General features: G+C 42.4%; 1 protein-coding gene across 7 annotated transcripts; it reads left to right on the top strand.

The window, feature by feature from the left end:
• Window positions 1-319: 319 nt before the first annotated feature.
• CYRIB (CYFIP related Rac1 interactor B) lies at window positions 320-102495 on the top strand. Of its 7 annotated transcripts, none has more exons than XM_030011691.2 (13): window positions 320-428; window positions 59315-59393; window positions 72627-72663; window positions 85465-85547; window positions 91515-91636; window positions 93324-93429; window positions 94490-94626; window positions 95278-95355; window positions 95454-95570; window positions 96693-96772; window positions 97964-98090; window positions 98893-98963; window positions 101698-102495. In XM_030011691.2, the coding sequence occupies exons 4-13, from the start codon at window positions 85475-85477 to the stop codon at window positions 101759-101761; spliced, it is 975 nt and encodes a 324-aa protein (XP_029867551.1). In that variant the 5' UTR covers window positions 320-428; window positions 59315-59393; window positions 72627-72663; window positions 85465-85474; the 3' UTR covers window positions 101762-102495. The 7 variants fall into 7 exon arrangements, with proteins under 7 accessions (XP_029867551.1, XP_029867553.1, XP_029867548.1 ...); XM_030011693.2 differs by lacking the exons at window positions 320-428; window positions 85465-85547 and adding exons at window positions 21491-21725; window positions 84345-84427; XM_030011688.2 differs by lacking the exon at window positions 320-428 and adding an exon at window positions 21493-21725.
• Window positions 102496-144179: the final 41684 nt, after the last annotated feature.

Raw genomic sequence — 144179 nt, forward strand, 5'->3', positions numbered from 1 at the left:
TTGCCCGCGGCGGCCCGCCCGAGGCTGCCCTGGTGCGTGGGGACACGGCCGAGCTCCCCGCGAAGGGTCCCGCCCGGGCCGGGGGGCTGAGGCGGAGCGCTCTGACCCGCTCCCCGTCCCACCCCCGGCCGGCCGGGCCCCCCTCGGCGGCTGACAGAGAATCACGCGGAGGGGCAGGGACGCCCCCCCCACCCGAGTGACCACCTGCCCCGGGGCGGGGGTGAAGAGAACCGGGCGCGGCGAAGGTGCCGGGGCCGCCTCTCCCTCCCTCCCCAGCAGCCGCTTCCTTTTATAGCGACGCGGCACCGCGCCCGCCGCCCGCCGCCGGCAGCCAACCTGTGGCCGTGACGACGACGCCGCCGCCGCCGCCCGGCAACCCGGAAGGCCAGGCTGCGCCCCGCGGGCCGCCCCGCCGCTCCGCCGCCCAGGTAGGCTGCCCGCGCCCCCCGCCGCGGGCGGAGCGGAGCCGGAGCGGAGCGGGAGGGGCGCGGCGCGGCGGGAGCGGGGCGGCGGCGGGCGCCCCCCCTGCCTCGGCGGCTGAGGGGAGCGGGGGATCGCCTGAGGGGAGCCGGGGCGGGGCGCCTGAGGGGAGCGGGGGATCGCCTGAGGGAAGGCGGGAGGAGCCTGAGGGGAGCCGGCGGAGGGGAGGCTCGCCCCCGCCCCGCTGCTTCTCCACCGCCACCGCCACCCGGGGCAGCCCTGCCCCTTCCCGCCCCCGGGCCGTCTGTCAGGCCGGGGGCTGAGGCGGTGTCGGCGGCAGCCGCGGGGGGGGGGGGGGAGCCCTGCGCCGAGCCCGGTTTCGGCCCGAAGGCCGGAGCCGCCGCCTCGGTTTCCCTCAGGGCAGGGGGGTGCGAGGCCGCCCGGGCGGGCAGGTGCGGCGGGGGCTTCGCTCGCGTCCGCGAGGGGCGCGGGGGCGACAGGCTGGGGCAGGGAGATCCTCTGTGCCCCGGGAGCGGGGGACGGCGGCGGCAGATCCGGCGAGCGGCGGTAATGGTTCTCACGCCAACCGACAGCATCTCCGGCGACCGCCGGGTTGAAACCGAGCAGCAGGGAGCCGGGGCGGTCGGCTTCAGGAGGGAGCCGCGGTTCGGTACCGCGTCCTGGGCGCGGTGGGCGCCGCTTACGGCCGTCCTGGGTTGGGGAGCAGCGGCAGCGATGTCGGCTGGCTGCTCCTTGGCGCTGACCATCTTCCGATGGTCTGCATTGGACCATCTTCCGATGCCCGGGACAGGTGCCAGGCTGGAGGCTGCTCAGTCGTCACCGTGCATGCAAATCTTGCGTCTAAAAAGTTCAGCCCAGCAGCCAGAAATGCACTGGACTGGCCGGCGAGGAGGCGAGCACTTCTGCTTTGGGGGATCCGGTACTTCCTCGTCTGCGCAGGGACAGTGGCATGGCTGTGATCGTGACTGTGTGCGGAAACTACCCCTCTCTTAAGCAAGTTGTAGCGTTTCAAAAGGATTAGTGGTGAAATAGAGAGGAAATAGCCCAGAGCAACCCCTAAACCATGGAGGTTAACTGGCTGTATGGTTTAGAGCGGCGTTACCCTTTTGCCATTTAAAAATGAACTCTTATCCCTAATAATCATTCTTTAATATACACGACCCAGAAGGCCACGAGGGGTACACTGTTTATTCGGTGTTTTGTTAGGTGTGTGATTAAAACAGTAGAGAGACCCTTTTTTCTGTTCAAACAAAGCAAACCCCGCATCTGCACCCCGAACCGAGAAGTGCTTTGAAGAGATGTGAGAGTTCGTTGGAAGTGCAACGTTGTCTTTGTTCCGGTGCTTGACTGCAACCAAGCCTGGTGGCAGGCTGCTGCCTGTTTAATGTCGGGAGTGCCAGTACTGCCGCTGTGGGAAGGGGGGGAGCATTCGGGGTGCCTACATGAGCTCTGAGGGACTCTCCCGGGTGCACACAGGCACCCTGGGTTATTTCGGTGCTCAGCCTTCACGGAAGAGCTGCTCGGGGTCATCTTGCCTTAGTGAGAGGCAGCACTTCGCTGCATGGCTCCTGCTGCGTTACCCGCTCGGCAGGACCGGGAGCCCGTGCCTATCTGGGCAGCAGATGCTCTGAAGCCGCTGTTGCAGGTGGCAGTTCCTACTTGCTGCTCGCTCTTGCCCACTTCGAGCACTGATCAGACCGAGAGGCCTCGTTGGTTTGTTTTCGGACAGTTGTCACCACTTGCTTTCCCAGGGTGCGGCAGGGGTCGGTGGTGCGGTTTCCTCCATGGCGCAGCAGCAGAAGCACTCCCGGCACGATGGAGCTTCTGAGCAGGTCTGAGGCGGTGCTCTGCATGGAGACTAGGAAATGCTTAGGATCCAGCAGGAACAGTCGTACCAACAGGACTTTTAAAAACGTTTCCAATGACGTCTAGAGCATCCGTTTCTCTAACGGAGCTCGATAGTTCAGACTGCTCAGCAAGGAGCATGTGCGATGGATTTTCAGTAATCTACACGGCACAGATAGGGCTTGAGGAAAAAATAATTAGGCCTCATTCTGTGCCTCTAAATGCGAGTTGCCCGGTAAGAGCAGTGGAAGAAGCTGATGCGCTGAGGGTAGTTAAAAGCTTGATGCTGCCTCTAGAGCGTGGGAGGGCACAGCCACTCTCAACTGCTATTTCTTTTTACTCAAAGGTATCAGAGGATACATAGTGGCTCACAAGAATAAAGGCTGGTGTTTGAGATCCTTCCTGTGCTTGTCGGAGAAGAACAAGGCCAAGAGTATTTTGAAAGTAAAAGCGTATTTCCTGTGAAAAACTTTTGCTGAAGCGAAGGGTGAGATCATTTTAGAGCTGGAGTCACAGCTGCGGTGATTCAGGCCAGCCACGCTGGCACCTGGATGGGGCTGGCCGGGTTGGTCTGAGGCAGAGTAGAGGGCACCGAGCACTGGCCTGTCTAAACCTGCAAATGGGGAAACAAGCACAGCATCATGTGCTCCTCTTGCTTCACTGGGAACAGGAAGAGAAGGCTGTGTCCTCTGCCTGCAGACAGCTTCGAGAACTTGGTTAGAGACTACACGTTGGTTCATCTGCAGGTATAGACTGGCCTGCTCTGGTTGACTAAATACACGCTCCAGAGGCTCAGCTGAGAGCCAGTGTGGGTCTCTTGGCTGCCCAAGCAAAGTAGATGCAGGAGTGTGATCCCATCATGGGTATCGGAACTGTTTCTGTAAGCTGAAGGTCATTGCTGCAGCGCTCTCTCAACCCTGACTTAGAAGGGCTTGTCTCTGAGGTTAGCTCAGTCCAAGACCTGTCTTCCTAATCATCTGGTTTAGGTTTTCCTTTAGCGCTCACCATGTCTGTGAGCTTGCTTATCTGCTGAATCACTGCCCTCATGCAGACCTGGATGGTTCCACCAGGAGCTGAATCAGGCTCGCTGGCTCCCAGGCACTGCCTTTCCCCTGCAGCAGCACAGCTCTGGGGGAGGAGATGGCCGGGAGCAGAGTATAGCGCTGACAGTCTGCTGGAATACAGTTGCTGGAGCAGGGATTTCAAATCTGCAGTCAGGCTGTATCTCGCAATGGGTAGAAAGCACTTTGCATGGTGTCTGCAGTTACTCAGCTGTTGGAAACCTTTGTTCCGTGCTGCTCTGTGTGGAGCTTGATATAGCTTGGATTTTCTTTTGGTGCCTGAGTTCTATTACTGTCCTTGCTGGGTATATTTTAAAACTCTTATCCCCCAGTGTTTTTGGGTTTTTTGTTGGTTTTTGAATGCTGCACACGTGAATTTATTCCCTTAAGATCTTTCTATGCCAGAGATGCTCAAACTGAGTGTATGTGTGACCTTGTGGTATTAGGTGGGGTAAGTCTAACAGATAGCTGTTGTTTCCATTTCCAGCAGTTTTTTTACATGGTGCAAGCTGCTTTTCTATAATCAAAAATGCAGTTTTTATAAAATGCTAGGTTTGATACCTGCTTTGCAGAAATGCTGTAAGATCTACTGCAGAGTATCTAGTGGACAAACTCTTTATTTCTCAAAGGCTTGCTGGATAGAAAGGGAAAAATACCAAATCTTCTGACTACAGCAGAAAACTAGGAATTTTATCTGAGTCTCGCTAGGACAGTCTTTGTCTCAGCCAGAACTAGGAACACCCCACCACCACCATCTTCCTTGTTCCCAGTCTTGAGGTCAAACCTCCTGGCCACAGCCCTCTCTATTTAAGAAAAAAAACACAGACACTAGTTGTAATCTGTGCTATGAAAATCTAATCTGTGACCTAATTTGTTGTGATACCATGAAGAACCTGTCAGTAGCAATCACTGTAACCCGTGGCACAGCCGCACTGCCCGCTTTCCAAGAGCGCTCGCTGGTTGTAGCCTCCGAGAGAGCGGTGTCACGCTGAGTGCGTACGTTTGGGCTCCTCCGCTGCCAAACTTGGGGAATAGTATACAGACAACTCTCGGATCACTTCTGTTATTCTTTTAAAATGAAAGTGGCATGGGCAGTCTTACTGTGTGTGGAAGTGAATCTCTTCTGCAGGCGATCCCTGTGGAACAGGCTGGTTTGAAACGTGGGAAGGAAAGTGAGATGCAACAAAAACTGGACAATTTTCTGTGCCTGTTGTAATAGCTGTTTACCTGTTAATTGCTCATTCACCTTGTCTGTGGCAGCGACTTGGATGCAACCAACTCGCTGGGTGAGTGGTTAGAGGAGTGACTCGTCTAAATAACTTGGCACCAGTGTGAGCTGAGGTTTCGTGGGCTAATTCTCAGAGGGCAAAATTGGCTGGCTTCTGGTACAGCCCCTTTGAGTTGAGTTTGTTGTCCTTTAAGGAAGAAAACCAAGATCTTCTGTGGTGTGTTGCTGAAACCATAGCACTGCCAATCGTGCTCTTCAAGGCTAGAGAAGGAAGGAAGGTTTTACAAGCTGGGAATGCACAAATAATACAATGGGAATCGTATTCCTAGGTCTGTGCACTGCTACATTTGACAGGGAGAAATCTTAACTGAGGAACTACTGCTCTATCAGAAACAGACAGCAGAGCTGGGCTTCCGGTTTGATTGTTCTAGAAATAACAGTTCCTTTTTTTTTTTTTTTTAAATATTAAAGTGCTTTACTTGAAAGTACTAAATTAAAATGTGCAGGGGCATGCAGTCTATTAATAACTGCTAAGATCTGTGTCCGTGCTTAGTGAGACACCATCAGTCCATTTGGACTTTGAGAGCCTCCAGGTTACTAGCTGGGTTTTTGGGATCCAGTAAGATGTATGTCCAAAATGAGGCCATAATCTATGATCTGATGCCTTCCCTGCTTAGTGTCACGGGAGCTACCTGTGCTGCTGTTAAGGCATTAGCTCTTAGACTTTTTATTTTGAGCCTCCTTTTTATTTTCAGTACTTGCACGTCTTGTTCACTAGCATATGTTAGGTGTATGTTAGCATAGAATACATGCCTTCGCGTAGTATTTTGTAAACTCAGTGTCCTTTTATCCACCCTGGGCACTCGGTGCTCAAGTTTCAATGTGTTATTTGTTGATTTTTGTTCACTCCAGGCTTTTCCCTCCACCCACTCACTTCCTCTCACAAATGTTTCCTCACTTCACCGCTTTCTCACACACGTTTCTAGTGCAGGGTTGCCACCCGTTGCGGGCAGGCCCAGCACTTCATCTGCCGTTCACCTCTGCGGGAGATAGGCGACAGATTGGTGTGCCAGGGGAGGAGCAGAGGCAGGGAGAAGGTGATTGCACATGTTGGGGGAAAGGTGCAGCAGCAGGGAGAGGGGTTCTGGGTACAGCTGTATTTTGGGGCAAGAGGAGCAAAGGCTTGTAAGCAGGGTGGACGTATGGGTGGAGGGAGTGAAGGTAGAAGAGGGCAGATGGTTATATGCGTGCTCAGGGATGGGGCACAGCGAGATGGTCTGCGTGTAGGCAGCTGGGAGACAGCAGGGCATGTAGGGCTGGCACACATACAAGCTTTGAGGAAGGTGCATGCTCCAGACCAGAGTGCAGGCAGACCAGAGGCCCTGTCCCTTCCTCAGCCCAGCACAGGCAGGCTGGTCTGCCTCCAAGACTTGTTCTTGGAGCTTAATAGCATGTTTTAATGTGCATTTTTTTCTATCTGCTTCTTATTTCTAACAAAGTTTTCCCACCTCCTCTTGGACAAAACTGATTTCTCAGCCACATGGGGTGCATCTGGCAGCTTACAACCTGTTAAAAAGAGAGGGGAAAAAAAAAAAACCCACCATGGAAATAGCATGTCTGTAGTTTTAAATTAGGCAAGGGCCAAAATTAGTAAGAACAGGCCTGCCTGTGGCTGTGCAAACCAGCAGAGAATTAATATTCATCTGAAGCTGAGCAAGGCAAGCAGAGGTTTGCAGCTTGCGCTTCCTTCGCCTTATCCCACTCCTGTCCTTGCAGCTTCTCCTCCCTGTAGGGCTCAGTCACTAGTCAGCAGAGAGCTGAACAAATGCCGCTAACCTTGTGCCAATACCAATGCTACTTTCAGCACTGTGAAATGTTAGCAACAGCCAGAGTGTTTTTACTGCACTCCTTTAATTTCTTTGCTCGGCTGCTACGAATGCAGCTTTGGATGCATCATGCTAAGGTCACTTGTTGTCAGAGCCCTGGATATGGCCTGGGTCCCATGCTGGGGCCTGTGTCCACCCACCATTTCCTTGGTGAGATAGGTGCTCCTCAGACACTTGTTCTTGTTTCCTCTCCCCAGCTGTGGTTTACTTTCCTCCTCTGTAATTGTGTTGCTGTTAATGGGGCTGCAGTATAAACCAGTTGCTGAAATAATTCACATCACAAGAATAACTCTAGGTAGGTTTGGTTCTTTTTAAGTCCATTTTTCATTTTACATCCTGCCATCATTTTCATTTGCAGGATCGCCCATGCAAATGGGTTTATCTGCACAAGTTAAAGTGGGCAATAGACTGGTGGGAAAGGGTGGAAGCTTGCTGGTGGAGGGGAAAATGATATGAAAAAAGGATCTTGAGTTGCTGGGGAAGGGAGTTGCAGGAGGGATGGTTGCGTTGTTTGGCCCTATGTTGTTGGTGGAGGCGACATGCAGCTGCTGATCTTTGGGAGCGGGGGTGATGTGTTTGAGGGAGGGGAGAACAGCAAGAGTCTTCACCTCTCTCCCCGCTCCCTTGGGAACCGCTCTGTTATGCCCTGTGCCCGCCACCGGAGATAAACTCCTGGGAGTGAATGTTCTTCCACCCCTAACATATCCAGAGGAATGGGAGGTCACTTGGAAATCAAAATTAAACAATGCCTTAGTGCAGCTTTGAAAAGTTTACTCAAAGGGCTGGCGTTGCTCCAGCGCGGTTAAACTGATGACCTCCCTCCCGTAACAGTCCAAGAGAGAGGGCTCTGGTTCGGCTGTCAGCAGCCAGCAGTGACTGCAGAGCTGCTTCTTCGGTGGCAGGGCTGGATTCCTGCCCCTCTCACCTTGCTCCCATCGCAGCATGCAGGGTGCGAAAGGAGGGAGGGCTGCGCTGCGTCAGGCACGTTGCAGCCCAGCAGCCTCTGGCGGGGATCGTGCTGGAGGCTTGTGAAGTGCCTGGGCTGCTGCAGGCAAGGGGCAGCGCTGAGGGACCATCCCAAAATGGGAAGAGCCATGTGGTTGCTCTCTGGAGGACCGCAGCAGCCCGCAGAGGACCTGGAGTTGGCTTGTTTCTGTGGGCTGAGCCTCCTTTGAGCTGCTCTGTGGAGGGACAACTGGAGCCTGTCTCTGTAGGTATCATCCAGCGGCATGCTTCTGACGGTGGACAGCTGCTGCCATCGGGGTTGAGTTACATGATGAATGATTTATGTTCTCCCCCAACTCAGTGTCTTGCCAGAGACACAGGGACAGGGAGTAGTGTGATGGGGAGTACCTCTGCAGCCTGCAAACGCCAGGGACGATTTGGGTTTTCATGGTGGTGGGTCTGGACTAGTCAACAAAACTTAAAGGGAAAAAATAGAAGCCCCATTCCCAAGACTGTTCCTACAGTCCCAGAACTGAGGAGGGCAGATGTTCCTGCCTGTGAATCCTAACTCCTTCTGAAGGATGAGCTGTATGACCAGATATGATCTGTGCATTAGTAGGTCTGTCTGGCATCCTGCTTACGTTGAGGCATTAAGAAATATTTACTGTATGCGGCAGTGTTCTCGTGTTAGTGCGCTCTGGGTATCGCAGATATCCACTGGCAATGGCCTACAGCAGTCTGTCAAATGAGAGCATTGGTAGGATTCCCTGTGAATGAAGCAGCCACTCACATCTCTATTTAAGGGTTGGGACCAAGTTTCTTTCTCAGGATTACCACTTTGAAAGGACATGGTTTGTTTTAGGAATGGCTCCAAGTTGCAAAACTTGTACCAGGACTTCCTGTGCCCAGGATCCACAGCTGATCAGACATCCTGGTTATTGGCATTACTATTGTTGCATTTATGAGCAAAAATTGCTTTAGGCCCACTTGCACCTCTTCTAGGTCTGCTGCTACCCAGTCGTATGCCTCGACGTAATATGAATCGCAACACCTCTAAAATATGTTTATGCATTCAAGGTATGATTACGCCTACGACTTGTAGCTGCTGTTAATACCAAAAAAATGGTCTTTTAAACTTGTTGAGGTTCTGTTTTGTCTGTCATCTTTTTCTTAAGAATAAACTAATTGCTGTGAGAAGCAGTTGGTGGATGTACTCAGAACTTTTTTTCTTCAGGGGAACGCCACCCGGGTGGAGATGGCAAAGCCTTGCATGCTTTTGCATCGGGCTCCCAAGAGATCATGTAGCTGGTACAGGACCAGTAAATTCTTCCCCCCACAGACTCCTGCAGCACATCAGTCAGTTTGAGGAAGCAAGAAGGCGGGGTGAAGGCCCAGAAGGAAAATACTATGCTTGAGTGAGCATGTAGAAAAGGACTGATCCTGATAACCCCGTGTGCCTGCTGACCCCACTGGCAGGCTGGAGTGCTTATCCAGAGCCCTTTGAGAGGACCGTCCCATACAAGGCCACCAAAAAGATCGTGGCTTATCAGCAGTTGCTTAACGCTTCATGGGTTTGGAGCTGTTCCTGGGCAGTTGTTTTTACAGAGCTGAATACAGTCGTTTGCATATTGCACAGCTTTTTGGGGCTTTTCCTCTTCCTCTTAACTCTGTTGGGCACCATTGTACGTGTGTCTGTGAGGGAAGTCGTGTTCTCAGTCAGCACCCAAATTGGTGTAACTTCCCCTGGGCAGGGGCTCCCAGAAATGCAACCCCCTCTGCACCAGCCCTGCTGGGGAAGGGAAGGGGCAGAGGCTGCTCTGCAGGGGGACCTCGGTGAGGAACTTCCCCTGCGTTTGTTTGTTCTCCTCCCCTGGTTCCTCCTGCATGAGATGATCCCAGTCCTCACGCTCCCCCTGTCACGGGACATTGACCGGCTGGGGTTTCTGCAACAGGGGATGCTCGTGTCCGCTCGAGAGGAGCCACGGGCTTCCTGTGAAATCCCCCTGTGAAATGATAACACACACCCCATCCGAATTACTACCCACGTGTCCGGCATGCCCCGGCCTCTTGTCAGCCCTGCCGCTGGGGAGGCTTTGGGGGGCAGCCAGAAGGTGTCCTTGCTGCTGGGGGAAACCGGAGCCAGCCCCCACCGGCCCTGCCTGCTGGTGGGCAGCACGGGGAGCAGATGCCCCTTTTGCTCCCCTCTGTAGGGAGCTGTACCACCTGCTGAAGGACGGGGAGAGGAGGAAGGTGAGCCTTGCTTCTGCCCCCATGCCCTGCCTGCAGCCGTGCCAGTGCATCCCAAGCCTTGGTCCAAGTGCAGGTGGTGGTAGTTAACACCCAGCTGAGACCCAGCAACTCGCCAAGCTGGCCCTTCTCCAAAGCTGCTCCAGGCCTGCCCTACCCTCTTCTGCAGGATGGAGCCCAAACCAACACTCAGGCTTCGTTGGGTTTCGTTAAGGTTTGACCTACCATACCAGGAACTCTATCTGTAAGGTAGTTGTGGATGTGTCCTAAACGTTTGTTTAGATCGTCTTTCTCACAGTGTGCTGAATAATTTCTGAGCTGGAAGAGCAGCCAGAGCCTCTGCCTGGGAACCAGGCAAGCTACCCCCTCTTGCTGTATTTTGTTTTGTTTCCTGCGCTGTTTTGTTGGGCTGCAGTCCTACCGTGAATTTCACTGACATCAGTAAAACACTGACAACTCCCCCAGGTGGAGTTCAGCAGGATCAGAGCTGTTTGGAGATGAAAGCATATCCGATAGCGCGAAAGACGTATTTTCAGAGGTCACTGAAACTCGGTCCCTTATCTCAAAGCCTCCATTTGCCCTAGACACTATTACTGCAAGTGCAATAGGTGAATTTAGGTTCCAGCCCCAGGAGAGGATGCACCAGTTAATACAGAGAACTTTAGAAATTGCCCTTCCTTTCTCTGATGTCACTTTAATCCCTTGAGTGTACAGAGATTAAAAGATACTTGGTGAATGTACTAAACATTCATTGCACATTTCTCTTCCAGTATCCAGCTGACCTCAAATCCTGAATGAAATGCATTTGCATTTGTTTCTAAAAGTGTCTCATTTTGTGAATCAAAATGTCAACACATTTGAAAATGGTCCCACGTGAGATGTTTGTATCTCTTGGAGTTTAAATTGCTGGATCAATTTCCCATTAATACTAAGGGTATTTAAAGGACAAATTCTCTGCCTACTGCAGGGAAAATTTACCCTGAGGTATGACATTTCACCTGCCGCTGAGTGTAAGATTGTTGCATATAATGGACTGGAATAGCTAGATTTGCACATACTGGTAACAAAAGAGGGTGAACGGTGGATCCCATTACAGAAAACCTTTCCTCTCTCTTTTTTCCTCCTCCTTTTTCAGCCATCAAAACTTGCATCCTCTTTGCAATTTATATTACTGCACTATTCAGAAGCCTGTGCCTGAATTTGGGCACAGTTTAATCACGTACCATATGAGTGGGTAAAGAGAGCCCTGAAGAGTTTCCACTCAAAAGGACGTAAAGAAATGGGAGCACCAGGGTGCATCCAAGCTCTCGTAGCTGAGCAGCAGCCACAGAGCCTGGCTCCAGCTTCACTGGTTCCTGCCTGGGACCACAGAGCTACGAGCCCCGTCACATGCTCTTCTGGTTGTAGGTATGCCGACTGACGGGGCTTTGCCACAGCTTGTCTCTCTCTGCTCCTCAGCATGGCTCTGTCCTGAGTTAGAAGAAAGGAGGAGGACAGTTGGCGAGCCTCGACCCCCTCCTCCTCAAATGAAATGCTGAGGCAACTGGAATGAGCTATCAGCAAGCTAAAGGAGACAGTATAGCTACAAATAATTTCAATCTAGGGGCACGGTGAAACTGGGCCTGCGCTAAGGCATGTTTACCCGAGGAAGTGCCAACATAACCTAAGAGAGCATACCATAAAATTGCACCATACTGTCCCTCCCTTGTGCTATCACGGAAACCAGATGCCAGGATGGAAAAGCACCAGGAGCTCAATAAAAAAGCAAGTGTCAGAGAGCCCTGCTCAGCCCTACCTTCTGCTGCAGGCCATCTATGCTTCCCGGCATTCCCTGGTTTCTTGCCAATTCCCATCAACAGCTGTGGTTTGTGGTTGTAATGCTCAGAATTTGTCTCCTCTTTCTACTAGCAGACCTGCATCAAAGCTAGATGTGCAGCATGTAGCAGTTTGAGAGTCCCAGGACTCCCAGAACTGGCCTCCATGCATGAAATCAAATCCTTCTTTACTCCTTTATCTTTCCCAAGGTCTGAGACACCACAAGTAGGGGTTTGTAAGTCTTCTGGGCCCTTCTGACGGAGTTTGTGAGGAAAGGTTATAACAAAGTGCTTTGTAATACTTTATTTTGTTTCTTTTAAAGAACACAAAAGTGCCAGTAGTATATCTAAAGCTGGATTGCCAGCCCAGAAGCAGCCTACTTGCTGCATTTAGCAGATAAAATGTTCTTCCCTCTACCATGCTTATTCCCAGTTTCTGTGTCTATGTATTACTGTTGAGACTGCAGTTTGAGTAGGAGCAGCTTCAAGATGTAAGTAAGTGTCTGTTAGGAATCCCACTCCTTGTTTCAGGAGGCCCCAGAAGTTCATTAGATGTTTAATAGCTTCCAGTCACTGCTGTGCTGGATGGACCTGAACTGGTGACCAAGAGGGGAAAGGTTCTCTCGCACATTTACAAACCGTGAGGCATCTGTTCCCCAGACGCAGATTTGTCTAATTTCCCTAAACCACTGATGACCTGCCCTGAAATGATATTCTCATTCCCTTAGGAAATCCCTTGGGTTGATATCAAGTAGATAGTTATTTTTGGGCTCTTTCCCAGAGAGAGTGCACTGTATTGCTCTGAACCCTACACACCAAATAAATATATCATCAGACTGTAGTAAAGGTCCAAAAAGCTTTATTGAAGGGGAAACAGATTATTAATAATTCAGGGTAGTTCACTGTATTGTTTTTGGGCCAAGTAAAGCTAATAGAGCTTTTTTTATAGCAGAGATGAAAGTGTAGAATATCAAGACTGAATTGATTGCAACATTTAATGGCAACATAAAACTCAATTAATGAATTGCAATGGTTAACTCTGCATTAAAGTGAAACATGCAGCTCCCAGGCAATGTATTAAGCATTTTTAAAGACTACAAAAACAAAGAGACAAAAAAACCCAGCGCAAAACCCCTTATTGACTAGTAAATGCCTATATTGTTTTTTACCTGGGAGAGAAACTCATATGAACATATTTTTAATTCATTTATCCTAAAGCTGTGGGTGCATGTATGTACGTGTGTGCTTTTCCCTTAGCACTTTTCAGAATTAAATAAAGCCTTTACATGAAGTTGATCAGTGATTAATTCTAACAAAATTCTCTCAGGGCTGCCTGCGATTTCTCGTGGCAGGGAGGATGGTAGTGCAGAGAGAACAGGCTTCCACAGATGCGTTTGTAAGAAAGGCTCTAAACAAGGAGAGTACCAAACTGCTACGTGTTTGAACTGCCCCGTGTTGTTTATTATCTACCCAATTATGGTTTCCTAATTTAAAAGTATATTTTCTATTTCTCCGCAATAACAGAAGAACATAACATTGAAAAGAGAAAACAGAATCATTGGGTAGAATAGCTGTACTTCTGGAGGATGAGGAAGGTTTTAAAATGTTCCGCATTGAACAAATTAAAGGTTTATTGCAGAATAAACCTGCAGCCATTCCTTCTCACTGACAGTCATTATATTGTAATTTTGTCCCTTTGCAGCCTTTCCAAAACCATCCATTTCTTTTGAAACCTTTGTTCAAGCCTCAGTCTGACATGAGGTCTTTTCCCGCACTGCGGTCTCCTACTCTCTGCCTATTTCATGGTAGCCATTCAGTCTTCCAGTGGGGACACGTGCCCCCTCTTTGCCATCTGGCCATATTCAGGTCCTCTGAGTGCAGTCCCCTCTGTGCTAAACCCAAGCTTGTCACACTCATCTGCAAAGCCTTTCAGAAGCTCAGGGCCAGAGTCTGTCATCCGAACGCTAGTGTGTTACGCCTTAGGTCAGAAGTGACCCCATTAAAACCATTTAGAAGCATGCATACTTAGGACTGTCTCGCTGCCCTTACGGTTCTCTCTGCTCCCACGTGGTTCCCCGGGCCCTTTCACATCCCTGCTTAAGCTGGTCGTCTTTGAGCAAACCACGTTATATTCTCTACAACCTTCCCTGCCATCCTTTTAAAGTAAAATTCAACAGATAAATAATTAGGATTAAAATAATAATGAGAACATAATAGGAGCATGAAGAAGCCAGTACCGTTCGCCTTTTCTTTGAAGAGAATAAGATATAATTGAAAAATAAAGAGTCCTGTGAACAGTGTAACTAATGAATCCTAATTTTCTCCTAATTTGGGTTCTGTGCACCCCGCATTTGCCAGTGGAACCTTGTCACTGCAAAACCTCTGGCCCTTCCCTGTTCCCAGCTCTCTTCTTCCCTGCCACGTTCCCAGTGCCTCCACTGCAGTTCCCCTCAGCCTCTCTCTTATATCTTGCCAGCTGGGCAAGAGATGACATGTGCAGGTTGACTGGGCAGTACACACATGCTGTTTAGTGTCCAGCATCATAAACCAGATTTCCAGGGGAAAGCAGGCTAAATGTCCTGGGATAGGGAGAATTGCTACCTGGCACAGGCCAAGGTCTCACCGGCAAGTGAGAGCCAGCTCTGAATGATCAGCCTTGCTGGGAAGCACGTGGTAAAGATGCTGTACTGCTTCGTCTTTTGTACTCAGGTTAGTTGGCTTAGGACTAGCATGGTAACTGCTGTGGAACATTGTATTTTGCCATGTGGAGACACCGTGGTACAGTGGTAGAAAACCAACGTGTACAACTGATCTCGGTATTCGTGTTTTCCTCTCATCTCTGACTGTGAGCTGCTTGGAGCAGGAACTGCACCAGTGTTTCTGTAAAAGTGCCATACAAATCTTTCCAACTTAGTTTTTTTACATATGAAGTTACTGAAGTTTAACAGTATCGCTTTAGGCACTTACAAATTATCAGAACAGGAGGTACCACTGACAGGCTACCTAGTCTTCTTGATTAACACCATACAAGAAGTCCAAGGCCAGAAACATGATCTAAGCTTCTCTGAGGTATAGCCTAGTACCTCACAAGAGAAGACTATTTTGCTTCTTTCCACTTTTTAGCTTGTTCACTGCCTGAGACAGGAATCATTTAGAATAAGGAGTATTGTTATTATTAAGGAGTATGACCATGTACTTAAAAAAAACACTGCTTTGTGATGCATTCCTGTTGAGGCAGCGTGGTCACGGTGGGAAGCTGCTTGTTCTAGCCTGATTGCTAAAATAATACACAGCTAAGCTCTGACTCCAGGAACCCAGATGTCTCAAATGGAACTGTATCCAGGTTGATATAAACAGGCACAGAGTGTTTCCCAGCTCATGCGTGGGGTTTATCAGCTGGACATAAAAAAATATCTTTCCATCAATTGGCTAAGCTCAGAATAAGTTTAAGTAATTGCAGTGTGCAGCGTCAGCTTTACTCCCTTTTCTTGCTAGCTGACTGTTAAACAGCTGCATCTGGTGCTAGATTTAGTCGTAGGTGCCATATTCACGCTCAGGAAAAGGAAGAGAAAGACGTCTGGTGTGCAGTGTTTCAGTTGCTCAGCAAAGGAAGTGTTTAAGTGCATGCCTAAATGGTTTGTTTTATGGCAGCCTTCATCTGCACCCAGTCTGTCCTTCACAGATTACAGTATGGGGAAAAGCCCTGGCTTTCCATTTCCTCTGCTAGCAAACTCTTCTTTGCCGTTAGAGAGACTTCTGCTTACATGAGCAGTAAGGACTCTGTTTGTGTCCTTCTAGCTACCCAGGCTTCTTAAAATGATCACTCTCAAAGACTTTACTTTGGAAACCAAATATACCTACCATGCAGGTGATGGGTGACTGGGAATTTCTTATCCCACAGAAAAAGAGTGCTACCTACCCACTTCGTATGAGATCACTGGATAGTATACAAGAAAATTTGTGTACTGATGGGGAAAGGGTTTCTTCAAAGTTCTTTACATTCAGCAATTGGGTGCACTAAAATTATTTTAATGTCTGCTGCTCTTTGGAGCATATTGATGGAATTGCTTGAAGGTAACAGTATAATGGGATACAGCAGATGACTGTATCATAATGGTGTTATTTTAAAGAGGTAGGTATAGTTGGTGAGCCACTAACTAAATCATACTCTTTTTTCTCTCATTATGCAGTAGCCTTACACTCAACATCACTTAAATCACAAACGAGGATGAATTTGATTTATAGTAGTTCAAGTGAACATTGCAAGACCAGTCCAGGTTTTGATCAGCTAAATTGAATTCTACTGTTCAGATGGGAAAAAACAGCCAGGTCCTTTCAACCCGAGCTAGCGGTGCAAGGACAGAACAGTGGCAACAGTGACACTGCAGCCCCGTGGGGTGCTGAGCCACCCTCAGCTTGTGGTCATGCCACTGGAGGCAGCCTGAGATGCTTGTCCTTGGTCATGTCTCGCCCAGCAATAACACTGTTGTTTTGTGAAATCCATGTTTGTTCACTGAATTTTGAAATTGGCCCCTGAGACTGACACTCCAGAGCCCCTCCCTGAGGAGCTTTAATTAACTTACCTATTTCCCCACCAAAAGATTGCAGCATCCCCTGTGATCTGAAGAGGAAACTAAGTACCACTGTAGCAAAGGAAACAGCTGAGACAAAGTGAAACCGTCTCTTGATAATGTCCCTTGGCAACACCTAGACACAGCCCAAAAATCACTTATGAGCCAAGTGCTATTCTGAGGGTTTCTAGTAACAAATGAATTAAGCACTTTGGGGAAAAAGGAAAAAAAAATAAGCAATAAACAAAAAACCTCCAATGATTACATCACTACAAAGGATGTGACCAAAGTAAAATACCAGTCTCATGCTCCTGAGGTAGGCAGAATTCTCAGTGAAATCAATGAATATTTGTTTCCATCAGGGCAGCACAATTGTGTTTGCTCAAAAAGAAAAAAAAACAAAACAACAAAAAAATTGGGTTCTCTTCCAGAGAGTAATGAAACAGTCTAGCCCTCTTAAATATTGCCTTCCCTGTTCTCTGAAACATTGATTCTGTCCATTAACTGGAATACTATTACGCTGCTGATTGATCTGAAACATTTTGGGGGGAGGGGGAAAAGAGGCTTGTGAGAAAGTTCCAGTTCAGATTTATGGTTTATTTCCTACCGTGGTCCTGGTGGTTTACTTTGTTTAATAAACTGGGTTGGCTAAAGGCTAACGGGAGGTCAAGTGAAACGCCTGCCACTCATCGCCCCCCGATTCACAGCCACCCCTCACTTACTTAGTGAAGCCCTTACTTAAAGGCACTAGCTGCTGCCCAGAGTGAATAAATCCAGTGACATTTAGGAGCTTTGCTGGATAAAGGTGCCTTTCATATGAGCAAAGGTGATGACCCGGCACCTGCTGAAGGAATCATAGCTTTTCCACTACACTGAGCAAACCTCTGCTAAAGGAAGAATGGGTGCATCTTGGGTTTTTCGTCACCCGAGTGCCATAAATTCAGAAGCGCAGTCTGTGGCCGTGACCTCCTGAACTTGGTAATATTGGATGATCTCGATTGCTTAGCAGGCCTCTTCTCTTGCTGGCCAGCTCACCTGTTTGCTAGCAGCATAGGTTTTACCACTGCCATTGTTCAAAGTACTTCTCAGTGCAATGGTGTCCATGCAGTGGTCGCTGAAGAAATTCCATATTTCACAAACTTTAATAAGCAGCTTAAAGATCTTGGTGTCTAATACCATGTTCTGCTCTATTCTGTAACAGGTCTACTACTATAATTTATCTTTCTATTTTCCAGTAGAGATAAAATGTGATGAAAATAGCTGCAGTTCCTCTTTCCACCTTCCCCTATGCTTCCTGGTCTACAGTCTTCTTTCTAATGCAGCCTTAACACCTGCCATTTTCTCTTTATTCCTCTTTTTGCTTCCCTGTCTCATACGTGTGAGCTGTACTGTGGAGGAAAGGCAGCAAAATGTGAAAACAAAAGAGCTTTATATTGTAAAATCGCCATTATCTTTAACCACGGTCCAACACTGAACACTCCTGTGTCATTTGACTTAAGTGTTCACTAGTCGAGAGCGTGCTGCATATGTTAGCTGAGGCCCCCCTGTACGAAGAGGCCGTGCTGATTGTTTGCAGGGAGCAATTGCATCAACAGATGAGCAAACTCAAAGATAATCTCAGACTTTGTAATGGCAGAAGAGGAGATGACTAATGTAATTAGTCACGTGAACGACAGACTTGCACCAGGTCTGTCAGAGTAGAAAGAACGAACTTCTGAAGTGCCTCAGTTTCCCCACTTGCCACCTAAATACCAAAATGACCTTTTGAGGGGGGAAGAGGCATTTTGAGATCATGAGTGCCTGTCTCCGTGCAAGTATAAAACATTGTAATTGTTTGGCATTACAATATCTGGAAGCACTTCAGGCATCCTTGTAAACATCCAATGATTTGACCTTGGCTTTTTGTTTTGTCTGCACTTTTCGAAATTTATGTAGATCATTCATATTTTGTTGCAAGTGTTTATATTTCTAAAAAGCTACACTTATATCAGAGGATTTGTACTATCCAAAGTGAAAGCCCTTAAGGACACTGTAGTGTGAATGTGACTGCTTCTGCAATCCCTCATCTACTAGCCATGCACTTGACAAGATGGAGAAATCTGGAAGGGGGAGGGCAAAACCTGATGTTAGCTTTATCTGAACTGAAAGGTGCTATGAACCACAACAGTGTAACAAGGGATCTCTGCAAAGCTGCCTCTCTTTTCCGTTCTTGAAATTTTGCTGTAAGAAATCGTCTCTCTTTAAAAATTAAAAAAAAAAAGAAAAAATCTTTGGGTATAGGATGCATACTTTCTATTTTCATCCATGTAATGGAAAAGTTAGTGGTGTCCTCCCCCCCCCAGACAAACAAAGCTGTTGTCAGTGGACAGTGTGTGCCCTATTGTCCCTGCTGAGTACAAATGGAAGAGGATGATGATGACGACTTCCTTTTCTCCTTTTGACTTTCTCCCCTAGGCTACCATTAAGCTTAAAAGTAGCCGAAGTATTCAAACTGTGCATGGCACCTAAGGGCGGGTTTGCTTCTGTGGTTTTATTTACCTGTCTGGCCATCTATATATAAAATAAAGTCATCTTTTGTCACTGGTGTATATCCACATGTATACAGTACATATACATCCGATAGTACATTCGGAGCTTAATAGTCTTTGCTCTATGAAAATGCTCTGACCTGTTTTCTTTCCTAAGTGTCAGCTATACCTACCTGGCAGCAATACTCCTACTAACAAAACAATCCACAGGCATTTAGCAGCATAAGAGCAGTTATGTTCTGTTACCACTCCTTTATTTTATGATACTAGTTGGCAAATACAATCTATAGTTTTGGGTTTTATATTTATTGCAGTAATAACCTGGTAAAATAATTTTCTATTCAGAAGAAGCAATTAAGAAATTAAAAGTGAAGGCAGAACTAATAGAAAATTGGTGGGTTTTTTAGTCACGCAACATTTTCCAGAGTGTTCAGTAATTTTTTATGCTTCAATTATTACGTGGGATGTGGATGTCTTAGTATGCAGCTGCTGTTGAAAGCATCGCTGATGCTCAGCGTCTGGGCATTCTTACTTGTACTTCTGAAAGATCAGAGATCCAAATCAAGGGTACCTTACAATTTTGGACAGCTCTAAAGGGTAAATATTATTATAAACCTGCTTACGGTTTCAGTAGGAAATTTTCCTTGTCTCACCCCACCCTGCCAAGTCCCCAGCAGCTCATAGTGTTACGAGCATCAATAATCATTCATCCCTGAGGCTGGTTGTATGGTTTCCTTAGCTCTGTGTAACAGCACAAAGTTCTGTAGTAGGAGAGGTGAGAGCCCCCAGCTTTGTATTAAGCCCACACGTTAACGAGTCCAACGTAAACTCAGAGCACGATTCTGCTTCCCTTGAATTCAGTTCAGTGGGACCTGGGTCGCTTCCTGCCTGGCACACAGACTCGCAGAGGTCTGCGGACTTCAGAGAAGAAGGAGATGTGATAGTGGCCTGCCATCATCTGAGCAAGGAGGGTGCATCGATCCACACCTCAAAATTTGTATCCGCTAGTTGCAAAAAATCCTTTCCACAGCAGAAGTGAAAAGTCACGTCAAGCACTTAGTTTAGCCTACCCACTTACACAAATCAAGCACAAGCAGAACTGGGACTTCTCCTGTCATTCTGCCCAAACTGCTCCTGTGAAAATCTTCTTTCCTATCTTCTTGGACATCTCCTCTATTTGCTGCAATCTACACAAACTTCTAGGAGCCTCCAGGGCTTGCCTGAGCACTCCCCTTTCCCTACTTAGGTGAAGGCAGCAGACAGGTACGTGGTGTACCAGCCCTGGTCTTGCCGGAATGTTACCCAAGGACCACAACTAAAGTGCAGTGATTTCCTCTCAGTTCACCGAGCAGGTTTTGCAGCTGAAGTACACTCACAAATGGCTTCCTTTATATCCCAGGATACTCTTTTATGTAGAATACTTTAAAGTTATTAGTGTAGTGAATCTATGTATCTTGAATCCTACCAAGTTACAAGAGAAACTAAGTTTACCAGTTTAAGTCAACATATATATAGGTATGAAAATAAAAAGAAGAGAAATATGTCGACATATAAATAAATCTCTGAGGTCCTTTCCATTTTCGTTCTTTCTCAATGTGCATTTGGGGGAACTTGGTATTCCCTAATATTTGGCAGTTATCAAATTGGTGTTCGGCTTCTGAAGAGAAAGTAGCAGAAGTGGTTAGACTTTCAGGTGGTTTGTTTGGTTCTTTCAGATTGAATAAGCACCATTGCCAATGACAATGCTCTACTGGTTGAGGCTGCAAGGAGTTTTGTCTTGGCTGTATCCGTACGCTACTGCCGGGCTGTCCCGCTCGGTCTCTGAACCGCTCCTAGCGCAGCCTCACCGAACGCACCGTGAGCTGTCCCTCGGCTTCAGAGGAACCATTCAGCGTGAAGGCCAGATGAGACTTCATGGCAAAATTTTGAAAATCATTGTCTAGATTCCAGGTTACTTTATGAAAAAAAGAAGCAGAACTTCTATTTTTTCTTACTCTGTGTGCGTACGTGCAATTTTACTGAAGAAGCAAGCCCAAAACAAGGCATTTGTGCTATCCCTCTGCTTTGGCAAATTTATCCAGAAGCAGAAGTAGTTCAGGGTGTGCGATGTCCCAGGGTAACGACGCCAAAATCCCAGTTGTGATACAGGCAAGGAAAAGGTGAAACCTTCATCAACAGGATGTGTACACGGGAGAGGAAAATACATAATTAAGTCCATGAAGTGCCCTTAAAATGTATTTTTGCGTTTCTTAACACATTTTGCCTGTCTTTTACATTTCAGGGGAGATGGAGAGCAGTACGGCACGGGCCACGACAGCAGCGGGACGTTCGTGCTGCGCGGGGCTCTGGCAGCGCAGAGCTCACTGAGGGATCCAACTTTCCGCTTTTTATTTTTTTTTTTTTTTACCTTAGATCTTACAACATGATCCACCTGGGAAGAAATTTCAGTCAGCAACCCTGCTTTTCACGCATAAGGAACCTGATTTTCTTTCCCATCCCGGCTTTGCCAACTGCAAACGTTTAAAAACCCTGAGTCAGGCCTTTTTAAAAAAAAAAAAAAACCCGAAGTCACACAACAGGCTTAAGCGGCCATCCGTGAGGTTAAGTTAGTGGCTTTGAGGAGTTGTTAGTGGAGGCTGGGGAGGCGGCGGGGGGGGGGGAGGTCTCAGCCCCGCACGCCGGGGGCTGCGGGAAGATGGCTGCCCCCTCCCCGGGCCGCCGCGGCGGCGCCTTTAAGGCGCTTGACCCACTCGCCGCCTCGCCTGCCCGCCCGCCTCTGTTTCGTTCCCCCGCCCCTGCCCGAGACACTGGGAATCGAAGCAGGTGCATGCGCAGTGCGCTGGCAGCCTGGCGCGCTTGCGCAGTCACCTGCTGGCCGCTCCCCCCACCCTCCCCCCCCCCCGCCGCCGGTACATCCGGGTCACCGCACGCCCGCCCGCACGGCCGGTCCCCCGCGGCGCTGCGCGGCTCGCTCCCCCTCCCCCTCCTCCCCCCTCCCCCCCAGCGCGGGCGGCTCCGGCGCTGTCGCCATCCGCGCCCTCCCCTGCGCGGGGCTCCGGCCACGCCGCTGCTGTCGCTGCCTCCGGCCGAGCGGGGGGAGGCGGCGGCTCCGGCTCCCGCTCCGGCTCCCGTCCGCATCGCCGTCCGCCGGGCGGTTCGGTGAGTGTCAGCGGCGTGGAGGGAGGGAGAGAGGGCGGGGGGCCGGGGCGGGGCGCCTCGCTGCATCCCCCGCGTTCCCCTCAGCCCCTTCCCGCCGGGGCCCGGCCTGCCCCTGAGGGGACGGGGGCTGCCCCCGGCCCGCCGCCCCGGCTCCCATCTGTTGCTCTTCCCCCCCCCACCCCCCGTCCCCGGGCCAGACCCGCTTCCCCTCAGCCCTCCGCAACTTCCCGCGTTTCTGCCCTTCCCGTCCCGCCGCCGCTTCGGCCCCGCTCTCCCCGCCGGGGCGAGGAGGGGGCTGCCCGCCCGCCGCCGGGGCCTCCCGCCTCAGGGCCGGGGGGGGGCGGGTTGGTTGGAGAAGCGGCGGCCGCTGCCTCCCTCGCCTGGGGAAACGGCGCTGACTGCCAGGGACCTGCCCTGTGCTGAATAACCCCGCGCTGGGTTTCCCCTGCTTCTCCGGCGGGGCTCCTTCCCCGCCCGGCGGCGGGTCGGAGGCAGAGGAGCCGGTGTGCTCCCTGGTGCAAGTGCAGGCAGCTGCCCTGGCGACGGCGGCGCGACCGGCTTGTGGCAGTAGCTGCTGGTGGGGGTGGTGGTGGTCGGAGGAGCGCGTCCTCCCCGCCGGCCTTCAGCCTGCCTCCTCTGGTGCAGCCCTGCGGGGTGCAGGTGGTGCGTGGGGAGGTGGAGAGACGGAGTGACAGTGTCAATGGTTAACCGGGAGGAGGAGGAAACCTCCTGAAGGGACGTCTGCAGTCTTCCGAACTGTAGCTAAAACGTGCAGCGAGTTAAGCAGAATACAGAAGTCGTCGCGCATTTGTCATAGTTGGGGTGTATCCTGCAGTTCTGCGTGCGGTAGCTGTGATGCTGGGACTGTAATGCCAGGTAGGGTTAAGGTGAATTCAGAAGCTGTAACAGGAGGCTGCTGTTTCTAACCTATTCATTAAGTAGCTGATAAAAGCAAATTTTAATTGGATTTTAGTTCTCTCCTGCACTATTCAGGAATAAGGACACGTGCAACTCCATTCTATTTTGTTAGTTTTTAGTCTGGTGTTTCATCTTGCGTGGTAATAAAATAGAAGAAGTTTCTTCACAGAAACATTTCAGATACCGAAGAAATCAAGAGACTGTGTTTTGCGAAGGTTTTTGAAGTGCTTTTCTTTTTTCTTTTTCTGTTCCATAGCATCAGCATCCTGGATCCAAATGTCAGTGACAGTATGACAGCTGTCTTTCTGCTTTGATAGCGGAGTCTTACTAACATTTAAAATCTGTCATGCTGAATTTCTGATAACGTAATATGGAAATACAAGTGTTGATTAGCATGTATGTTAATCTTCAAACCAGTAAAACGTTTTCTAGATTGATCTAATAATCCGTGTTCTTCCTTATTACTGTTTTTGTTGTTAAAAACTACAAAGTCTGTTTTTCTCACCCCCCCGGCACAAACAGTCTTTCTTTGTGTTCTGATTGCTTGGACTTTAAATATACCTTTAAGTTAATGAGCGTTTTCTGTAGTAGGCTGTGGCAGATAGGGGTATTGGACAGGAGACGTTTAGTAATTAGCCTGAGGTTACTATTGTCAAGGTTGGAATGTGAATCCAAACTTACAAGGTTCTACCTGACAAATATCTTTGTTTAGCAAGGCGCGTTGTTTTGCAAAACATATCTTCAGTTCCATGTGGCAAGTTTAACAGCAAAATCCTAAACCACATGAATAAGGTGCTGCTCTTCCATGAAGTAGAAATGTTTTTTTTGTCTGGCATACAGCGAGTATGCCATTGTTGAAACAGAAGCTTTCAGCAGAAGAGTAGATAGCTTTTTATCCAAGTCAAACTGTCAGATTTCTTATTGCATGCATTAGCTGTCAGAGAGTAGGGGCTGTAGAAAGAAGCAATCCCAGAATCTGTTTTAAAGTATCCCTGTCAAGAAGTACCGTGGTTATATGGAAGTAAGGAATGAATTTGATCCTGTCTGTTATACAACTTCCATTTGTTGTCAGGTGCTCTAGATTTTCTTCATTATTTGCAGTTTAGCTGGGACCACCTGACGTGACGGATTATTGAAAAGATTGTCTTCTGAAATTCTCTGCCTCTTCATGTGAAACCTTTCCTGTGGAAGCCTTGCTGACTGTAGAAGCGTGATGCTAGCCAGTTCTGTTCTTGCATACATAACTGTCCTGTCCCCTTATCTGAGTTTTGCCAGAGTCTTAATGTCTGGATAAAAAGAAAAAGGAAACAATTTTTTATTGTGTCTTTCAGTAGTTATATATCTTAGCAGAATAATTAATTTTGAAATTATTTGAACGCAATAGCTAAAATAGTTCAGGGACAGTTATGTGGGGAACTTAATTCAAGGTGTCTGTCACCAGACTTCTAACAGTTCTCACTAGACACTTGGAATTAATACTGTAAAGAGACAGAAGGGTGGGGAATATTTGTATTGCTAACTAGTGAATTATTGAGTAATACAGTAACAGAAATTGGCTCTGTCATTTGGAAAAGCATATGTAGGTGCCACTTTGGACTTCTGTAGCTGCTTAGGCATGGTAAATGTAAATGCAGGGTTTTTTTCCCCTCGCTGTGTGTCTAGGAGAATACAGATACACAAACAGCCTGCAGTACCCTTTTTGTTATTGCCTGCCAGCTGGGGGCATAGATGGAACTAATGCATGCCCTGTAGCAGAGACAGGCAAAATTAAAGCTTATGTGCAAGAAGTCAGATTTGTTTTTTTAAGCAGTTGGGATTGTTTTTGTGTGTGTGTGTGTGTGTGTGTGTGTTGGTTTTGCTTTTTTTTTTTTTTAAGAAATAATGGTGTTAGTGTAAATCAAGGTTATCATCTTTGCCTGTCCTTCCTAAAAGCTTGCTCTCTTATAATTACACTGAGAGTTTTAGTCATTGATGTAGATGGGCTTAAGTTGAGAAGAATGACTCCTGTCTGTTAAGGTAATGTTAACTACCCTGAAGTAGATTATAAATCAATTTTATGAGACTTTTTCATTGTAAAAATGTTTGACATTACATCTTCAAAGCTGAAATATTTTGAGTGTTGTCAAATTGCATCTCATGGACTATCAGCTGTCAAGCAAATGTGCTACAGGCAAGGTATGCAGCCCAAGTGAATCTATGTGCTGAATCCACACAAGGTTTGAATGTCAGTGCCACGCTCCTGTGCTTAGTACCAGGATGCAGAGAGTCATCCTGGTAGTCATTTGGTCCAACTGAATCCCTCCAAGTCTATCAACATGGCCTCAGAGGTGATGTGAGCAGGGGGACTGTGGATATGAAGGAAGCTGTGCTTGAATTGGAAAGAGTTCAGTGCTGGGGAACCTGAACCAACTATTGGCAGTGCTTACTAGCTGTGGCACCTGAAATACATGCATCAGTTAGGCAGGGTAAAGTTTATTTCAAATAATTTTCCAGCTGTGAATGGTGGCCAGTTGTATGCACCTTTTGATATCTTTCCTACTCCCATTCACTCACATGTATCAAGAGCACTTTTAAATAAATGGATGGTCCTCTTGCATACCTCGTAAGTCTTCCTTTAATCTATGGACATACAAACTTTACTCAAGAGTATTAGTAATTTCTTCCTTGTGATTGCGGAAAATTTAACTCCTCTAACTACCTGACGTGGAGAAGTTTGCTTTTGTCTTCATGTATATGAAGACAGGTGCTTATTTGATTGCCTTTAATTTCAGGATCTCTTACAAATTCACCTCAGTTTCCCCCCTTCTGTGATTCAGCAATGTTCTCTCGAGTGTCACAAGTTGGCTGTTGCAGCTGGCAGAGTGTTTCAAACTGTCTAAAATTTGCTGAGAGTAAAAGGCTCTCTTATATAGGCGCTGTTTTACATTTGCAATTCCAGTGGTTGCTGGAGATACGTGTATTTTAATTATATAAACAGCAGAGCTTAACAGAAACCAACAACAATGAGCAGTTTTAGAATTGACTAGGTAAAGCTGAAAGTATTTTTAGTTAACAGGACTTTCTCCTGTGTTCCCCACCTCTTGTGGTTTTAATTGCATTCTCCTTTTTAGAAATAACATTTTGTCTTCTCTGTCACGTGAAAGCCTGATGCACAGAGAATACCTTCAGTGTGGACATAGTGAGACTAGTTACAAAGCATATTGAAAGGTGGAAGTAAAATGGTGCATTCTTTTGCCTTCACTCATGATACGTTGAATTTCAAGGTCATAGATGTGAGGTAAAGGCTGACAGTGCCCTGCTGCTCAATGTGTGTGTATGTGGCTTATGAACTCACATCTGTTGTTACAACCTTTGTCATCTGGTATGCTACTGTCTTAATTTATTGTTGCTACTGAATCAGGTGGTCTTGGTGAAATGTTTAGTAATTTATTTCTGGTTAACTCTGGAAATGTTAATACTGGCCATGAAATTGATTTCTAAAAGGACTTTTGGTACCAGACATTTTGAGTGTTCTTTAACACTACTTTTTCAGCACCTAGAAAAAGAATTTTTACGTTTCTAGTACCTAGACAAGTATTGGCTAATTTGTGTGTATCGGGAAAGATTGTTGTTTGCCTTATTTGCACTAACCTAAAGTTCTAGTATTGTATTTGGGGAATGATGTATGACTGACCAAACCCAGCAATTTTTTTTTCTACTACATGAAATCATTGTGGGACTGCAGGAAAAATTGGAGGCTAACTATCTCTGAAACAAAGAGATTGTACTTAATCTTAAAGTGTATAAAACTTGTTTCCTCTAATAATGCTTGTATGGGAGGATTTATTTTTATTCTTTTACTCCTGTTCAGTGGAAATGCTCTATGGTTTGTGGTCTTGTTTACTAAGTGTTTGGCTGATTGTATCTACAGCTTGTATCTGCAGCACTTGGGATTCCCAGGTGGTCTCTGTGCAAATAGTGTAATTGGGTCTGGGACAGCTTAGCTTGTGAGATTGAGTGCATTCAATTTGGTGTGGCTGTAGCTACAAAAATAGCATGCCTTGCAAAACAGGGCTTCTGTCTGCCACCCACACCAAAACCTAAAGCTTGATCCTGTAGGCAGTTAATACGTTTGTCTGGAAGGCTGATTCCCATCAGCAAATGCTTTACCTGAATTGGTAACCACCAGGCAAAAAAAAAAAGTTTTCTATCGGTAATCACTTTATATGTAAGAAAGTGCAGCGGAACACTGTCCTAGATACATTTTTAAAAGCACTTTTTACTTCAGACTGTGGGGCTTAACCGTTCCCCGGTAGCAGCAGGCTGCTCTGTGAGTGAATTCTGTTTAACTGGCGTAGTTCAAAAGACTCTTAAATTCAGCCATGAAGCAATTCTGGTTCTCCTTCAGTACTAGATGATTAAATTAAATGGAGTGTTAGCATGAGTAACTTTCTGGTGTACTATACAAGGTAATAGATGAGTTCCTACCCTAGTTGTAAATTAGCTGACTGGAAAGCCCTGTTTTTGTGACTAGTGGCTCTAGCAGTTGTATAACTTCAAAAGTTGTGTCTAATTGTGTATTATTCCAGTCAGGTGTGGCACTGGATGATGGTTGGTTCACCTTTTTATTACAGCAGTTTTGAGGGGTAACATCCTCACAGGGAGAGGGAATTCTTGCCATTTTGTGTTGGACAAGAAATGTGTTTTTTTCGGCTTCTGATGTACAAGTCAGTTTGACCTTTCTACTGAAAAAAAAAAAAAAGTAATTTTCTGAATTCTGGCACTGCTAGTCTGGGGAAAAAACTGTAAGAATTAATAAGAAATACGTTCATAACTCTTATTTTTTTAAAACCAAAACCTTCCTGTTTAGTGTCCCTGAAAGTGAAACTTCTCAGGCAAAGCGCATTCTGGGCATGAAAAGCCAATTAATTTCTTTTTGTTATATTTGTACCTTTTATGTGCTGAGACATACAGTTATTTGAAACTTCCTTCTTAATGTGGAAGTGAAATATGTAACCACTACACTTCATGAGGCTTCATCTCAAAGATAAAATTGCTGACCTTTTATATAAATGAAGATCATACAGACAAGGCAGAACGTTATGTAAGGATTGCTTATGGATAGTAGTTAATTGATTTAGAGTTTAGATTTCCTGCTTGTGTGTAGAAGTCTTATGTGGGGAGATGTGAATTTGTCAGCTGAACAGGCAATTGAATTGTAATGATAGTTTTGAAATTTTCTGTTCTGGGTAATTCTTGTTAAAGATTACTTGCTGCTTGTTCCCATGTGCAACTGGCTAAAGTAATATTCTCCTGAACATTAAAATAGTACTTCAAATGCTTTAACTGTTCTTACCTTTGCATCTCAGAGTTCAGAGCTGAATTAATTCTTCCTAGCAGTAGTAACAGAATAACATGACTGAGTTGATACCTCCTAGCTTGAAGTTCGGAGGATGATCTTACAAGAGCTTTCAACTAGCCTAACAAAACTCAAGGTGTTTTCTTACATTTTCTGATGTTTCTGGTTTTAGCAACGTTCAGACTTCTTATGGAGAAACGACCCATTTTTCTATAACTATGCCACCTTAATAAACACAGGGTAGAATCATGTCCCGGTAGGGAACTTATGTAGGTGGGGCTGGCAGTAAAGTCTAGTAAATGGCAGTGTAGGAGACTATTGATTAAGACCTAATACTTTGAGCAAATGATGTTATATAATATTGATGTTAATATTGTGTCAGGTTTTCAAAGGAATTTCAGTCAAACTACTTCAGTAGCTGCCAAAAGTGAGGCTTGGGAACAGATGTTGTAACTGTAGTCTTAAAATTTTTTGACAGCTCCTCAAATAGCTCTAGTGTGTCTCAGCTTTACAGCAGAGTGTTTTTACAGGGCTTATACCTCTTGCTTTGCTTCTCTCCCTGTCCCTAGTCCAGAATGGGCCTGAGTTTGACCCCGTTACAGTCCTGTGAAAACTCATGCTCTAATAAACATCTATCCAGCCAGGCAGCATGGGAGAAGAAATGGGTTTGGATGGAGAGGACAGCTGAGGTGAGGAGCGATGGCAATTAACTAGGAGGAGCAGCTTACTTCAAGCTGAAAGCAGGGAAGAATATTAATTAGAATCTGGGACTGAGTTGGGGACAAGTTGTTCAAAAACTAGTGGAGAGGTTGGGTTGAAAGCTTGTTGGCTGTGTAGAGAGTGTCAGTCAGGTACTGAGGGAGTGTGTGGAAATGATACTGCTTCTCACCAAGCATCTTGGGGACATCAAGGGAAATGGGGACTTGCTGGACAAAGAAAATACAGAAAAGAGAGCTGATGGGGAGAAGGCTGGACAGGAGACGTAAGAGTTAGAAGCTGGGACTTTGTGAAGAAGGCAGATGGATGTGTTGGACAAGGAACTCGGGATGGTAAAAATGGAGTCAGAAAAACTATAAGGAAGGGACTACAGTGAAATAAAACATACTAAGTTTTGTCCATTGCCATTAGTAGCCATCATGTTTTCACCACTTTATCTTAATATGTATCTCTAAGTGGTAGAAATTGGTGTTGTGAGGAAATGGTTTTGATTCTGGCGATGTGCCATGCAGCTATGAGGATGAATTGTGCAGGCTTATCCCCTTGTTAAGAGTTTATACTTGGTCTTTTCTGTTATGCTGTGAAGCAGTGCTCAAAAGTAAAGTAACAGCAGAAAGAAGGCAGTCTTGAATACGTAATGTATGCTGTTTCTTCCATTAGGACGCTTGTTTTATCCCCACGATGAAGTGGCTGGTGCTAGTTTAGTGAACAAGTGCTCAATAGTTTGTCGCCTTTGCTTAATACCGTACTATGCTCTTGCTAGATTGCTTCAGAGATGCAATTAATTTCCTCTTGGATAGTCTGGTACTGCTTTCTGTACAGTTATTTATTATCAGAATGGTCTAGTGAGATGAGGAAGCGGTTTACTTCCTATTTTACACATGAGGAGCAAAAGCACGATGAAGAGAAGTTCAGCTAGTTTTGCATGGTTAGAAATGACTAGAACCTGAGTCTTTTTAGACTAGTTTACATATTGCAGCCACATCCCCATTGAACTCACTGCTTTTCCCTTGCTATGATTCCATTTTAATACTATATTCTAACTTCACAGTTGTTTCTTGTGTTGGTTTATAGTCTGTTTAGACATGTAGCTACCATAACTGAATTAAGAGAACGTGGCAGCGCTCGAGGTCATTCTGTTTATCACAGCAGCAGAACATGGCCATTTCATTTCATCAAAAAGGCAAAGTTATTTCTTATTGTTTCTTCTTGTGTAAATATGTTGCTTGTTCAGAGAAATGAGGAAGGATTAATTCTGGTATTGTGTGACTCTCAAGAACTCATACTCTGGTATTAGTAACTCCCACAAACTTTTGGTATTGATGCAGATTGATGCATTCCTTAGCTGTACTGCATTCATACAGCTTTAGGGCCAAACTTAAAGGGCCAAACTGCCGTGTGTGGTAAAAAGACCTATTTTTAGTGTTTAAATGTTATGGAAAAGTCAAAGTGGTGGTGCAGCTTTATTAACAGAATTGTGGACAATGAATTCCTTTCTCTCCTTTATGGTGAAGGAAGGCGGTACGAGCTGATTTTTATTTTTCAGTTGGGACTCTCTCAATTGTCTACAATGCTTTGCTTAGACATTTAGTTTGAAAGATAGTTCTGTCCTGCTCTAGCCACTGGAAGGAGGAACCATAAGCTGTTTCTGTTTTGTAGAGTCTTGTGGCTTCTCAAGTTTCTCTTTAGAAGAGAAACCATGTCACCCAATGTAAGAAGTACAAAGCTGCTGTTTCTTCTGTCATTAGAAGGAAGGGTAAAAAGCCTTTGCTTATCACTTAAAGTTTTTCTTGGGAGCTTCTTTTTTAAGAGAAATACTATGAATGAAGCTTATGCTGGTTAGGAAACTGTCTAGTATTTAAAAAAAGAAAAAAAAGTGTTTACTCCTGGGTAAAGAAAAGAACAGCAGCCTCTGCTGATGGAGCTGTGGTTTTTTGACTTTTCTTGCCAGGCCTACTGTGTTGGCTTATGTTCAGTTAATATTTGGCTGATCAGCTTTGCAGCTAGCAGGACTAGAAATACTTCTGCTGTAGATTAAATTTAGTGGAAACTTGCTTTCTTTTGAAAGCTTTGTATTCATTGGTAGCAAATCTCTTTTCAGGTCTTAAGGTAGAGATTTTTCTACCCTGTTAGGGAGGGGAATGGCCACAGGATTGCTTTTGATCTGAAAAGTCGATCTGTACTCTGGGTTTCTTAGAAGCACAGCTGGCTTCTGATGTGATATTGGGTATGTGACAAACATTAGTGTTCAAACTTGAGGTACTTTCATGTGGAAAAGGACACCCAAACAAAGCTTTTAAACAATGAGAGCCTCAGGTGCTGTTTTCTGGCTTTATGCAGGCTTTTTGTGTGTTTAGTTATGTGATCTGTCAGCTCTGCCCACCTTTACCTCTGTGGGTGGATTTATGCAATTTAAGTATCTTCAGTTCAACTAAGAATTGTAGTGACACTTTATAAAAGAACATGAAGTGCAACATGCTGAAGCACAGCTACATGTGGGTGAGTCAGTAGAGAGCTGGGAGTAGCAGCACTAAAAAAGAAAAGGAAGTACAGTCATGATAAAACTTTGTTTAAAAAGGAAAAAAAAAAGAAAACAAAAAAACAACAAACCAACAACCATCTGTCTCCAGAGGATGGGAATGCAATAAGTTGATATAATTAGTATCTTATAGTTAATCTCTGTGTGTATAGATTTTTATATGCCTGTGTGTATATATCTATATTAACACATGTGCACTCACATACTTGCACATGTGTCCACACACTGTTCAGTGTAGTTAGCTATATTATATCTCAATACAGTACTCAAGTAGGGCAGTTTGTCCCAAGCAAATTTGAGCTGATGTAGAACCCACATGTATTTTTAGGAAACTGGTATTTTAATTGCTGGTCAAAATACATGACTTTCAAGACTCTGTTTTGGTATACCAGTGATGTAGGCTTTGCTTATGCTCTTGTTCCATCTGTTGAGGACAAATCCTCTCTGCCAGGGGACAAGAATGCACATACTCACTCATCAGGGCACACAATGTGCTGCTAACTGTTGTCAGGTAATAAAAAACACAGAGTACAATATAGTTCAGTTTTCGCAATGTGTTGGCTTTACAGCACTGCCAGAATGATTCAGTGCTTCTTAATTTTGTGTTACTGATGTATATGCAATAGCTTCAGAAAAAGAACTAAAAATCACTTACTAACTTCAAGTAACTTGTGTTTAGCTTCCACAATTATATAGCTTTAACTTCCTCAGAAAACATGTTGTCTTTGGTCTTAGTATTGGATGTTAAAAAAAAAATTGAAAGCCAAATGCTTTCCTTAAAATGAAAAGCACAATTGTTGTGCCTAGAATTGGTCTATTTCCTGGTTCTGAATCAGAGTGTTAGAAAAAAACAACTAAACGTATTTACTTTAGTCCTGGTAAAATGCTGTTCTTGGCAAAAGGATCGGGTGTTTAATTTTTATCATGCGTTGTAAACGAGCACAGATTTGATTTAACAGTTCAAGATGTTTCTTAACAACTTAATCATAAGAAAAGCTATTTTATGTTGGTACTTAAGTGTATCTTTTCAAGGACAGTGTTCAGTCTTAATTTGAGCTAGTGTTACAACTCATCTTTGGAAGTTCAGAAAAAGAAAAAAAAAATTGAAGACAGTGAGTGAAAGCCTTGTTAGATGTGTCTGAATAGTCATCTTAGTGTTTTATAAATACCCTAATTCTTTAAAGTACTTATGCTCTTGTGTAGTTTTTTGTTTGATTTAAAGCTGGTTTAGTTAAGGTATTCTTTTTTCCCCTTGCCTTAGGAGGTCCCAGAGTATGGATTTCTACACTTCATCTGCTGCCCTTCACTGAAGGAGGGCACCGCATAAAAGTGTTTTTCCTCTTATCAGCCAGTTATTGTGTGTAACATCATCTCTTCCTTACTACTGTCAGCTGTGCTCTGCTTCATAAATTGCTGAGACTGCTATTAGAGGATAGGCTTGTAACAGAAATGCGAAGGCTGTGTCCTGCCTGTGAACACTGTAATAGAAGTAACTGGAAGGTAGGGTTCATGCTCTTGTTTTACGTCTGATCAGATAGTTTCGCTCTTAGTGCTCTGTCCTTTCTAATCCTCTTTCATTTGGCATTTATGTAGAAAGCTTTTCTTGCTCGTACTTCAGGAAATACCTGGCATAGGTAACATTCTTTGTGTTTTCTTTTGCTTTTTACCAACTATACTTTTCTCTGCTTTATTCTTCCCTCAATATTTGTGAAAACAAAATGTTTAGGGTAACTGCTACTAGTAGCATCTAATTCAGTAGTACGGTAGCTCTGGTTGGTATCCTAGTGCTTCTTTCATTTAGCATCATTAATACTTGTAATCATCTCTGCAAAGTTGAGGCTAGAACTGCCTGAAAAGGAAATTGTTTGAATTTTGTCTTTGAACTTTCCTTTTTTCTCCCCCCCACCCCTCTTCCTGACTGAGCAGGTTCAGGGATCCTGGAAGTATGTTCCTTAGGGGCTGGTTTTCAAATTTCTCGAAATGCGGGGCCAGTCTGGCCAGAAGTCCAGACAGGTTTCGTTTGAAGTGTAGTTTGGAGTCGGGGATGGCTTGTTGAACAGGACATGGTGCCCCCCCCCCCCCCCCCCCGCCCCTTTACACTGTGGTTCTCAGGGTTTCTCAGTACTTGTAATGGGGCAGACTGTGTGCCTGTAGTAGTCTGTTTTTCTGACAAACACTCCATTTGGGTCTGAGTAAAATTTACAGTGCAGAAGCAAACTTTTATTCTTTGTGAAGAGCCATAAGCACTATTCTTATACTTTCCAAAACAGTGCTTCCAGTAAAAAAGGATAACTTTCCCACTTTTGCAGTGAATCTGATCTTCCTGGTCAATACTTCAAGATTTTCTAGTATCATCTGAGCAAAAGTAGTAAAGTCAGCATCTCCTATTTTTTTTGTTAACTAGGATGAGTAGTGTTTATCATAGGCTGTAGACAAAAACTGTTGAAAGATGCCACTATCACTTGTCAGTGTCTATTACTGCCTGAGACTTTATAAATGACATGTATTTCTTACTTACATGGGAGTAATTCTGAAAATCTGGCTGGGCTTTTGTAGTTTGTCTTGAAGAAGTTTCAAAAAGGTGATCTTTTCTTAGACAGGTGGGTGTGTGTCGTTCCCTCCCCTCCCCCAATTTTGTAGGTTAATTATGAAAATAAAACCTTTTGGGGAAGTTTGTCTCTAACACAGTAGCCATGTCCTCAGCCCGGAAACTTGGCAATAAGTTCCTTCTTTGCTGTAGCACCTGCGCCAAATAGTTGACTCTGTGTACCTTGCAAAATAGCACTGATTTAATCTTTAAATAGAAATAGTATGGTCATGGCTTTTAAATATGCTGCATTGTTGTTTTAATAGCTAGCTAGACTTCAAAGAAATTATTTTGGAAAATATTTCTGAAAGCTGCAGCCCCAGAACTGTCCCGTGCTTAATGAGACTTGCACCTTTTACAATTGAGTTACAGGTATTAGTTTTATCTAAACCTGTGTTTATAGAAAAGTACGGTACATATCAAGACTGACACAATATATCAGGGCCTTTAGCCTATCCAGATTAGAAAGGATGGAAATGTGTTGTCTAGCCTATTTGCCTGTTAACAGGGGATCAGTTCTGTCTGCTTATCATAATTATAAGAAAATGATTACATTTGCATTTGCCTCATTGCCCAGCTTCTGACTCACTGGAAGGCGTGGATAGTAATGCATAATGTAATGTGTAATACATATAAACATACTATTTATAATATATCTATACAAAAAATATATTTAAACACAATATTAAATACTATGTGATATGTGAGTAATTGCTCCAGAACCTGATAGTCGGCGTATGCAGTTGAAAGTTGCACTGACAGAAACAGCGATCTGATTCCAGCAGATCTGGAATGTTACTTCGTTGTCTTTGTCGACTGAGGTGCTCTAATCCCAATTGCTTAATTGTTCTGATCATACAAATGTGTAACGTAGATGATTTGAAGAGGTCCATCCATTTCAGTGTGATGAAATGAACTGTAGTAGTGCATTGCATAAATAGAAGTAGCTATTTAAAGCTTGAACTTACTTGTTTTAAGTTAACAGTTTTGCTTGCCCCAGTCTGTGTACTGATTGGGCTGTGTAAAACAGACTTGGGAAACTGGTCCAGATTTCAAACAAACAACTTGTGGGGGTACAGTATTTTTAACCAGGGAACTTACCTGCGTTAACCCAGTGGTGTTCACGTTGGTACAATAGAGGAAATAAGGCAAGAACTGTTTCTTCTGCTGGCAGTCATGGCTTAAAATATAGTAGGATAAAAACTTTTTATTTGAAGTGCTAGAGAGACCAAAGGAAACAAATACAGATCTTAATTTTATAGTGAACTTTCTCTTTAGAAAGACATTCATTGTCTTTAAAGGTAGTTGAACTTTCTGCTTTCTCCTGTATGTGAGGGTTTCTGTGTTGTTTTTTAAATAGAGTAATTTCAAGGAATTTGTTTTCACTAATTCACTCCTCATGAATGTTAAAGCCTTTCATTTATCTCTGAAATCCTTTGACAAAGTTGTCTGGCTGTGAAGAGCACCAGATTTTGCTTCTAACAGGAAAAAAGTGTGCAGTTCTCTTGTCTGTGTCACTGCAGAAAATGAGCCAAAGAATTGAACTGTGGCCTGTGTCAGTGCTGTATGTTCTCTTGAATGTGAGGATTCTCCATTAAAGATTTTTTTTTTCTCCTTCTAACGTGGTTTGTTAACTTTCTAAAAGGAGACCTAAGGATGTGACTCAACCTTGCAGAAGGAAGGAAACATGAAATGTAGGCTGTTCTCCTGTTCTGAACTTACAGCAAACCTTTGCAGAGGGTTCAGTATTGTTGCTAAATAAATGTAGAACCGCTGTACTGTGCATGGAAAATAGGGAAAGCATAGCTATGTGTGAGTGTTCTTGGCTTTATGAAAAAGACATTGCGGTTAATGACATCTTGCATGTAAGTAAAACAAAAAAGCAACCTACCCCCTTATTTAAATAATTTCAATCCAAAGGAGTGTGAAGTCCTGTTCTTCCCTCCCCCCCACCCCTCGCCCTTTTTTAGAATGTGGGAACGGAATGCTATGTGTCCTTGTTGGTATGAGATGGGAGTTTGAGATGGTGGAGTCAGGTTTGCTGACACTGATGTGCAAACAAGTGAAGCGTGGACAGGAGGACGATAATACTGCTAGTTCTCCATTTTTTTTGATGCTTGAATCATTTTGTCATTTAAAGGTCTGAATATGATGATTCCTATCATTTGTTGATCCAAAAATGAATTTGTGTTCAGTGCAAATTTAGAAGCCAAAATGGTGAGCATCAATATTAAACTTGTTTTACGGTAGACTTTTTTGTCTAAAAACAGTGTGCTAGCTAAAGAATAGAAGATGCAGCAGCCAAACATTTTTGTACTTTATTCCATTTATTACACAGTGCTGAATGGGCTTTCCATAGTCATAGGAATGATACCTTCTTCATGGTAATATTATAAGGGTGGGGTTTTTTCCCCAGACTGGGGTATGGACAGTGTACTGAAGTATATTTTTATAATAAGTAAAAAGCAACAACAACAAACCCAGACAAACACTAAAAGGAATGCCCACCGTGCAAATCACAACTGGTGGCCCCTCTGAGCCAGGGGAGAAGCTTGCACAACCATACAAACGGTTCTCCTGGCATTACTGCTGCTGAGGACAGTGGAAATTCCTGGTACTTTGGGGGTAGGAACAAAAAGTTGTGATGTGATTAAGATGTGATTGATGGCTGATCCAGGACTTCTGCACTATATGGTTAACTCTCAATCTGTTATGCCACTTGGTAAATCTACAATTTGAGTCATAGGGTAAGTGAAGAAGGGGAAGCCTTCAGGAAAGCAGAGATGGGAGGAGAAGAGGTGGCAGAAGATGGACTTTGTTAAAGGTGCAGCCTTGGTGACTTGATACCAGATTAATGATCTGTTCAGATGCCACTCTCAGAGTGCAGTCATCAAGGGCACTAAACTTTAGCAAGGGATTAAAGAAAAACCATGAAGCTTCTGAAGAACAGCCTTGCTCTAATAAAGGCTCAAGAGTTAAACCCAAACAAAAACGCAGCATACCATCATCACCTTTTTCTGCTTGTTTGCAGAGATTGAATCTGCATGGATTTCAGAAAATGGTTGACCTAGTTTCTTGGGTAGTAAATTAATGTACATGCCTGCTTTCAGTAAAATCTGGTCATACACCAAACTAATGTTTAAGGTGATTGAAAATCTTAGAATACAAAGACAGTATACTAACCTAAACACTTTATGCCTTAATTTTGAGGAAATTGAGAGGCAATGTGATAAAGGTAAATAAATGATATAGCACAGGCTCTCAGGGAATGAGTAACTTCTCTTTGTGGCACCTGAAGTTGTCACCCAGTTATCAGGCTGTAAGTGTAAAATAAGTCAGGCTTTTTTTTTTTTTTTTTTTTCCCCCTCACACAGTACTTAATTGGACTGTGGCACTTGCTGCCAGTATTGGTTAAAGGAGCAGATGATGTGCCTAGCTATCAAATGTGCAGATATAGCTTCTAGTTCAGACAGTCTCTGCACTACCTTTGAAGTGATCCTGAGGATATTTCCCTAAATACCTGCTACTGGACTAGGTGAGCATTTGGTGTGAATCATATTGGCTGTTCATTCCTTGCCAAAAAACACCCATCTGCATTCAATAAATGTGAGTGTAATGGGTAATAGTCTATGTTCAGTGTCAAGATCCTTTAACTTTTAAGGATAAAGTTCAGGGCTTTTGTTTGTCCTTGGATTTTATCAAGTATAAAGGCAAAGAAAAGATACTCCAGGAAAAAAAGGCTTCTGTTACAAAGAGAGATATTCAGCTTTAAGTAATGCTTGAGTTTTTAAGTTCTGTAAAAATAGGAACATGTGTGTACTTATTCTTGTATCATTGCTGAAAATCAATGTATTTAAAGCTAGTGGTGGTGCTGGTTGTGAGATTGTGAGATGTTTTGATGCCAAAAAATAGAGGGTGAGGGAAGCTGCTCTCATCCAGATAAAGGCCACTAGATATGAAATCCTGTCCCTGGAGAACTACTTCTGAAGTAGTCCTAAATCAGGATCTAATGCCCTTCCTGTGGTAATCTTTGTTATTAAAGATGCTGCATGATTATTCATTTATCACTATTCTGTGTGGAAGGTGACTTTGTAAAGCTGCTGATGTGGGGCTCTTAATCAATCCCCCCCATCACTTGCATACTTGCATCAGTCTACTAGTTAGCATCTCTTGCTCTGTAAATCCAAATTGTGTGACCAAGTTAAGCTTCAGCTGGAGTCTTTTTTGCTACTGTGTACAGCAGAAGAAACAGGTTAACCTGCTGAATGGAAAAGAAACAAGTTCTCCCTCCTTTTGTTTGTGTGAAGCTAACAGTGCTAAAAGTGGCGGGGAGAAGGGTGGGAAGAATATGCTTGCCGATTAACAGCTACCATAGTTTTCAAACGGAGAGCTGCACTTAACGTTATTCAGTGTTAGTCAGTCTTGTTTAGTGTGGAATTGTACAATTCTGCATAAAGGTAATGCTGTATTTATTGTGTGGTTGCTTTTCCGTGCCAGTATTGTTTTTCTTCCCTTTATGAGAGTACTATAAAAACTGAATTGTTGATACTGGTCTGCCCGAAACTGGACTTGATGGGTTTTGTTGCTTGAAGGTGGGATTTTTCTGCTAGCAAGTGTAGTTCAGATTGGTTTTCAGTTATAGTGATTCCTGTTTGTATTAAAATATTGTGTAAACTGACTTTTTGTAGCTATTTTGGTGGCTTCACTTTTTCCTGAATGTTGCGGTTTAACCCCAGCTGGCAACTAAGCACCATGCAGCTGCTCGCTCCTCACTTCCTCCCTCCCTGCCCTCGTTGGGATGGGGAGGAGAATCAAAACCAAGGAAAAATCATGCGTTGATATAAGAACAGGTTAATAATTGAAATAAAAAATTAAATACAATAATAGTAATAATTGTAATGAAAAGGAAGACAACAAAAAGAGAATGAAATGCAACCCAAGAAAGACAAGTGATGCACAATGCAGTTGCTCACCACTTGCTGACTGATGCTCAGCCAGTTCCCAAGCAGTGATCTGCCTCCCCACCCCCAGCCAACTCCCCCCAGTTCATACACTGGGCATGACATCACATGGTATGGAATATTTGGCCAGTTTGGGTCAGCTGCCCTGGCTGTGTCCCCTCCCAGTTTCTTGTGCCCCTCCAGCCTTCTTGCTGGCTGGGCATGAGAAGCTGAAAAATCCTTGACTTAGTCTAAACACTACTTAGCAACAACTGAAGACATCAGTGTGTTATCAACATTCTTCTCATACTAAATCCAAAACATAACACTATACCAGCTACTAGAAAGAAAATTAACTCTATCCCAGCTGAAACCAGGACACTGAAGTTAATAGCCTCAGTGTAGTTTAGCATGATAAATGAAAAAACAAGAGCAAAGGTGTCATGAAAGCTATTATAAAATCACACCACCACCCCCAACTACACCACCACTTCCTACCCCTTCCCCCATCTCCATCTAATCCCTGCTGTGGGTTCAATCCCACCTTCCCACCCTTGTGCTGACTGCGAGAACCCTGTGCTTGCTGGGTGGGTTTGGAAAGGTGCTCTTCTGCTCTTCCCCTCGCTTTTCTGGCATGCCAGGCTGAGGTGGTGGCAAGTCTGTCCCTGCATCCCACCATGGCTTCCGTGGCCCTGTCCTGATGGTTTTGAATTGCTCTAGGCTCAGGACTGCATTGGAGGTCTCAGGGACTCTGTAGTTGCGGGTGAGCAGCTCCATGGGCAGTGAGAGTGAGCTGATGTCGCAGTGGGAAATGGCTCTGCCAGTGCCACTAGGGTCCCCAGGCATGGGGATGCTGCTGGGCCTGTCCTGGCTGACCAAGGAGCAATCCGGTAGCATCTCCTTGGGCAGTGGAAGGTTGCCTGCTGGGTCCCCAGTGGCTTGGATGTGGGGGGCAGCGCAGTGGCGGGGGATGTTGCTGCCCACAGCTGCCCCACCGGGCTGGCCATGTCGGAGAGGCTGAGCTGTGCTCTTCATGTCCTTGTACCCAGGAAAGTGTGGCGGCAGCACTGGGGGGACTGAGGCCACCGCTCTCCTCTGAAGGTTGAAGGATGTGAAGTGTTGCAGTTGGCCCTGCGGGGGGGTCCCAGGGACTGCCCAGGCTGGGGGTATCCCACAGCTCTGGGGGCCCCACAGGGCAGCACCCACCAGAGACATAGCACTGTGACCGAGCATGGAGGTGACTGGTGGAAGCAAGTTGGTGCTCGTCCACTGGATACAGAAGACCCGGGGGGTTGAAGAAGCAGCCACATGGAGCTGTCTGCACCCCTGCATGGGTGAGTGGGAGCTGTGCTGGGCCGACTCCTGGGGGGACCCCCACCGAGCTGGCCCTGATCACTGACGTCCCCCAGCTCTGTGCAAGGCATGTAGGGAGCTTGTGGCCAGGGCGCTCCTTGCGGCGTGAGCTGCTGTGCTAGTGGGACAGGGTTGCAGATCAGGGGGGACACTCACTTAAAGGAGGTGAAGCAGGAGAGATGGCCCCAAGTGTTTGGGGAATTCTCTGTAAATTGTGTTTACTGGGCATACATCACCCAGGTGAGGGCAGGGATGCTTGCACAGGACTGCTGAACCCTCGTGCCACAAATGCCGGGGGGTGGGAGCGCTGGGGACACTGGAGGTGCCAAAGGTGCCATACCTGCTTGGGGGTGCCTGGGGTGCCCAGGCTGCGGGGAAGGGCTGCTCCTGCCCAGACAGCACAGGTTCACTAAGCCTGAAAAGAGAGACAGGGCAATTGCTGGTGGTCACCTCTACTCTTGCCCCCAGGAGCATCCCCAGGCTGTAGGGGTCAGGGTTGGTCCCTACCTTTGGTGTAGAAAGTTTCAGGATGGACAAAAGGCCGAAGCAGCCAGGGCACTGGGGGGGCCCAGGGGCTGCGCAGTGGGAGCTGCAGTGCTGGCAGCGCCATGGTCTGTTATGCCTGTTGGCTGCTAAGGACTCTCTGGGGTTGCCAGCTCAGGCCTTCTGTTTGGGGGTCTCCCAGAAGGGAATGTGGGGGCTCCCCATGTTCTACCCCCAACAGTCTCCCCAGCATCTCATTGGAAGGGAAAGGGTTAAGGGGGGCTGGGGTGCCCCCTGCCCCTACGGGCAGCTATTGGGTGCTGTGGTTGCAAATGCCTTTGGCTGGAAGCCTGGAAGCCTTGGTCAGTTCCCAGAGCTACGATAATCATTGGTGTTACTGAGAGGTGGCAGAACAAGTCCCACAGCTGGAGTGCTGGGATGGAGGGTTATAGGCTGTTCAGCAGGGATAGGCAGGGCAGGTGAGATGGAGGTGTCGCACTATGTGTAAGGGAGAGGTTTGACTGTACAGTGTTTTGAGTTTGTGTGGCGGGGTTTTGGTAGTGGGGGAGGGGGCTGCACAGGTGCCTCCTGTGAGAAGCTGCTAGAAGCTTCCCTGGCTCCGAGTCGGACCCGACTGGCCAAGGCCAAGCCCATCAGCGATGGTGGTAGCACCTCTGGGAGAACAGATTTAAGAGGGGGAACCTGCAGCGGGGGAGGAGATTGGAATGTGAGAGGAACCCCTCTGCAGATACCAAGGTCAGTGCAGGAGGAGGAGGAGGTGCACCGGAGGAAGGGATGCCCCTGCAGCCAGTGGTGAGATGGCAGGCTGTCCCCCCCCAGCCCATGGAGCGGGAGTGGGGGAGCAGATGCCCACCTGCAGCCCGGGGAGGAGCCCACGCCGGAGCAGGGGGATGCCCCTCAAGATGGCCAGGACTCCGTGGGAAAGCCCATGCTGGAGCAGTCTGTGCCTGAAGGACTGCAGCCTGTGGGAAGGACCTGTGCTGGAGCAGTTTCTGAAGGACTGACTGGGAGGGACCCCACACTGGAGCAGGGGATAAGTGAGGAGTCCTCCCCCTGAGGAGGAATGAGCAGCAGAGACAACGTGTGAACTGACCCCAACTCCCATTCCCCATCCCCCTGTGCCGCTAGGAGGGAGGAGGTAGAGAGAACCGGGAGTGGAGTTGAACCAGGAAGGAAGGAGGTGGGGAGCGGAAGGTGTTCTAAGGTTTGATTTTACTTCTCATTATCCTTGTTTTGATTTGATTGGTAGTAAATTAAATTTACTTTGTTTCTTCCCCAAGTTGAGTCTGTCTTTTGCCTGTGACCATAAGTGATGAGTGGTCCCTCCCTGTCCTTGTCTTGACCCACAAGCTTTTCTTTATGTTTTCTTCTCATCCCACTGGGGCCAGGGAGGGGGGGAGGAGTAAGTGAGCAGCTTCATGGTGCTTTGTTACTGGCTGAGCTTAAACCTTGACATACAGCCCTTACAGTTAGCGATGATGTGGTTTAGAGGCTCTGGATGAGGATTAAGGGGATGGAAAACAAAGGAGATGTTGTAGTGGGTCTCTACTACTGATCACCCAGCCAGGATGCTAGCACCAAGTAGTTATTCTATAGATGATTAGGAGGAGTCTTTGGATCAATAGCCCTTGTCCTTGTGGGAGATTTCAACTTCCCAGACATCACCTGGGAATGTCACACAGCTGTGACAAGCAGGTCAGGGAAATACTTGAAGTTTGTGGAAGATAACTTCTTGTCACAAGTACTCAGTGAGCCAGCGATGAAAGGTGCCCTCATAGACTTGCTATTTGGGAATGAGTCTCCATGGTCTCCTGCAACATCATTCTCTAAATTGGGGAGAGGTGGATTTGATAGATGCGCTATTTAGTGGATAAGGAATTGGTTGGATGGTCACATCCAGAGAGTAGTGGTCAATGGCTCAATGTCCAGATGGACATCAGTGATGAGTGGTGTCCCTCAGGGGTCTGTATTGAGACCAGTACTGTTTAATATCTTCAGCGACAGTGGGATCGAGTGCACCCTCAGCAGATTTGCAGATGACACCGAGCTGAGTGATGTGGCTGATGTCCCTGAGGGATGGGATGCCATCCAGAGAGACCTGGACAAGCTCAAGAAGTGGGCCTATTTGAACATCATGAAATTCAACAAGGCCAAATGCAAGGTGTTCTGCACCTGGGTCAGGGCAAACCCTGGTATCAATACAGGCTGGGGGATGAAGGGATTGAGAGCAGCCCCGCAAGAGAAGGACTAGGGGGTGCTGGTGGATGATAAGCTGGACATGAGCTGGCAATGTGCGCTTGCAGCCCAGAAGGCCAGCCATATCCTGGGCTGCATTAAAAGAAGCGTGGCCAGCAGGACAAGGGAGGTGATTCTGCCCCTCTGCTCTGGTGTGACCCCACTAGGAGTACTGCATCCAGCTCTGGAGTCCTCAGCACAGGAAAGACATGGATCTGATGGAGTAGGTCCAGAGGAGGGCCACAAAAATGATCAGAGGGATGGAACACCTCTCCCATGAAGACAAGTTGAGAGAGCTGGGGTTGCCTTTCAGTAGGCTTTATAAGAAAGATGGGGACAGACTTTTTAGCAGGGCCTGTTGTGATAGAACAAGGGATAATGGTTTTAAACTAAAAGAGGGTAGATTTAGACTAGATATAAGGAAGAAATTTTTTATGACGAGGGTAGCGAAACACTGGAGCAGGTTGCCCAGAGGTGGTAGATGCCCCATCCCTGGAAACACTCAAAGTCAGGTTGGATGGGGCTCTGAGCAGCCTGATCTAGTTGAAGATGTCCCTGCTCATTGCAGGGGGTTGAACTAGAAGACCTTTAAAGGTCCCTTCCAGCCCAAACCATTCTATGATTCTGTGCTTCTCAGCAATGTAATGTGTTGGGAAGACCTGTTTTCAGATATTTCTCTGATCTGGTGATTTGTATTGGCTTTGTATTATGCATTTGTGGACTGAATTGCATGTTTCCATCTTGTTCTGTTAAGGATGAGCAGTTCATCAGAATCAGAACAATGGACAACAGGTTAATTTTTGGACTTGTGCGTGTTTTAATCGCTTATGCAGCTTTTAGTCTCCTTTAGCATCAGTAAAGAAGGAGCAGTTCACGAACACGTAGTTGAACCTGCTTGAACAGCGAAATTGAAATGATCTTAACTTTTTTCCTAGCTAAAAAGTATAAACAATCCTAATCTGAAGGTCATCAAAAGGCAGTCAATAACATGCTGTTGAGGAAAGCTAGAATTTAACTCGCCCTGAGATACTAATTATGCTTCTTGTGACACTATGCTGCTAGTGAGAGTAGCCTGGGAAACTGTAGGCATACATAATGCTGGCAGTTACTGGCATATCTTAAAGATCCAAGATTTTGCTGGTTTACATTTTATGTTAAACATAAGCCCTACCAAGAAGTTAAACAGCACATTCTTTCAGGTTCAGATCTGTTTCAAACTAATGTTGCACTTCCGATCCTTTCAGAAATCTGTTCCAAATGTGACTTGTCTCTGCACTGTGCTCATTATTTAAGGCCCTGTTTTACTAACCTGTTGTCTCAAAGCAAACTTGAGATAAGTACTAGCCTCCCCAGATAGTTCTGACAAACTGCTTTGTTTAAAGATAATTGGGAGGCTTATCTTTGTAGTGGCTTCATATTCACAAAGCAACCCAAATGAAAACTCCAAACTGTATCTTAGTATTAAACTGAGATGTATATGTAACTGAAACAGTAATGTGGCAAAAGAAGTATTTGTTAATGGCTTTTTTACAACTTAAAAGAATTTTGCTTGCTGAGCAGCAGCTTTTTCTGCATGTGTGTAAAGATGAGCACAAAATGATTGCTCTTCCAACTGTATGGCAGATTATTGTGCTAGCTACTGTTAAAATAAGTGGCATAGTGCTATAAATGGTGTCTGGGGAAATGAAAAACATTTTACATATTCCAGCAAATTCTTTTTGCTGTTATCTCTGTTGTACACAGACAAAGTCTTCTTTCTGTTATATCTCAGTATTCATTAAGCACCATTTGATGCAATCGGACTTTAGATGGCTACATTTAAAACTATCTCATGAGAGTGGACAGTAGTTTTTCTTCCCATGATATAGCTAGAAGCTATGTTAAGTAGGACTAGGCTCAGCTGTATGAAAGATAGGGTGGAAAGTTTAAAAAAAAAAAAAAATAAACCAAAACTCACTGATGATAAATCTCTGGTCTGTAAACTCAGAAGATAAGATGGTCTCACTGCATAAGCGTGGTGTTCATGGTGGCAGAACTTTGTTTTCTGTGGAACTTCTGAGTCCTGAACAATCTCAGTGCTGTTGCAGTCTTTAAAAAGTAAGGCAAATGGGAGACATCTTTGTTTATTCTTAGGAGTTGAAAGGAATTGTGTTGAATAAGAATGCAGAGTAAAACTGAAATCTGTTTGACTACATAAGTAATGTGTTGACTGACTGTCATGCATTTTGTATTGAGGGCTGTGTATTCTTGGGATTGGAGTTACTCTGAAGCGTAGTTATTTGTATGAACAGTAGAGCCTTTAGAATAAAAGAAGGTTGATGAAAAGTCACAGTTTTGACTCTAACCTGTGAACAACAAAGTTGAGATTGGTTTTAATGGTTAGATGGAGGAAAGTTGTAAGTGTATACAGATATTAAATCCTGCAAGTGCTTGACAGTCAGAACTCCTCTGTCATAACACAGAAGTTGATGAAGGTTTGACTCCAGTAAAAAGATGGGCTGCTACATAACCTATAACTACAGCTACTTTACTGGAACCAGTTATAATTCTCTTCTCATTTATAGTGTGGCTCTAACTGTGTTCCTGGCATGACAGCCTTCCACCCTCCTAATGTTTATAATGTTGGGTTTTTTTAATTTCCTGCTCTTTCTCACAGCTAACCTTTTTGTGTTGTACAGCAATGAAAATACGTGTCTTCCTGTTTCCCCCTGGGAGATAATGGGGACAGATGATAAAATGGTTAATATTACCTCCTACCTCTGCCTCTGTTTAGTAGCTCCTTCTAAGCTTAAATAAATTTGTAGTAGTTTTTGTCAACGTGTATAGTTCATTATGTTCATTTTCAGTTTCAGGTTTTTAAGTCTGTATATTTCAAGGCTTTTCTTCTGACCGGATCAGGCTTGCAAAGTAGTGGCAATAATTCTTACTAATCCAACTCCAATGAACTGTTTTCACTGGCAAGTTACTCATGGGGGACCTGAAAGGGTTATGTCTGTAACTGTCTTACGAAATTCCAGCATCCTTCCTGCTTTTAGATGGTTTCTAAGGAAAAAAAGCTGGTAATTCAGGCCAACTGATCTTTCTTTAGTGAGGAGGAGAAACGGGCATTTTCAGGTCTGATAACAGAACAGATCTTTAAGCTAGGAACCACTTACTGTCTTGCAAATACCTTTTAAAGGATGTCCTCCCATCAAAGTTGGGAAGGCAAATGCTTTAAGTAAAAGTTTGGAGATAAGTATAATCCTGTGATCTTTGTCACAAGCAATCCCCACTGTCAGTGTGAATTCAGAAGTAATGTGGGATTGATTGCCTTGATGCCTGCCTTTGAATTCTGTACATTTGTGCCAGTTTATTTAATATTAGTTTTGTATGTACTTTAGGATGTAATGGGAGACTCCCTTCACCTACAAGGAGTTATTTCATTCACCCTTTTTCTTTGCAGATGCCTGTTCATATATGTACAACAAAATTGCTTTTACAGTTTGTATGCTATCTCAACATTGAAAGCATCCAGGAATGGCATTCCTTGATTTTTATCTCCTTTCTGCCATGGAAAGGAACAAACTGCCAAGAGTTCTGTGCCAATAAAGAATACTTTTTATGCATTTCTTTGTGAGTATAGCTACATAGAGACAATGTAAATTAAAGAATGTTTTAAAACTAGAAAGTACATTATTCTAGACTGACAGAGCAGATATTAGGTCTTGCTTAACTTCCCCCTTTAGTCAGGTAACAGTGGTAGGCTGAAAGCCTGCCTGCACTTAACCTTAATAAAATACAGCTGTATAAATTAATGTTTTGAATAGTTCTGAGTTGAGATTTACAAGAACAAGACTGGTAGCTGCAGATAATTCTTCATTTTCCCTAGCACCTCAGGTAAGTTCAAAGTTGACCTCATATTTGAATAATTTGCCCATGGACTTGCTTTCATATGCAGAGATTTCTCCTAGAATTGTATTATTTCGGCATGGTCTCTTTTCCTTAAATTATTGTAGGACAGTTTTTCATGGCTTTCCTAATGAAGCCGAGCATCTGGAACTGCTTGCTCTCTGCCTCCAGAAATGGAAAAAAAAAAAATCTATGCATGTGGACAGGTTTTGGTTTCTCTAACTTACAATAGTGTCTATTTTAGTCTCTAAGTATCTATTTTGTAAATAGGGAAAAGTAGACTTGGTTAGAATTTTTGAAAGCAGAAACGAGTTCTTAAAGGTCAGTCACTTAAGAAGTGCTCATTTTTCCTTAAAATATCCAGTTAGGCATTTTTAAAGAGGAGTAAACAGGCCAGAAATAAGTTTTTATTCTTCAACACAGGGCTACAGGCTAAGGAAAAGGCTGAAAGCTATGAATTTGCATGCTGGGATTGGTGTTTGTAGTAGTGACTTTGAACTGTGTTGGAACACTTCTGAGCACTTTACTGATTTGAGTATTTCTGATAATGCTTGCGCATCAGAGAAGCCTGTTGAGGGTGAGTAAGTGTGCAGCTTGATGGCAGATGAAATTCACTGTCAACAGATTCAAAATCATGAACAGTGACAAAAATAATGTAACTTATTAAAAAAAATTGTTAATTCTTAAGCTTTCAAAACATTTTATTGTTAAAAAAGCTTTTGGGGAGCTCTGATTTCTGATGAAATGCAGTGATAAATTCAGATTAAAACACTGAACTATTATGTTGTTCTCTTGTAGAACGCGTTTCTGACTGTCAACTTGTGAAAGGTACTGATGTGGCTGAGTGAAATTTAGAGTAATTTCTGTGTAAAGAGAGAGTGAGTTGTTTAAGGTTCTTTACTTTTTTTCCATTGGAAATATCTAAAATGGTGTGAGATGTGAAATGTGTATCCTATATTTAAGCATTTTATTTACTTACTAGGACACACAACTGAACTTTGATAACACGTAAAATTGATAGCATGAAATATTAATTCAATTTAAACCAGGAATTTTAGAGCTGCTCTTCTTCTGTGTGTGAGACAGCGGCTTTGTGGGAGCCCAGGGTACTCTAGAGTACAGTGACTATATTGAAGACCTTTTCGTCAGCAGAAGCATTCAGAAGAGCAGAATAGATCAGGTATATCCATCAGTGGGCTGGTCTGTCTCTCGCTCTCATCCCTGTCTGGACTAAAGTACACTTCTTTTCACCTTGTGTGTTTTTTGGTTTTGTCTTTGGTATTCTTTAACTTCCATGTCATTCTGCGTAAGCATGACTTAATTCTACTTGAGTTTGGGTGCTGGGGAATGATCCCTTTTGCCATTCACCTGCTCTTAGCAGTGACATAGATGTCTGAAAGGAAGTGAAGTAAGTATTCTGCCTTTGACCTTATGGAGTATGGGCTTATGACAGAAAGTAGAAAGAGCTGCACTTGGAAGAATGTTGAGAGTTGTAGCCTAAACCCAGCCTTTAGGGTCCCAGCCTAAACCACTGCCTTTAGGTTGTAGCTTTTATTGGCTAGTAGAAAAGTTATAGCTATGTTTTTTTAAATAAATCTGTTTCAGTGGCTTGGCACTACCCCAGTGTACCTTTTTGGAACAGTGATCCTTGACATAAGTGAGTGTTGAAGCAGCTCTTTCCTATTATGGGCAGAGTGCTTAATGGCAGAAACTAAATGTCTGTAAAATACTGTTTGATAATTCCTTAGGATAATCAAAACTTTGATAGTGCATGTATAGGGGTTTATGGTAATGAAGAAATTGCTTTCTTATAGTTTGATTTCCTACCATGCATTGCTTTTGTAGTGCTGTGTATGTGCACAAAAGCAATGAATGAGGCATGAGAAACTGCCTTACAAATATGGGGGGTTCTCACAACTAGCATCTATTAGTTCTCGTCAACGTTCTTCATGTTTGGTGCTGTTTCCCAGTATCAGTAGGATGTGATACCATCTACAGAAAGTTCTGTATGCCTAAAGTTACGGGTTTTTAAGCCACTTCTTGTGGGAATGGTGCATTTTATTTACAGGTCCCAAAGTTGGCAAAGAAAGTGCAGCTGCTAATGCCCTTTGCCATTCAGTAGGAATGTGACATGGAATCCAGAGTTAGAGAGATACCACCTTTCTGAACTACCCTTGTGTCCCTACCTAGTTTCTTGAGAAAACTTTTTCTACATTCTCATGAGCTGCTCAATAACGTCTTTGTTTTTGTATGTATTCTCTGTTGTGTCCTAAGTATGGTGTTCGTGATCTTGGATAATACTCTGGCTGACCAACAAACTGAGAAGCTGATTGTACTTTTCCAGGGGTGGTTTATTCTTCAGGCTCTTGGTACATGAGATAGGATAGAATTTGTGGATCCTGTTAATCGTTTGAGTCTAGTTCTGCATTGTCAAGACCACAGATTTATCTTTGAATCTAAGGTTTCCCCAAGGGAGCAGTTTTTCCTATAAATTTTATTTAAGTACACCTAGTAGAATGCAAGTTGTACTCTTGCACTCATTTTCCATCTTAGAAAGTTGTCCTAATGTTAAAAAACAACACTGAACTTACAAGTACGTTCTAACTACAGGACGTCTTACGATACTCCACTGTAATAATCCAACAATAACCAGTGTTGGAGTTGGCTGACCTGGATGAAACTTGTTGGGGTTTTTTTGTTGTGTTTTTTTTTTTTTTTTTCCCCCTCAAGCCTGTTGTGTTTAACATGTGCATCTTTTCCTTTTTTTAATTATGTTTATTTATGATCTCTGTGAAAGCATGACTTGATCAGCAATTTGGAACACCTGCATGACTTTTTTTTGATTCAAAATAATCTTAAAAAGATTTTATGGGCAGAACTATAATCCACATATTGAAGTGAAGTTACTGTTTGTTATGTCCAGCATTAGACTGGACTGTCTCAAATGATTAGTTAACTTCTTACTATCTGTAAGGCCTAAGAAGCTTAAGTTTTCAGCAGTTAAACAGTAACTTCCATTGTTTTTCAGGTTGACACGTGAGAGTTTAACATGAATATCTTTGCTAGATAGGAATGCAGTATCTGATTTTTGGAGTCTGTACTGCTTCAGCAACTTCTGTTTGTAATGTGAAGTACTAAAGAGATTTTGGAGGTATTCTGCACGTGTGCTTTACCCAGTGTATCCTCACTGACTGCCTTGAGGGTCACTAAACAGCCACTTCTATATTATCCCCTTCAAGATTTGTCCAATGCCATCCTTACCAACTCTTGCTATAGCAGAATTCAAAGACTACATAAGTGTCTAAAGTCCTGCTATGCTTAACGTTGTGTGTTTTGTCTCATTACAGATAAGAAACTGAGGTACAGCAATGTTAATTATCTGAAAGCAAATAGGAAGTTTGTAGTTAGAAATGGTGATCAAATGCCTGTTTCTCTAGTTACAGCAACATTAGACTGAGTTTCTGTAGTTGAACAACTCCTAATAAAACATGTTTATAAGACAAGGTTAGTAATTCCCTGTGAAACTCCTTTAGTTTCTCTGCAATGATACACTGACTGAAAGTATATCCAAGTGAATACCTTTCATTCTTTCAGGTCTGGTAGATCTCAGTCATTGTTGGGTGTTGGGGTTTTTTTATACTACTTTTGCTGATAGTTGTATTTTTTTTATACTACTTTTGCCGATGTTTGTATTTTTAAGCAAGTAACTGAATTTCCACAAATATGTGGGAAGTGGAGGCCCAGAAGACCAACATCCATTTCTAGATTTGGGTGATAAGATATTGAATAAGCTAATATTTGTCTTGTTATTAAATCTTTGAAAGCCAGATTAATTTTTATTGAAAGACAAAAAAGCTACTGAAAGCCTCTTCATCAGCCAAAGAGGTTTTGCATTGCACTTCATGAAGTTGGCTTGCTTTAGTATGCTTTCTGTGACACTCATGACAGTACCTAAGGCAAAAATAATTTTCTAGTTTAGCCACAGTGACAAGCGTATCTTTATTAATGAGATTTATCATTATGTAAGTCTTCTCACTTCCTCTGTCTTGTTTTGTCATATTCCAACATTCAGAGATTGCTGGCAAATGTCTGCTGTGTTGGAAAGTTCCTGCTATAGGAGGTCCTGCTGTAAGAACACCCATAAATCATCCAGTTTTTTTGGCAGTGTCTTTGTCACATGAGATGTCCGTGATAAATTGCATAAGTTCATGAATGGCAATGCAAATAATTCCATAGTAGGTAATGTTTGCTCTAGCCCATGCTAGGCGTGACAAGCCTCGAACTAAACCCTGTCTATCGTGAATGTTAACTAACTCCACTTATTCTGAGACTCCTTACAACAGAGATGATACAGAAGATTTCTGTAGTTGCACTGAGTGAATCTGAGGCCAAGAAGGCTTTAATCAATCCTGTTATAGCAGATAATTTAACTTCTCTGAGTGCTCTTAATTGTGTATGTATGTGTAGCCTTTTCCTGTCAGCAGCCAGACACGTATGTGGTGTACAATTAATCTGTGCACCTGTACTAAATCCAACACACCCTGTAGGCACTGAATCATACTCCTTGTACAGCTCTGTAGACACTGTAGGCACTGAATCATAGTCCTTGAACAGATGAGTACTACAGCACCACGTGGTAGATCCAGTTTCTTCCTAGAAGGCGTGCATCTATCGTGCATGTGCACGCACTTTTCCTTTATACCTCCTCCCAACCTGGAGCTTGCTTCTGGGCTTCTGTTACACAATTCATGTAACGCTTTTCTGGATACTGTGTTTCTGAAGAGCTCCGGAGTCTCTGTCTTTCATTTTGTTGAACATAAACCTCATATGTGGCACTGCCTATGCTCTGGTTCTACGATGTGGTAAAGGCCCTGTGGGTTTCTCACGAAGGAGCAGCCTAAAGCATGCTCCACCTGTAGAGCAACTCTCTCATCACATGACTTGAAAGCACTTTGCAGATGGAGTCCCTGATCTAAATTCGGAGATTGCAGAAGCCAGGCACCTTAGTTTCAAGTCTATTTAAAATATTAGTACCACTTATCCCTGGTATTCTGTTACGCTTGAAATTCATGGTCCTAAGACTGTGTCTCAATGCCTGCAGGTATGTGCAGTGCTTGTACTGATAACGCTTGTTGCATGTGCTTGCATCTACTTGCAAACTGCTATGTATGCATGCCTGTTGTTGGAGTTTTACTTAGAGAGCAACTTTGTGTCTACTGGAATTATGGTGGGTATGACTCTACAGTGTGAATTTTATGTGAATTTTATGTAATACAGTGCCTTTGTTTCATGTGTGTATTTAGCTTCATTTCTTCATGAAAAATTGTACTTCAGAATCTGTTAGTCTTCAAGTAAGTCTTTCTAGCCTTATAGTAGCAAAAAAGCTTTGCAGTGTGACCAGTCTCTAAATAAAAGGTTTCTTTTCTACTTGACTGCTGTTCCAGGGTAAAGTTTGGTTTGCAAAAGGATGAACCGACTCCCTTGTTGCAGTCTCTAGAACATGTATGTGACTATTTGAATGTTGGTGTTTGTTATTTCACTGAAGCAGAAAAATATAAGACTTGTTCTTAAATGCTTCCTTTGTTACTCCAAATACAGGGTAATATAGAAAAATTGTTGCGCTCCTATTTTGGCTGAGGTTGTAACATGCACATTAAATGTAGGAAAAATGCCTCTGGAGATGATGGCATCTGCAAGCACACTTTGAACAAAGATCTTGTGCTCTCTTAATACAGACCTAAATGGGAGGGTGTGGGAGTGTAAGAATGGCTTAAAGTTCATCAGATTTCCTGTGCAGAAACAGGAGTCCAGTTGCCTTTAATGTCCTTCTAGTGAGAAGCGGATGTAAAAGCTGAGATAGTCTGCAGACAACCTTCCGAGGGTGAGACTTCCTACTCAAAGTCTCAAACATAAGCTCTGCAGTATCTTTTTTTTTTTTTAAAGTAAATATTGGATCCTAAAAAGATCATTCAGACTGTTTAAGCCCTTAGCTTAAACTATTTACACATCAGATAGAGAAGGTTAGGTACTGTAAACATGGCTAAGAACTGGAAGTAATGCCTGCCTCTCTGTGGACTAGATAACAAGCTTATTTAAATCCAGCTGATTAGGAAACAGGAAAAAAAAGGATATGTTGACCCACTAGCCAGATCCAGAGCTTCATAGCATCTCTCCTTCTCCCACCTCTCCTTCAGAGTTTTAAATGGCAGAGGCTTTTGCATAATAACCTACAGATGGTAGCATAAGGGGAACCTAACTCTAATCTCTATTTGAGTAATCTTGAATTCAGCATCTGCTTGTGAGCCAGGCTGGTGCCTTGCTCAGCTGAAGCTGGGACACTTTGAGAATAGGGACTTAAGGGGTGGATCCAGGGAAGACTAAGCACAGCAGAAGCTCGTGAGGAGGAATTTTTGTGGGATGGGCAAGTCCTTGGGTTTAGTCTTTGCTTATGGTAGATCTTTGTTCAATGGAAACCTTAAACTGTTTGTGGAGTTGGGGAATATGCAACTTCTATCTTCTCGTTACAAGCCTTAATTTATTGAAGAGTTCATATAGATTGCTCGTACCTTTAACCATTACAGCAGGCTTTTTGATAGCAGTCCTACTGGTCTGCTGGTTCTGGTCACACACAGACCTTCTTCTATTGTGTTTCTGTACAGAGTAGGAAAACTAGGACTGGTCTGGTGTTCATTCCATGAGTTAATTCCTGCTTTCTGCAGTGTAATTCAGTTCCTTGGTCAGGTGTTCTGTATCCAAGTAGCAAACACATAGTAAGTGAGATCTAGGGTCAAAAGATATGTGGCATCTGTACTTCAGAATGAAGAAATCTTCCAAGTTGTGTCTGTTTCTCTATATGGCTAAAAGTTTGCAAGTCAAAGCATACCTATCAGTAACTTGCTTCTGCCATCTGATTGCCAGAATTATCAGAGGTTTTGCAAGGATTGCGCATTTCTGACCAACTTTTTATAAGTTATGTGATATAAACGAAATTGTCATCTGCTTTTGTGCTCTATCAAGAATATTGTCACACTAGTAATAGGAAAAGATTATTCCTATTTCAGTCTGCATGGAACTGTATGTACCTGCCCTTTTCACCCTTCTATGGAAACCTGTTCCATAACTAATGTGGAGAACATGTCATCTGTGTCCTGCCTCTTCATCTCTGAGTTGAGTCACTCTGAGGACTTGAGTTGCTCTCTAAAGAGCAGCTCTATTTTAAAGGGGAACTGAAGAAAATATTGGTTATGTTTTTTTCAAGTCCTGCCTCAAAGATATTCAGATTGTCCATGGTTAAACAGTCTGTCTTACATTAGAGTATTCAAATGATTGCTATCATTACAGTTATGCTTCCACTTCCACATTTGTCTTTGAAACATGGAATGTGCTAGTTGTAGGGTTATGGAATAGGTATTTAGCAGTTCCAGGTTTTTGTTTTACACAAGAGCTACATTCTTTCTACTGCTGCATTTATGGTAAGTATAGGCATAGGTTCCAGAGCTCTGCAAAGCTGGGTGAATGAAGGCTTGAAGGTAAAAAATGGTCTGATGATAGTCAGAACTTCTGAAGTGTGAGCAAAACTCTCCTGGATCTGGAGCACATATTATTCTCTTTGTAATTAATTAATAATTTTTAAAAAGCTCATAGGGTAGTCATCTTATAAGATTCAGACCCTTTGTAATAGTCAAAGTTGTTTTGAAAACCTGTATTTTTAAGGGTTGTTGTTAAACCATGCAACACTACTGAGCTCATAATGTTAAGTCCAGTGTTTGAAAGCTGAGATGTGGCACTAACAGGAGAAAAAGTGTTCACTGTTGGCAATCCTTTCTATGACTTTGGAGTCCTTGACAGAGGAGAAGCTGGTCAGTGTTCTGTTTGGTAAATTACACTTCAATTAATGCATTGTGTTTGACTGATAATACTTCAAACCTGGGCCAGATATTTGCTGTGGGCACAAGAGAAGGTTATGTGTGAGTCTCTTCCATCTCTGTCTTTGCAACTCTGAATTAACTGGACAATCTTCACACACGAAATTAGCTTATAGTACGTGAATATGTTTTGATGCTTTCCAGCTCAAACCTGTAAGGAGGATCACATTTAAGTCCTGTAACTGATCAGGTTCTGGTGAATGAAGGAAAGTAGTAAATTTATGTTGGAAATGGTCATGGTATCTCTTGAGTTACTATGGTGTTACATGGAAGCAGAGCTGGGCAATCTTCTGAAAGCAAGTAGTTTTAACTTTGTAATGTGTTGTAGTATCATCGTTATTAGCTGTACAGTTGAAGCTCAAAGTATTGAGTTTTAGTATCATTATTTTGATCGTAAATGCTCAGTTTCATTGCTGTCCTGAAAATAAAGGAATGAGAACTTAGTTTTTCAGCCCTGTAGAAGTAAACTACTGGGGATATTTTAATAGTTGTCTGACCACCAATTCCTCAAGTCACAGGAGAATTTCCTCTGTCAACTGAAAATTAAAGTTTTGGTAATATGTGTTTGTAAGGGATGAAAAAAGTAGACCATATCATTTTAGTGAGGAATAAAATTCTCAAACAAGTTTTGTTTGCCATGGAGCTATCTTTGTGAATTCTAGTATTTACAGGTTTTCCTATTTTTGTGGGGCACTGGATGTGTTGCTTTCTGCCTCTTTTTTCATAGCTGCCTTACTATGAAGAGTAGTGTGTCAGAAGCTCTGCAGGGATTATTTTGACTGCTCAATTTGTGTGCTATCTTATGTCTTGCAACAGAATTCTTTATAAACTACCATAAGCCTTCTAACACTTAGTTTCATGGATCTTTATGATTATTTTTTTTTACTCTTTTTGTATACTCTGCTTTTGAGATATGTCTTAAGCCGTTGATGGGCTGCTGTCACTAGCAGTCTGTTGCAATCTGTGTTGGGGAGGATACAGGACCTTAAATCCCCATTGCTGTCTCTTCTGTGCTTTCTATGTTTTGGGCTAAGCAAAGTCAAGCACAGACAAAGATAGTGTGTATAACATGATTTTAAATGTGGTTTATATCTATACAACAGTGTTGGGTATACAGGCTAGGTGGAGTTATTACTAAATGTACTTTAGACAAAGATTTTGAGTTGAAATAACCTGCATATCAAGTTGTGAAATCTACATTTCTCTGGGCTTTTGAAGATGCTGTGTAAGTTACCAATCACAGAGGAAATAAAATGGCATCTCAGGCCACTGCAGATGGTCACCTTGGTAGTGTCCTTGGGGGGTGGGTGTCTGACTGGAGCAAGGCAGAGAACTGGAGTGTGGATTATTGGGTTGGCAGTCAAGTATTTGTGCAGGATTTCAGGAAATGCTTTGACCTCCGTTTCCCTCTGCATCTCAGCCCTGAGTCATCCCTGTTACCTGCTGGTGAGGACTTACAGCCAGCTCCGACACAGGGTTTACCTGGGCTGTGAGTGGCGGTCTTGCTTTCATGGTGGCAAAGGTTGAAAAATCATTTAAGATAGCTTTAAGCCCCTACTAGAAACTGCTCGGTCTGGCAATAACTAGCTGTTTTGCCACAGTGTTTCAGCAAACTGTCTTGCATGGAGTATGCTGAATCTCTCAGTAAAACCCATTAACCCCTGTGTTACTGGCTTTACCATTCTCCCCTGAGAACATAGCCATTAATAAATTTCTCAGAAGTGTTCTTCCTTGTAGCTCAAATGAGTGCAAAACGTGGAGGTTGGGAAGCAGTGGCTGTGATTCTGCCTGTTGAAATGTGTGCCAGAGAAAAACAAACACCGTGCAATTCACAGAAGACTCTTTGCATCTTTATGGTTAATAGTTTTCTTGAACATGAATTTTGTATGGAGAACAAGATTTAATCAGGTGCTGTACTTCAGAGTCTTAATTCCACCTTCCCCTTAAGTGACAAAACTAATGAAGTAAGGGATGGTCGCTTAAATGAATAGGTGAAGTCTCCCTAATTTACCAGGAACAAGTAGATTTATTGTCTGCTTCCTTCTTTTGAACTCATCATCCTACAAAGCTACGCCAACACAGTGTGTGGAGGGCAAGCAAGGATATCTCCTGAGAATGAGCTTACTCTGTTGTTCACCTGCTATTCTCATTAGCCTGTCAAAGAACAGTGTTAATTTACTTCACAAAGGTCTGTTGAAGTAAAGAAAATTAATTTTTGAACAAATATTGATTGAAAACTAAGATGGCAGCTAACTTAGTTTTTCTCAGCTGTGTTATTTATACTGTAGGTTACAGTTTGGGGATCTATTATTTAAAAAAAAAAAGGAAAAAAAAAAACCCCGCTATTGACTGGTTTTATCAACTGAACCAGATTAATCTTGATCATGTATAAGAAATGGTTGCCTTTAAAGCTGTGGAGGTCTTCCAAAGGGATCACATATCTACAGCCTTCTGTGTGTACCCCTGCTTCAACACCCCTGTCCTTTTGATGTACAGTGCAGCCCGGTTGCTCCTGGCCAGCACGCCTTGTCTCTCCAGTTCCTCCTGTCTCGCCAGACTTTTTTCTTTGCCCAGGACTGGAAGATTACGTAGTCCCCCTGCATGTGGATGTTTCCATGATCCCTCCAGTCCACTGTACCTGCTGCTGTTCCGCCAGATTGACTTTTTCCATCCAGAATTGCTGTGCAGCTGTAGCTGCTGGCACTTGCTTCTCTTTCTCACCTGAAGGCCAGTATGCAGCAATGGGTTGTCAGGGAAAAACCACAGCACGGGAGATGCTGAGCAGCCAGGAGAGAGAGCAATGCAGAGCATTGTGGAACTGGTGGGGCAGAAGGGTCTCCAGCAGGCTTAGATAATTGCTGTCAGTAAAACAAAATCCTGCGTGCTACTTCGGGTAGTTATGAGGAAGTTTAAACACTCGAATTTGGCAACATGATGGTATGTGCATTAGTCCTGTGGAAGTGTAACACAGTTTTTCTGTTTAATGAAATGATCAGTCATGCTTGAAAAAAGTTCATTCTCTGGTGCTGAATAGGGAGCTTTTCATACTGTAGTGTACCAGGGTAGAAGGAAGTATTTTTGTTGAGTATGTTGAAGGAAATTGCACATGATGCAATTGCATAGATGGCCACTCAGCCAGCAGAACTTTCAAATTGTGTTACCAGGCTGTAGACAGTGACAGTGCTGCTCTGCTCAGCGACGTACCAAGCAGTGTTTGAGTGTAAGACCTTATGGCATCCATTCCGAAGTTTTTAACTGAATTGTTAATTTTATACAGTTGCTTGGCAAGAGGACCATGAATGAAAGGGACTGAAATAGGGCAGTGGAACAATTGTTAAAACAAAGCCTATGCTTTAACAAAGTGAATGAGGTGGCTTGGATGTTTTTTAGATTTCCTTTTCTGCAAGAGAGTGTAGTGCTTCATACAACATTTGCAGGAAAAAAAATCAAACAATATTAATTTGCCAGGCACCTGCTTATCACTGCAAAACAGCATATTTTTTATTAAATGCTTGTTGATCAGGATTATCTGATGTAAAAGGAGCTCCTGATAGCTAATTAAATACAAATTAACACTGAATATTTCATGCCTCTTCAGCTGGATCTGCAATGACATGACAGGGATTTTGTATTTCTAAAACAAGTTTATGCTAAAAACAGATGCGTTGCAGAATGTACTTGACTTTGCTGTAGAAGCAGAAAGAGAATTGTAGTGTAAAGTGGGATGATCGCTCTTTAAAAGAAACTTTGAGATGCGACATATTGACAGGGTGGATTCTGATACCAGGAACAATACCTGAAGTAGGAGCAACAATGGTTTTACTGGAGATAGGTTAAGTGACGACACTCAAGTTTTTAAATTAGCTGAAATCCCTGAAACAGAAGCAGCCTACAAAACCCCAAATGGAAGAGGCTTATCAACCTTTCACCACAGTAGAAAGGTGCCATTTTTGGCCAGTTCATCATCCAGTTACTGTACTAAAAAAGGTAGGCTGTTTGCTAGATAAACCTACTCCAAATGAACTTAAACACCCTTCAAATGCTTGTAATAGATCTCAGTGTCACATTTCCATAGGAAATGTTGTTCTGTCTGACCATATGTATACTAATTTTCTAAACCAGAAACTTAATTTTGAAGCAGGAAATCTAAGTAATCCTGGAGTAAGTTCAGAAAGGTAAAAACTGCCATTGGCCAAATTTGTCTTTAACTGATGAAAACTGTATCATTGAAGCATTTTTCCCTGCGTGCAATATATATGACACTGTAAATAAAACTTGAACCGAGACCTACTTTTTTCTGCTGCAGTTATGTGTAACTTGGCTCAGTAATGCAGGCATGTAATGTTTTCTTTTTTTTGGACTGTAACTATGTGTAACTTAGTAGTGCTGAGATGCAGTGCTCTATTTCTGATCCTTGTGATCACGGATAGCTACTTGCCTTCCTGAGTCACAGAAGAGTTTGCTTGTAATGTCACTTCCATAAAATCACAAGTGTTTTTGAAATTGGCATGTTTTATTTGCATTCCTGAAGATTTATGTAGGTTCCTTGGCACTGCAGGATTAACTTTGATTTACCTCTGGCACTGGCTTAGGTAATTGGAAATACTGTGTATTGTTTATGTTTAATGGTATTCTTTTTCTTCAGATTCTGAAGACGAGCTGCTGCATCCATAATCTGAGGAAGGGAGTTCTCTGTTAAGACTGCAAGAAGATACTACCAACTGGTAAACACTTCCTTAGGTGTCTTTGCTTATAGAATGTTTCTTTTATGTTTTACGTAACATTTGAGGCCAAGGATTGCAAAGTATTTTGCTCTATTGAAAGCAAGAAGTAGTTCATGAGTTTTTTGGTTTGGTTTTTGCGGGCGGGGGGGGGGGGGGGGGGGGGGGGTGGTGGTGGTAATTAACTGTAGCTTACCAGACAAAAGGCTTAGTAGCAGTGGATAACATGTGGGTATTTAAACTGGACTACAAAGTGATTAAATTCCTTCTGTCACAGCAGGAGAGAAAAAAGACTAGCCTTTTTTCTGTAGTGGGACGTTTAACATTGTCTGTTTGCCTTTTCCACTGAGACTAATACAATGTATTTGTACCTCTTACTATATAAAGACTATTCGAAGTGTGATAGTGCAAACACCGAAACTTCAAATCTGATGCTTCAGAGCCTGGAGAGAGAGAAAAAAAGGAAACTTTAACAAAATCTAGTTTAGAAGTTGAACATGGCTAAGCATGCTAGTTTGAGCGTCCAGCTGCTTTGGAAGATGCCATTAATGTGCTTGTAGTTATTCTATGGGTGTTTGTTGAGGCATAATTTTCACTGAAAATAATATATGATGATAAAATTAAGGATATATTGTAATTCACAGGCATTTAAAGTCATCTGCAGGTTCAGAATGGTTAAAGGATCATTAGTGAAGAGCTATGACCACTTAGTAGGAATTTACCAGCCCATAAGTTAAGAGGTTGAGCTACACTGTTACAAGGCAATCACAAAGAAACACGAGAATTTAGGACATCTGAGTATGCCTTGACATAGTTAAATCATATGCACATTGATAGTAGGTACGAGATTTATATCTCACTTCTCAAATACTTAATGTTGTAAATGAAGTAGCAGTCTTTGGTATGGCGCAAGACATCCACAAAGTTGTAAACTAAATATTCATTCAGTTTTCCTCTGTGATTATAACTTAAAATATACCTTCTATAAAGCTTGAATTCTACGCTTCTGTTTACTGCTACCGTTTGAGCTACAGGGCTAAGTAAACTCATGTCAGGAGAGGGTTCTTAGCCCAGAATGGGGTGATGCAGCTGGGTCCAAGGATGAATGTGAAAAGAAGCAGCATCCTAGCCACTAAGGAAACATTAAGCTTTTATGACCCAAATATTTACAGATGCTTTATTAGTCTTTGCAAGCCAGTTATTCTGCCTAAATTTTATAAGCAATCGAGGATAACTTTATGAAGTTGTGTTGCTGTTGCTAATAACCAGGGTTCACAGAGAATGCTAAAATACTTTGTTCTGTTATTCTGCCACTCTGCCAAACCTAGATTAATGATAGAAAAAGTTTTGAAGGCTTATGGTGGTCAATAACATGCATCTGTCAGAAATGACATAGTGAAAACAATGTTTGACTTTATGTAGTCTTTTTTTATATAAAGATGACTTGTATAGTACAGCTATTTGTGAACGATAATTTCAAGAGCTTTGTTGCCTGGGTCTGTAAAATAGCAGCTCCTGAAACTAAAATGTGTATGAGACTCCTTCCCAAGTACTCAGTTTGAAAATGCATGTCCCTTAATTTACAGGAGAAACAACCTCCTGTATGTAGTATGTCACAATTTGAGGTATCAAAGCACTGTATTACCAACACAAGTTTTAAACCACACTGTAATAATCTGATAGTAATTTTTAAGTTAATCTTTTGGATTTTTCTGATCATATATGAAGTGAACAAATACTGTATCTCTGTCACTAAATTGGAGTGCATAGCTTGCTCCATACAGAAAATTGAAAATCTCATTAGCCTAGCAGTGAGGGGTCCTCTATCCATTTCCCGACTTCAGCTTCCCTTCCCACTCCATCATCACCCCACCTTCTCTCTGAGAGAGCAGTTTAACAGGATGGCCATGCTGAGTGAAACTGGGTAAATCTAGAAAATAGCTCTTTGTCTCTAACTGTGGTAAAGTATTTGTCTTAATTCAGCATTTCCTTTAGGACCAGGAAGTGCTTTTTAGCTTGGGGGTAGTGCTGCACAAACTTGATTTTGCCGGTTCCAGTATTAACTTTGGTCTGGGAAGACATGAGTTGAGAGCACACTGAACTCTACCACATTTTAAACCTGACCTTGGTCTCGGCACAGGCCCTCAGCTCTGGTAATACGCTGAAAAGAGAGTGTGGCACATGGGCACTGCATTCCTTGGGGCAGAGTGTGTCTGGGTCTTACATGACTGTTGCCAAGATAGAAATATTAAGCCAGCTGGACCGTGGTGTGGTGCAGACTAGCCCAAACGGTTGTGTAAGACATGCGTGCCTATTTTATCCAGGTGGTATTTCTTTTGGTTATGATGTTTCAGCTGTCCATTATCACAGACACTGAAGGACATATAACATTTTAGCATTTGCTCTATTTTTCTTGTGTTAGCTTTTCTTTTTCATTACATTAACTTTACTTGTATGGGATTATTTTTCCAGAGTATCAGTCATTCAGAAAAGATCTCGGTAATTATCTCCTGCTTTTGAATATAATCTCTGATAATTATTCATTCTTATTTTATAGCTTTATCTCTCATATGCAGCTTGAACTTGTCTGCATGCTTGAAGATTTAAAAATCTTTCCATGCAACTTAGAATTGTTCCCCTGTAATGATGGATGGGGAGGTGTTTGGCGCAAACTGATTAACATGTTGTGGAGTCCTGTTCCAGCATTGATACTGCGGTGTTTGTGGATTAACAGGTTTTGCATTTTGTACTAATTTTAATAAATATGAAAACACCTTCAGCATTATATTTGCAAAGTGGAAGCAAATGCATACCTGTCATTTTCTTATTAATTTTGAGAACTCTTTGTTGTGGCTTGTATAGCTCTTATAAGAGTAGCATTTGTCTGGCTGACACATCTTCAAATGTTGTGCTTCCTTGTGGGGAGAATCTTTAAAATCTCTTTGGTAACAATGTCAGTCTTTTAGTGCAAATCCCATAATACATGTTAAACTTAAAAGGAGCAGGAAAGTTTGTTTCTAGTTGTCTCCATACCTGTGTGCCTACAAAGGTTAGAAGTAAAGGACCTCATTCAGAAGAGATACTGTATTGAGTAAGGCCATATTGCACATGTTACAGACTTCTGTATGGCTTTGGCTGTCTGGGAAGTTTATATAAAGTCAAATGTGCTGCAAGAAATATAAAGCAAGGTTCTGTTTTGTTTTGCTCAATGCTAAATGTTTCCTCCATTAAACAAGGAAATAGGTGTTAAAAAAGGTGCAGCTGTTAATGTGTGCTTTCAGAAGGATTTGTTCCATTTGGGGAAAACTATGTAACCAGCGGAGAAAGTGGTGAAGTTACAAATGCTTCTGAGCAACCTGAAAAGCTTTCATGCAGAGCCTACCAGATACCAACAGTAGGGTAATGTGGGAACCATCTGGGTAAAAGAATAATCTGTCACAATGAGGTTATATACTGTAAATACATGAAGAAAAATGAATACTTTTCTGACAATTGAAACCACTTTTACTTCCCATTTGTGCCACAAGTTAAAACCAATCTCCTTTGGTAGTGTTGCTCTAAATATATTGCTGTAGATTTGCCTATAAACTATTTGCAGTTCAGCAGAGCTTCTTGAATTGATTTGTCGTCCATGTGAAAGTGAGTTTGTTGAAATGGTTCTTATATGGAGGTTAAGTACCTTTTTGTGGTTTTGACACTCGCTATAAAATATTTTGGTAGAAATTCTGATCATGTTACTGATGTTCTACCAACATGCATTTATTTTGTATTAATGCTGGTATCTAAGGCAAGAAAGAGGAATAGCTGACATTTTTTTAGGCCAAACTAAGCTGTCTCCTATTTACTTGCTGTATTTTATCTTGGGGCTAGTTTAATGTGGCTGACTGCGATACCATGGGAATAGATTGAGGGGCTAAAAGCTTTTATGCAATCCTGTGTTTTTTGAAGTCTAATAGTACGTATTAGCAATGAATGTAAACAACCTGCCTGTGCTGATGCAATGTAATGTGGTATCTTTTCTCCCACAGTGGATGTAAAATTACTTAAAACCTTGAATGAAGATGGTAGTAATCTGCAAATGATCAGTGAGAGTGTTTTTTTACGGTAATCAAGCAGAATTCAGTGTAGAGCTCTTCCAAAATATCCTTCCTTTACGTGCAGTAGTACTACTGCAACAGTTAGTAGAGTAAGTTTAAAAAGTGAGTTTTGATAATGGCGCATTTAGTAAACTGTGTTCTGCTTCAGCCTTTAACCATGCTGATTTGTTTATGAAGGTAAAGCTGCTATTTTTCTCTACCTGTAAATAGTTGCCCAGGACAACATGAACTGTTTAATTCTGTTTGTCCAATGAGCCTTCAAATCAGACATTAATTGCAGGGTTGTTTTGACTTTTTGAAAAGTCGCTTTTAAACAGATGAGCAAAATATGTAAACTTTGCTCATCAGAAAGACGTTTGACCTGAAAAACTGTGCTTGTTAGAGACGAGTGACTGGACTTTCGTATTATGTTTTATGTGGTCTGTTCTATTAGGTTAATGTCAGATGTTGCTTATTTCACTTCCCGACTTACAGAAGGACTCTTAAATGCTTGTTAAAGGACATTTCTAGGTTTTGTGGGAGTGTTTTTGTTGGTTTTTTTTTAACTCTGTAGGGACTTGGACTATTAACATGTAGTCCTTCAGATCTGGTTAATATTCAGTTTACTGCTTGACCACATAACTGCAGTTTTATTATTTAGAATCATAGAATATCTCAAGTTGGAAGGGACTCATAAGGATCATCAAGTCCAACTCCCTGCTCCTTGCAGGACTACCTATAACTAAACCATATGATTAAGAGCATCATCCAGGTGTTCCCTGAACTCTGACAGGCTTGGTGCTGTTAACTACTTCCCTGGGGAGCCTGTTCCAGTGACTGACCACCCTCTTAGTGAAGAACCTTTTCCTAATGTCCAGCCTGAACTTCCCCTGATGCAGATTGCCTCCTTTTAGCTTATCATAGAATTAATTTTGGAAATTACTGAGCAGAAATAGTGTGCAGCTGTTGACACTCAGTATCATTAAATTAAGACCTTGTTGTTGTATGGCTTCTGTTTTTTGTTTTGTTTTTTTTTCCTGTCTGTTGGACAAAGCTGTTGAATACACACAGTGGTCCCTAGGAGCTGGGCCCAGACATCCCCATGTTATGTCTCTTAACGTTTGTTACCCTATGTTCTGTTATTTTTCTGCATGCTTCCATCTTAAATGCTACCCAATAGACAGTTGAGGTCACAGGTTAAAATAACATGGTTAGTTTTTTTCTTTCTGGACAGCTAATGATCAGTACAATTGTTTTGAGTATTCTTGTTTATCATTTTTACTGGCATCTAATCACCCATGTTTTTCTTTCTATTAGAATAATCTCAAACTTCTGTTACTGGATGTTACTGTTTAGCTGATCTGAAAAGCTTCCCTTTCCCCTCCCCGCCCCCACTTCTGTTTTTAATTTTAGCTGAAACAGTTACTAAAATCTTTCTGTGTAGGTGAAGCTCAAGGCACTCCTGGGCAAGCTGAAGGCAGCCTAGTGCTATATGACAGTTGTTACTCTGGCCGGAGCGGAGTCCTGCACAGGGTTGCCTCCTGGTTTGTGCATGAGTTACGACTATGGAGGAGCTGCTTCTGCTGAGACTTGCTTAGTGGGGCAGTATTAGGGACCTTGAGGGGAAGGAGTTAAAGCGAACTGCTTGGCTATCCACTATAACCTGCTCAGTCTGAGAGAAGCATGTCGCAAAACTTACTGCTGTTGGTTTCCATAGGAAGGGCTTTTCAGACTTTTTGAAAGCTAATCTGTGTTCTTTGAAATCTGGACTAAATAAATCCATTGCCTCTGAGCAGCAGAGATGCTGTCTGTGATCTTCTAGAGCTGTAGTGTAATCAGCTTAGGTCTAAATTCATCTTACACTTCTACCTATCAGAGCATTAACTATGGCTTCAGCTCTCAATTTCTGATGCTGTTTATGGTTAGAACTCAGTAAAACCAGTAAAAAGATGTTTTAGGTGGTAAGTTACTCTCTTCGCTGGTTGGTTTCCTTTCATGATAGAAGTTCCTTTCTGTTCATATGACCTAGTATAGTCCTGAGGAAAGTGATTCAGCCTGAGCATAGAAATCTAGATTATAAGAAATAAGGACTCCTCTGTTTAAGTGTTACTGAATAGGGCTGTGGGTCTTGGGGTTGCTTAGAGCTGATAATACACTACTAATAATGTTGAATGGAAAAGCCCTTTTGACCTTTTCTTGTCTTACTGTTTTTGTTACGCAAGTGGATGAGTATTGCTGCAAACTTCCTGGGACAGGGTATGGTTTTGTTTCTGTTACGCTGATATTGAGTCAGAACTCTCAGTCTTAAACTCTGCCATACTCCTAAGAAATTATATCATTTGTGTAGCTTAGATAAAAAAGCTGTTGAATCACTTGGTTGGTATTCAGCAATACTTCACAGCTGGCTGTTAACACCATAACATCAAAGGAAGCATCAACTGTAGAAAAAGAACAATGCTAAGTAGTCATAGGGAAGTTAAACATGCAATGGATAGCAAACGGCAATATCATTTAATGTTGTAAAGGTATCCAGTATCTCTTCCTAGCTTAGGAATACCTAAGTACTTTTTTGAGGAGTGACAGCCTGAATGCTAGAGAATTCTTCAAAATTCTGCTCATGTTATATACCTGGTACTAAATCACTTCAGGATTTAGATTTATTAAGGTTCAAAAGAAATAGAGGAGATAATATGCTACCAGAAACAGCAAGTTTAGTATTTGAATAATTGACTATTAGACACAGGACTTGCTTCAGTAATTCTTGCAGGCTTTTTAATTTTTTTTTTTTTTTTTTTTTTTTCCTTGCAGTAAAACAAGAAGTTGTGTAGTCTGGACTAAAATATCACAGTTCTACCCCTCCATCCCACTGACAAAAAAACACCCTCACAAACAAACAAACAAACCCACCAAAAATTAAAAGCAAAAAGTCCCATCTCTGTTTTCCTAAAAGTCTTTATTTGTCTCCATGTTACCCCACATTTAATGTTCTCATGCTCTTTAAGAAGTGAAAGAGATTATTTGTAAATATTTAAATTAACTTTCTGATTTGGTTAAAAAAAACCCAAAACTTGTACTTGGTCTTCAGTTTGGAGCTTTTTTTTTTTCCTATGTAAAGCTTTGACAAGATGCAAAAATGAGGATTATGATAGTTCATTTTACTGTTTCCACTAAGCCAAGGTAATGGTTCATTGTGGAAAACATACCTGTAAGTGGATGAAACATAAATTTTCATGCTGAGTATTAGTCTTGTATATGTCTGAATATCCTCTTATGCAATACAGGCTTCTCAATTATCTGTGTTTTTCCCTCTTTTTTTTTTTTTGATAAAACGGGTTTATGTATATAACCTTGTCCCCTTTTTGTTAATCTATAGTGCAGTATCTAAACTTCCTTGAAATGTTTTCTTCAAAGTAAACCTGATGGCTCTTTGCTACATTTCTTTTGAAGCCAGATCTTCAGACTAAGCTTTACAGAAACTGAAGCAGCGCTTTGTGGACCTCACTTGGAGTATGCCAAATAATTAGTTGCGCTCCTAACTTAGCACGTGGAACTGAGAGTGCTGCTCGATGTTTGGATGTGTGGTATGAGGAGCTGTATGCCAGTATAGCTGTGTATAATATGAGTTATAGTGGTATAAATGCATTTTAATCTGTAAATAAAGGACAGCATAATGTATGCTTTTGGTACGTGTTTAACACAGGTGGAGAACTACTAAGAAAGCTTTCAGGTCAGATCACCCTTTCTATCATTAAATTATAAACCTAAAACACAGGTTTGAGTGTAGCAAGTAATACGAGTTACTATAAGACAACATTGAGAAATTATATAGGATAGGGAAAGGCTTAATATAACTCATAGACTTTTAAGATGCAATTTAGCTTTGAAGCTGAAGCTTTCTACAGCCAGAAGTCAAAAAGGTGGTTTTATAGCAAGCAGCCAGCAGATTTGCTTTCTTATGAAGAGCTACAGTAATTTTGCAGTAGTGATAGACTACCTTTGCATAGACTTATCTAATGTTTGATTGCGATACAGATATAGCAGAATCTTTTTAGAATCACTGATGTTAACACTGGAGTTTGCATCTGTTTAGCACTGAAGTATGGGTTCATCTGCAGATGCCCTGAAACTTCCTCTGAAACATGATCTTAGCTATGATTTATTTTTTTATAGCTTAGCCATCTGTTATTGTTACTAAAGTAAAAATCAAGTTTTACTACTAAATGTTTCTTAGTGTTCTTTTTTTATTATCCACAAGATGTGGGATATATTTGACTTGTGGTTCTGTTTTGGACTGGGCTTGGTTTTATGTTTTAATGTGTGCTTCTAAGAGTGACCAGTTTTTGGAGTGGTTTCCTCAAACTTAATTTCAAGTCTGCAACTGAAGCAAGAGAGCAGGAGTGTCTAAAAATTGCTAGAGCACTGTAGTCTTTGAGCTAGGTTCTGTTCTGTTCAGCAATATGCAAAGGGCAATTAAGATTCATGGACTGAGAACATCTGTGCCGTAGTCCACCTCTGGTTCGCACAGAGTTCAAGTTGATGACGCTTACCAAGGGAAATGCTAGTGCAAGCTTGAACTTCAAACAAGCAATTTAAACATTTGCTCTGTGAAAGCAGCAGAGTGGATTGTTTTGAAGATGACTAGTAAAGCCTGGGTGCCTAATACATCACATGGAGAACATGAATCCTGTGCAAGCTTTCTTTAGTAAGTGTTGTATTCTTTATGCAGTAATTCTTTCTGAAGTTTCTTGACAAGCTGAGGTACTGATCAAGTACACAGAAAGTAATTTAGATTCTTATTGCAAAGTTGTTCTCAATTCTTTCATGCTACTCAATATTTTCTGTTCTTAATAGGCAGGAAAACCTGAGTGTTGGAAAGCCTGCAAAATCACCATTCCTGTAGCAAATCTTGACTGACAGTTGCTGACAAGTTTTTGCTTGTGTGTAGAGGCTTCTTAATTCAGTCAGCGTTAGGCAGAAGATGTTGGTTTCATACTGAAAGTTAATGGTTAGCTTTTCTCTTCTGAAATCTGTTTTCACGTATTGCTGAGTTAAGCGGCATCAGTTCAATATGAAGTGGATGCCCAAAACTCAGGACTTATTCAGTGGTTAGGCAGTGTATTGGGTTTGTGTGGCAAGGTTTTGGTAGCGGAGATGGGGTTACAGGGGTGGCTTCTGTGAGAAGCTGCTGGAAGCTTCCCCTATGTCCGACAGAGCCAATGCCAGCCGGCTCTAAGATGGACCCACCGCTGGCCAAGGCTGAGCCCATTGGCAACAGTGGTAGCACCTCTGGGATAACAGATTTAAGAAGGGAAAAAAAGTTGCAGCGGGCACAGAAAGCAGCCAGAGAGGGGAGTGAGAACATGTGAGAGAAACAGCCCTGCAGACCCCCAGGTCAGTGAAGAAGCAGGGGGAGGAGGTGCTCCAGGTGCCAGAGCAGAGATTCCCCTGCAGCGTGTGGGGAAGACCATGGTGAGGCAGGCTGTCCTCCTGCAGCCCAGGGAGGTCCACGCTGGAGCAGGTGGGTGCTCGAAGGAGGCTGTGACCCCGTGGGAAGCCCGTGCTGGAGCAGGCTCCTGGCAGGACTTGTGGCCCCATGGAGAGAGGAGCCCACACTGGAGCAGGTTTTCTGGCAGGACTTGTGACCCCACGGGGGACCCACGCTGGAGCAGTGTGCTCCTGAAGGACTGCACGCCGTGGAAGGGACCCACGCTGGAGCAGTTCGTGAAGAACTGCAGCCTGTGGGAAGGACCCATGTTGGAGAAGTTCATGGAGGACTGTCTCCCATGGGAGGGACCCCACGCTGGAGCAGGGGAAGAGTGAGGAGTCCTGCCCCTGAGGAGGAAGGAGCGGCAGAGACAACGTGTGATGAACTGACCCGAACCCCCATTCCCTGTCCCCCTGCGCCGCTGGTGGGGGGTAGGTAGAGAATCCGGGAGTGAAGCTGTGCCTGGGAAGAAGGGAGGGATGGGGGGAAGGTGTTTTAAATTTGGTTTTCTTTCTCATTACCCTACTCCGGTTGATTGGCAATAAATTAAGTTAATTTTCCCCAAGTTGAGCGTGTTTTGCCCATGACGGTAATTGGTTGAGTGATCTCTCCCTGTCCTTATCTCAATCCATGAGCCTTTTGTTATATTTTCTCTCCCCTGTCCAGCTGAGGCGGTGGGGGGAATGATAGAGGAGCTTTGGTGGGCACCTGGCCTCCAGCCAGGGTCAACCCACCACAGCCAGTTACTACTTTTTTTTTTTTTTTTAAGTTTCGTTATCCACAATGATACCAAGTTTACTTAGTGCATCTTTTATATTTGGGTACCATTTGACTTGTGTCAACTACAGGCTTTTCCTCTGACAAACTGAATGATGCTTGGTTTTGTTTTCTTCTGAAAATGAATAGCTGCAGTTTAGATGATTCACCGTCCATCTTCAATGGCTGTAGACATTTTTCTGCATTTGGTCTCCAACTGTTGTGACAATTCTTTGAATTCCTGTTGTAGTTGGTCTGGGATGTTAGTGTAAGCTTTGGCCGCCTTCTGCTGTGGTGAAGTTAGGCTGCAAGTCAAGGGGGGTTGTGTAATAGAGATTCCTAGGATGGGATGCATTAATCTTTCTGCTGTTTGACTCCATAAAATGGTATTAAAAAAAGGCTAAACAAAATCTCTGAGCTGTTAACCCATTGAATAAAGGTAATTTGCCTGCCTAGAGCTGCTTCTCTCTAACATAATGTTAAATACTTGGCTGCCTCAGAATCACAAGCAATTGAAAAAATGCTTGGTTCTGTAGTATTCAATTTTCACTAGCTATTAAATTATATAGTATACATGTCTCATCTTGTGCCTGTTGATACTCTTTCTATATTAATCTGCAGATCCAAACCTTAATAATGAGTCAGAAGGAAGCTCAGATGTTCTGCAGTTCTTCTGTACTAACTGGGAGAACCCAAGTAATGCACTCTCAACCTGACAAGAGGCGATTGTTCATTTAGATACTCTTGGGTCTGAATCAGTGTGCACACAGAAGTGCAAAAATTGTGTAAAGAATCCATCACACCATTAATTTCACATCTGGCCCTTTTAATGAATGGTGACTGATTATTGCCCACTGACTGCTAGAGACCTGCAAGTCAATTTCTTACCCATTTAGACAGTGCTTTATTATATTGCATAGTGCTAACCTCTAAATTTAAAATATTGTATGATGTGAAGTCACACTGTACAAAAATCAAATATCTGTCAGCTTGCCAGTATAAACCAAGCTGATAGCATGATCTGAACTGTTCTGCATGAAAGCATGCTCATCGGTACTAAAAGACAGGAATCCAGTTAATGGATTCCTGTGCTAACATCTCTTTGCCTGTTATTGATGATACTCCAACTGACCTATAATTCTCAGCTTTCCTGGTTGCTTCCCTTTTGCCTAATGGCTCTACTAGGCCATTCAGTCATTCATTGAAGCCTTGAGGACAAGCTACCTGAGCATCAGCACGCTTTTCTTGCAGGTAGTAAGTGCTTGTGATTATAAGTGCAGTATTCTGTCTGGAAAGATGTAGAGAGCTGAGCAATTCTAGGGTTTTTTCTAATAATTTTATCAATTGGAAATTTAGATATTTCTGTTTAGTAATGAACTAGTAGTGTTAGGAAACATTTTTTTAAAAAGTCCATAGTCTTGCTGTTATAGTGGGGTGTTTTTCCTCTATTACTTTCATATTTGTTTATATAGTCTGGTCATTCTAATGAATTAGGACTTTTTGTTTTCAGCTCAGTGAATTAAGTTAGACGCTCACCCAAAATCATCTTAACCAGAGCTCTTGACTAATCCCCCCAAAATAATCTATTTTTAGGTAGAATTTTTTAGTGTTCTTAAATGTTTTGTCCTATTTGATTTTCCTTTCACTTTTTTTCAGGAAATTAGCTTTCTGAAGTAATGTTGGGTCTAATTTTGGTTTTGGTTTCTCTATTTGCAGTATCAGTTATGTTCATCCCTGACCTGCAGGGCACCACCGTTTTCCAGTCAGTATTTGATGTTTGTTGCTTTGTCTCAAAGCATGAATTGAGCAGTGTGCAGTCATGAGGATGGAAAAAATCCATATTTAAAATACGCCTAGTGAGAGCGCGTGAGTTTTAGGGAAGTTGCAGCAGCTTTTACAAAGGTAGTGCTCTTAACAATCTTTTTGTCCTGTGAAGTAGTTGTTGTCCTGAAGTACTAGCTAGCTGTTGCTTACTACTGAGAGAGTAAAGGGAAGTTGACACCAATTGGCAAAGGAGAAAGCAGATGCTACTCAAACTTACAGAAATCCTAGTCAAGGGGGAAGCCTCTTTGAGAGAGATGCATACACAGGAAAGAATGGAGCAATAAATTTCTACACCTGTAACAGTGTCTGACAGTCGTCCTTCTGCTTATGTTTAGTTCTGCGGGCTGTGAAGGGTCGTTCTCACTAGGGTCTCCACTCTGCTTCTTGCCTATGGTGTTGTAGATCTTCAGAGCCTTCCCCAGCTAATGTTACACTATTATTTCCTGTGAAGCTCGAGCTCTATGAGATACTGTAGTACTCCATATCTTCTCCCTTAAACTGTACTATTAAAATTACTATTTCACCAGCCTTAAGATGGTGGTTAATAATGTGTGTAACAGACTGAGGCTGTCCAAGAATGCTTGTTTTCTTTGTTAAGCAAATGGTTTTCAGTGGTGACTTGAAAATGCCTTCTCTGGAGGTCAGTATGCAAGCCATGAATTTTTTTCAAGAGCTAATTTGTGTGGTTGAATTAAGAATCTTGTGTTACCCTCTTTCTTTTCAAAGCAAAATGAAATGCAAGTGGAACAATTTGCCACCAAATTGCAGCTTTGACTCTTTACTAATCAAATTTATTAGGGGTATGTGTTCTTACGGATTATCTAACACCAGCAGCCTTTTTCCCTAGAAGCACGTTTGTTGCCAAATAATTGTGTTCCCTGTTTATTTATATGCCTAGAGATAAAACACAGTTCTGCATTCTCAAAAGTCACAGTGGCATATAGATCCAGGACTATGTTGATGAAGTAAATCCAGAAAAATAGTACAATGTCTGGAACAGATGCATGTTTGCTTTTACAAGGTCATGTAGCATTACATTTAAGACTTATGGTGCAAAAGAATGAATTTTCATAATCTCTTTTTCTTTTAAAACAGACTGGAGGCCAAGAACAGAGTGCAGCACTGGCTGTAGGTAAGAATTGAAACTTAACCTGCTTGAAAACTCTCCTGACACATAAGAAGCAAAAATTATAATATGTTAAAGGACAGAAAATGGGACTGTACTGAATATGAGCAATTTTCTCTTCAAGAACTTGTTTTTCCCTATTTGCTTCTACAACTCTTGAAATCTGTAGTGTTCACTAGGAAGTCCTGATCTATAACCTAATTTATGCCTCTCTGTGGTTAAAAATGCTAAACCAGGTTGCAAGTGTGTGGTTTTTTGCTTGCACGGTACCTCACCATGCAGCCTGGTAATGCTTTTGAAAACTCGTCACTGTAGCGATGTGAAGAAGTACCATTGTTTCAATAAAGGCATTTTTAGTGTGCACAGAGTATAGTAGTTTGGCCACATCTAAGAGTGTACCCTGGAAGATTGTGCTTAAACTCCTTGGAAGATCTGAATGAAGACATGATGTTTTGGTGGTTTTTCTTTCTCAGTCTCTTCAGTAAAGTTACTGTGTAACTTTACTTCTTTTCTGAACCAGATGCCTTATGGTAGAAACCAGTATTCTGAACTGGCTTGTAAGACTGAAGAGGTAGCATGTGTTCATGTGAAGGTTTTAGCTTTTAGTTTTATAACCTACTTGTCACCTAAGCTAACGCGTAGAGTGTGTGTGTTATACTTCATGTTTATTGTGCTGTGCCAGCATAGCTATCTTCTGTCAGATTTGGAAGGTAATGCTAGCAAACGTGAGGTAGGATTTATTCTTCTCCCATTTCTGATTAATTATCAAAAAGCTCTTTGAATTCTGGGGAGCTGATTAAATTGATTTGTTATCAGTTTTGCTGACAACAGTAGAAAACATTTCCAAGTGCTGTGTCCAAAACTATTTGAATGCTCTATTGAGTAATTAAGAATATGTGGCATTATAAATGTGTTACTGAAGTAATTGTCCCTTATTTTAGTGAATGATTGATCTATTAAAATACGTGTTTTGCAGAGTTGCTGCTTTTGTGATATAAGTGTCATCATTTTTGTCATTCTTAGGAGAGTTTCTGGCAATGTTGGGTCAGACCAACAGTCATTCTGGCCTACTGTCTTGCCTTCTGGGTTTATGGAATGAGTCTAGGAACTGGGCAAGCATGCAGCAAGATTTTCCAAATCTACAATAAACTAATGGAAAAACATCCAGTGTCAGCAGTAGTAGCACCTTTTTCATTTGGTAACCTTTACTTCTGAAGTCATGGATAAGTGTATTAGCAAAGTTGCAATTAGAACTAGTGCAAACTTTTATTTAAGCATCGTGTGCATTTGCAAAGGATATATTGTAAGCGTCACTACACTGAGTCAGACCATGGGTCTACCTAGGCACCTATAGTCTCTGGGAATCACCATCTTACTTCCCTCTGCATGTGTGCACTTGGTTTTTCTCATCCTTTCACACCCCCCCTTATTCCTCCATTAGAGCAGTGCTGCTTCTGCTCAGGAAGGTGAGAGTCATACAGAAAAGCTAGCAAAACTCAAGGGGCATTGCTGGGAATGGTGCTGCCTGCAGAAGGAGGAAGGCTGTCCAGTGAACAGCTACAACACATGGCAAGGAACTTCTGTTTTCTTTGAAGACACTGTGAATCAACAGTATTTTGGGTATTGAAGGGAAAATGTTTATAAACCAAGGTGGTGATGTCCACTTCAGCAGCTCTAGAGTTCAGGTGTCTGACTGCTGATGCTTTCACCTTCTCCAGCTGTGCTGAGACAAAGTAGCTGCCAGATGCTTAACAGCATCTTAAACCAGCTGGGAATCACCATTGTGAAGGGTTTGAAGGGACTGACAGAAGCCCTACCCAAGCAACACTTTCAATAGCAAAGCACCAGTAAGCTAACAATAGTAAAGATCTGGAGACTATTGAAAACTGGTTAAGCTTCAAAGAATGGGGCAAACTTACCTAGATGTTGCTTTCTGAGTAAGGTTAAAACTTGAAAAAAGCTTAATACCTAACAAAACTTGAACCTTCAAATGTGAGCAGATGCCTAGGGAAGAGTGGGAACAGGGAGAGCATATATTGATGGTTCTTCTAGTATATATTTTCAGGTCAAGTATTTTTCAGAGCCAGATGTGATTATTAAATGTATTCAGTATTGTTTAATGACTTCCTGTTCCGCGTATGTACCTGGTTTTCCCCAAGAACTGTTGCAAACTCCTTGTGAGATGAGATGAGATGGACTTGTAGAGGTCACAGATGAACTGGTGCAGGAATCGTAACTCTGCATGATATTCTGCATCCTTGCTACTGATCTTAATAGTTTGCAGGTTGTATAATATCACTGGAGAATAGCAAATGTTCCTCCGTATTTCCAATATGTGGATGAAAATAAAGTGTCTTATATCTTACACTTACAGGACACCTCTAGTTTGATTTTAAGATTAAAAGAAAATTTGAGATATGTTGGGAGAGATGGAAAATGAGATAAAAGATGATCAGATTTAGCACAGCTAGAGGGATTTGGACCAATGTGGTCTGGTTTTTTTGTTTGTTTGTTTTTTACACTTGTTTTCTAACAAGAAATAACTGTCCAGACTCAGTAAAAGTAGTTGATACTGTGCCTCATGAGGCTATCTGAAGAAGTAACTGGAAATAACAAAGACGGCTGTGGAACCTTGATCTTGCAAGAAATCTCCTGTGAAACTTTAAAGAAGCAACCAACTGCGTAGAGACCAATTTTCTCTGTCTGCCCTGCCTAATGCCTGCCTGCTTTGTTTCTGTTTCTGAAAACAGATGGGATGGTAAGGAAATCATTCTGCTAGTCATTTTCTGTTGTACCATCAGTGACTTGATGTGTTTCATTAGCCTTCTATATTTTGCAAATGTACTTTGTCTGACTGATGTCTCAGAAAAAGGGAACTCCACAAAATAATCAGAAAGTTCTCCTGAAATATGGAAATCTGCCCTTCCAGCTATGTGATTTGGAAGGCCATAGAACTTCCCTTCCTCCTTGGTAGATCAGAGCTGGTGTGTCACCGAACTGAATTCGCAGATGGACGGTCAGTGTCAGGTTCGTATACACATAAGGTTTGAGGTTTGGTACTGCAACATTCCAAAAAATCCCTTGAGATAGAATATGTCAGTGAATATTTATATCCGTCAACTTGATGACTAGGTAATTTGTCATAATATTGTTAGTGTAGGATTTGCAAGCCAAGGTGCTGAAGGGGTGCAACAGTTCGGAGCCAAACTAAAAGAAAACATGTCATTTGAGTATTAAAGAGTGATGCAGCTGATTGTACTCCTTGTCCTAGTACATTAGATGGCAGCATTATCAAGGCTGGCTGTCAGAGCCTCAGTGCAACTTCATCCAGCTTGGGTACTGAAACATATGGGAGTCTGATTCTTATAGATGGGAATTCAGCTATTTTGAAAGAAAACACATTTCCAAATAAAACTAGGCTTGAAGAGGAGTGCTTTTTCCCAAATAAAATACCAACTAAAAGGTGGCAGATCAGTTGAACTAGACACTATAGTGAAGTTAGGGATTGAAAAGACTTTTTTTTTTTTTTCCAAGCAGTTAGATAAAACTTGCAGGTTTGGGGGTTTTTTTGGTGGGGTTTGTTTCCCCCGCCCCCGTCTTTACACTGAAATAAAAAGCTGGCAGGAGAAGGACTTACCATATAAATTATTGTTGAGTTTGGTTTTTTTGGAGATGAGAGCTTGACAGGTGTTAAATTACAGGCTGACATCTTTGAAATATGAAACTTTCTTAGTAATGTGGTAGTAGAGCACAGTTTTAATAGGCATACCATCTTTTGTAGAGTAAGAAGCTTTTTCTGTAAAATAAGAAAAAAGCAATCTGTAAATCTACCACATCTCTTGTTAAACACTTTTTTGCATCTTTACCTGATAACAATAGAATGTTCTCAGCCTACGTTGAAAAAAGACAAACTTCAAGATCAGCCACTGTTTCCATGATGTCATAGTATCATGGACTAAATGCAGTATTTGGGCTGGAAGAAAATTGCTGACTCTGAGCTGTAAGGCTCTAAGGTAGTATGAACACATTTGTTACAAGCTTCCCTTTCTCTGGAAGTTCAAATTGTAAGGTAGTGACCTCTGTTGGAGGAGTTACAGCACTGCAAAAGGCTTTTAAGATTTCAAACTTTGAAAGAGAAAGCAAAGTGTAGATTGCATTCGAATGTAAATGTCCCTGAACTAAAAAAGGTGTATTTTTTTTTTCTGATGGTCGCAATGCAATTGAATTAAAAAGAGCATTATGCAGAATTATGTTAGAAAGCATGTTGAGCTTGTGTCATTTTGAAAGAGGAAAGCATATCTAATTTTTATTCCCAGATTCATTCTTGGAAGAATTGTGCAGTTATTCATTGAAGGGTAAACCAGAGCAGATTTTTGGAGCATAGTCTCTCCCCTTTTCAATACAAGTTCTGTTTTAAAAATAAGAGTAATCCTTCCAGACAAACTGGGTTTTATTCCAGTCTTGTGTGGGCACGCTTAGTTATTTTATTGTAGCTCCTGTCAAGTAAGTTATTCAGTGTCAGCTGTGCCACTAAAATATTCCCGAATTAACAAGGCTTTAAGACTGCCTCTTCTAAAGCAACTGTGGATTCTTCAGTGCTTTTCCCTTGATTTCCTCTAAATGGAAAAATGGACTGAATAAACACTGACCTGACCATACTTTACAATTCTGGTTTTGAGGAATGTGAGCCTTTTTTCACTAGACTATTTTCCCTGGCAGGCCTCCATTTTCGTGATATGACAAGTTGTGAATTCGGTTTTGTTCAGAAAGGAGACTTTATTGATGATGTGTGATCTCAAAGTAACTTCACTTTCAACTACAACAGTTCATTGTATCAAAGTCAGTTTAGCCAAAAGACCTGACATCAGAGACAGCTTTAAACAGCTTTTAAGTAGCCTAAATACTTACTTTCCTATACAAAAACATTTTTTATATGGCTGTATAAATTGTTTTCCCACTATTCAGATAAGATATTGATGATTGAAGCCCCTGGAATTCAGTGGTGGGTTTGGTGGGGGTTTTTTTTGGTTTTTTTGGTTTTTTTTTTTGGCTTGCATATCTTTTATTCTTGATACGGTTGATTTGTAATTAGTGGTGTGTGGAAGAATAACCACTAGGTGTCAGGAGTGGCAAGCAGTGTACAGATCTTTGCATAGGTTTAGACTGTGAAGTATGTCATAAAAGTGTATATAAAAACTGATGAAATCTTAACGTTTGCTAGAACAACTTGTCCAGCAAAGAATGAAATTGTGTGTTTTATGCACAACTGGTGACTGGTGTGGCACTTCATGTATGTGTTTGGTTCAACAGTTAGATGTCTATCTGAACTGATACTTTTAATATTATTAATGTTACTATAGCTATGATGAGTCCTAAAAATGAGACCAGCTTATCCAAAATCTAACTTATTTTAAGCTAATAGCACCAAGCTTCTATTTCTTAAATCTAAAGCTGATAATTTCCATATATTGGTCTCTTTTCCAGACTATGAGTGATAACTACTATTTTTTTTTTACTGTTACCTCAATAATTATTTCTTGTCTGGAGAATGTATTTTATTACTTGGGGATTTTGTTTAATGACAGATCTTTATTACTTTAAACACCACTAATATCAGTAGTAGGAATTAGAAAGTGTCAGAGGGCATCTATGCTTCTCTAGCACTACTCAGAAAATAAATGTGTGCATTAGACTAGGAAAAACATGTTTGGATCTAAGGAAAAAATTACGACTTTCTGAAAAGAGTGATTCCCACAATGTAGTTTACAAGCCTGTTTCCATGTCTGCAGCACTCTCTAGCTTTTAAGGTTAAGGGCAGATGCATTCTCACTGCTTGTGAAGCTTAACTGCTTCATCGGGAGAGAAAACGACACTCGATCCAATAGGCTGTCCACTCTGTGATTCCATGTGTTGCTAAGGGCTGCCTTGGATTCAGCTGATGTGAGCAGCCACCTATTCACTGTCTTCCCCCCCTGCCGCCGTTCATGGCTTGATACTATAGGCAGAAAATGTTCAGTAAGCCTTGAAACAATCGCCAGGCTGATAGGATTATTGTTCTAGAAAAACAGTATAGGGAGACATTCAGCTAGGTTTTTGTTTATGTATTAACACTGTAAGTGTTGTAACAGTGTAGTGTTATACTATAATGTTAGACTTTTAATGCTATAAGTGTTTTTCACTTACTATTTTACCAAAATATCTCTGAATTGGAGGTTTATGCCACACATACGTGACCAATTGAAAATTTAAAACTCAATCCCTGAAAGAAAATCTTTCATTAGATGTGCTTTCATTAGATATGGTTACCATATTGTGTCATGCTTAAGTTCCTCCTCCAGACTCTAGAGCATGGATATGAGGTTTTCACAGAGTACAGTTTTCATACTCTGGATGTTCCTGTTCAGTCTTAAGCTTCGTTAAAAGTAGTCTTGGGAATAGCATATAATTTTCCAAAAGGTGAGCCGATTTTTTTTTTTCTTTTTTTTCTCTCTCCTTGAAGCAGGCATTCTTCAATGGTCACAAACATATGGGTTTTTATCTATTTCTTTAACTGGTTTTTTTTCACTAGTTTGAAAGCATGCTGTTTTTCTGATAGAACAAAGCAAAATTAAAAGTGTCCCTTTTGAATGTCTTTGTAGTATTTTACCTTTAACAAGAGTAAGTTTTCTAGCTGCCCACCAATTGCAAGTAAAATGCTTGTTAATGTACACTTTTTCTTTCAGGTGTGAGAGGGGGAATTTCTTTAGTGCTCGGCTGAATTTAGTTGCATCATGTATTTCTATTAAATTTCCCCTGGGCTTAGCTTAGAAAAAAAAAAAATTGAAATGTGTCACGGATGTTTTCAGCATGAAGGGCATGCGTGCAAGACTTGTTTTGAAAATATGCCTTTGCTTTCCGCTTGTCTGATCATGACACTACACGCAACATCATACAACCCCATAAGGCTGTAATGGGCCAAATCATTGTAATCAAATGTGGCATTCCGTATGTCTTCCTCTGCAAGTAGGTCAAGTTTAAACCATGTTCTTGGCTTGCGCTCTGATTTCCCATAACCTGCTCCACGTGGCTCAAGTATTGTGCTGAAGTACAGAGCATGTCAGGAGGGATTCTGGGCAGCTTCACAGGGACAGTCAGTTTTTAGACAGAGACTAGTGGGTTTTTTCTGCTTTGATTTTATGATGTGGATTCATGGCAAGAGAAAACTCCATTGGTCTAAAGTGTGCTTTTACTGAATCTCACGCTGTCAGTTTGCCTAATGAGTTACCTTTGGACACTGCACTATAAAATGTTCAAATCGGTAAGACCGCTGGGAGAAAAAACAGTTTGCAAGTTTTGAAGTGGACTATATTCTGAATGAGAATACCAAATAAAATTGGACAAAGGTTGACAATCTGAAGCTGTGGGAGAACAAATAGGTAGTGACCTAAACTGTACTTACAGCTGGGCATGTGAATACTTTGACGTTGGTGAGTGCAATATGCAAAATTCTTCTTGATAAGGATTACAGCTTTAGTGTGGATTTTGTTCCAGTTGCGCTGGAACAATTGAGTCAAAAGGTGTGTTAGCACACACAAAAGTCACTTCCAATCAGTGTTGAGTCGGCTGTTTGGCTCTGAGACAAAGCCCAGCTGCAGGATATAAAACTCAGTCAGTAGTAGTGCTTGCTATTGGCTTTGGTCTTTATACAAGCTCAAGTCTTTCTTGAATTGGGGCTGACTGATGTGGCAATGTGCTCAAGAAGGATGCAGTTAGTGCTGGAAGATGTCCTTGACTAGACAATGATAGCTCAACGTCAGAGCTTGTTAACTGGAACCACATCTGACTTTCTAAAACAGTAATTCCACTTGCTTGAGCTGAAGTTGTGGACTTTCAAGGAAGTTGGAAGAGTGCTTACTAAATCAGTACTGACTGGGCATGATGCTATGGTGGTTAATTACCAAGATAAGTCTTCATAGAACTACCAAAATCTTTTGTGCTGGTGATGTTTTTACAGGACATCAGATAGCAGAAGAGGTCCTTGAAGATAACTGTAATGGCTAGTTTTGTAGGCTGTTTCTTTTAGATGCAGGTTGTCATCATCTTTAATATTAGAGCCAGTAGCAGACCTTCTTTCATGTGTTCTGGACCCAGCAGAAATGCAGGCAATGAGCCATCTTGAACAAAACAAGAATCTCTGGTACATCTGGATCTGTCAGGAGCCTGAAGCATCTCTGAGCTAGGCTCCTTTACTCTAGATTGATCCAGGTATTCTGCTGACATAGCCGCCTCTCAGAAAGGTCAGTTTTCATTTTCCCCTCTACAGGTTTCCACCCAAGTGCAACAGGTCAGCTCTTCTTGCTGCTTAGCTCTACCTTTTGAAGGAAAATAATGTACAGAAGTGCAGAGCCATCTAACCTGAGCTGTGGCATGTTGACCTGCTGCTGCTTCCATGCATCTGGGAAGTTCCACGCTGTGACACCACGGTCTTGTTTCTAGAAGGCCATTTCAGAGCTCGAGAAGCTAGTGCTTAGCCATGCAGGAAGAATAAATTCCTATCTGTTGGATCTTGCATTCATTACCTTGAATGCTAAGGAGAGAGAAAGTGTTCTCCCAAGAAATGCTAGATCAATTATATCTTCTCAAATTGAGTTTTCAAGCTCTCTTTCTAGCTTCTTAATGTCTTTTTGGATTACAACTTGGAGGAATGGTCATTTTCACAGTTCTTAAAACACAGAAAAGCTTCTAGTATTAAGGAATACTTGAGATCCCCAAGTAGCTGTTAGAATTCATCTTGATACAAGTTTCAAAAATACTGTTTGTCCAGCTTCTGCTAGATTTTCATTCACTCCATAAAAACTGAATATACAGTGAATGTTTTGCTGTGAAGAAAGCAAATGTGTTCGTGTATCTTGTACACAAAACTGACATGACTGAAGTTTATCAAGATTTTTTCAGTATGCTGAATGCACGAGGGAAGAGGTCTGTTAGAACTTCATTACGAACAAGTGTTCATGCAGCTTTGTAATCATGTAAATTGAAGTGTGTTCCTATATCACATATTGTCATCTTGTTGCTGTCGTAGTTGAATTAATCCATTCTCATAATCTTCAATTTCTCTCCTTTTCTCGAAGAGGCTGTTCACTGAACTGTTACCATTAGGTCAATTGCATCTTCTGCTTGAATTTGTTTCCTATCTACTGTTTCATTGTAGTGCCAAACCTTTTATTGTGATTCTCTGTGTTAAACTCACTCCCAGAAAACAAAGCATATATTCTTATTGGCAAACTTTTCTGAGGGATGAAGGTCTGAATGAAAGAATTTGTACTGCAAAACTGAGTCCCCGACCCCTTACTCATTTTAGGAGATGGTAGGGATTCAATAATCTGTTCTGCACTGGCTATATGCTCTTCTGTAAACTTATCTTCAAAACACTTAAACCCTTCAAGCATGCTCCTACTCTAGCCTTCAGAAGTAATGTTATCCAATATTTAAACACATGCATGACCCTGTAAACTCTTAAGAGACTGGTTAATATGAAAACAAAGGCAAAACCTACATAAAGGCATTTACTTGAGGTATTGAAAATATTTTGGTGGAGGAGGGGCTGGTGCAGCTTAAGATCTGAAGCATGGCAGTAATTGCAGGTATAGTTAGAGTTCTCTTTAGGCAGTTAACATCGTTCTCTGCTATGTATTTGCTGTTTGCTTGTTAATGTTGGAATTGAAATATGCAATACGCTGTTTTGAGGCTGAGGTTTGGTTTTTAAATCTGAATCTACAGACTCAATCATCATTAGGCAGCTTGTGCTTTTGGCTTTTTATTGCCCCTGTTGAAAACACTTCTTTAAGAATGCCTCTGCTTTTTCCACATTATGAATGTCCTCGTTGTTGGGGAGTGGACTAAGTGGGTTATTCAGTCTTGTGTTACAGAACACGCTTGCAAGATATGGAAAAGTAATTTCTTTGCTTTCTGATGTTGCTTGTTTACACTGCATTAATGCACGTGTAGCATTGGAAGAGTTCACTAAGCTATGGAAGAAAAAGCTCTGGAAAAGCTGCCTCTTTGAAGAAACATGTTTTGATGGAATAGTTGTTAAGATAAGTGTCTAAACTGGACACCCTAATTTAAAACTTCCTTAAATAATGGGTGTTTCTCACAGGCTCAGAAATCTGACTTTCCAGAGAACTGAGTTCAAATGCTTAGGAAGCAGAACTTGCATTTTCTTGAGTTTCAAGGCGAGAGCTGGACATGCAAAAAAGCAAGCTACACCTGCTGATGAAGTTCTAGGTGCAGAATTCACTGTGATCAGTTGGGTTACGCTCAAAGTTGCTTTTCTAAAAATCTAAATTTTTAATTGTTGTTTGGTCATCCTGTAGAAGTTGCTGGAGCAAAGACCTGAGTAATCTTCAACAATCTGGGATTAATTCCCACTTTCTTCTGTAGCTTTTGTTGATTGTGTGAGTTATTGCTGAATCTTGTGGATCCTGAAAAATAAATTGCGTGCTGTTCTTAGTTTGCTTTTCCCTCACACACCAGTTGCATTTTTCTTACGGAACTCAAGAAATCTGTCAACACAGGTTCTGAAAATTTGTCTTGCCTGACAATTTATTTTGACTTCACATTGCGTCGGTTTTCTTGATTCCTAGTAAATTAATAATTCTTACTGTCATGCTACCTCCTTCCAGGTAAACATCAGTCTTCAGTAGAAGTAAAAATCAGGAAAAAAAAAAAGGCATACACTGGAAGGTTGGTATAGTTACACTAATTTGAAATTTGATTTTTTAGATTTTATGCTTGAATCCAAATGTCAGACTGTTGATGACTTATTCTTAAATAATTTGAAATCAGATTTTTTGGTTAGTGTCTTGTGTTTGTCTTGCAGCAGAATTCCAGTGAACTGCTGGTATTTCAGGGCAATGGTTTTTCAGGATATTTTCAGCCTCTGTAAATTACGGGAGGGTCCTTGAAAAGGTGCCTTGCTATAAAATGCAGTTTTCATAGTCATACTGAAAGTATTGATTTCTGAAACTTACAGTGATGTTTGAAACTGTTTCCTTAATTTGTCTGACCTCGAGTAATCTAATGACTATTTAATTTTTCTTCCACTTTTCATATCTTTTAGCTGGGATGTGACAGCAAGCATAAGAAGAACTGTTGAAACTTGATTATCTTCTGTTTTTGGAAAAGTCTAACTTGCGTTTAACTCATCACTTATGTGATTTGACGGGAAAAACTGTTCATTGGCCACAGATGACTACTACTAGTAGGCTTTCCGAAATTTGTTTTGGATTATGGAGAGGTAGTAAAAACTCAGGCTTATGACAACACTAGTTCCATTTGAGGTTGCTTTTGTCCTAAGCAGTAATTGTCCTTATTGGCTGCGGGTTGTGGCAGTTATGCAAAACAATTGGTCAGTCATCATAGCTAACATATTCTTTAAATGTATTAAAGAAAGATGAAAAAGAGCCAGTAATTCAGAACTTATTTTTGTCAAAGCTATAATTCTTAATTTTTTTCAACAATTACTCCTCCCAAGAAGAAGGGGAGTAGAAATGCGCTGTACAGTGCGCATTTTCTACTCCCCACCAGAAGGTGATGAATCCAGTGGGCAAAACCCAATGGGAGCCCTGCTCCAGTGAGCCCCAGGCATGTACTTAAAATAGGAAATGGTTATTGGAACTAAATTATTTTGCCATTTTTATTTTTAGGTTTGCTGGCATGGGTAATCTCATTAAGGTGCTAACCAGGGACATAGACCACAATGCAGCACATTTTTTCTTGGATTTTGAAAGTAAGTCTCTCGGCCCTTCACAGCTGGTGCATTTAAAATGGTAACAGTAGGGTTGCTTATACCTGCTGCAGTGAAGGCTAGGGGACTCAAGTTACAAATGTGCAATTTGAAAAAAGATTTGCATGTGTTTTTTCCATTCCTCTTTTTTTCTGTTTTTTTTCTTCGCCCCGCCTCCAGTAGTAGCCAAGCCACCATCATGCTACTGTGTAAATTTTCTTTCCTTGTGCTTAGTCATTTTGGGTCTCTGTGGTCAGTGATGTCCATCCATCTGCCTGCAAATCTAGTAATCATAAAACGAAAAATTCTGTCAGTATGCCATAGTAATTGTGCTAAGCAGTTTTTCACTGTAATCCTATCTTATACAAGAGTGAGAACTAAATCATTCCTGATCCTGGTTTGGTCATTCGTGGTGCAGTTAATGTGTATTTTTTCCATCCAAAAGTCCAAAGTGGAATTGTCGGGGCTTCACAGATGTTTTGGGCACCTTGTGTAAAAGATCTGTGGCATACCTGCGTTAGCATTTTCTGCACACTGAAATGATGTATCTTGATGCGTTTTTCTATAATGGCTTTCTGACAAAATTATAAGGGCTGACAAAATTAAAGCTCTATCCTTCTGTTGTCCCATCAGGTAAAAATCTGTAGCATGGCTACCATGTCAATGCTTGCAAATACAGTACTTGGTCCTCAGTGTGGTACTCCTGCTCAGGACACTGGTGCTAGGGTGTGCTGGGACAGAATTAGTCACTGGCAAGGCCTTCGGTTGGAGTTCTGCCCCCTTCTCAAAGGGGAAGCTGTGAAGATGTTGGTGACATAGTCACTTCTTACAGGAAAGCTGCATTGCATCTCTGGGATCACCAGCTGTACGTCCTCAAGGTGGGGGTCACCCTCCACCCATCAGGGTGGCAGCCTGAAGGATGGGTTCGTGCCTGATGGAACTCTCTGGTCTTCTTTCCCCCACAGCTTCAATCAACTATATTTGGGCTGTTCCTTCTTACAAAAAGAAAATTTTCTTTTCTCTCATTCTTGTCTTGGCAGGTACCTTAACATGGGGAACCTTCTAAAAGTTTTGACATGCACAGACCTTGAGCAGGGGCCAAATTTTTTCCTTGATTTTGAAAGTGAGAAGATGATTTTATATATCTATTACTCTTTGCCTGCAGTAGACTGCATTTGTCATGTACTAAGTGTATGTTTTCGCTTTGCCATCCTTCTAACAGCTTTGCATGCCTGAGCTATGGATAATTGTTCAGCGAACTTTTGTAGAAAGCAATAATCTGTTTTAAAATAACCTCAGTTTCTAAAACGTAAAATCTTTATTTCAGGGAGGGCTTTCAAATTATATCTTACTGTTGGAATCTGATATGGTCCTTGTTTTAAACCAAAATTCTGTCTGCTTTTAATCAAAACTTTAAAAAGAATTTTAATTATTTGAAGACTTACTGAAATTGCAAGAAGATACATGCACCTTAAAGGAAGGACCGAATATGAAACCTGATTCTCTTCTCTTTGCTTCCAGTGTGCCACTGAATAATGCTGCATATACAGATTGGCTCACAACAGCTATTCATAGCTCTCCAACATCATCACGTTAAAGGTGTATATGTGAACCTTATTTGATTTGGCATTGAAATTTGATCATTAAGCTCATCCCTCCTTAAAGGGGGGGCTCAGAGAGTATAGAGATGAAATTGCTTTTGAAAAGAGACGTGTAGCTTGTCTGATCAATGCTGCGCGTTCTGGAAGGTTCACATATTGTTAGTATTTCTGCTTTTAGTTTTTGTTGCATGATGTAATGTAGCCTAAGAATGGCAGGTAAGTGTTGTTGGCTGCTGCTATGCATGTTTAATTACTTTCTTTTGGGATATGCTATTGCTTTACCCAGCTGTACATCAGCAAGCATAAAATAAGAAAACTAATGTTCAGGTGCATTTTGACCATGTAATAGAATACAATGGAATAGCATAATAAAAAAATTGATGAAGTATTGTGATAATTTGAGATTCATTATATCTTCTTTTCTTTTCTTCCCCCAAATTATTTTTCAGTTGTGTTTGATGAAACAGTAGCAATTGATTATATTAGTTCTAATGGGAAAGCAAATGCTTGGAGAAACATGTTTTTGCTTCAGTGATGTTTAAAGTTGTAACTTCTCTAATCCCTTACCCTGTACTGTTGATTTTATCAATTGTCTCTTCTGAATATATTGTTATTGGAAGATTATAGCCATACATATTATTCATAAAGGGAAGATAATTAAGGGCTTTGTTCAAAAATCAGAAAGAAAAATGTTGTTTAAAACCACTTGAAATTTCACATATGTGAAATGCATTAGAATAGGTACAACTTAGTGAAGTAGGGAGAACTGATATGGGAGAATATTGGAGTTGTGAAGCTCCAGCTTAATTTGCAAATAATGACTATTTGATTGGACTAAATTAAATTCAAGTTAGCTGGATACAAGAGGCATAATTCTAAAATCAATTGCAATAAAAATTGCTGCTATTTTTAAAAGAGTAATGATTCTTTAGCTATCAATTTTGTTTTAAAGTGCATGTTTTGAGCATGAACAAGATTTGGCATGAGAGTAAGCAGGTTGCTGACATGAAATGTTTACATACGCAGTCAAATTAAGTGACTTATATTATGGCTGAATTGTTAGACTGTTCTTTATTCACTTTGGACCCTGTCCTGCATTTGTTTTTTGCTGCTATATTGTGTATCCATGCTTCTTTCTACTGTTTCAGATAGCTTGCCTTGACAGGATCTTGGCTTTGACACAGTCAAGATCTTTCTTCAAGACTTGGCACTTAATCTTGTGATACTTAACATTGTGTTTTTATGTGGAAGAGCAAGTAAGCTCTGTATTAAAAGCAAATTTGCCATTCTATGTTACGCCTGGCCCAGTAATACACAGTTTGAAGTCTTTTGTTCTTAAATCCACATATATCTTTGGAGTGAGTAGACTAGTTAAACATTTCTTGCACAGTACCATGAAGAGCTAAAAATCTGATGTCCATAAACCTTTATAGGGATACAAACTCCAGATTTAGAAAGGTTTTAGACTGCTTTCTAAGATATTTTTTTTCCAGATGTTTATCTTGGTGCTAAATTCCAGTGATTTGTGTGACTATCAGAATACATGCAAAAAATGTTCTGATAAATGATATAACGGGCTGTTGGCTTTTCCTTGCCTTACCACTGGTTAAGCTTATGTTTTCTTTGGTCATTCACCTTACCTATTTGAAAGAAATAGTTGCTTAAGTATTCTACTAAAGTCTCTGCAGTGCCACTTTAACATGAGCAGAGTAAAATGCACAGCTTTGTAAGGACAATATTGTTAATGTGAAACAGGCACCTACAATGTGGGAAACTTACAGCTCAACTTCTGTGTTGGTGTCATCACTGTCACAGTGCAAATCTCACAGTGCAAATCCTTTCCAAATTTACTGATTTGAATAGTAGCTAAAATTCAGAGTACTTTTGGTTGCAGATGGTGATCTCAAGTGAGCGCTGAAAGTGTTCTGCATTACCTCCAAAGAACTTGGCTAGGTTTCAGAGGAGCCACAAAGATAGCATTCTCCATAGTAATGATGATAGAGATGAATAAATTATTTCATCTACAGCAGTCTGGGATTTTTCTCTCCCTTGCTTGCGAGTTTTGTCCCAGCCAGTTTCAGATGACTTGATGTGTTCTTCCCTGGGAAAAATCCCAGTTTAAATAGTGTTTGCTGTGCAGTATAAACTTTTAACCCCAAATTTCTCTCCCTACTAGTTCTGTAGGCTCGCCAAATATTTTTTTAAACAGTCACTAAATGTGTGTGTTCCCCGCATGCAATATGTTGTCATATTTCTATAGCATTTAGTTCACATAACAGTGTTTGTATATTGTTTTCAAGTCTACTCTTTTGTCTTTAATGCATTATCGTGTGAGCTTTCTGAACTCTAAATGTATATTGCATCTAGTTCAGTAATGTTCTGATTAAATTTAAAATTAATTTAAATAAGAACTCCCCATTTACGTGAGGGACCTCAGTCTTCACTTGTCTTAGTGTTGGATTAAAAATGGGAAAGTTGCCCTGAATAACCAGGGGTCGACTCCTGTGGCAACAACATCAAACCTCAGAACATTTCAGTGAGCTGTGCTGTGCTTGCTGCATTTGTTCTTTCTGTGGAAAACACTGCTGGGTAAAGGCAAAGCCTTATCATAAAGTTGTAGCAGAAACTTACATCCATGGAAGGGGAAAAGGGAAATCCCTTCATCCTGCTGTTTGGATGCCCTGCATTGCTGGTTGCTTTTTCTTAGTTGTCAAGACTAACTCCAGAAGTACAACTCCCTTTCCTGCTCTGTGCACTCCACATTGAGGAAAACGAGTTCCACAATTAGTGATTCTCAAGTGAAAGTCCTATAGCTTGAGTCCTCAGGTACATATTGATACATGGGAATGCTACCTCCATCTATTCAAGATTACAACAGTGCTTAGGAAGAAGAACCTCTCCCTCTTTCTCCTCCTGTGATGGGCTTTCAGAATACAGTGCCCTAACCAGCACTGAGAAGCAAATAAACCAATTGCTCTGAGCTAGCCAGCACTAGGGCTTGAAGATTTTTTATATTGTGCCTTTTAAATCTATTCTAATAAAATCCTAAATGTATTGTGAAGTGAATATAAAAGAATTTAGGTTTACTTTTTAAATTTGAGCTCTTTTCTAGGTGCAGAAGAATTGCAGATGGGAAAGGAACTTAGCTGGGACAAATCAGGTTTATAGATTTCTTCTATTGGAGAGGACTAGGTGCACCAAACTGAAATACATACCTAAAGAAATAATCCAGTGCCTACTGGATTTTAAAAGTTACATATTTAGAAGATTTTTATAATCAAAACAAACAAGCAAACAACCCACCACCCCAACAAATTCATGTATAAACCATTACTTTAGAAATGTTTCCTGGAATGTTTTAGGGAAATGAAATACAGTAGTTGGCTGATTATATCCTAAGTGAAACACACTAACAGAGGTTTTGAAGGTGTTGACTTCCATAGCCAGCTGTTCAGTGAAGACCACTTAACTTGTGTCTGGAAAATGATTTTCATGTCTAAACTTGGGAGGTCATACTACTACACCTGTTCTGCTTGTTGGTGGGTTTTGAAATGAGGAGTAGGAGTTCTTGTGGGCCCTTCTGCAGTCCTGTCCCCCACCCAGCCCCGCCATTGAAAAATGAACTATCCTTACTAAAGAGGGTAAAGAAAAAATGGCATGAAAAATTAAATAGGCAAGAGACGTACTCAGTGTGAGATGATCCAAGTGGCAAGTCTTGATTGCATTATTTAACAACACAATCTGGAATGCTACAGAGCTTCACGTTTTAGTCTGTATTTCACTGTAGCATTTCATGTTTGTGCATGAACTGCTGCCAGTCAACTGGTGCTTACCTGTCTGCTCTTTTCCCTCATTTTTTTTTGTCTTCATTTCTTACAGCAGTCTTCAGCAGCTTTCAAAATTATAAACGTGACCTTTGTGATGATCTGAATAGCACTGGCCACTTCTACTTGATGCCTAATCAATGCGGTGCTCTTATATTTTATTTTTGTTTAAAAGGAGTGACCAGCTTTTTTTCACCCCATAATTCTTGATGGTTCTCAAAATATCACAGTTAAACTGTTGCAAGGTCTATATATAGGCATAATTGCTAATAACGCTCACTCTCTATGCATTAAAACATAAAAATGAGAAGAAGTATGCAAAAATTACAGCAAAATCCAGACAGGCAATGCATGTGAAACTTATTTTCTCCTAATACAAACTTTGTTTTCTAATGTTTTTTTCTAATATGTAACACTAGGTTACTGTCTTTTTTTTTTTTTTTTTTCCTTTTCTTTTTAATGTAAGTACATACCTAACTTCCATCACTGTTAGTGGGAGTTATACATATGCATCATGGTAAAGCATTTTTAAAAAGACATTTTCCAGACTCTTTAAACTGCTCAAAGTCATGAGGATATATTGTCTGTAGATAGATTTTGTTTGTCCCTATAAAAAAAAAAAAATCTATTGTTAATACCCTGACTTTTGGCATTGGAAATCCTGCATTAAAATATAGTGATATTTATTTCATAATGTATTTTGCCCATGTAAACAGAGAAGGGTTTGGGGTGGGTTTTGTTTTGGTTTTTTTTTTGGTAAGACCTTCGGTAGCAGCTTCAATAACTTAACAAAATTTTTTTATATATATATATATCAGTCTAAAAGGATCTAACCTTATAGCTTCCCTCAGAATTTTAAAAGAAAAATTGATCTCATATCAGATAAATAAGGTCTGGAATATTTGTACTAGGTGATTATTTTTAAAGCTTAAAGCCTTTTGATTCTTCTCAAAACATACTTCTTATTGAATCACATTTCTTTAAACATGTATACGTGGCTTTTTGAAATGATGATCAAATATACTTTTGGAAAGTCTTTAGCTAATTATAGAAAAACTGGGAGACAGCATATATCCTTAAAAAGGGGAGAGGGAAGAAAAACCCCACCAAGTTTACACTAGATCTTTTTGTTCTCAGCTCTGATTTTGCAATTAAAAATATGTTTTGAGAATTAAATATATTTAGAAATAAGATACGGCTCCTTTCCCAACCAGTAAAAGGGGAGGCAGGGAAGATGGAAAATAATCTGATGCAGTGTTTCTAGATAACAATAGATGTGAACACCTCCTGTAATAATCTGCAGTGAGTCTGTCTTTTGAGTGCTTACCTAAGTCTCTTCCATTGAGTTTGTACTGCACCCCAAGGTGAGATTGATACGACAGTCAAAGATGACTTGTCAGGATTTCTTCTCCAAACTCAATTTTAAATAAGTCAGGAAGGATAGATTCCAGGTGGATTTTTGGGATGCAAAATGAAGCTAAAAGTCTACTAAAATTAATACAATTACTCTCTTGGAGTCCCTCATACATTGCAGTAGCTCTCCAGAGAATGAAAATTCTTGATGAGGTGCTGCATAAAGAATTTGTCCCGTAGGTGATGGTGTGCCTGTTGAATTCCATATTGTTGTTAAATATATATATATATTTAATATGTTCTACTGTTTAGATGCCCAACCTACAGAATCTGAAAAGGAAATTTATAATCAGGTGAATGTAGTATTAAAGGATGCAGAAGGAATACTGGAAGACTTGCAATCATATAGAGGAGCTGGCCATGAAATACGAGAGGTGAGCTAGAGCATTATGATTGTGCGCAGCCTGTGTTTGTTGGTTGTCTGATCCTAACCAAATACTGCTGGATTTTAACTTTGCTTGCAGGAGCTCTTTTGGCAGAGCATGTTGTCTATTAAAATTGCTGTCCTGAATTTCTGCTCTAGAATGTTCCTTTTTAGCAGCAAAAACAGACGTCACTTGTTTCAATAATATTAATGCACACATGTAATATCAAATGATGCTTCTCAAACTTTTTATGGAATTGTTGCTATTGATTTTTTTATTATATTCCTACATAAGCACTTCTTGAGTTAGCTGTGAATTTGGAGGGAGCGTGGCATGACTACAATGCAGTATTGAGTAGCATCAACACCTTTTGTACACTAATTGGAGAAGTCTGATGTGTGATAATCCTAACACAAAAGGCACCTCATTTTCAATCCCTTTTAATTGGCTTTTATTTACTAAAGTAGATGTTTGGAACAGAAGCAAAGTTTCTGTACAGCATGTCAATCCATTTTTCCTTTACCTTTAAGAAAAGGTGGAATAAATGCTCTCTCAACCCCCTTCCCTTCTTCCTCAGATGCAGCAGTGGGGGCTGCTTTGCTCCTAAAGTGAGGAGTTAGTCACTGTAACATACCCTAAGAAATATTGTTAGATATGAGGAGTCTCTGCTCACTCCAGAAGAATTTGAGATACTCATAGCCATTCAGCTTTAATTGAAGTACCATGATTTTTTTCTTTCTGTTGAATTCATAAGGTAGGTTTAAGAAGGGTAACTGTGTCATACAAAACCCTTAGGAGGGGAGATAGCTTATTTGTTCTTCAAGGAAGGAGCATGTTCACAGAGAGGCTGTAGGATCAGGCAGGAATGTGTGTCTCGGCAAGGAAGCCTGCAGCTCCCATGGAGAAAGAAGAGAGACAGTCCTGAGAGGAGGCAGACATCACAGGAAGGAAACTTTCTAGGGACCAGAGAGGAGTGTGCTGCAACTTGCAGCCCAGGGTTGACTGAAACAGATTTTTTGGAATCAAGGACTTGGCCGTGAAGATGCAGCAGGAAAGTTATGAGCATTTTTATTTCTGTTTTCTTAGTAATTTTTCAGTTGCTAAGTAGTCTAGTTTCTATCATAAATACCTGGAGAGATTGAATTTAAGGCTTTGTCTGAGAAGCTTACTGTAAAGCTCTGTATACACTATGTCTTGGTGGTGCTTTATGTTGATTATGCTGAAATGTTCCTGCTGTAATATTTAGCCTGAATTTCACAGCAAATTTGATTTTTTTTTTTTTTTTTTTTCCCCCTTCGCTAATTCAGAAATTGGTCATAGATACCAACATTAGGATGAGGCTTTGATCACTAAACTTTTTTGCTTGGAGGTACCCCGATAAAGTTGTTGATTTTAATTAACTAGATCTAGTTACATAAACTTTCTTATTTGAGTAGCTTTATTTTTAACAATTTCTTTATACTCTCTCCAAGCTGTTTTCTTATTCAGGATACTTATTTTCAACACAAGTATATAGAGCTTTTTGGAACAGACATGGGTTAGTACAGGCTTGTCTCTCAACTGGAAGATTCTCAGGAGGTAGACTTTTTAATTACTAGCTTTTCAAACAATTGTCCTGCATATATATTTTTTTCCAGCCATGTATCAGTTATTCTTAATCCGAGCATACTTTTTTCCTCTTTTTTTCTAATTTAAGGCAATACAGCATCCCAATGATGAGAAGCTGCAAGAGAAGGCATGGGGTGCAGTTGTTCCACTAGTAGGCAAACTAAAGAAATTCTATGAATTTTCTCAAAGACTAGGTAAGTGGAATGGTATTAACTTGGAGGTTTTTGTCGTCATGAATTAGTACGTTTGGCATATTCAGATGTGAACGCATCTAGGTCAACCCCTTGTTAGTAGATAAAAGCTCATATTGCATAGATTCCTTCTGTACACTGGATTGGATCTTACTTACATCTGCATACTGCCTTCTTGCATGTGAAAGCAAACTTGCTTCAATGGATACTGAGAGGAGAGAGGGAACGGGCACTTAGTTGTCATCTTCTTTCTCTACCCCTTTAGTAACTCTGGAAAGCACTAACCAGCTGATTGTTTTGAAAATTAGTAGACCAATTAATTGGGAATTAATTCTGTTAATGTTTCTGATACCAAGATTACTTAGAAGTGACTGTATTATTTCCTCCTCAAACACCAGTAATAATTTGGTCTGTGGAAAGCCTGATCTTGGTTCATGCAGGTGCAATACTTAAGATGGTGCTTCATGCCGCTTACAAAACTAACTTGACTGATGTGTCTAAGCTGATAAAACCTATTAGACTTTATTTGTTTTTTTCACAAACTATTTGTGTTACCTCGCTTTTAGACGCAGTTAGCATGGCTCGTAAAAAAATGAGCTCAAAAAATGGAAGCTTTATGCAGGCAAGTTCTGCTTTGTTAAAGAGGTGAGGTATTTTTCTCAAGATGAGCAGGAAGTTGGATTATAAGTTTATCTTAAAACAAACATGACTTCTGCTGATAGGTATGCACCTCTTGAATTCTGTGTTATCTTAAAGGCTGCAGTCTGCTAATACAGGTTATTGAAATATGTTTTACACAAATGTTGCAGACAAAGCTGGAATAAAACTTTTCAAGAAGTTTTTTCATGGCTGTCAGTGCTGATTAGACCTAGTCTTTACAGTAGTTTATAAGAAAATACAGTAACAGTGGCACATAGAAGCAATTCGTCAAGCCCCCTTTTTTTTAATTACCATGTATTTTGAAAGATGTATATTTTAAGTCTAGCATGCAGCATATCAGTCAATAGAGATACAAGAAGCAGGTGCAGTTATATATTGCAAAAATACTCTCCTCTTGTTTAAGAGGCAGGATTGCGAGGTCTGTTGGGAGCCCTAACAAGCACTCCATATTCACCAACGCAACACCTGGAGCGAGAGCAGGCTCTTGCTAAGCAGTTTGCAGAAATTCTTCACTTTACACTCCGATTTGATGAGCTCAAGGTAAGAACTTGTTATAATTTTGTAAGCACAAAGGCTAGCAAAAAGAAAACAAGTGTATTTACTGAAGCAATCTGGGTTGTGTTGTGTTCTGTTCTAGAAAAGAGTGTGCAGTAGATACTGAAATATCTAATATGCTCAGCTTGTTCGCATGACCTAGAGTTAGATTGAACTGGAAAGCAGATGAAAAATCATATTAGCTTTAGGCAGTTGTTATATTTCAATTCATATTAATCATGTTTCTTCATCTGAATTTGGCATATCTTTTGGGATAATGCTGCTGCTTTTAGGATGTGCACACCCATAGTCCAGCTATTTTCTTGCTAATGTGCAAAGAACTAAGCTGAAATAATATTAATTTGCTGGTCTGATCCTTGGAGTCAAACTAGCAAAGCCATTTTTTTTTTTAACCTACTAATTTCAAATTCGTATTTAGGAGACTACTCCTTTTCTTGTTCTTGTTAGATCTTGTTCTGAAAAATCTGAGTATTTAACCAGAAAGCTTTATGTTCTACATATCACTTCCCAATGTCACAGGCCTTTTTAATTCAGAAGGCTGAATATTTTCTTTTTCTCAGTATTACATTTTATGAATACTTGTCCTTATATTTTTCTTGAGTTTGTCACAACTGTTTTACTTCCATATCTATATAGATGACAAATCCTGCTATACAGAATGACTTCAGCTACTATAGAAGAACTCTGAGCCGTATGAGGATTAACAATGTCCCAGTAGGTAACCCTTGGATGAGATGAAATATAATCTTATACTACCACCTATCTTTTTCATGTACAGAACAACTAAATTCTTTTTTCCTTTTGTTTTATAGGCAGAGGGAGAAAATGAAGTAAATAATGAGTTGGCAAACAGAATGTCTTTATTTTATGCTGAAGCAACACCAATGTTGAAAACCTTAAGTGATGCTACAACAAAGTTTGTGTCAGAGGTAAGAGTATAAATTTATAGCTTGGATAGTGTACTTCAAAGCACTGCAGGGCCAGACATAATTTTACAATACAAAACTCTTGTATCAGGCTTAATCTGGCACCTAGAAATCGAACTTGTTTTTTGGAGCCTCAAGAAACATAAAGTGTCTCTCTCAGATGCCATGGAGGTTAGAGTAAGTTCAGGTAGCCACCTTGTGGATGTGTCACAAAAGGTTAATGGATAGCATTACAACATTGCTATTGATAGCTTTCCTTGAGGAGGGAGGTGGGAGAGGTAAGTATATTGCCTGCATTTTGGTGGTGGTTTAGAGCAGAAACTTCAGAAAATTGAAAGGGAAATAGCTTGGTTGTGCCTGAAGGAGGGAACAACAGAATTGCAATGCAGCTTCCTTTTCTCCTTCCCAAGACATACTGTTGTGCTGTGTAAAGTCAAGTATACTTATATTATTGCAGAAGAAGGGAGGAACCTGAACTGGAAAAGTTCAATGTGTCAACATTTTGACACATCCCTATTTATCCTTAACTATCTAAATAAATATTAGTGGTAAAATCCAGTCACTACAAGTATTGTGCTTGTCTTCTGTAACTGTGATGATTTTTGTCTTGCATGCAAAGAATGCATACTATTTCGTAATAAAAAATAATTGTACATTACATGATTAATACAAAGATACATGTCTTTTAATATTTTTTCTTAACTTCTGCTTTACATTTGAAATGCCTTGAGAAAAATGGTATCTTATTTTACATTTCTTAGATGTTTGTCTGCAACAATTTTAAGTCTTACTATTGCAGCAGATGCATGTATTTGGCTATAGAAATTTCTGTCTTTAAAGAGCAGGATTCCTTTAAAACTTCCCAAAAATCAGTAGTGTCAATGATGTATTTCTTTAACTACAAACAAGCAAGCAAAACCCATATGGTAAACTTTACTCTGTAAGTCGCTAATCCATATTGTAATATTTTTAAAAACCAGTGCGAGGCTACCTGATTTACCATAGTTGTGGTGTTGTTTTTAATTCCTGCACATTGCCATGTGAGCAGACCACTGATTTGATTTAGGTTTTGTAGTATAATATTTCACAATAATTGAATTGCAAACTGTTCATCTTCTTCTGCAGAATAAAAATTTACCGATAGAGAATACAACAGATTGCTTAAGCACCATGGCTAGTGTGTGCAGGGTCATGCTGGAAACCCCGTGAGTATAAACAGTGCTCGTATTGTTTATGAATCATCTCTGTATTTAAGACATGACCTGAGATGCAAAAGGTGAAAGAAATATAACTGGGGTAATTAGGAGCTATGGTGGGGGTTTTTTACCAACTTAGTTGTTTATCTTGACATGAAACTAACATCTCATTTTGCTAGCCATGCAAATCATGCGGTCTACTTTTCTGAACATATTAATATTTAAAAATAGAATGGCTATGAAAGCTAGACAACTCTTGGCACTCTTTATAAATGGTTTTCTCATGTATAATTCAGGAAAATATACTATTTGAGCATGATTGCCTAGGGCCTCCTGGAAGAGGGGTTATGGGCAATGCATTGGATTGGTACCTCGTTGCAAGTTGGCTCGGCTGATGGCTGTAACAAAATTACAGCGCCCCTGTCTGGGGAATTATGAGACGACTTTTGGGCATGAAGGCAGTCTGTCTGCTGTAAATTTGAGAGGCACTGGGAGTGTGAACAAGAAGTCAAAGTAAACTTTGGGTTTTTATCTGTCTCTTCTGGATTCTAAGTAGCTTCCCATTGGTAAATGTACTCAGGTATGAGGTATGTCTTATTTAAGTTAGTTTCTGTCCAAATACCACAGTATTTTTTTTTTTTTTTTTTTTTTTTTCTTGGAGCACATTGAGAGCTCCATTTATATTCTTACCCTTCTTAAGAATGGTCTGCCCCGTTGAAGAAAGTAGTTAAGCGTTGTTCATTAAGCTTGCTTTATTTTCCTTTTTTTTGTTTCCTGAGTCAGAAGTTTGGGTTGTGTTTATATTAGAGGGTGGCAGGAAAGAGAGTAGGAAGCATTGAAGGCAAAGTTAGTATGCATTGTTTTAATAATTTTTTTTTTTTCCTGCAAAAATATATACCTGAAAAATGGTATAGCAGCAGGGTGCTGTTTTAGGTTTCAGAATCTTTGTTAATTTCCAGATAACTCTTTCTAAGCAGTGGTCTGACTTGTAGGCAGGTTATTGGCGGGGCGGGGGGGGGGGAAGCAAATAGGGTTGATAGGTTGTGGGGTTTTTGTTTGGTTTGTTTTGTTGTTTGTTGTTTTTGTTTTTTCTCTGAGGACTTATAGTAGGATTTTTCTCTTTAATCTTATTTCAGGCATTACTAGTATGTAATCTTATCTTGTGTTTGATAGATAACAATCTGTGTTTTTAAATTACAGTGAATATAGAAGCAGGTTTACAAATGAGGAAACAGTATCATTCTGTCTGAGGGTAATGGTGGGTGTCATCATACTCTATGACCACGTGCATCCAGTGGGCGCTTTTGCCAAAACTTCAAAAATTGATGTAAGTTTATTGTTACAGAATAATCTTTGGAGTATTTAAGTTGTGTCCTCCAGGTTCTAATAGCAGACATACACTTTGGTTGACGCTAAATGGATAGCGGTAGCTTTAGCAAACCATACACATAAGCAGTGAGAAATACAAGCTAGGCCTTCAGGCACATAAATGGTCATTGTTAGGTCATGAAAAATCTGTTTTGATAGAATTCAGGTAGTGTCTTGAAACACTTGTAAACAGTGGTTGTGTTGAAAGATCCAAATCAGAATGACTGGAAATAACAATGGCATCTAGCTTCCTTCCTCACTATCTGGTAAAAAGCTAGTTTCATCATCCACCAGTCTTCGAGTCTTTAACTTTCTGCTGTTGTTTGATAGTAAGTCTATGGAGTACATGCTGTTACAGTATGCTGCTTTGTGGTTGTTTCAAGTGGACTATTATCCCATTGTATTACCTACAGAGTTTGTCATTATTTCACTGGCTGAATGTAATAATTCTTAATGGATTTATGATGAACAGAGATTTTTGTTTACAGTTCCTTTTTTTTAAGGTTAATAAAGCAGAGCTTGACATCAAAGTTGCATTGGCTAAAGATATGCAGATTTTTAAGTAGCTAAGCCATTCTGTCATAGGAAAATGTAATACTGAAAGTTTAATTCCTTTCTAATATCAAGAAAATGTTGTCACACTGCTGCAATTTTTAAGTACTTACCTTTTTTCTCTCTGACAAACTGAATATAAAACACTTCTATAAACTGAGAAAGTATTGGCATGAAAAAAAGCTGTATTTTTATTTTTTAACTCCTAGATGAAAGGATGCATCAAAGTTCTTAAAGACCAGCCTCCTAACAGTGTAGAAGGCCTTCTAAATGCTCTCAGGTACTCTTATTCTTTTATCTGAAATATTTTTGTGTGAATTTTCGTAAATTGTCCAAGGCATTTCCTTCAGCAGCGAAGTACTGAGTCAGTGTTACAGGTGAATGTGGTTATTGCAGGCTTCTTTTCCAATGTGTCTTGAGACAGGGATGCAAGAAGCTACTGTGTTTTAAAAGCTAGGTAGTAAACTTGCAGTTGTTCATGCTAAGATAACTTTCTGCATACTTTAATTGCATGCAGGTTAAGAACGAGTCTGTAGACATAAGCGTGACAGTAGACATTGTTCCTGAAGTTAAAACTGATGACAAAGTATAATACCTACTAAAATCTAATTAGAAGTCAACTTGTGATCACATCTGCTGTCTGAACAACCAAACAAGCAAATGCGCAGCTGCAGCATGCACGCTGTGATTTGTGCCAGCTTACCAAAGAAATGGCTGGCTTAGTATGCATTGGCCATATCCTCAGCTGCATGTGGTTTGACCATGGCTTAATGATTTTATTTATTATTAGTAGAATGTAAAAGTAGTTTCATGTGATTTTTATGTTTCACAGATAGCTTCAGACATGTAAGGCAGGTAGTTTTTTGATATGTAACTAAAAATTGTTCCTCTTTCACGAAGTACTTATAGGGAGGTACGTAAGGCAAGAGTCTCAATGTTTTTCCTGTAGACTAGATGAGATGAAGTTGCCACTTTAATTGGAAAGGTAAAGAAAAATTCATTCTGTATAGAAATGTAAAAACGGCTAAACTGGGTCATGAAACTGTATCTGTATTAAGTAACGTGTTCTTCATGTGGGTGTCCAGCATCAGAGGAGTGGCAAGAAGTGCCAAAATGTGACAGGCAGATGAAGGCTTCATTCTTGTTCTTATGTGAAAAAGTATCGTATTATTTTGGTAACAGTTAACTGTAACTGGGTATTGTTATTCATGTGCTCACTTTGAAATGTGGAAGCTTTAGTTTGTCTTGCCTGAAAGTGTGCAGTTGTACTTTGGTTTTTTTATCTGTAGTGAAACTGCTTTAATTTCATTTGCTCTCTTTTTTTTGTGTTAAGATGCAAGGAGTGAAATAATGTGGTATTATAAGTGGTTTCACTTGCAAAGTTTTTTCAGATTATTAGCTAAAGAAAAAAAAATAAATCTGGGCTTAATTTGAGACTTCATATGAGTATTTCTATGCCTAAAATTCATTTCTGAACCTCCTGTATGTGATCAGTCTGAGATGGTGATCAGTAAAAACACAAGCTTCCAGAGGAAAAATGCTATATTAGTGTTATATTCTCTGACTAATTTATTGTGATTGCAGCTGCAAATGAACACTGATCTTTACTGGTACCCCATTTTTCCCCATTATGTTTGACACTATTAAAGTACATGGAAAATGTGGTTCAGGTTCTCACTACGTTGTGCATTATTTTGTGGTTAGCAGTGTAAATTCAGTCTGTGCTGTCATGCTGACCTTTTACCACACCAACCCATTTCATGCATACATACTTTAACAGTCTTGATTTCATACATTTGATTATTCATCTGGGTAGGATATTTAAGTCTTTTTTTTAAATCACATGCGGAATTGCTAGGAGGAGATGCAGAGGTGAGCTGCTATGTGCATGTGTGATGAAAGCAGATTCAAGATGATGTCATGAGAAATTAAGTCCAAATCCAAGTCTTTGATTCTGGAGGAGTTTTAGAAGTTCTTGTGATTTCTCAAGAGATAGATAATGTGTCTTAAAAGCAAATGGAAGGTGGTATGGATTTTGGAGGGAGATCCGCTCTTTATAATTTGAAATTCACATAAGTATTGTGATCAAGTTAAGCTTTTTCACATGGGCAGAATACCAAGTGCAATAACTTTTCAGGATTTTAGAGACCCTCAGGCCTCTTTTGGAAAGTATAAATTACCAAAAAGTGCTGAAATCTGTATTGATATTAATTTCCAAAACAGAGTCACTGCATATTCTTTAAGTGAACAACTAAAATATCACTGCGGTCGTGGATAACAATAAAAGTGCTAATTTAACATGTTAAATTTAAATTACAGAATAAGTTTTTACTTGCTTTTAGATTACAGTTAGGGAAGGAAAATCAGGGAAATTAATCATCCAAAGAAGCCAGCATCAAGGATGTACAGTACTTTCTTTTAAAATAAGAGATGACTGAGTTTTTTTGTAGTGATTTAAAAATGTGCTAATGTTGTAGAGAATTTTGAAGGGGGAATGGGCTGGAATAAACACGTGTATACTCTTTAGTTTTAGCAGCACAGGAACTAAACAGGAAATTAGGCTGAAAAGTGATTAAAACCATTCTTATTGAGGAATCTTAGAAAGGTTTGGTCACTGGCAGTTTTGAAGAAAAGTTTCTGAAGCTATGTTTTATTTGAAGATGTTTCCTATGGACAGACACCTCAGTCTTACTGATAATTGCCTATCACAAGTGGTAACATGAGTTCACTATGAAATGGCCTATGAGCATGAAAGCCAACATCCAGCTGAGGCTTATTTTTAACTCCACTTGGTGCAAGGCTGTTGTGTTATAGTTCTGATTGACAATAGCATTTTCGGATCAGAATGTCTGATTTGTGTACTTGGTAACTGTGGAGTGGGTGATTTTCAGTGGCTGAGGGTTTTACTCCGGTACAGTCAGGTTGAGCCATAAACAGAGAAAACATGTATACGTTAAGCCAAAGTAAAATAGCATCCATGCTCTTCTCAACTTGATTTTTATTTCTGTGTTTAGGTACACAACAAAGCATTTGAATGATGAGACTACCTCCAAGCAAATTAAATCCATGTTGCAATAACAATTACCTGGAATTCGCACCTGCTGTAGACAGACAGTATTCTGCAATGACTGAGATGCACAGAATTTTTTTTTTTTTAGTGATTGCAACTACTATCTCGTTCATTCTTGCTTTTTATTTTCTCTCTTCCTGTTTACCCTTTTTTTTAATCACTTTATTGTTCTTAAGTAAGCTCAGACTTCTTTTCTGTGCCAAATCAATGAAAATTATCAATTCTGGAAAGTATTTCTACTTTTCAGAATAGCCATCCTAAGTGGCAGCTAATTATGCGTTGCATTTGGATTTCTCTGTACTGGGGAAAGATTTGTGACTTGAACTAAATATTTTTAAACTTGTGGTTTTTTTCTTTTTTTGAAAAACTAATATTTAATATTGCTTCTTCTGCATGGCAAGACTGCCTACTTCTGCTATTTAAAAATCCCTTGATGACTTCATTTTCTATTGCAGCTTATTTTCATGTGCAACCATGAGGAAACTAAAAGCAGATTTGTTTAAATTAACTGTGTTTGTACAAAATGGTACCCAACACAAAGGTTTTTTTAAATGAGTAAAAACTGTTTTGTTTAAAAGTTACGTTTGCATTTTGACTCATTTTTGTAAGGATGTATGTTGTATGTTTAACCTTTAATAACTAACGTTAAACTGTGGTGTGTGCGTAGCAAAATTACGTATGCATGTTCATGTCAAATGATTGGCTGTGGATAAGATAATAAAATCAGCTTTCATTTTTCTAAGTGTGGTTTGATTTACCAGTATTTTGAGTGAGATGTCTTCGTGCTCTTTGGATTTTTACAAAAAAATAAATTTATAAATTTTATATAGTGAAAACTCTGCTGTTTCATTACCAGTAACCACTAGTCTAATCCACTGATTTAAGCCTAGTATGTTTCAGGGTTCTTGCTCTCCACTCTGTGCTGCTTCCCTGTCCCCAGAAGTATTACTCGTACGGGGCTTGGGGGGGAAGAACTTTTACAATCCATACAGATCCCGGCGGATGTCGCTGAAGAACCTGCATCTTGGCTACTCACGTTGATGTCTCGGTACAGTCATCAGAAATGACGTTCCAGATGAGGCTGCCAGTTTGGCTCTTTCCGTACCAGTGGTGGGGAGATTAACTTCCCTCACTCTTATACTGGTGTATGCTCATGTGGATCTAGGTATTTTGAACTGTGTGTAAAATCTGAATAACCTTAGCATACTAAATAATGTTTCCTGTTTGGCTAGTATTTTATCACAACAAGTGTTAAGCTTTCATAGGTTGGTGAAGAAAAGAAAGCTTTTTTGGGGAGGGTAAGAATTGGAGGGGAAAAGAAGAATTGAGAATTACTAGAAAGAACATCTCTGGGAAATGGCATGTTTTGCATCAATGGGCACACGTTAGTGCACCTCATGTGCATGGTGCTGTTGTGATTGTGCCTAAAATGAGTTCTCAGCATTCTGGAAAGGAGATTTGAAACCTGCAGGCAAGCGTGAACACCCTCAGCTTTATTTGCTGGACTTTTGTAACTTTGCATGGCACACTAGCTCCAAATGTAACATACTGGTGTGACCATGCTGGATTTCTTGAGCACACCCTTCTTCTGCACCATCAGGAAAGATTTTCCTTTTTTTTGTTGGTGGTGGTGGTTTTGGAAAGAGGTCTGCAAAATTTTAAATCATGACAAGTGAGAAAGAGTTCAAAGGAGGCATAAGTGTGTATTGCTGGTACCTGCACATCCTTCTCTTTTAAGCAGGATAATACATCTTTTTTTCTTTACTGTTAAGAATGCTTAGCAGAGGTTCTTGCTACAGAGAAAGCAAACCATGTGCTGTGCTGTCTACAGTAATAAAATACTCTTACTTTGACATGGTACTGCTCTCTAGTCCTTTTGGCAGTATCACAGTTGAATCCAGCTGAGAAAGGACAAAACTTGATTTGTTTGGGTTTTTTAAAAGAAAAAAAAATTTCCCAGAATTGTATGAGTGTTACAAACTGTATACAACCAACCATTCTGCGTGTATCTGAAAGGGTAACTGTCCTCATGAGTTCATTACCCCAAGGAAAAAAAGAATTTCATCTCAGCCTTGTTACTGTGAATACAGTTCTCAAATAATAATCACAGGAGGGGCAAATCATATTCCTGTCCAGTGTTATTTTTTGGAAGTAAAACTTTCTAAACAAAACCTAATTTACAGAGAATAGGTTTTAAGCAGAACTTGGGTATTTGACAGTTTTTATTTCCGATCTTGTTAGAAAACACTTGAAACAGTAAATCCAGCCTGGGTGCCATTATGGAAGAACTAGCCATATAGCAGATTTCTTCTTTGTCTTGCCTCAATGGCTACTGACTAAAGCAACACAATTTCTTCAGTTGACTGTTTTGGACAGCTCTTCCTTTTTGCTGCCCTGCCAATATCGTGCTTTTAAACATCGTTGTTCTTGTGGTCTGAGAATAATTGGAGCTTTCCTTTTTTTCCTCCGGCATTTGTGTCCTGCAGTTTCTGTGTGTACGCAGCTGGGAAAGGAGATTAGAGCTGGCGTGCCTTGGAGTTGGCTGGCCCGCAAATCTGCAAGCTTCCCTACTTGTGAGCTTTCCAAGAGAGGACAGGCCTTCCCGTGCATCAGGCATCAGCTGTTTGCATTTTTTAACTGAAACTGCTGTGTGTTCGCTGCTCAAGCTTTGGTGCTTGTTCCTTGCAAAACCGCTCTTTAATCTTTGCCCTCTCTCTCTTTTAATTCTTCTGTTATCTGTAGTAGTGGACAGAAGAGCAGCTGGCAGGCTCAGCACTAAGTATTGGCCACCAAACAGCTTTTATGTAAGTTTTGGGGGAAAATTGCTCACTTTGGATGGCACCACCCTGGTGTGTGTGATAGCCGAGTCTTGGGGCACTGGGCTGGGTGGCAGTCGATGGGTTTAAATAAATGCTCTGCTCAAATGAGCCACCCTCCCTCTGCTGTGAGCCAGCGTAACCACCCTGTAGCTGCTGTTGTGGGTGGAAGGCCACCTTCTCGTGATGCTGTGTCTCTGAGTGTAAATGCTATTGCTGTTTTCTTACGGGCCTCAAATTCTGGGCCCAGGTGGGTCTCTGGGGGAAATGGGTTTACAGTGGCTTGTGAGATGCATGTCACCATTCACGGACAGTAAAGTGGCTGCATAGCTTCGCTCCTGATCACAGGGCTAATAGTCTGTGCCACCCCACAAGCCCTGGATTTTTTTTTTCTGCAGTTCTTTACTGCCAGCCTGCTTACATGATATTGATTTGGATCTCGAAGTTTCACATAAACAGTACACAAATTATGGAAATGTTTCTCCTAAAAAAGTATTCTTTCCTGTCTGTAGCTTCTGCTTATAAACCACATCAGCATTTCACTTTGCCAGCAATGCTGCCTGTTTCCTAGAAGTTTTATTATGGCTGGAGCAGATCTGGAGAGGGCGATCCTGAAATGGCTGCTTGTTGCAGGTGAACTTGAAGCATTCCCAGGCAAACATCTCATTCTGGATGGACCGTCCTCTGGGTGCTCTCCCCTGGCTTACAACGCCAATGCCAGTGAGTCTTCTGCAGCGGGGATGTGGTGACTCTTCAGGCAGTTGCTTCACTAGAAGGAAGCTCATCCTCCTTTTCTTCAGGTTTTCTAAACTTAGTGTTGTCTTTCTGCCCCTGAAAAGACTGATACCTGTGAAATAAATGTAAATAATTAACGAGGAGTAGTTTACGCAGTCGCCGTGGGTTCATAGTTGTGGCATTTCAAAAGCACGTCTGTGTGGAAACTCGCTGTGATGGTTCCTGGGTGCTGCTGCCACGTGTAATGACAAGGCCTGCTCGAGGCAGGAGGCATCCTCGAGGGTGCCCTTCCTGGCTATGGTTACTTGTTTCTCAAAATTTTGAGAAATGCTTCTTTGTGAAGCAGCTTTCTTTTATCAGAATAGAGGACTAGCTCTGAATTACCAGGCCGTTTGCTCTTGCTCTTTCTTTTGGTCTTTTTACTGTGCCTAAGCGAAATTTTTTCACTCCTTTTCCCAAGTCCGGTGTAACATCTGCTGGCTGGTCAATACAGTAGTAGCAGCTCTCCATCTAGGAGCAGTGAAGCAAGGACTAAAGCAATCCCAGCATAAAGTTCATGCTATCAATTTGCATATGAATTTTGTAATGAATTGCTATCACATGGGATATTCAAAAACTGGATGATTGCATCCAATTCTTGTGCCCTGGATCCGGGGTAGTGCTTTGCCTTTCCCTGCTTCAGTGCTAATGATCCTTTCGGGCTGGTCTCATCCTTCCGTTTTATTACCATGATGATACAAGGGTGCCTGGACAGGCTTATTGCTTCTGTCAAAGTTATGACACAAGGAGGCCTGTACCTGGTGAGCAAATCTAGCCAGGTATAATCGGACCCTGTCTCTTGAATCTGGGCAGTGTCCTGGTCCCTTTTTGTCACAGCTGTAATAGCATGTAGTGGGTGTTTGTGGAGTCGTATGGGGCAGAGGTGAGGTCATCTACTTACTGTGGGGATGTTACAAGTTGCAAGACTTGGGAAAGTTGTAGAATAAAGCTGTGTAATTATTTCACTAGCAATGCTTGAGTGCATGGTAGGCTAGTAGTAAGTTGAGTGCAAGGTAGGCTAGTAGTAAGTTACATGGACTTGGTGTGTTACGAACATGCTTACTGAGGTTGGCATTGTGTGCGAATGGTCCTGGAGCTCCTGGGGCCATGCTTACTTGCAGCCTTTCCTTGGCTGCCCTGCTCAGTCATGTCTGTGTTTCACAGTTACAGCTTCATGCAAGACCCTTACTTTTCCTTTTGAAAAACATTGATTTAATACATATAGAAACACATTGTTGCTGTCTGTTATCTTCCGTGTGCTGCTGTGATTAGGAATGATTGAGAACAGGTCCTAGGACAACTTCTGGGACCTCTGTGCAACAGGAGTTGGAGAAATTCAGGTGTATTAGTCTTCTCCCCTGTAGCAGTCTGCTGTGAACTGTAGCAGTCTGCTACCCCCTGCAGGCTCCTGCCCTGGGGACCTACGTTCTCTGCTCACGCTTGAGCCTTATCCAGAAGCCAACAGGTTGATGCAGCGGGTCAGAGGTGTCCGATAAATGAGGCAAGGAGTTACAAGCACCTGGTGATCATGATGATGAGGTGGGATATTGGAGAGACGTGTCCTCTCCAGGCTCCTGCCATAGGATTCCTTGTTAGTGATGGCAAATCCCTTTTGATGCCAAGGTCTCCGGATGTGTGTCTCTGCATGTTCATCCCTTCCTCACCATCCAGGGTGTATCGCTGATGTCCCCATCTGCAGAAGCATGGAGAACTCCTGCTGCAGGTGATGTCTATATGTCCTGCATGGCTTTATTTCTTGCTGGTAACCAGGTACACCACGAACCGACTGAGGCAGAGAAGAGGTGGCCTTTATAGTCATGGGAGTCTAAGACAACCCCAAGTCAGAGCTGGCCTGGCAAGAGCATGTGTTTGGCCTGATCTGTGGCCCATCTTTTTCTTGGATGCAGGCAAGGAAGAAACTGAGCTGCTTATTTTATCCTGGCTCCCCATCTTCCCGCATTGCGTGATTTCACATGTGCTCATTGTGTCAAAGTGATGCTTGAACACTGCCCAAATAACGGGCCGGTGTCCAGGCTTGGGAAAGGAGTATGTGTGCACATCCAGCTCATCCCATGCGGCTGGAAACACACCCATCGTGTGAAGGGGCACAGGAGATAGTGTCCGATTGCAGGGTGGAGGGAGATGTTGCAGTATAAAACTGATGTCCCCATAACCAGCTATGTGACCTCTGGTCGGCATTGGTGTAATTAAAAGCAGTGTGGGAGTGCATTTGCTGAAAAACTTGAGCTTAAGTAATGTGGAAGTCTTAACTGTGCTTTTCCTAGCTTTTAACCAATTTTCTTTATCATCTTTAGCATCCTGATTGTTGTTTTTAAGGTGGTATATTCCACATTCAGTACTGTGCATCTTTGAGCCTGAGAGTGAAATGCCACTTTATGATCTGGGCTAGAGGTGCTTTCTGCATTTACCAGCTGATTGACTGCATTCTGGCTAGAAAAATTATGATTTAATGCCATGGGAAGGAAAGTTGGCTGATGACATTAGGAGTTTCCTAATACATCTCTTACGCTAATGTAAACATCTTGCAAGAGAAGTGGAAGGGCATGGCTCCTTAGAGACATTTAAGCTAGACTGAATAAAGGGCGAGGGGTGTCTGTTAGGAAATGTTGCTGCACTGAAATGGGCTGGACTGACTGACAGGTCTTTTCCATCTTAAACTGGAGTTGCACTGGAAATTATGCTTATGAAATGTTTCTGCGTAGGCAGTTTGGGGTGTCAAAATTCAGAAGCTGGGAGGCATTGGACCAAACCATCGTCCGCAGATCGTCAACGATAACTAAAAATATAACTTTGGCTGGAGTTGCAGAAAACGCTTCCTTTTGTATTGCATAAACCAAAAAAATGCTCTCGGGAAAGCTGCTGCATGGCAGGAAAGAGAAACCGGCTGTCCTGAAGATGGCAGTGATGCTCTTCTCAAATGGTCCATATTTACTGGCTGAATGCCACTGTTCTTTGAGAGCGACTGTCCCACCCACAAACTCTCCCTTCTATAAATTACTGCAATATTACTTTTCCCTTCAAAGACTCAGTGATCCATTGCTCTCTTTATTTCTCCCCTCATTTCGACACATTAACGCAACTTGCTTCATGTTCTGGCTTTGCAAATGAGGAACAATTGATACTGCGGCGTAATTGCGTGTCTGCTTTCAAGGAGGGAACTTGTTTAATAAACGAACGGCCCCAAACCCCGAAGTTGTGCCTCTGCCGATCTGCAAGTCTCTAAAGAATTTTGAAATATGCTGTTAATCAAAAGCTAATTAAATGTTTTAGTTAGTTTTTACGGGGTGGGTTTGGTTATGCAAGGCGCTGTCTAGGTCTTTGTGGCATGGGAAGCTGTTGCTCGCGGAGCAGAGCAGGTAGAGCAGAGCAGTAGGGTTTCAGTCAGTCACATTGCTGAAGGACCTTCAGCCTCGAAGACATCATCATCTTCAGTATCTCTCCCCTTTCACTTCTAGCAGAGAGAGCACTGTCTCAGCAGCAAGGCTTTGGGGATGATGGTGATTGCAGGGGCAGCATCAGCTGCTTTCATCCAGCTGAACGAACGGCTACTCTGTGCTTAGCAAACTCACGGCCCCTTCCCACGCTTTGGATTCGTATTTCCTCTATCGGGGCTGAGCCCTGGTCTCTGCAGCCCCAAGCTGCTCCCTGGTGCAGAGATGGCTTATCTGAGGCTCGGATCTGGAAACCCTTAAAAGGTAGATCTGATGGGAGACCAAGCCCACCCCATCCGCACCAGGGATAGATCTCTTCTGGAGTCTGGAGGAGCTGGAGATCAGACCATGGGAAATTTCTGTGGTCTGAACCTCGATCAGCATTTACGGCTATTGCTATGAAGAGTGCTCTGTGTGTGTCTGTGTGTGTGTAGATATTATATATCTTTTAAATGGCCTACTGTATCACTACTGTAAACGCTATAAGTTTACAATAAAACCTCTGTTGCAGGTAAGGAAGGAGCTGATGTTGTGCACTGCAGTGATTTCTTCAGCCTGCTGCATCTCTCCCCCACCCCTGGGCTAGGACTTTGACTGCATTCTTTCCCAAAACTGTTTCGGGTTTTGTCTTTTTTTTTTTTTTTTTTTTTTTTTAAGTAATGTCAATAACAACAGATGCAGCTTGAGACTGCATCCAATGCAGAGAAGTTTCTGGGGTCTGATTAGCCCGAGGTTAGGAATATCCCACACTCGACTTCTCTTGTAAAGGAAGAGCTTGGCTCTCTAAATCCTCGCAGCGTTTTTGGGTCTGAGCAAGCGGCCGAGGGCTGGGCTGAGCCACCCGGGGAGCGGCTCTGAGGGGCTGTGTAAGGGGATCGGAATTTGGTCAGTCTGTGCCGCTTCCTCTTCAGCAAGGCGTTGGAGATGGAGGAGGGCTGCCTGGAGCTGAGTGCTGGGCTGGTTTTTGGGGACCTGCCGGAGGAGTGGCAGCGGGTAGCAGGGACGCTGAGCACCGCTTCAGGTGCAGCCTGATGCTTTGATAAAACAAGAAATGTGTGAGCATCAAGGAGCGGGGCTCTGGAGCCCAAATGACATCTGTGTGACTGAGTCGCTGATGAGATTTGGGGCACCCTTTAAAAGCTGATTTTTGTGCAAGGATAACGTGTATGCTGACAAGCTCGGGGTGGGCTGTAAATGGGGAAAGTAGACAAACTTGCATTACAGAAATTTCTGGGGATGCTAATTGAATTGCATCCGGAGGCAGAATCTTCCTTTTTTTCTTCAGGAGTGATTCAGCCACTCAGCAGTCCTGTCACCTCTTCTAACTAACAGCCCATTGCCAGAAATGCCTGTTCTTCAGCAGGCAAACAGCATCAGTGCTCGCTGAACCTCAGGTTTCAAGCACAGTCTTTGGATTTAGGCCAGAAGAAAGGGCTGGTAACTCTTTAGTAGCATCATTGGAAGATTATCACCTATCAGGACTCAGAACAAATGCTGCTTCCAATCCCATCCCATCAGTGTCTATTAGCACTGCTGGCCATTAGGTGCCATCTTGCTGTGGATGAGCATTCCAGGAAAATGCACAAAACTAATTTGAATTTTTTGCAGAGGGGTTCACAGAGCAAACAGCATTGCCAAACGGGCTGCTCAGGATTAGTGTTGCTAAACTTGCCAAGTCCCACAGGAATCAATCGCCTCCCACTTTTTTCTTCTGACATCTGCATGCAACCACTAGTGAAACTTGTTAGGCGGTCTCAGTCCTAGCACAGCCGCTGCAATGATTGCAAATCCTGTTCCATGGTCTGTACCAAAGACAGATCATCGCTCCCAGCATGCTGGCTCATGAGTGGATGTGCCCAGGTCCTTCTGGCTGACACCACTGGTTTGGAGATAGTGGTGCTTCATGGTGGCATTGTCGAAATTAGCTGATGCTGCCATTGCGTCTGTTGGTCATGGCGCTGACTGGTCTGCCTTGGAGTGCTTGTGCTTTCCATGCTTTGATCGACTCCATGGGCTTGGCAGATCCCAGAGAAACCTGTCTGCTCCTGTTCTCCTCTAGTTCAGCCATGGCTCAGCAGGGCCCCAAAAGGAGCCCGAACAGGCACACCGACTGGTCATCTCTGCTGAGGCTCGCCTGCTCCCTGTGTCAGTGCTGGCTGACCTAGATGGTTGGGCTATTTCTGTATGTCCTCCTTGCACAAAGAACAGACTCACGCTTGGCGAGACTATGGCTACAGGGCAGATCTGGCACAGCCTGCAGCACATAGGTGGCTCTCACTGGTACAAAAGGCTGCCATGTGTCGCTGGACCAGCGCCAGCTGCCCCAGTGCATCTGTTCTGGCTCCCGCCCTGTGTGCCACTTTCCCGTGGCATTCCTCAACTTACACCTTCTCCAGGGGATTGGTGGGCCCGAGCCCATAACACCCAAAAAATCACTAGGTGCTGGGGACAGACATTTGGGGCTGACCATTTGGTGGCCCCTTTGGTGACCTGCTATAGCAAAATAAAACACATTTGGGCAGGAGGTGAAATGTTCTTGTGTTGAGGTTGAGGATCTGAGGACCACCATCAACCTTCCTGGCTGTAAGAAGCATCTTTTGGCCCTCCTTTGTCTAAGACTTGCCCAAACCCAGCTGCTTCCACAACAAACCACTCCATGCATTCCTGCCTCAGCAGGCTGAAAGCAGAAGGGACGGTAACCTGGGTACATATAGCTACGTATGTAGTGAGACATTTGTATTAAAGGACCCAATCAAGGTTGGAGAGCTATTGCTTTGGCCATTACGAAGTGGGCAGTGAAAATAAGTTTCCCAAAAAAGAAACAATTAATGGATCCAACGCTATATGGAGGAAAGAGAAGTAAAGCAGTCAGCACATAATAATTAAAGTTTCAGTGAATTGAATAGATCATATTGTATATCAGTAAGTACTGTGGTCTTTACTTATTTTTTTTATACAGTTTATCTGTAAAAGTGTTTGAGCTTGGGTCTCTTGTGGTGGGAAGCTGTTTTCTCATACGCTAAAAAAAAATCACTTTAACAGATAGTTTGCAGTGTCTAATTTGTGTGTATATATACATATGTATAATGTATATATTATATAAATAAAAAACAGATGTTTGTAATGGACAAACTATTAATTGCAGCTCCTGGGGAAAAAAAAAAACAGACGTAGCTGTAGTTAATGGTTTGCCTGTAACAAAACATCTGATTTTATATAATAATATATTTCTATAATTTGTGTAGAAAATCAAACGTTTGTAGCAAGCAAAGTATAAGTTACAATTGCTTTTCTAGGAAGTTAGGAGCTACTAAGCTCGCTCAGACCTGCGAGCCTTCTAGCCCAGGATTTTGACAATGACCAGAAAGGGGCGGACTGAGGGTGTTCCAAGAAACCCTGCAACAAGCAGTTAGGTTATCCCTTATCTCAGAAAAGTTTCCATTCCTCCACTTCTCTCTGTAATTAGAGGTTAGCTAATGCCTCAAATCATGAGAGTTTACATCTTTCCTGAGACTTCATTTCAAAAATAACTTTAAATATTTACTGCTGTAACTCTGGTCATGCTCATTACTCATCAAAATGTCTAATCATGGTTGGCGTCTTGCCAAGGTTTTGTTATCTTTCAGCTTCATCCCATTTTCCTGCTGCATGATGATCTAAAGATGGGTGAGAGCAGTGATCTGTAGAATGACCAAATAAAGAATGGTAAGAGTTTGGGAAAATTACCAGAAAGCAACAAAGTTTTGCTATATATAGTGTTTCCATTTCGTGTCCCTTACTGTGGCAGAACCAAAAAAACACAACCCCAGGCTTTGACGCCACATTTTGGGATCGTTTTCCGCCCTGGTAACTCTGTGTTGATGGCAAGCCCAAGGCATGCTGCACAGAACCGGCCCCTCCTGACGGGAGCTGCGGTGTGCTGCTGGCTCAGAACCATCTCACGTGCCGGGGTCCACGACCTGCGCTGGACCAGCCCCCCTCATCCTTTTCACGCACTAAGGGTGGGTCTCAAGGGCAGAGCTGCAAGTATTGCCCCACAGGGAGCAGGCACGAGGACCACCGATGACCCAGGCATGGAGATACTTGGGGATGTGGGATTTTGGAGAGCGTGGGCACAGCCTGCTGGGGAACTTGTGCCATCTGAGGCAGGTAAGTCATGCCAGCGTGGAGGCAGATGTGACTCTGGTGAGTGACTTAGCCACGTTTGCCATAGAGGTGAAGCAGAGTCAGACACGGGGGCCAGCTTTGTGGAGATGGACAGTGGGCTGGACACATCCAGTGCGCCTGGGGATATGGGATTTATCTGTGTGCATGCCTCCAGCAGTTGCTTTTCTGGTAACTCTGTAGCCAAATGTCATGCTAGTGCTGATACATGGTACCAAAGAAGCCCAGGGCCATGTCTGTTTTCCTTGTGAGCCATGGGCTGTGAGCCTACGTAATGGGTATCTGAGAGTAGCCTCATTAAAGGGTCAAGGTATGAAGCGATGGTGGTTCACGTGCAAGAGTGAAACTGTAGCTGGCAACTCCTTAGAGCACAGAGCTTTTCTGAGACACCTTGGTCCCTCTGGGATTAGCCTTGTGGGGTCCAGACAGGTCTCTCTGCCAGGCATGCTGTTACTTAGATGAAAGCAAGGCACTGGGGAAATGAAACAGGGTTCTGGTGGGATGATAACCTTGTCACAGACTCCCTGTTTGGAGTTAGTGATGGATGAGATCCTGCTGATAAACTATGTGCCGTGATATTATCAGGATGGGTCTTGGTGTTAAAAGCTGGTTTGATGTAGCAGACTTTGGTTTCCTTCTCACTCCTATCACAGTGATAAGACAGTCATGTTTATCTGGGATAAATACACTGCTGTATTCCACAGCCTGGCTTTTTTTCCCTCATTTGCATTAATAGCAGGCATTATTATAAATGTATTATTGTGTTCAGGAGGGAATTGTGAAATTGGCAGTTGAGGGGCTCCCTTGCAAAAGGAAGACAGCTTCTTCTCAGGCTGAGTGAATATTTAATCTTGGATCCATCCTTTCCCATATCTCCCTCTATGGTCAAAGCTGCTGAATGTCACAACTCGGGCTGGACAGACCAGAGAGGGGTTGTGGTGAGTTTGGAATTCCCTCAGGCTAAATTAAGGTGAAACGACATCAAACACGATCAGTTGAACATTTTAGTCATGGCAGAAGCAGCCTGAACTTGGAAGGTGTAACATTAGGTGGCGGGGTTTCTGTCACGACCCAGACTGGACAGACCAGGGAGTCGTTTAATTCGAAATTCCCTCAGGCTAAATTAAGGTGAAATGACACCAAACGATCAGTTAAAGATTTTATTCATGACAGAAGCAAACTGAACTGGGGAGGCGTGGTAGTAGGTGGCAGGGTTTCTCACAACAGGAATTGGCATAAGACTACTTCTGTAAACTGTGTAACCATATACATCAATTCAGGGAATAAGGAGATCCCTCCTGTTTAGTCAGGAGGTTCAGAGCAGACCCCCTTGCTTTCCAGACTCCTCCTCAGAGAAGGGTCTAAGGGCAGCTGGATCCACTCTTAGTCTCAGACTTGGTCAGCCGTTTATATCTTGAAACGGATGAGGTGTAGGGATTGTGGAAAAGGAAAAGGAAAGAGAGAAGAAGACAGAGAAAGGAAGAGAGAAAGATTTCACCGGTCCTGGGTCCAGCGTTGGTTCAGTCAGCCGAGGTGTCCAGTCAGCTGAGGGGTCCGGCGCGCCCGGGGCTTCAGTCTGTGTCCTTTTATCATCCTTGCCCCTCCTTCGGGCGGGCACTCAAACTCCTCAGGTTAATGAGCAGTTGTTTGTGGAGTAACTTCTCCTTCCCTGCAGCCACGGCCATTGTTTGATCTTTGTATCAGAACAGCTTATCAGACCAGTGAGCTGCACACCCTCCAGCACGGCCTCCCCCTCCTGTTGCTGATGCCTGAGCTGATGGGCTTTTCACCTGGGTTCCTTGCTGTGCAGGGTTTGTCTTTAAGCAGAACTTGCCCCACCACAATGTTTGAGACATTAACTCTTTCAGTGTCTCACAGTTTCCCACCACAGGAATTGGCATGGAGCTACCTCAGTAAACTGTGTAACCCGTGGTAACCATATACATCAGTTCAGGGAATGAGGAGATCCCTCCCGCTGGGTCACGATGTTCAGAGCAGACCCCCTTGCTTTCCAGACTCCTCCTCAGAGAAGAGCCTAGGGGCGGCTGGGTCCGCTCCTCGTCCCGGACTTGGTCAACGGTTTTATGTCTAAAGGCACGAGGTGTGGGGATTATGGAAAAAGAGGAAGAGAGGAGAGAGAGAAAGAAAAGAGGAAAGAGAAAGATTTCACCAGCCTGGGTGCAGCGTTGGCCCAGCCAGCCTAGAGGTCCAGGTCCGGTGGGCGCGCGCGGGGCCCCTCGTGTCCGTGTCTCTCTCGGCCCGGTTCCCGCCTTTCCTCGCGTCAGTCTCGCCCCTCTTGCTCTTCTGCACACGGCCCGTAAGGACTTACGTAACCCTCCATCCTGGCGCCATTTTGGGAGGGGGGGTGTTGTCCCGAAGGGTCCCTGGGGCGGCCGTGAGCCCCTGCCTCAAATAACCTTTGTATGAGCCGTGGCCATACGCGGTGAGCTGCCCCGCTCGGCGCGTCAGAACAGGGAACGGCTCAGCCGCCGGCACCGCACGCTCTGCCCGCCCTGCTGCTGACAGGCTTCGGCTTCTCACCTGTGGTCGCTGCTGTGCAGGGTTCGTTGTTAGGCAGAACTTGCCCCACCACAGTGTTTGAGGCATTTACTCTTTCAGTCTCTCACACTGACTAGAAGGGAAAACAAATTTAAACCGACTTTGAAAGTTCAGTGAATATTCAGTAAATAACCTATTCCCTATGGAGGAGGCCTTGCATTTGCTGGAAAAATTCATAGGCGCTTTCCTGTGTCGATAGGTGGATCTTCAGAAAGCAAAGCATCTTTCTAAAAATCTACTAACAATATTGGTGTGTTTATTTGTATTTAAGGACAAATCAAGGTACCTCAGGACCTTTGATTTAAAGATCAAGCCCTCATAGAGCTAGAAGCTGTAGAAAGAACTAAGAAGTAGGAGAGTTGCTGCTCTGGTGGTCAGATCGACATGATTAGTGGTTACGTGTTGGGATGCAACATGGAATGGAAGAGACAAACGAAGTGGAAGAACTGACTAGTCATAAAATAAAGTTTTTCAGAAAATGCAATATCCTAGTTTACCTAGCTGTTGTCTTCTGGACATGACTTAGTGGTCCCTGGGTGAAAGAGGCATTGTGGCATGATTTAAAGTAGGGCAATGTGGCCAGGTAGCAAGTTTTGACGGGAAGTTTGCCAAAAAGTGGGAAAAAGCTGTGTGACTCAAAACAGTTGAGTCTTACAGCTCCCAGCAGTGAGGAATGATCTCCTGGATGCCTTGTGACCTTCTGGACTGCCTCCTCAAAGACCTTGAAGGTAAAGGCAGACGCCTCAGGTCAGCGCTGGAGGGGATGCTCAAGAGTGAAGCTGAGGCTGTTGAGGGTGGGTTTTTTATCCCATCTCAACCATTGCTTAAGATCACACTTGTTCTTCAGGCTTCGGTTATTGCTCTAGCAGGCAATTTATCTAAATGAGCAAATAGCACCATGCTCTTTTCCTTCAGCTACAGCTGATTCAGATCCTATTAGTGTCTCCCACTACTTGAAATTGCTCTTTGTCGGATTCATTGCTTGGTGCTTTCCTGCACGCAAGCGTAGGGGCTGATGCAGTTGAAGTACAAGACTTTGGCCTCCATCCCCAGTGTTCCTGACAGAGAGGCTGAGGTTGCACATAAACCCGTCCTCATGCATTTAGATGTCTTCATCAGCAGAGAGCACCGTTTGGGAAAGAGACATTTAAAAATCTCTTTGTTGGGTTTATAGGTTCTTTAAAGCCACTTAGTCATTTGATAGCAGGTTAAAATTAGTCCATACAAGATGAGGCATCAACACAGTCTTTTCCCAAAGCTCCTTATTAGCATTGATTTTTCAGTCAGGAGAAGAGTCGAGTGGTAGAAGATTAAATTAATGATACTGCGGTTTGTACGGTTTGCCTGGAAATGCCTGGCATCTTGTGCAGCAACTTTATCACGTGGTTTTCCATGATACAAAACCTGAAGATTCAGCAACAAGAACACAAAAAGGTCACTCCCATTTTTAGAGTGTTATTTTGACTGGGATGAAAACCACTTTTTCCCTCTGTCTTTTGTTTCACTAATAGTCGGTGGTTGACATGCCATGACCTTTGTTATTCAGAACTTCATTTAGATAATTTCCTGGTGATTGTGGTCGTTGAATTCATGAGTGTACTTAGAAATAGTACATTGATTCTTTCAGAAAAATCCAGTAAGAATTGTAGTTTTTGTTGTTTATTTTTTTTAAAAGCCATGTGTGAGTGAATGCTCTGCAAAATAGTGTGCTGGAAGGATGGGATGTATTCCTAGTCCTTGTGTCTCACTGCTTGGCTGTTGCAGACAAAAGGGCTTATGCAACATCTCTTGAAATTAATGGGACTTTTTCCCCTGGCATCAGTGGGCAGCGGGGCGGTGTGATGGGAGGAAGCAGCCTGGCTGAGGCCCTGTACTCCTCATGCTCTTGGACAGACAAGGATCCATGTGTTGGCACCCTTCAGTATATGCTGGAAGGAATTAGTTGTTAAAGAGATGAAGATAAAAGGGTCTAGAGGGTAAGGAGCTCCTCCAAGCACTTTAATTTCTGACAAGTCTTTTTGTCTTGGGCTAGTCAGACCTACCTTGAATGATGCCGAAGCAGGAGTCTCATCTAAGCTCTATTGATAGAGAGTGAAAAGAGACAGGTGTATGTCCAGCTTGATTCATCCTGTCCTAACATCATTAGATAGACAAGATTAACATATTTCTGCAGGTATCTCTCTCTCCCTGAGACTACAGGGAGAACCTAGGTGGCTACGTTTATTTCTTAGATAAGTCAGGTTGTGTGAGATCAATCCTGTTTTTTATTGCTGCCTTTTTCTGAAGGGCCACACTTGAATCAGCACAGGTGTATAGTATATATTCATGGCACGGACACTTGAGTTGTAAGGTGTCTGTAAGACCTAGGAGGTCACAAAAGTCTGGCGCAAATATACCTTGGCATTTTCCATTTTTTTTTCTCTACTTTGGAAGCAGCAGGGACTGGGTAGCCTGAAGTAGGTGTACCAGTGACGTTAGGTGATTGGACCATAGACCTTTTTTGAGAAAAATCTGCAGACTGGCTTTTTTTGCACCAGTGATATCACCAGAACTGTACTCTTGTGCAAAGCTGTGATTTACAGACTTCTTAAATGAGAAACAATGATGACAAAAAATCAATCATGAGCTTTGTCTGACAACTGACCAGTCACCAGCACTCTCCATAGACATTGCCAAATACCTGGTGATAAGTGAAAAGTCCTTTTTTGGTTGGTTTGTTTTTCCTTGAAGCATTTCACAGACCCATTTCCAGTTCCTTGCAGCCTATCACTGGTCAGTCTGTACCTTACAGGCTGCAAACCACTGGTTAGGATATTTGGGAATTGGACCTATGCATCCCATGGGAGGAGGCTCTCAGAGCTTATGGAAGAACTGATGAGGTGACTTCTTTGAAGGAGCAGACCTGAAGGTGACCATGGAGGGGCTGCAGTAAGGAACCAACTCTGTTTATTAACTGCCAGTGGGGCAATGGTGCGCTGAACCCAATGCGGTGGTGGCCTCTCTGGAGAGATGGGGACAGCAGCTAAGGTGAATTACAAGCAAGGATGGACTGGAAATAATGACTGCATCTCCCCTTCTACTTATTTGTCTCCAGGCTCTCCCTTAGAGTGATTATGCAAGTTTCCAAGCCCAAATTTTGCCTTGTGGGGAAAAAATGGGTTCCAAGTATTTTTTATTGGGATGCTAACATGCCAGGCTGGGGTCTTTGAGGAAGATGTGACCACCTGTTTCTGCAGCTTCATTAGCTCTCCTTCTGCCTCTCCCCAAAACCATGTGTTCGAGCACTACAGGAACATCATATCATCGAGGCTGCAGCAGCCAGTTACTTTATCCTATTTGATGCCATCATTTCATAAATCAGATCAGAAAACGGCACTGGGTCATCCTGTCCTAACTGAAGTGATTAAGTAGATCTGTGCTATTAACTGCAGTTATCTTCTGAAAATGTCAGACTGCCTGCCAAGATCTTGCCCTGAGTTAAATAAGCATCTGCTGGCTGAGGATTCAGACTCCGGAGTGGAGGCAATCGTACGTAACTGCAAAATGAAAACCCACAGATTGAGTAGCCCCCTTGGACCACCGGGTCCTGCATCATGCTGCTCCTCAGCGTTGTGGTCCTACGCAGAAAACTCACGTGCCCAGCAGTTTTGTCCCAGCTTTATGGGTTCTGTCCAGCTGACATATCATGTAGCTGACAGTTGTTTCTCTGGAGGCGGGGGGGAAGAAGTTCTGAGGAAATTAAGTATTATTTGAGAAAGACAGGAGTTTTCTGTGTGTTCACGGTATTAATTCAGTGGCTCCCCCAGACATCTGGCAAATATTGTGGCTGTGTCTGAGAGATTTTGGAGAAGAAGCCTTGGCACTGACATTAAATGCAGCACAAGAAACACGAGAGGAGAAGAAATTGCTGCTTTAAGGAGGGAGAACGTTTGCAGCATTGCAAAATGGCACAGGGAGCTTTTACTGCAGGCTGAGATGGGATTAACATCCCTGCAGCAGTGTTTTCAACTACCTCCTGGTTGTCTGGAGGTCGTTGAGGAGCTACACCCCCCGCCGCGGCGGCAGTGCTGGCCTTTAGCATTCTTCATCCGCAAATGGATGCTGGCTCACATGTCGGCTCTTTAATAGTTCCCTTTAGGATCTCAGGGCATAAAGCATTAGGAAACTTGCAGTGTTGTAATAAAAGTCACTGGGGATGTTTGGTAAAACAAAGTATTAGAGGTTTTCTTCTGCATAAGTAGTCTGTGTAGATATATACGTGTGTGTGTATATATATATGTATACACACACACGTTTGCTTCAGGTTAAGTGCATAGACAGCAAGTCAGGGCTTACCACCCTTTCCTAGGTTAGGGAAAGACCACTAATGTTCCTAACACATGAAAAGACAATTGATAGTGAATTTTGTGTATTGGTTTTTATTGTTTTCTTAGGATCGCTTTGCAGCCATATGAGGACACTGCGGAAGTGTAAATGAAGAGTCTTTACAACAGAAATGCCTTTTACACTGGCAGTGGGAAGGCAGGACTCCCAGTTTTTATTTTTCTTGGACTTTTAAATGTTATCTTGCCTATTTCACTAAACCTTTCTGGACCTCTGCTTAACTTTGTTGCTACAATGGGAATTCCTCTGGTGCTGGGAGGCTGCAGGAAGCAGACCAGACTGGTGGGACAGTAGGAGAAGGACGATTTGTGTTGTTTGGCCAGTGGCGGTGTCGTAGCCTGTCACTGTCCCAGGACGTTTGCTATATTTACCATTAGCTTTGCTTCCAGTGGAAGGATTCAAAATTGTGGGTATTTGGAAGAGTGTGTTCACTTGCAGGCAGTTAAAGAAATGGCATAAGGTCATTGTCACTCAATTCCTGAACTTGATTTAATGTCAGGGTTCAGCCAGGTTTGCTGGGTTCAACTTCTTGTTTATAAGGGTGTCTGCCTTAGCGAAGAAAGAGCATCTCTAGGAGCATAACAGCAAGAGCGTCTCAGCTTTAGAAGAACAATTGACCTTGGGACCTGGGAAAGATGGGGATGGTAGCTCTTCCAGTCCATCTTGTGCTAAGGGCAGGGGTCTCTCACACAAGTCCTACAGGATTAACCCATCTCTCCAGGCAAGGATTTTCCATTTGTGAAGGTAACAGTACTGAGCTGTGCAGGACACATTTCTTTCCTGCTACTTCAGTGCTGTGCTGGGAGAATTGGCCCTTTGTGGGCTGGTGTCAGTGGCTATAGGCATTTCCCCTCTCGACATGCTGCAGCCATATGGACACAAGGACACACGCCGTTTTCACAGCTGGTGGTTTTGCTGCAGCTGACTTTTTTTCCCTTTAAAGTTTTGATTGCCTGAGATAATACTCAGGCTCAGAAGCAGGGTGGCAGTGATGTTCCCTTGCTTGTTGGCCATAAGAATTTATTTGCTTTTTTATCACCCACCCTTGTAATACCTTAAACGCAAGGTCAGGACAAGAAAAGATTAAAAAGCCTATTTTATAGGCTCATGTAAATACCAATGCCATCAACAGCATTATCCCGGCAGGATGTTAGACCTCAAATTCTTATATAAGGTTTTAAAATAAATTCCCCAAATAGGACATAATTCAAAATCAGTTAATTTTCAAATTCATTTTGTTGACTATTTGCATAACTTTGTTGATATTCACAGGGTGTGAAAACTGTTGTGTCACATCCTCAGCTGCTACAAACTGGCACCATGCCACTGAAGCCAAAGGGGGAACGATAATTTCCATCAGTTGAGGTTTTTGGAATCGTGAAGTGGTGAGGAAGGGACACAAATGGTTACCCCTCATGCCCCATAATGGTGTACAACTTCTGCATGGCAGGTTTATAATTTTCTTTTGCTACTTGGCAGTTTCAGTCTAACCCCTTTTCCCCACTTCTTCCTGCCAAAAGTGAAATACAAGAAATGAGTCAGGTCTCCCTCGCTCTGGATGCATCGCGAAATTGGAAATAATGTTACTGCATTCTAGTAGTAGTTGGTGCAGATTTTTTCCATCCATGGCATATGGCTACTAATGATGGGCCTTTTCAGGCAGTTGCAGAGGGCTGTCAGTGGGATTCAAGAGTACTGAGTGTGTTAAAGAATGTAATTCACCTCCATCACGATTTGGGGTGACAGATGTTGTTTTGCAAGATATTACAAAGAACCCCAAAGTTCACTGGGAAATGGGGTCACCCTTCTTGTGTTAGGGGTTTTAACAAATAAGTGCATATATATATATATATATATATAAAAGTTGGGGTTTTTTTTCCCTCTTTTTCTGGTTTATCATGTACATATCATCTCCCCTAAAGTTCCTGGAAAAACTTATTTCTTGACCATGGAATTACTTTTAACCATGTATTTATTTCCTTAAAAACAACCACCTACCAATTATTTTTTGCTGCTTCCTCCCCTCAATTTCTTTGCTTGCCACAAACAGATTCATTCCCAGCCTCTAATATTAGTGATATCCAAGGGTAAGTCTGAGGCTGGTGCAAATTTGCCACGTTTTCACTGACTTCTCTGGGGAGAAGGAAGGGAGAACATTATGCATGAGCTGTGAGTGTCCTTTAGCCACTCATATAAGTAAAAGTGCTTTCTGTGGGCCCAGGCACTGCAGTGATGGAGCACAGATGGGGCTTGGACACGTAGGCACGGAGCAGGGAGCAATAGGGGCTCAGATACCAGGACCCTGTGCTTTACCTACAAGGCTGTATTGCACCTCACCTCAGTGACAAGTTCTCACCCCTTTCATACCAAAATAGGTGCTGTTAAAGGGAAGAGCAAAGCAGCCTCATTTGCTTCTCGCAAGCTGCCAATGTCCTGCATGTGGGACCTCCTGAGGTTGGGCAGATGATGGGGAGAGGAGATGCCCTCAGATGAGGTCAGGTAGAGGATGAGGCCAAGGGAAATCTGCTTTACTTCAGCCTCTCTCACCTGGTTGATCTGAGCCACCTCTATTTCAACTGTTTGAGGGTTTGTGACACAGTGAAATGTTGTGAGAGAGCTGGAAGCCCCCCAGGTATCTGTGGTGAGGGAAAGCTGCAGTGTTTCCATCTCCAAGCTCAGGTTGACTTGGGGACCCACCAGAGTTACAGACATGCTCAGCTTGGTTTGCATGAAGTAATGAGCTATTTTTCTGCATTCAAATCATGTGTATGTCATATGCTGTGGATGAAGAGAAGGCAGGTTGTAGTGCATTGAAGGCTATAGCCTTTTCACATGCTTTCTTCCCTCCTCCTGTCCTTCCCCCAAGCCAGGAGTCTTTTTCACTCTCCTGCCCTTAACTTGAGCTCTGTAGGACACCAGCTAAGGGAACATACGCGCTTTGTATGGTGAATTAGTGAGTTCAAATGGTCACCTTACACAGCAGAGATGCGTGGAAAAGAAAACCTGTGTCAATGTGAAACATGTGTGCGCCTGTCCAGAGGATGAGGCCTCTGATACATAAATCAGTGGCAGGGAGGTAAGGAGAGACGTGTGGGTTTGGTAACAACTGTCGGACTTATAGTGCATTTCACTCTTTTTCATCTTAGGTCTCCCAAGAAGATCATATTTTTGACTTATGTGTTTTCTCTCTGGTGCTGACCAGAGTTTAAAGCATCCAGAAAGTCAGCGTGTTCCCGTTCCATGTCGTCTTGTGATTCCCGGTGATGCTCTGTGCACACAAACACTGTCAGGATCTGCAGGGTACCTGTTTGGGGGAACGAAGGAAGGCTGCAAAAGCTGCCCGAGAGCTGTGTCTTGCCTGCCCCTTCAGGCTGGTCGGTTACTTGGAGTGTGTTGATGCTGCAGTGAGTAGGACATGAGGAAATTAAAAAACTGCTTATCTGTACTGGAAGCATTTCCAGCAAAGACATGTGAATGTGTCTCAGGGGAGGACACAGAGAATATATTGTCCTGCTCATATAAATTTCTCCTTTTAAAAAGACTCAGACTGAACTCGCAGTAGTTCTAGACGTCGGGCAGGGAGTTGTCCCATCGCAGTAAAATCTGCAGCCCACTAAGAAGCTGCCTGTCTACCTAGGTGCAGGCAGCTCTTGGGGATTGCGTTAGTGTGGGTCTGAGATCCAAAACCAGCTTTGTGACTGAGCCTGTAGTTTGCAGGATCTCCTCTTCCCTAGTGTGATTTCACATTAGTTATTGCAGCTGTAGCAGGTGTGGAGGCTGAGGAGAGCCCCAGACCAGGGGTGCTGGCCTTGCCCATGGAACCAGGCTGAGGTAGGAAGAGTTGGTCTAGGTCAGAGAGAAAATAGATGGAAAGAAGCCTGCCCATTTAGCCAGAAGACAGCAATTCCATCTGACGTTTTAGAAATGCCTCCCTTTTTACCCTTGCACTATCTGCATTAGCAGTCTCCGAGCATTGCCTTCTAGGCTGAGGGAGAGGAAAACTGTGCTGAAGCAAATTGCACCGTGTCTTCTCCCACACCACAAAGATCAAGCAGGTCCTGCCGAGACTCTGCAGTTCCTGTTTACGCCATACATGATGTTCCCAATCCCTTCAGCACTCATGGTATTTTCTGTGGCTCTTCCTCGATAACTAACTCCAACTGGCGCAGCTGAGACATCAGCAAGATGAATCCATGGAGCGCAGCCAGCTCTTGCTTTTATTTTGCACTTGTGTTGCTGATGTCAAGCCTTTGAACAAGGCCTGAGGCCCCCATTACAGCACAGGGCAGATGAATACAAGGAGGGGGTTCTTGTCTTGTGGGGACAACAAGAGTCACAAGATCTCCAGTGGGATGCCAGACTGCAAGCGTTTGTTGTGGTCCAAGCCACTGCTTATTTCCTTCAGTGACGCAAACTTGTGTCAGTCCTTTTTGGTGGTTGAGCCCGTGCAAAGGGAGATGCTAACCTCCCCGGCATTTCTCCGCTTGTACATGTGCACGTGTTTGCGCAAACCCAGAAATGACAGGCTTGATTCAAAGATGACTGGGTGGGGTTGTTTGGTCTGTGGGCTGCTGGAGGCCTGAACCAGGAGCTGTCGGGCTGGAAATCTCCGGATGAAGATCTGGAAGGCGTGTGGGGCGTGTAGCACCTCATGACGCTGAGACCAGCAGGGGCTGGGTTTTAAACTTCTCAAGCTGCAAGCAAGAGCTTCCCAGCAAAAGCTAAACATTTGCCGTAGATATCTGTAGCAGATGTGGGAAAGAAATAGCATACTCTTAACTAGCCTATGATAATAATCATACCCTCCTGCCAGTAGTGTCCAATGCAATTGTTTACAATCTGGTCAAAGCAGAGATTAGTATTCATGATTGCATGACATTGAGTTTGCCTCCTGCTCTGCAAGGAGAAAAGAAAACTCTTCATATTGAATGGTGCCTACAGCTTCAGGACCTATAAGCTCTCTGCTTGTTTGTTAAGAACAATTATTTAGTCCTCAATATCTCAGCAGCCTCTTTCCCATTTAATAACAGCACTCTTCCTCTCTGATTTTGCTGTAGTTTGTTGTATGCTTTTTAGGGGTGCACTGCCTTACTGGATGTCAATAGCTGAAAATTCACCTGCATTGCACGTGCAAAAGGATTTATCATTTCCAGAATATTCTGTAGAACTTACTATTTTCCAGGTGACACTGATCTGTCCCTTCCTGTTCCTGACATTGTACAGCTCCTTTAAAGCATCACTCTCTTCCTGTAAATAAGAGCAATTCCCACGGTGCAGGAGTAACAACCTGTACAGAAGACCTTTCTGTTTTGGAAGAAAAAAGTCCTTCTCCTCTGTGGAAATTGAAATTTTAGCAGATGTAAGTTCTTTCAAAGGAAGTTGATTTCTTTTTATTTTATAATTTTTTGCTGTCTTTCCATGTAATGGAAACTTGCCCAATGTTTTTCTCGTTTATAATGATTTCTAGATGCTACAGCAGTAATGAGATTTCCTTGGTTTTATTGTGTTTTATACAGACAAGTGCACACAAACCGAAGTTCTGAGTTGACATCCTCAGCAAGACATGGGACAATTTCAAGAGCCTGTACCTAAGCTAAAATATTTGGCTGAGATATTTGGCTCTGCCATCTGCAGCTGTGGGGCTCCTGTGCAGAAGGACTCCACGATGCTGAAGTGGATATGGCTATGTCTCAAATAGCTTTTCCAATAGGAACCTTTGCTCTTATATTTGGGAGAGAATGTTTCTACAAAGCCAAAGCACCATGTGCTTTGATTTGCCCTGATGTGAGTTGGAAAATATAAGTAGAATCAGTGAAAACATTTTTCTTGCCTGACTGATAGTTTTTCACACACACACACACACACACTTTAAAATATTGGAGGTTTACTTCTTTAAGTCTCAGATTTGATGCTTGAAAAAAAAAAAAAAATTCTTTGTCTGATTCCCAGAGGGTATAAAAAAAAGATTCTCTGCTATTATAAGTTAATTAAATTACATATCAGACTGGAGTGTTACTACAGGTGCAGAAAGCTTTTATCTGCTTTCCTAACTTCTCCAATCTTATTATCTGGCATGACAAATTTCCTACAATTGACCTAGCAGCATTCCAGCAGCTAAGTATATGGCCAGTCATTCTTCTTAGCAAAAATCGGCCAATCCTTTTTTTAACATGGAATTAATGAAGTGATGAAAATTTACATCAGCAAAGGATTTATCACAGTATTTTACACACAGCTTTACTACTGAATTAAAGACATTGAATGGTTCCATAAATACCAAACATTGTTGATAATCCAAGACTTGAAGTCTTAATTCTGCCACTTTATAGTTAAGCTGCTAGAAAATAAGCATGAAAGAGAAAGATTTTTTTCCCCTTTAGTTCAAAATATGCTTATTTTGGTGCTCCAGTAAAGAGAAATTATTACTTGAGCAAAAATTACGATCATGCTAATTGGTGATCTAAGAAATCTAGGGTTTCTAAGCAGAAGGTTTTCATTGTATGCAACAAAAAGATACTCTGGTATCCCCAAAGCTTTCACTTTATATCTTCTATACAGAGTAGTCAAGTGTCAAATGCCAATATGCATAAAGTCAAATGGGCCAACGAGTACTCCTCTTGTCTTCTTCACTGACCCTGAAGTCTTTATTTCACTTTAATGAGTGGAAGCCAGAAGTAATTCATATGGCCTGACACCTGGCTGATCATCTATAGCTTAAATGAGACCTTGAAGAACATGAGTATCCAGAAGGAAAGAACCTGTGTGGTCACTGCGAACCTACCCAGGAAAACTTGACAGTCCCAGAAATAGCATTCATAAAATATATACTCAGCAATTATTAATTTTTTCAACTGAATAGGTGGGTGCTGTGGGCTGTTGCTATTGCACACTATTCCCAATTCTTTCCTACTGTGTTTGAAAACACACCTGGGTTTGTGCTCTTACCATTGGATGTAGGCAGTGTCCATGTAATCATTGGAAGAGTGAGATCACACAGGTGGGCAGTGAGATAAAAACCGGACACTACCTGGGCTCTAATTAAGCCAGATCAAGAGACAATGAATGCTTCTGCACTAATAAGCAAAGCCAAGTCCCAAATGTCATGACTAAACTCTTTCTTCTTGTTTTCTGCCAAGCAGAGAGGGCATATCCAAACAGTCCTGAGAAAATACTGTTCCCTGAACCATACCCAAATGTCACCTGGGAGGAAGATGGTTGGCACAGGTCAAACCATGTCAGGGAGCCCACCAGCACTTCCATGGTGAGGGTAGTCATGGTTCAGTGCTCAAAACTCTTCCCTGACCAGGGTTCATTTGCCAGTATGGATGTAAGGCTGCTAACCATAAATACTGATTTGGGGCAGAAGGCAGGACTGGGCATTGCAGTCATTCAAAATTGGTGCATATGTTCAAGGGCTTGCTTAAGAATATACTTAGATTTTATGACATGTATTTCAATGTCCCTGGGAAGTCTTCATTCAAGGTCCAGATATGGACTATTTCTTGGTTCCAGAATGATGCTGATATGATGCCCAAACATGCTGTACCAAAAAAGACCAAGTCTTTAATATTCAGAACAACTGAAGGATTTGACCTTTTTATTCTTGTTTCGGGTTAGTGGTTTAAAAGACAGAGGGACTGAGAATTGACGGCCTCTGTCTTGGTGTAAAACCTCAGCATCAAACCCTTCATCTCTGAAACAGACACAAAAGCTGCCTCTACTTCAACAGGTATCTGGAAGGGATATGGGGATGAAAGTGCTTATTGCAAGCTCCTTCCCAAACCCCCATCCTGGCCCCTGAACTTGTAGACTCACTGTCTGTTGGCAAGTCACTATTCATCATGATTTCATAGAAAAACAGGAGATGGGATAGCTTTTTCATGTGGTTTTTTATCTTCACAACTACCCAGGAGCAATCAAAAGTGAGACCTACATATCTGTTCAAAAAGGCTGCTGTTAACTTCCCTTGGAGAAGCACTCCCAACGCTCGGCTTTTGCAAATGTGCATGTGCAAATCCCCTGCTGTAAACAGTAGAAATGATAGATTTGGGACAAGAACAACTAGATCTCTAATGAAAGTGTGTGTTCGCTGCCAGCTTCAGCCCAAAGCCACATCCTTTTGGTGCTCCTCTGTTCTCTTAGCACCTAGATCTGAACTTGATCTGCACTTAGTATAACTGTCCAGTGCTAAGAATTGCCTTTCTGGGCCCCTGGTGTCAGCACAAGATATTTCCATGGCACAGTGATAGCTACATGCAATTCCGTAATCTTTCCAAGCCAACAAGGTCATCCACCTTGTGTTGTTAATGACTGTTATACTCTTAAAAACAAGAGAAGGCCTGCAGTGGATTTGTTGAACTCACTCATGCTGTCACAAAACAGTAATACTCAGTGTTGATCTCTTGTGACTGAGGCACGAGGAACAAGGGTTAGCTCATGAAGAACCATTTTGGGGTTTTGCAAGGGAGAGGTATCAGCACTGACTCAGCCCTTTGCAGGACGTGAACAGAGACCTGCACACTTGCGTGACCCGGCGCTGCAGGGGAGTCCCTGCGTGTCCCAGGGAGGCTGGGCTGTGGCCGCTGGAGCAATGAGTTTGGATTAACAGCTTTTGGTGTGCTCTGAAGCTAGTAGGATTGCTGGGGGAGCAGGCTGGAGTGTTTTTGCCTTGGCCTTGTGGCAAGCCTGGTTTGCACCTCAAGGTCGGTGGTGTGCTGGGTGTAGCTGCAGTTCTGTGTTCACGCTTTTGCTGCTGTTTTTTTTTCTCTGAGCTTGAGCGAAGACTGCACAAGGTTTTCAATTCTGGATCTAACACTGGTGTGCAGGTACCTAACTGGTAAGGTGGTATAGCCAGTCATTTGACAGCAGTCATATTACCAGGCTTTCTCCAGAGAAGGTTCAAGGTTCAGATCCTTGGATTCAGTGACTCAGGGATTCACAGACCAAATCCCAGTTGCAGGACGCACTCCACGGTGAAGCAGCTACAGTTGCATGGACTCTCTTTTGAAGGCTGTCTTGTTCTCTCTAAATGCTGGTGTTCCTTATTTTTAATTCTGTGCTGCCATGAAGTAACTCACAACTAAGTATTCTATTCATTTTCCTTTACTTTGACTTCTCCAGTTTCCTTGGTCATGCCTCAGCCTTTTTTGGCTCACGTGTGTCTCCTCAGTCTACCTCACTGGTTGTAATGCTCGGTGGTGTGGTGTGGTGGTGGTCAGACTCTGAGGCAGGCGTGGTGAAGGGCATCAGAGTTAATTCACACAACCAGCACTTGGAGAACGGTGTGTCCTTTGAAACACACACACTTGGCAATGGCATCCACAGAAAATGTCCACTTACCCTCTCTTCATATCACTAAGAAACTAGAAACTCCTCCTTTGCAAAGGTGAGAAACTCCTGCTGGCACCTGAGAGACCAAAATGAACAAGATGGAGTTTGTTGGATCAGATGGGGATGAGTGCCTTCTTGACTGCCACAAAGAGAGACTGGGAGGGCCTGGCAAGAAATTCCCCTCCTCTCTTGTTTCTCAGTGGAGGACAGACAGACATGATCAAATGCTTGGATCAGGATCCCAGCTTGGGCCAAATCAGGACAAGGGTTGAACTCAGATACAAATTGTTCTCACTCAGGTTTAGCTGCCAATGGTGGATATCTCCCAAGATCCAATGGCTGCATGAGCCTTTTGCAATGTTGGCTGGAGATCTAGGGGAGATTGTTCAGCTTTGTGCTGGTAAAACAGGCCCTTTTCTGAAGTGAGAGTACAGAAAGCATTTTCTGGAAGTGTAGACACAGGTTTGGAGTAAGGCAAGGGAACATTTTAATTCAGGGACCGGCCTGGAGTAGTAACAAGTGGTGCAAATAGTCCAAGAAAAAACAGGCTGGAAATGCAAATGTTTGTTGCTATCAGAAAAAGCTGCTCTAGAAGAGATTTCTAGAGGAGCAATGAGCTCATGGGCAGATTTTCCCAGAGGAGGCTGTGGCTCCCCCGCTATTACTGTCTTCTGCAGTTTTTTAAGCAAAAGCCTTTGTAAAAGCGATATCCTAGTGCGGACAGCTGTGACAGCTGTGGATGGTTACCATGACCCAGTGGAGACGCAGTCATGTTGGGATAGAGTCTAGGCAATCAAGTAGGACCATGCAAATGTGAGGTATCCTCCAGCAAAGTCACCAGCAGTAAGATAAAAACCGAGGTACTGTTTTGCAAAGGGAGAGTTTTTGCTGTCTGTGTCCATTTGCTCTGTGCTGGGGGAGAGAGCTGTGCACAAACTCAGATGTCCCCAAGACCACCACTGGGCTAAATTTTGTTGGCTTTTCTGTGTAGTCCAAGACCTACACGCTTTGCTGGGTTTTGTCCCTGAGAGGTAACCTTTTTTTTTTTTCTCATCCTGGCTTCATTTTCCTTTGGATTATTGTCCTTTGCCTTAACTCAGTACTGCATGATGGTACATAGCTCTCACCTTATTTCTAGAAATGGGTCAGAAATAAACAAAAGCTGTTGACACGTCTGTTGACACGGTAAAGCTCTGATGGCTGTGGGGATTTGGGACAATGAGATTGGGGCAGGTTGGGTTCCTTTCATGCTGTAGGTGTCAGTGACATGTAAACTCCTCCCTTTCTAACATACACTTGCTTGTTTGGTTTTACATTTCTTCAGCATCACTTCGGGTTAGCTATGGTTGCACGTACCTGGCAGATATAGTTTCCCCAGCTGTCTGCTTGTTTGCTCTGCTTGCTAAATACATTTCCCTGGCTTCTTTGCAGGGCTTTCGTGACAAGTTCCCCAAAATTCTCACATAGTGCAATTGCTGAAAAGACTGTTCATGAGGTTGGGATCTAAAGCCCCTTTGAGTGGGCAAGGACTTTCATGTGAAGAGATTTCCTGGCTCTATGACTAACTGTGCTTTCTTTTTTTTTTTCTTTTTGCAAGGTTGGTGCCATCCTATTATGTGGTCAAGTGGTTGAAATGTGCCAGTCTTGAGCAGTGTTTGAATGCTGTAGGGTGTGCTGGGAATCTCAGGGCATAGACATATAGAGATATAGTTTCTTTTCACCCCCGATTTGTCTTGATGCCCAAATTAAACAGGCAGTGCTCATCCAGAAAAATGGAAGGGAAGAGGAAAGGGGAAAAAGGGGGAAAGGAGAGGGGAGGAGGCGGGAAGGAAAGAGGAAAGGAAAAATGTTTAAAAAAGATGCAATGGTTTTCACTGAAAACAGAAATTTGTCTGACTTCTTATTTGCTGTCTGAACATACCAGTAGCTTTGTTAATCTCATCCTGATACTTTAATAGTGTATACTATTGAAGTGCATGCATTTGATTAAAAAAGGAACATCACTTATTATGTAAAAATTAAACTTACATTAAGGTTAATTTTCTAAGTTTGCCATTTATGCCTGTGCATATCAAGAGAGATGGGAGCACGTATCTCCTAGTACCTCAGCAGGAGGCTCATCTCTGCATGGGTGCTGTTAGAAGTCCAGCCTCCAGTTTAATCTTGGGGACTCCTCTAAAGAGACTCCTGCCTTTTTCTACCCAGGTAGGGCAATATTTGCTGCCACCCTGGAAGACATAGAGACCTACAGAGAAAGTCCTTTCTATAGGAGTTAATATTTGTTGTTATTTTTATATTGGGGTGGTGATGTGACAAGATGCTGCTGGGTACCGAGGGAAGGGAGGATCATGTGGGAACGCACCCGTTTGCAGCGTTACATAGTTTGGAGTATTATGGAGGGTGCCTGGTCTTGACCATGCAGGGTCTCATGCAGGTTCCCACTGACTTAGTTTCTCCTTGTTCCTCAAATAACAGCAGTCATTCTGCCTACGAATGCATGGGATTAGAAGTAAGTATTTAACAGCATTAATTCACGGTCTTTGTAAGAGCTCCTTCCTTCTTCACCCCATCCCAGAGCAGTTAAACCTTCTCTCTGCCAAAATATAATAAATTGCAGGTCTGGCCCCTAACGATTCCTCGTCCGGGAAGCTATGGATGCGGGCGATTTATCTCCCAGTGATTAAACCTGCAGACAAAAAAGGGTGAATTGCCTGAACTAAATTACTGCCCATGCATTATTCAGCCAGCTGTGGGGAGCTCTGCGAAGGGGGGGCAGGCGGAGGCCAGCAATCACCACGGCTCTCAGGAAGGTTCGTGTGGGGTGTGCACCCCACGCTGGTCCCCATCCCGTCCCCCCTGGGGAGTCGTGGGGCTGTAGATGGCAGCAAAGGCTGTGGGATGGAAAGGCACAGTCAGGACTGGTTTCATCAGCTCCCCGAGGAGGCGGTGAGTGTGCAGACCATGGCCTGAGCTTTGCAAAACGGTAGGAAGAGGAAGGGTGTTCACCCCACTGTTGGGGAGGAGAAGAAGACATGGGAGAGGATCTGTCCTCCAGCCAGGAGAGGGGTGACTGGGGAGAGGAGAGCACTCTGCATTTGGGTGTGTTTAACCCTGTGTTTGACCGAAAATCCTGCTGCCCTGGCTGGGTTATCCAAATCCCATCTGTGCTTTTGCTGCTGTCGGCCCCTCTGTTGGCCCATGTGCAAGGCTGGCGCAGCATGGAGTGGCCTGGTGGTCTTTCTTTGCCTCCTCCCCAGGTGCACAGGAACCCGTCTGCTCCTCAGGGACAGGAGGGGACAGTGGAGGAGGTGCAGCAAGTCTTGGCTCCTGCTGCTCTGTTTTGATGGTTGCTAAACAGGATTTTTCCCCAGCTTCGATTATAGTGCCCAACAGGATATGAAGATGTTAAGCTTTTGGGTTTAGATACAAGTTATGGGGTCTCCCCTGATCTGCATCTGCAGTGCCTCAGCCTCTGTGGCTGACCCTTGTCTCCTTAGTCGGACAGAGTCAATGGGTGGGACATGGTGCTCTGGGGTGAACTCCCTGATATTTGCTCCTAGACATGATGGGGATCCTAATTGAGCTGGGGCTAATGATCAGTGTGTCACATCTGGCACCGAGGCTGCACAAGACTTCAGGGAGCATCACTAATGCCCATCCTGGTTTAGGGGTGAGCTCTGCTGGCCCTCCTGACTGATGGGGCAGCTTTGGTGCATTAACCCCATACTACCCTTTTCCCTGCAGGGTAACCAAGAAGGCAGCCATCTTATCCTTTAAACTCACAGGGTTGAGAGATGCAGATACAGGGCAATACACCCAGATAAATGCTCTTTGGTGAGCTCAGATGTTGGCCTTTCATCCTGACCCTGACCATGGTGTCCCTGGATCTGCTGCTGGAGTGCAGAGGGAATTTACCCACCTGGCTGCTCCTTTCTTAACTCTTCCCTGAGCTCTCGGTTGCAATGCCCCAGAAAACTGATCAGGGGCCAGCAAGTGTATTTTATAACGTGCAAAACTGTATTTTCTCCTTGGACAATCCAATGAAAGATCCACATTCAGTCTTCAGCGAAATCACCTTAAATCTTTTCCTTTAGGCTCCTTCCAGCTTTGCGTGATGTAAGACTAGGGCAGGGGGTGTGCACAACTGCTAAAGAGTGAGTGCTGCAGTGCTGTTTGCTGAAATAACGTTACTTGGCAGGCTAAAAATCTGAGTGCAAGCCACCTTTAAACTGTGCCAACTGGCTATTTTGAGTCTGGGAAATAGGCAGTACCTCTAGGGTGCTAAAAGTTCAGGAATTCTCTTTGTTTTGATTGCACATACATAATAGAGAAACCAGTGCCGTTTGCTCCAGCAAGACGTAAGCAAGTGTTGAAAAGAAACAGGGTCCTGGCTGATGTCTCTCTACAGTGAAATGCATCTTCTACTTCCCAGTATCAAAGTATGGGAAAGGGTTTTGACCGGTGATCAAGAACAGGAAGAGTTTTTGTTCCCGGAGCAGTAAGAACTGCCTGGCTGTGGTTGAATGTGCAACGATGGCACTGTAGGAAGTAGGTCAGCATCTTTGTGCCGGGGATGTATGGCAATCCCAAATGGCTGTTCCAGTGCAATGTGTAGCCTCATCCCCTGTGAGTCAGACCTGCCTCATACCCGAATGACTTCTTTCCCTTGGGCAACCCTTATGTGGCATATCATGTCACTGAGGTTCATGCAGTTACAAAACTCAGCCTAGTTGAAAATGGGCAAGAAACACTTTGGGGTCTGTCATTACAGCTCTTCTATAACAGCTTGGGGACTTGCATGACAGGGTCTGGTGTTGGTCTCACTTACATCAGTATCTGTCCAGACTTACTGGAACTGGTTGAACTGAGGGTCATGTGAGGGCTGGTGAAACTGGATGGATACAATTGTAATGTGAGAACAAAAAGAAATGACATTGCCCCCATCAGCTCTGGTCCATGAATAATAGAGGTTCCTGGTTTGCAGGATGTGGGGCAATTGTTTCATTATTTTAGTGTTTGCTAGGATTATTTTTCCTTTTTATCACATCATTCAAAGCAGCATGTTTAAAAACAAGGTTGCAGGAGCTGGGGTGAGTCTGTGGAACCCTCATGCCCCCTCCTGGGGCATGGACCTCCACCAACAGTGACTCCTCAAGAGCCATTCCCAGGGAGATCACCCTTCCCATCTCCATGGCCCAAAGACGCCGTGGGATTTGTGTGCTTCTACTCAAAGGGCCTTTGAAGGAGACAGCGAGTGCTAAGGGAGAGCTAACAAACGATCGCTTCTGCTACTCCTTGCCCTCCCGGCAGCCTGGGGGCCGTGTGGCTTTAATTAATCAGTCGGCTCACGCAGCGATGCTGACACAAATGGCACCTGCTGTCGTCCCCTCCCACGTAAGTGCCAGTGATAAATGGCACAGGGTGTGCTGGCCAGTGATTCCAGTTGGCCGAGTGGAGATGGATGCTTGTGTCCCTCTCTGTGACGGAGGAGTTAATCATAATGAAGAGTGAACATGTAGGGCACGTGGCTTCAGCCTGCTCTTCCAAGGAGGGTGCTGTGGGCCAGTTTGCAGAGAGTTTTTGCCAGTGGTTTAGAAAGGCACAGAAGGGACCCTGTTCTCCCTTGTGCGCCAGCAGTTGGGTTTGATGCAGATTAGTCACATTTTAGAGGATATTTTAGGTACCTGTGTGTGGGAGGCGGGTAGCTGCTTCTCATCCTTAGCCCTTCCCAGGTGCAATGTATTATGAGTTCCTCTGCCCCAGCAGAAATGTCCTGCCTGGTGCCATCAAGAGTGCAGCTCTGCTCCAGCCTGTGGGAGGTGGAGGCACTGCTTCTGCCATGCCAGTGTCTGCTAGGCAGGGCTTCACAATGGGTCTAGGTTCCCCAGAAGAAATGGGCACGAGCTGTATCTTCAGATCCTGCTCACCCAGAGAGTTTTTCATGGTCCTTTCGGTACATTTAGAGGGAGGAGTCTGGGTTTTCCAAGTACCCTGAATCCCCCATTGCTCCTCTCCCTGCCATCACTGTCTCACTGGAAAATCCCAAAGCCGTGGCCACCATGCATATCCTTTCCAGGACAGGAGATCCTACTGTAGTGTGACCCACCACAGATCATGTTGTGAGGTGACACAGCAAGGACTTTCTCCATGCCTGGAGTATCAGAAAAAGGGACAATGCCATCAGAAGGCTGCGCACTCCTCTCCGCGTCTAGCCAAGGAGACATGCAGAAGGTCTGTGTACAGCATCTGCATGGCTCTCAGTGCAATTCTTCCCCCAGCACCTGAGTTCAGCCACTGCTCTCAGTGGCAGTGACTAGTAGCAGTAAAAATGTTTTGAAAGGAGCCAGGATGGAGGACACTTATGCATGTGCCCAACTCCCCTTTTGCAGAAGTGTTTCAGAGGTATTAAAGATACTCGGGTAATGGGGTATCTGGTGGTGGAAATGACACAGGGGTTGGAGGAAGAGTATAGTGATGGGACCAAGAGCAGGTCCAGTTTGCCAAGGCTGAGCTCCATGGAATTTGTCCTGTCTGTGGTGTAAGGGGCTGGATGGGGAATGCAAAGTCTGGAGCAAAAAACCTCACTCTCTGGTGCTCAGACTGGCTGCACACAGGCTGCAAAATTTCTGGGGCCTCTCTCAGGCCTGGCCTACGAGATTGAAAGATCATGAATGGCTTCCACTGAGGGATTCATTGGAGCCTTCCCCAGCAGCCAAGGAGAGAGCTTTTAGTGTCTGCAGTGTTTTGTTGACTATGCTACATGACTGAAAAATTGATATTTGTATTGTTATTGATTTCTCCAGGATGATTTCAGCAACCCCTATTAAGGATCTCATTCTTGAAGTAATTCTGTAGTTATTAAGAGTAATCTTTACAAATGATGCTATGCTTCTGCATAATCTCATCCAATTAATCTTACTCTATCAGCTATGATTTTTTTTTTTTTCATGGGGGAATTGGTGCAGAGTTCCTTGTTGTTTCACTAAAAGAAGACCTCAAAAAGCCTTGCAAGCACCAATTTTTTTCAGTCTGTGCTGAGCAGTGTGATTTAAGACTGAAAATACATGTTTCTGTCTGAAGTTTTTGACAACGCAATTTGAATGTGAAGAAGCATCCAGTCTTTTCTCCTCTGACAGCTCATTGTACAGGTCTGTGTGTCAGTGCACCATATGGGGACATTACCCAGACTGGGGTCACCAGGGTGACCTTTACTCATCGCTCTGCCACTGAGCTGGACATGCAGGGAACTGGAGATGCTGTCTGCATGCCAAATGAGATCAGTGTTCCCCATCTTCCCTTTTCTCTGCTTTGGGACCCATTGATCACTGTCAGTGAGTGTCTGCTGGGTCTCCCCTGAAATAAAGTCTTTTTCTGTTGCTTACTGTCCAGATCCCATCAAGGGCTGAAAACTCCTTTTGACTTCAATGATATTTGGATCTTTTTCTTTGAAAAAGAGAAAATAAAATACGTTATTAACTCTGCTACAAATCCCCTGAAGAATTAGAAATAACATCAGTAAAAAAGGTGGAGTTGACTCAAAAACTACTAACACTGCTCTAGGCACACAGGACAGGTTTTGATTTGCAGTGCAGTTGCCATTAGAAAGCAGAGGACCGCATGGTCTGCAGGCAGCATGTTAGTCCACATCCATGGACCAGCTTGGTTCTCCTGCCTTCTTCTCAGGCTCCAGCTTCTGGCTGCTGTCCAAGATGGGACACAAGATCTTGCACCAGATTAAATGTTCCACATCTCCCCATCTATGTAAAACAGAGAAAGCCCTTTCTTTCCTCTTATTGCTCCAGGCTAGAAGTTGTTGAAACTCAAAGTGCTGGGTGTGGGCTGCCCAGGGTTTTACTGTTAACCTCCTTTGTGCCAATGAGAGCTAAAGGAAATTTTAAGATATGTGGGGATGTACATTCCAGGGCATTTCAGAGCTTTGTTACAATGACCCCAAATTGCTCAGGATTCTGTTCTCTCTTGCAACACTGGACTGCTGGTCCTCCTAGAGCGCTGCTCCTGGTTGATGCTGGTGTCCATCACCCTGCCATCTCATAGGTGACTCCTAGGCAAGCTGACACAAGGGGTTAGAATTGGATGGATTCTCTCATTTCCAGCCTGCACCAACCCCTTCTAAGCAGTACTCAAATTTTCCCTTGGAAAGTGGAATGAGATGGTGGTGTTTGCTCACTTTTCAGTGATCACACATGTTTTCATCCCAGAGTACACCAGTCCTGTGGAGCTACATTAGCAGCATTGCTTGTGTTTTCAGCAGAGAGACCTTGATGTGACTTAGCTGTGGAAACTGAACTTCTCCTTCAACCACTGTGGTGTGTCTGGGGGCAGGAATCAAATGACCACTGATGCGGTTTTGTTGCACCAGTTTTGTGGGTAATTAACACTCTTCATAAGCTACATGGGGGAAAAGTTAAAGGCACGTTTGGTCCTTAAATAGCTGATCTTCATTTTGTAGAGAGAGCTCAAAACACTTTAGGATTAGCACATAGCATATGAGTGTAACTAGACTTTCCCAGGGAATTCCCTGTACCTTCGGTTCCCACAAAGCACATTCTGGTCTTTTCCCTCTGGACCACTTCTAAAGTGTGAACCCACTGTAAAGACTCTTTATAAATCAACCCTTATGCCGGTGGAAAGAGAATTTAGTACTATGGCACACTAACCATTTTGTTCAGGCACTGCCACCAGAGCCTGCTTAATGAGCTGATGGAAAATTCTCCCCAGGAGAAGGAAAAAGTTTGGAGAATTGAAATAGCTTGAGCAGGCTATTCCCTTGATCAATATGGCCATGAGTCATAGTGAGAGGAGGGGTACTGCCAAGACTTCCTGACCGCTCAGGTGTCTCCTGTCCTTCAGGCTCCTTCTTGTTCCTTCCAGGGATGTGATGGATGCTTTGGAGATCAGAAGAAATCAAGAACTGGCACAGTGCTGCCTTTGCTGTCACCTCCTGAGCTGTCCATGGCATGGGAGTGAAACATGGTTTAAACTGGGAACACTTACAGAGCCCTGGATTTCACCTCTGTGCAAATCCTTGTGGCTATGTCAAGTCCCAAGCAACAAACTATCTGTGTTTGTCTTCAAGAAGTCTCAGTTTTTGTATTCCTCCATTTTAAGGTCCCTATTTGAGACGCTTAGTCTTGATTTCCCTGGAAGCGTTCAAGGTCAGGTCGGACAGGGCTTTGAGCAACCTAATCTAGTGGAAGATGTCTTTGTCCATGGCAGGGAGGTAGGACTAAATGACCTTTAAAGGTCCCTTCCAACCCAAACCATTTTATGATTCTATGATTTTCAGTGGGTCTGAGCATCCACAGGTTCTGTTATTGCTTAGCCATGTACTTTTATTCAAATCCCCCTTTGCAACAAGTTCTCCCCAACTTCAAACTTTAGTAGAACTGTGATTTGGCACTGCTTATACAAAACCTACTATAAATATACAGCCGCTCCTTTGCTTTCTCCCCAGTATTTTTACTTTATTATGTTTCCCAGACGCATACATTTTAAAATCCCTTGTCACGTCACTATCAGACACAGGGGGAAATACAGACTGCTGCATTAAATCACACAGCGGCAATGAGCCCAAGCAATACTCAGTGGTGCAGAGATGTGCCAATTAAGAATGCATCCTACTTGCACAGTCTGGACGCTTTTCTCCTTCAGAGGGATCTGATTGTTTGCTTGCAATTATTTGGTAAGTCTAATGAGGCTGAAAAGAGGTCAGATCACCTGTAAATGTCTTAGAAGTGGGGAAGCAGATGTGAATCCATGTCTGTAAAATTTAATGTTCCAAAGACTTTAAAGTAAAACAAAACAATTTCCCTAGAGTCCTGACTGCAGACTGAATATAAAAATAGTTCTGTCCTAGTCTGCATAACCTTTGGGACTCTGGAAAGAAACTGCCTGCCAGAATCAAAGACTTGTTGCGTTCAGTCTGTCACTTGTCAAACCCAATGCTGTCATTTCAGTATAAATACTAATATGCTGATATTTCTGCTGATATGATTTCATCATGCCCTGTCTGTAGACATCACTGCTGGAAAAAACCCGCAGGGCTAATGATATTTTACTTTGGCCACAGGTGGTTTCTTGGTGGCATTAGTGCAAAACTTCCATTGATTTTCCTAGAAGAAGGACCAGGACGCATGTGTTTATCAATGACAGTAAACTGTACTTTATGTAAGATTAAGGTTACAAAGATTGTGGCTTCCTATGGTCTGTCCTGGGAAGCGTTCCTATCCCGGAGAGATAAGAGGACATATATGAACCTTAACCCTTCATTGAATCAGGTCTTCTTTCACCTTGGGAAAGTTGTGATGACCTGAGCTGGAGAACAAGCATAGTTAAGTTGAGTTTTCCCCTTTAAAGATTAAAAAGGACTTATTTTTTTAATATTGCCTCTTGTTATTTCATTATTAGTAACTAGTTATAGCATTGTTATTCCTTTGTGAGTTTGTTTTAGGCATGGAATAAACATGTAGGTTATTGACTGTCCTTGCTCTGAAAACCTTAGCTCCTAAACAGGCAAGTGAATGAGAGGACGATATTAGCAACTTTAGTTTACAAAGAGAGATCTAAGTACAAGCTTAGTCAGACCTCAGACTGGCATATGTATAACATTAAGGATGTGTATAGTCTCTGGGGCTAATCACCAGTGCCAGATTCAGGAGGTGCCAGAGATTTCTTTTTCTCCAAAGATTCCTGAAAAGATTTTACACTAACTTCCCATAAAATCAATAAACTCCAGCTATGGAGGATTTGAAGATCTGGCTGGGTAACCAAATTTTGTAAAATACCTTTGAATTTTAGCCTAAAGTAGCTTTCCTAATGTCATATTGGGTATTTCTCGTGAGACTGGCACAGGAATCCAAATTCCTGCAGTCTCATTCCAGTACCTTACAGCTTCTCATCCTCCCCTTACTTTACACAGATATGAAATAGGGACACTTGTACCCATTCAGTGCCATTCTTGGAGCTTTGTAGAACTATGTTGCACAATGTTTGCAGAGTGCCTGGAAGATTTCTAGTTGAAAAAGCATGGTATTGGAACTAACACCTTTTTTCTTTCTTCCGCTTTCTTTTTTTTTTTTAAAGAGTTATAAATCTACTTGCCAATGTTACATCCTTCTGTGGCTTGGTCGTTGGTCAGTTCCACATCAATGTGTTCATTATATAATATGCTGATGTGGAAATTGCCGGAAATTATTGCTTCCTATTACACAACTGTTGCTGCGTATCTGATGTGTTTTCTGATGCTCAGGGGAACAGAAAGAGCAGTGGCTCTAATTGCTGTTACACTTTTTGCAGACCCTTGACTGTAGATCGTCATTAGCTTTTAACAGTTGCACAACATGATTTATTCGAGATGTCCCAGTTTTTTTCTTGAAATATCTTTATGTTTACAGGTTCCTTTACTGTCCCTATAAAATCAAAGCTGGTATTTGTATTTTTGCAAAGGTATGCTGGAAGTTGTGGAGAGCCAGATCCCCACGTTGCACAGGGATCTCAGGCAATGGGATCAAGCAGCTTAAATCAAGCGTACATAGGGCTCAAATATGCAATGGAGACATGGCAATTGAACGCACTGAAGCGTAGGAGCTGGACTTCTGTAGCTCTCCACAACCCTCAGAGCACATGCTCTTGACCTGATGATGAAGTCAAGTCTCTTATCTTAAACTTTGATAAAGAACATTAAAGTTACATTATATTTCCACATATCTGGAGATAAGCAACCATATAGGCAGTCTCCACAATTCAGCTGATCACTGATAACTAACGAAGCCACTGTTTCTCAGCTGTGTGCACCGAGCCCTTGGTGATTAGTACCTGATAGGGCTACTGGTTTCTGTGAAGTGGTATAACGTCAAGGTTGTCACAGTGGTAGCCCATGTTCTCTCTTTTAATGTGCTGCAGAATGATTATACAGCAGCATCAGACTAAACAGTGCCAGTGGAAAGTGTGATAGTTTCCCATTTCAGCAAACTGAAATCAGAGTTGTGTGGATAGATTTGAGTAAACTTTGAAGTTGTCAACCTATGGTGTAAGTAATAAACCCAACCAGAGTCTACGCAATAAACTCTTGTGGCACAGCTCATAGCACATCATCCAGCAAACAATCAATCAAAAATGCCGTATGACTGGTGCATATCATTTTGGGAAGACGGTCACAACTGATTTAAAGTTTTCAGAGGCAAATAATACTCTGCATCTGAACAAATATAGCATGTAAATTTCCAGTAACAAGCAAGAAAACTAATTTTGCTGATTAGTAACTGTTAAGTGCTCTTGGGACTTGTTGAATATTAATGATGAGCCTAGTCAAAATTCAAGACCCTTTGTAAGAGTTGTTTTATAAACCATATAGAAAGAACAAAGGCTGTCTGCCCTAAATGTCTTAAAGAGTATATGTAAGGTAAGACGTCGATGTTATCTTTTGCTATGGGTTTGTGGCCTATTGCCTTGCCCAGCCCTGACTGCTAACTGAAAAGATGCAGCTGGGCCTCTACTGCCCATGTGTTTTGCAGTTCATCAAGTTTGTGCAGCAAATCCAACATAATTCATCTGAGACCTGCATGCATGCCTACATGCACAGTGCTTAGATCTTTGTGATGCTTCAAGTGGCTCTGCTGGATGGTGTGAGTTGATACAGCAGGTAGACAGAAAGGGGAGCACAAGATCCAGCATGGGCCAGGAGATCAGGTTTCAACAACTCATTTATCACACTGCTATCAAGTTTCCTACTGCGAATTATACACTTGAGACTGATTTTAGAAAGTGATTAGCCTATCTGAGTGCTGTTGGAAACACCGCTGATGGTATCAATAACACAAATGACTTTTTTGTGTTTAATGTCAAATTCATGTAGACATAAGAGTTACTTTTATTTCTGTTTCTTCTAGTGAGACATAGTTTAAACTGAATCACCATGCAGAATTTGGTGCATCTTTAAAATAAGAATCCACTTTCCATAGAGTGGAGAATCTGTCTCACACAGTAAGATCATGAGATCATGGGATAAAACCAGCTTGGAAGGGACCTCAGGAAGTTTCTTGCCCAACCTCCTTCTCAAAGAAGGGTCAGCTATGAGATTGGAGCATGTTGCTCAGAGCTTTATCTCATTGGGTTTTCAAAATCTCCAAGGATGGAGAGAGCACAACCTGTCTGAACAGCCTGTTCCAATGCTTGGCTGTCCTCATCATGACCTCTTACTGTCTTTTGAAAAGTGCATTTCAAGGGTGGTAATTCTGCTTGCTTTCCTCCCACCAGCCAGTCCAGTCACTCCACTGGCACTAGTCATCTGAAAAAGGTGGGCAGATCCCTCAGATTTTAGGTAAGAGACAGAAGTGTTTGGAGTAACACAAGTAAGCAGGAATATTTGGTGAGCACCTGAAGAGCCCATAGTCAAAGGAAATCAATGATCTTAGGAGCAGGAATTGAGATGGTAGCTGAGAACATGCTTAAATGGGTTTTGTTAGAACTAAGTGGCAGCTTTTCTTAATATTTTTTTACAATGTTCATAATTTAAAAAAAAAAAAAGATTTTTTTTTAAGTGCTCTGGAATGTACTTCTTTTTGTTTACCTTCTATTTTTACAGGCATTAGAGGTCTGAGTAAAAGAGTGAGTTGTAGTCAGGCAGGGTTAACATGTTAATGTGCTAGGTCAGGTGATTACTTTATCAGTAGTCATCTACTAGTGACTGGGATGAAAGGGATAACATCCGTGCCTTGCTAGTGATTTCTGCAATGTCTTTGGGCATGTTGTTTACTTTCTTTTCAGTTCCTCATGCAGAAAATTATGCTGCTTGCTTTCTCCCCATATTTGTCATGTCTATTTAGAAAGGCTTTTTGACTGGTAGTATCTCTTACAATGCTTGTGTGAGGAACGTAACACAAAGGACCTTGTTCTTGGAGAACTCTATGTCCTAGTGTTGTACAAATAATAAATAGGACAATGATGTGCTACGCTAGTGCTTAGCTCATGCTGAAAGGATTGTTTTAAAACAAAGATTTGTTTTATGTTGGATTTTTCCTCCTTCCACACCTGAACTCTGTGTACTCCAGAGGCTCCCTCTACTTCTATCTGTTTTTTTTCCCCTAGGTGTATCAGGAGGGCCATTGTATAGGAAAATTTCCAGTCGCTTTCTCTCTCACAAATCTTTCCTCTGCAGGTGCCTTAGTGAAAGTGAGGGAAACTGCATGGCTGATCTGTTCGGATTTATAGACATGCTCCACTGGGTCATGGTTCCTCTCAGCTATTTTTCCTGGGCTTTTCCTGGCGTACGCTGGTTGCATTTTATGTCAGAGCCAAGAACCAGAATACTTTTGCTGACTTCTCAAAATGTTGCAAAAAATCTCTGTGTAGGAGAAGGTCACAGCTGAGCTGAAAGAGATGGCATTTAGCTGGGAAAGTGCCCACCAAGGCTGACCACAGGTCCCCAGGACTCAAGGGTTTAATCCTCTGTGATATGATTTGTGAGCTGCTTTGTGGGGGCTGAAAGGAGGAGGACTCCTCACTTCTTGCATTCCTTCCTGGAATACTACAGCATCATTTTCCAGACTGGGTCCCAATGTTGCAGTGAAAGTAAAAACAACAATCCACAACAAAAACCTGTCATCAAGTCTGTATGAGGAGTATTGAAGTAAGCTAGTTTCCCCAAGCCCCTTGCACATGTAGGGAAGATCATCCTCTTAGGAGACTATAGTTAGGCAATCTTATCAAAATATTGAAGGTTCTTCTTCATCATTTTTACCAGAGTTCCCTGGATTTCTATCAGTGTATTGCTTGAGCAAGTCATTAATATTGCAAAACAGGGTCAGAGGGTTATACATGTACCCCTGTATATACCTGTTTGTTGAAAACCTGAGGACCAGAGATGGTGCTGCTAATTATTCAGGTGGGGTTACCTATAGAAATCTTGCCTTGCATAATAATATTTTGTG

Source organism: Aquila chrysaetos, chromosome 4 (assembly GCF_900496995.4).
Source record: "Aquila chrysaetos chrysaetos chromosome 4, bAquChr1.4, whole genome shotgun sequence".
NCBI lineage: Eukaryota > Metazoa > Chordata > Aves > Accipitriformes > Accipitridae > Aquila > Aquila chrysaetos.

Coding starts and splice junctions, on each gene's coding strand:
- CYRIB (XM_030011691.2), top strand. CDS start 85,475: ATGGGGAACCTTCTAAAAGTTTTGACATGCACAGACCTTGAGCAGGGG. Junction 85,548..91,514: donor TTTTTTCCTTGATTTTGAAA/GTGAGAAGATGA, acceptor TCTACTGTTTAG/ATGCCCAACCTACAGAATCT. Junction 95,571..96,692: donor CAACAAAGTTTGTGTCAGAG/GTAAGAGTATAA, acceptor CTTCTTCTGCAG/AATAAAAATTTACCGATAGA.